The sequence below is a fragment of the Pieris napi genome, chromosome 13 (assembly GCF_905475465.1).
Source record: "Pieris napi chromosome 13, ilPieNapi1.2, whole genome shotgun sequence".
Taxonomy (NCBI): Eukaryota; Metazoa; Arthropoda; class Insecta; order Lepidoptera; family Pieridae; genus Pieris; species Pieris napi.
Window position 1 is genome coordinate 4,904,813 of NC_062246.1, and position 144,179 is coordinate 5,048,991.

Here is a 144,179-nt window from a genome sequence, read left to right on the forward strand (position 1 = left end):
TCAAAACTCAAATCGATATCACCCACGCAAGCTTTACAAATCGTATCAAAGAAATTGAGCAATAACTGGCATGTGTCACCTTTCGACCTTGAATTATAACATGTTTGAATTAAAATGATACGTAATCTACTTTAATAACACCTGCAATACATATTTATCTATAATACATGGAATTTTTTATTTTTGGAGTTTACTCCTTAAGAAACGATTTGAGTTATAAGGCCCGGTACGGAAATTTTATGAGGAGTAAAATCAAGTGTAACACGAAAAGTTGAGGCGTTATGTGTAACACGAAAAGTTGAGGCGTTATGTAGAAAGACATTGTCAGTGTTGACAGGTGTAAAAAATAAAAGTAGATTGTCTAGCGTGCCATAGAGTTTTGTCAATAGTAATGGTCAGTGAAATTAAAACTAAAAAGATTGTTCATTCTTATTCTTCTCTTACTATAAAGGTAACTTTGGTCACAGAAAGAAAATCCTATTTGGGCATAGATGATGTAGGTACGTTTTATTACTACTACAAACATTTATCAGCCACAGCCACAGAACATTATCGCCATTTTATTTTAAGGAGTAAACTCCAATCGTGCGTCGTAGCTGACACACACACACTTTTTTTTGTATCTGTCACCGTCTTTGTGTAGCGGCAGCTAATCGTTGAAATATATCGATATTTTCAACGGAATAAACGATTTAAAATAACTATGCACTGTGCCTCATTATACAGTTTTACAATACAATACACGGGACAATAAATAAAAGTTTTGATTAATTGTCCTGTGACAGACAAATAATTGAACATAAATCTCATTATCGTATAATAAGAATTATATTCAATCAAAAGAATATAACTCGATATATCAGATATATAAGAATAATCGAATGTACCCAAAGATAATTAAATAACATGGTTCATTATTTAAAAAAAAACAATCTTTGACCATGAAAAACACGCAAAAAGTCAGAATAGTAATTTCAATCAGTATTTACATAATAATTAATACGATATCTAGTCAAATTAATTTTCAATACGATATTCATAAGTAAAGGTGTATTTATGCAATAACTATAAAGATAAGTGAACACGTTTGGGTCAAGTTCATCGTAAATGGATGCTCTTCGGTGCCGGAATTTCAATTTCAAGCATTATTACTCGCGCGCGATAATATCTTTGTTTCGTAAGCTTGCGGTAGTGTGTTGTATCACGCGAAAAACCTTCGTAACCTTGTCAAACTCTACGAGTAGTAACACTTCATGATATCACGGATAAATTGTGTTTATATTGGGAAAGCTCTTACGCCTGAGTTGTAATGGCCTAGATCTTTACACTTTTTGCGTACTTCTTTATTTTAGTATATGTGTAGTGCTGAGTGTATGCAAGTCATACTTTGTAATAATAACTTAATTGCTATTACACAGCAAAATATTATTAGTTATAAATAACTTTTGTTTAGTATAAGTTCACATTTTATATAATGCCAAGTTTAATATACTATATTTTTTATTTAATTGTACTACAAACCGTGATGTTTCTGAATATATGAACAATATATAAGTTAAATATATGGCTTTGCAACTGATTAGTTTTTTTTATTTATTTTAAAGATGAAAGTGAAAAAAATGTTGCGTCTTCTCAGCTTATATAGATCATAAGTACAGTCCAGTTTTTACCAATTCTTGAAAGGCCGGCAACGCACTTGCGAGCCTGCTGGGAGTGTGGGTGTCCATGGGCGGTGGTATCACTTAACATCAGGTGAGCCTCCTGCACATTTGCCTCCTATTAAGTACATAAAAAAAAACAGTCAAGTAAAAACTTGCAATTAAAGTTAAGTGATTTCAAATTTAGAATCATAGTATTTAGAAGGTTAGTTTTGTGCTCCAATAACTTTTAAATTTATGCAGATTTAAAAAACGAATACATTTATAAAACTTACCTGTGTACTATATTTCCACTTTTTTGCGTACAAATGACAAAAACTAGCTGACCTCACGTAATTTGGTCGATAATGGGCACAACTGTATCAAATTGAAATCGTGTGTACAAAAAATATTGTGATACCTTATACTCCCGACTTTATCTGCAAAGAGTTTTTAGTTTAGTGTATAAATAAGATAGTTCAGAAAGTCATCCGCCCACGGTAGCATCAAAATGCGGTGGAGTTTATTCTAAGTTTTTTGACCTTATATGCCTCGGGATGTAAATCGTAATTCCATAAAGCACTCTTTTAGATGAACAGCTTATCTATTTATGTATATCTATAATAGAAGAAGTTGAGAAACGATTCTTAATAAAGCTTTATACATAATCAAAATATATCATCGTCAATACTTTATAAAACTTTTTGTTCTTTACTATCCATAGCGACATCGTATTATCACAGTGAAAGAGACACTTTGTGTTCATGAATCAAATAAGTAAAATAATATCCCTCCCTCAAAGGCCGGCAACGCACCCACTCAAAGTGGGTGTCTATGGGCTGCGCAGACTGCCCTTCTTGGTCGTCCCACAAGTTTGTTTGCCCCCCTATTATATAAAAAAATACTTACCCTCACTTTTAAACCATCACACAACAGCCAAATTAGGTATCTCTTAGTTAAATGTTTTGAATAATTTTTATTGTTTGTTCCCTTTTGTAAATTTTCGAACGTAAAATTTTGAAGTATTATGAATTTCCGGCTATATTTTTAGTGTAACTGTTTGTTATTAAATATAATTTGTGTGTGCACATAACACTCGCATTTTTAGTATCGGTTGAGACCGCTTTGATTTAAGAGAGATTTTCATCAATGTCAGAAACGTTAAGTACCAATGTACGTGACCTACGGCTGAATAGGTTGTTTTAACCATAACATTCGTGTAAAAATTCGACTTGAAATTTCCGATTCTCATTTTCGTGCCCTACTTTTTAAAATTAACCTTGTTTCAGTATTCAAATAGGTCTATGTTATATTCATACTCGTAGGTCCATACGGAAGGAGTAACTTTACTCTGATTAACATTTTTTTTAAATTGATTTTTACATAAATACAGTTTTATTTTTTAATATCATTCTGGGCTAAAATATATTCAATGCCATTTTAAATTAACGAAACACGTTAATATTTAGAATGTTTGACGGTAAGCTATTAATACTAGACAGAAATACTATCACAATGAGTCCTATGACAATCTTTCGTTTTCAACATCATTACATGGTTAATAAATTAAAATAATAAATTCAAAATATTTTATCGGATTTGTACTTGAGTGTTTTATGTCACTTATTAGTATGTACAAAATATAATGTGTAAATCAAAGTCTTCTGAAGAATGTAGATGTAAAAACTTCACTTGCGATGTACGCTTAACGGAATGTTATCTTACCAATCAATGGTTATAAAAACGGATAACAACAATTATCTCGGCTAACACAGCCTTCGAATCTGTTTATTGAAAGATGATACAATCGGAATTATCAAGGATTGCTCGCGGCGTTTTCGCTTGAGTTGACATTTAATTATCTCTGGCTAGGAAATGTGTGGACCCCGTGTTATATTCAACTTGTCAGTCGATGGTATCGATAACTTATAAATTTGTTGGACAGTGTTTCAATGTAGCTTTGAATCGTTTCGTTTTGTTTTATTTTCGGTAGAATTAAATTTTTATAAATAAGAATGTCGTACTAGCGTCAATATAATTAATTGTAAGCGGTAAAGGAACCCGTGTATACCCCAAGAATAAAACCACCACCAAGTTCTTTTAAAAACACTCATTTGAATACAATTACTGTGGCATTGGTTTAGATATTTTCTAATGCGCAATACATATTAGTACATAAAGCTGTGTTGTTACTTAGTGGTTTACCATCCTGTCTTTGTGATTCGACCTTCGTGTGTGCATTAAAAGTACGTTTTATTGCACTTACGGAAATTATACATCTTGAACGAACTGGCTTAGATTTAAATATTTACATTTCAGACATCCAAAAATGCGTTCCATATTTAAAAATATATTGAAAAATTAGGTTCGGTTACGAAATTACTTAAGTTTGTCTATATATTGTGGCCTTTGGTACTTCCGAAAAATGCTAATGTGTCAACTTTATTTTAAATTAAATGTCAAGGTTATAAGTTGTAACCAGTTTTTAATTAGTTATGTATGAAATGTAAGTTACCCACCTTTTATTATGACGGTATATTTATGGCGTTTCAGCTTGCATGTCCTTATTACCTATCTTGATTTCATTGACACAAAGTATTTTATAGGGTAAACGGTATATAATGTTATTGAAGGAAAAATCACCTAGCGACTTCCAACGCATTTTATATATTAACCTAAGTATAAATTACGCTACTCGCGCGTAAGATCATGTTTTTAACTTTAATATCACTTTCCATATAGCCAATAACTCTCTAATATACCTATTTATATAATTCTTCTGTGAGTGTGTATGTCACTGAACTTCTCTCAAACGACTGGACCGATTTTGATGAAATTTTTTGTGTGTGTTCAAGGGGATCTGGGAATGGTTTAGATTCACAAATCAGCCCGCCAGATGGCGCTGCAGTCTTTACTTTCATACTTTGCTTTACTAATTGCTTGAAATATCATGCAGGACAACGTCTGTCGGGTCCACTAGTACCTATTTAAGGGTAGAATTCAAAAACCTTCAGGTTTGCTCTCATCGTGCATCAGTGGATACTGCTGCGCTAAAATTACTAAGTTCAGACGTATTTTGGTTTTTCCAGTTTCCTTACGTTTTTCTCGCTTTTTTCGCTTATGTCTGGGCGTTCGTTTATGACAATCTCTGATTCTCATTTTCGTGCCCTACTTTTTAATACTAACCTTGTTTCAGTATTCAAATAGGCCTATGTTATATTCTTACTCGTAGGTCGATACGGAAGGAGTAACTTTACTCTGATTAACAATTTCCTTACGTTTTTCTCTCTTTAATTTTCGCTTATGTCTGGGCGTTGGTTTATGACCATATCTCATTGCGGTGTTGATTTTACTTCTAAGAAATCTAATTAACATTTCAAGTAGTTGTAGCAGCCTATTCCGTAGCTTGCGATATCGAATGCCGACCCTATTCCATATCGAAAGGACACAATCAATAGTCAGTATCAGTAGATATCTGTCACTGATTTTGGCTATTCGCACTCGTTTCACTTTCTCACGATTCACGTGTCAATCTTACATCACAGATGACTAGAACGACAAACATGCCGGCGCCATACTTGTATTTCCGCATTGATTGAGCTTAATTTACTAACACAGTGCACGTAGCTCAATTAGCTACCGACTTAGAAACCACTAGTTAGAGTCACCAATTAATTATAATTAATGATCGACCGAATTAGACCCCTAACCTTTGGCATTACGCGTACCATTGATTTTTAATCAGGCTATAAAAAGAAGCACTGTTGATTTAAATTAAAGAGAGTTTTTACTGTATTTTTTAATATACATATTGTTTTCTTTATTCCCTCACTTGATTTTATTTTTTTAAATTACATTTACAGAAACAGACAAAAATATTTTCTTTAACTTAACTTGCCATGTTATTGCAGAATAAAGGATAATCGCTTTACTATTTTGAATAATCCGAGTTAAATTTCGAATACAATTCATGTCTAATTAAACAAAAAATACACGTCAAATACTACCCTTCTTTATGATTTGTCTCTTTTATCATAAAAAAGGTTTCCCTACAACAGTATTAAATTAAAAGTTCACTCACGGAGCTTGTCTCCTAAAAAATTGCATAACGGTACACAAAGTTCATATACCTTACGTCATATCTACAATATTAAGTAACATCAAAGATTTATCGCGAGGGTATAAAAAGTTTTTGCAAAATGTATAAAACATGTTTGCACCGAGTTTTGCGTCGATTTCTCGTTTGCCATATATAGACAAGTGAATGAGATATTCTGTGGACATTTTATCTGTGAACTAGCGAGCTGCCCGGTCTTTGCATCAGTGCACTTAATATGATAACTTTGCGGCTGATAGATATTAAGTCTAACAGTACAAATGAGAACACAAAACGTTTCTCGATTTGCCTATCACTTGCATGATTTAAACAGACGTACCGGCCTTTAAAAACGTATTTAAATATATGTAATTGAATTTTTTATAGTAGTAAATATAAAGAAATTCAGAAAAGCTTTTGTTTAGATTTTCTTTGGCTTCTGTTGTCGTCTGGTGTTACGAGAAAGTTTTACGTAACTTTAATTCTCTGAAATGTCAATAAAATATCACAATACCCTATGTTAATGTTCCTGCTTAAGGCAGGTTCTTAACTCAGTTTAAAGTAGAAAAGCTTCGACAGATAACACCAGACATTGACTATGACAAAGCGAGTTCGCCAGTCCCAAAGAAATCGTCTTAAAGCAGTTGTTAATCTATGCTTTTAAAGATTGGTTTACGCAATATCATGTAGGATATTACATCGATAACGCTGTTTATGGTGGCGGCCCTAAGGACTTCAGATTCTTGGAATTATTAATTAAAACTTGTTTGAGACATCCGCGAATATTGAGAATGCAATGCGCTTCGTTTATGGAAACTTGAATGATCCCAAGAAATTGGTCAATCGACAAAAATTTTCGCGTTATCCATCGAGATCTTTATTGGAATTCCTTGTTAAAGATGCTACATTTTTAGATAGAATTGGAACGATCAATTTAGCAACACACTTCGTGGTAAGTTTGCAAAGTACGGTCTTTACATAGTAGCTTCTATGCGCTATAAAGTATGCAACGACATTTATTAAATGTTCGTCAATTCATATGGTCATCATTATCATCGAGAATGTTTATATTATTTTTTATCTATTTTATTATAATTCACAATTAATTAAGACTGTAATTGAATTGTATACCTATAAATTAAATATTACTGGTTAGTTACCGGTTCTTGAAATTTACTTTGCCAGAATTTACTTTACGCGTATTAATTTACGCGATTATATCTATACAGACTTCTACTTCAGATAATAAAATTTAAGTAACTGGAATGAAAACTGGAACCTTAAAACGTAAATTTCACCTAAGCCCAATTGTTTTTAAAGAAGTTTATATAGTATTATTATTACCTACATTCCATTTGTGTGAAGTTGAGACGTAGCTATACATATATATAATTCGTGTTCATTGTAACAACTCACAAACAAGCCAATCTTAGTTCTCAGAATCTCGGTGCCCGCTATCAGTAATAATTGTAGCAAATAACTGTTTCTATTCGAGTGAAATTCAAATAAATTCAAAGTTTACTTGCACTCGTATCGATCCAATTCCAATAACGCATTGTAAAGCTTTACGGTACATTTAATGTGTATTTAGATATAATTTAGATCTATATTAAAGACATCGTTTGGGCATATACAAGAACCATTAAAATTGAAATGGAATAGTGGCTTTAATACATGAATCTACCATAGTTATTGGGACACAATAAGATTTGTATTGGTTATCATTATATATACATATTTAGTTTATACGAAGTACAAAAAAATATTTGTTATTATTAAAAGTAATAATACCCAGTCAGTATCGGCAACCGATGATGGGGCAAGGATTACATGTACATAAGATTTTATCATTAAATATTATATGAGGAATGATAATCGTACTTTCGTTAGATTATAGAGCTTTAAAGAGATCAATAAATACTAAATATTTAGTGAGCATAAGGTAATATAGTTATGGCTTAAATAACTACTATATTGTTTAATAATGCATAGGTTGAAATATGTGGTACTCAAGTAAATAAAGTTTTGCATTATTATTTATTAGTAAAACATTCATTATGTAAACCACAGTTCTTCATAGGCAAATGTTGCAAGTTCTACACGATCTAGAATCGTGACTCGAACAGAGTATAGACAAAATATCTATTAGGATATATTCTAAGCAATATGTCACAACATAGAATCAGATATGTCGATGCTTCGATGGCAATAACGGTCAAGGGATTTATCGTTGGGTAGATAATAATTGTTTTCTTGGTATCGTAGTGAGATCGTGGGTGCGCTTTTGAGATCACTCTTCCACGCTTTATGACAGAATACCGAAACATAGACATACGGCGGTAATCAATTTTAAAATGAGAAAGGGCATACAAATTTTAAAAAGATAATGTGTGCATTTTCGTCTATCGATTTTGAATAAAGATGAGAGTACTGTTGAAGTTTTATCCTTGTAACCTTATTTCGAAATATTTTAACTTCTTATATGATTCAACGTATGCAATCGGAAGTCAAGACTAGATATTATTTGTTATCGAGATCCTAAAACCTAACGTTATTTCAATACATTTAAAGAAAATGTAGATAACTGTTGTGTCGTTTTAATGTCCCATTCTATGGCCACTTAAATCTTCTATGAAATAAGGCACCTAAAACAGAATAATGGTCTTTAGAAATAACATAAACTGAAACTGTACATTTATTACCTTGAATGCGAGTTGAATGCGTTATATTCCCAAAATTGTCATATCTCATTGAGACATCTTTACCGCGCAAAACTGAGATAACTTTTAGAGAATTAAAAGGTTTATATAATGTTTGCATAAATAGTAGGAATTAAGATATGCAATAGCAGTTTCAGCCGAGTAATAAAGTAATTTTTTCAACTCAACTGACGATTTTTTACGGACTCAAATGGTAGACCAATTTGGGTCTAAATCGTCTAAGTCAATTCAGTTTATTATTAAAATACGGTAAGATTCTTTTGAGTTATTAAGATAAGGATTAGACGAATATTTTATGTCTGAATAAAAATAGATTTTATAATATTTATTAAGTAAGTTTTTGAAACAAAATATGTTCTTTTCTCCTCATGGGTTGGTGAATGGTGTATAATAGTAAATTATAACGTAGTTAGTAGTAAAACAAAACATGGTATTAAAACTAATATAGTCGTACTTGTTGGGTGATGAATCACGGAATTATGTATTCTGATAAGACGACACGCAATGGTACGCAAAACTAAAATTAATATTGTAAAATGTAGTCAAACTACAAGAAGTTTAAATGCTTTTAAAACAATTGCTTTTAAACATTAATAATTTACGTATTCAAATAAATTTAATGTGGGAAGTAATACCGGAATTGTCCACAATTTTAAAGTTAATTTTACTTTTTTTTTTAAATGCTACAAATAATAAATTTACTCATTAGTTTCTACGTTAGTATACATTTGAATACTTCTTTTACGCATATAAACGCCGATTGTTATGTTTACTTTTTTACTTTACATAACTGTGGTCTACCAGAGACAACGCTCTTCGCTAATTAAGGTTATTAATTTACTTATGTGTTTAAGAAGTTACTTATACTAAATGTATCTGTAATAAAAGATCATTGCTTAAATTTGTTTCACTATAATCACAGAGAATCATATAAAATCGATAGTTACACTCGCTTTAAATATTCTTAAAGCAACACTACAAATCCAATAAGACGTCAGGCGAGTCCAGTCGGGCGTGTGTGGTCCTTCGTTGCCATGGTTACCCGCTATCGCCTTAACTGATGGACACAGCTAATTGTTGTGCCAAAGAGACGACACGCTTTAAATACTGACCCTTATCAATACAAATTAGTGTCGACTGATACTTAATCATTTATTAAAGCGGCAGGATTAAAACATTTTTAATCGTGATAACAGGCGGCATGCATTTATTATATATTTAAAAAAAAAAAAAAAAAAAAACATGGCGATTAAAAAGAGTGGCGGAGAGTTTATTGCCAGTTCTTCTCTTCCGTTCTACGCCCTTGATTTGAGAACTGGCAGTAAATGTAAAATTAGAAGCATTAATATTTATATCTTTAATGACGAATCACAAGTGTACATTGTGTTACCTACGTGAATAAATGATTTTTGAATTTGAATTTGAATTTGAGTGTACTCCTCCCTCAAAAGCCGGCAACGCACCCACTAAAATGGGTGTATAGACACTAAAATGGGCTGCGAAGACTGCCCTTTTAGGTCGTCCCGCAAGCTCGTTTGCCCCCCTATTACCTATATTTAAAAAAAACACATTTAGACGTCATCGTGCTAATTCTTTAAAGTATAGGTAAGTATTAATTGAAAGAAAAATCCATCAGTACCTGGGTTTAAAAGCATGGTTGAGTCACCTTCGTAGGCACCTGGCTAACACCGCTCTTTTTGCATCTGAATACTGAAAAAATAATTGCACTTAATGCAATTCAGTATTTTAATGACGTAGTCATGAACTACAAATAACTATTGAAATATCATTGGACATAATAATTAATTAATTATGATTATTGTAGTATACGCTCTGATTCAATTGAACAACAAATGTTATTTAATAGAGATCAATAGAGTAATAAAAACGCATACGGTGGTCAGTTGCATAACATTACAATCTAATTAATGGTATCTTGAACCAAGCTTTGACATTAAGAGGCAAATAATAAATATTTTGAATAAAACGATAGAAGTAATTAACATTTAAATTAGGTTAATTAAATGAACTGGGATCATCGGGAATTTCCGCTTTAATATATTCAATTGTTTTTAAATCCCGCCTTAAGATGAATTTCGTTAGCAAACCTATGATAACTTTAGTTTATTTCATAGAACTTAATTAGGATGAGATGACTAATATCGCTTGGAATGATAACGTACTCGAAACTCCCGATCCCCGGGCAAACATTTCTGCGAATGTTGGATTTTTATCTATTAAGTAAACAAATGAGTATCATATGTATATACATACAGTTAGTTTATATCGTTAAACAGGCACTGGCCTAGACACTCCAAGCAAAGAGTGCTCGTACCCCGTTCCAAACAATCCAGTCGACGCACAGTTGTGGCTGAAGAACGAGCCATGGTTCGAAATTAAGATAGATTGCCTGACGAAGTACTGTGGTCGCTCTGTGCCACCTAGGAGATATGAGACAAAAAGTTACTAAAGTAAATAGTTTTACTACATGAGCTTTTCAAAATAAAGAAGCAAACAAGAAAGTAGACGCATTATATGGTATCCTGTAAAATACAGAGAGAAAAAATTCTGTTCCATATACTAAACTCTTAGTTCTTTTCATCAAAGTATCAACTTTTGTGTTTTTCAGAACTTCTACAATATATATATAGTATATATAATATATTATATAGTGATTTTTATTGTCCTGATTAAGTCAAACGCCTATATTAACACGTAAACTTTTGGAGAGAACACCGTATTTAGGTCACAACCAATTAAAACGTTGTTAAATCACGCAAAATAGCGGTTCGTGTAAAAATAAGTGTTACCGTGCAATAGAACCAGGTCAGTTTTAATCAATAATCGTAAGTGGACTGAATACTCATTTTTATATGTGAACATAATAATATTAATACTACCCGATGTAGAATAAAATCCTTATAGACAATCGTTAAATGTATGTATTAAATAGTTTGGAAAATCCAAAAGTGCACGCCTCATAGCGGTCATTCACATTTAAAAAAAAAATCAATCGTTTACATTTTTTTTTTTACTTCTTACTACTTACTTAATATAATAAAAAAATATATAGTGGCGCCATAACTCTAAGGTGAGGAAAAAATATACTAAAATTCGTATTTTAGTTTTTTACAAATTATAATTAAACGACAGTACTAAGAACGCTAATATTAACTAGGAATCAGCCCAGGGTATAACTTTATATAATAAGAAAAAGTATTCTGGTACGATATATTTTTCGACCAATTTCTCTGCCACATACATGGATCCATAAACACAGACTGACGGACGTCCAAGAATGATTGATTTTAATGTTATTATTTACTATGTTAAACAAAATAATTGTTCATAAAAAATACCATAATATGTGCTTGATAGATTATTTAACTCGATTTTAGTGCACTCATATTATCCTGTAAGTGTTATATTAGTGAGAAAAAAGTCATTCAAGTTTCGAAAGACTGGGTTTTTTGACATGTCGAGAGTAGAGCCCTGCGAGGCGTGCCACAATAGATTTTATACTGTTCAAGTTGACATCAGAACCTTATAGTTGTACTAACTGAATTATGAGTTATTAAAGGCTTCACTAATAGTTCAACTTTGCCATTTGACCAGACTTTTCATGGGTAGTAATGCAACCTTAAAACCTTAATTACGAATTAATATACCTATAAAGGAATAGTTTTACATTAACTTAACTAAAGAATAATTCATTACTATCCTTCTGTACGTAATTAATCAGGGAAAGGGTTACAAAGTCATTCTTTTCTTTATATTAATTTACCATCGGGTAATTTAACTGATGACTTTGAGTACGGTTTCAACACTAATAAAGATAAAATCTTTAGTTCTATAAAAGATGGTTATTATATTTCTATATTACAACTTCATTTATCGATTACATTTTCACACGAATGAGGTTTTTGATCCAAAACATTTATACCTTTAGGGTAAATTCCTTCTATGGTTGTCATGATTGAAATGTAATAGATTGAAGCTTTATACATTACGTGAGAGTATGAAGCAGAGCAATTAATACAATTAAAAGTTACTTAAAGCGGTTAAATTTGCTGCGAGAAAACTTTAAATTATTAGACGTTTATAATGAATTTTGGACTGCTTATTTTTTACATGCAATGTTTCTAGTACACGTAATTTATATTTATGTGAGACGAAATATTTACCCAAATGTCCGAACTGTGAGCTAATGGAATGTACGCATTGGAACATACCAAAATTTAATATCCAATTTTCATTAGCTCATTTAAAAATCCTACTTTTTTTTTTTTTTTTTGTTGTTGTATCTGCTTCATGGCAATCTGCTATCCAGCAATAAGCCACTTGTTTGTTTGATTTTTACTCAGAATTATGTTATCCTCAAGAGCCATACTCGACATAGAGCCACGACTCTCTTGATGTTAAGAGGTAAATCTTTTATATAGGCTCGGTACGTCCCTTCTTTTTAGCCGCTTATGCTGAAGACCGCCTTCTCCGCTCAGAGCGTGTGCCAGGTTATTTACATGGGAGGTCAGCTTCTCCTGGTATTTCAGGCTGTTGTGAGCTATTTCCTGTCGAACTGTTTTTAGGCCGAGGTCGAGGTATATGTACCTATTGCTTATACAATGTGGGATGCCAAACATTGTTCTCAGAGCTTTGGTCTGGAATCTCTCCAAGATATCTATGTTACTGTTGCTGGCCGTTCCCCACAGTTGTATCCCGTAAGTCAGAAAGACTGCAGAGCAATATAATTTGTTTTCAAGGCACCTGCTAATGATGTCAACTATACGGTGTACCTGTTCAATTGTCCCGTGTTTTTCCCGGAATCCAACTTGATGGTTCGGTAATACTGTACTTAGATGTTCATTCATCCTGTTAAGCAATATCCTCTCAAACAGTTTGCCAATAACTGGAAGCAGGCTGATAGGTCTGTATGAAGTAGCTTCGTGTGGGGGTTTACCGGGTTTCGGCACCATGACTATATGTGCAAAAATCCTACTAATATTATAAAGTTTGTAATTATGGATGAATGTTTCTTACTCTTTCACGTTAAAACTGCTGTATGGATTTTAATTAAACTTTACAGTAATATATAGGCTACAATTTATAAAGATATTGTGTGAATTGTCCAAAATATCAAGTAAGTAGGAAAAAATCTACAACCTGCGAGCTATTCTGGCGTGCGCTGCCAAAACCGCTAGAGTTACACATATATAATGTATTATTGAAATGTTTATCTTAAATAGTCCTACAAAAACAGCCTGCCACATGATATAACTATGTCTTATGTGTAAGCCATCATAGCCAAAATAGTGAACCATAACTACAATTAAATTAGTAGTAATAAATAGATTCCTAAATGAAAATAGATACTTTTATCGCTTCTGGTATTTAAAGTAGATAAAATATGTCTTTCACGCTCCATCATTTGGACAAATATTATTTTATCCTGCGTAGACGAAGTCTCGGGCACAGCTAGTAATGAATAATTGATTGTTGACCGCTTGAAGCGTAGTAAAAGGTATCAAATGTCAAGTGCCTGTCAATACTCCACGCTACTTCTGACCTTTGTATGAACTACGTGAGGCCTCATATACGTTGTTTTGTTACAGAGAATTATGGTTACCTATTCTGTGAAGATGTAGAAAAATGTATGTAGAGTTAAAATATTGCACTAACAATACAATATAGCACAGGAAAAGATGTTTGTTTAGCTGAAATCTGTTGAAATCTGTGAGAGATCGAAAAAAACTAAGAAAGTTCTTATGCTACACTGCCCGTAAAATAAAGTAACTTATGAGCTTTTTCTTAGGCACATGAAGACAATACTGAACAAAACCTACTACATATAATATATCGTCGTTAAAAGTCGTCAATAGCCATGTTATTTTATATTTGGCCTAAAAGTAGCGAATACATATTAATTGTAACTAAAATATTTTCTATTCACACTATACAACTCGCATGACTTTATTAACATGTTAGAACTTAGCCTTAATTGAATTTCGACATGCCTTACAGAAAAGTGTAGACAAAAAATCTCGCTTATAAAATTTGGACAAGAAAAGCAAAGTATTTTTTTTAAAGTGAAGTATAAACTACTATTACTGATTCATTTACTAAGGAATTTCATACTTTTTTTCGATAAATTCATAAACAATCTTCATTCATATTATATTGCCTTTTTGTATTGTGTATTGTATCTTTAGTTGCAGTAAAAATATTAACATCTGTGGTTCTTGTAAAAAATATAAAACGAAGACCTTACAAATCCAATTTTAAAGCGTAGATGTTTCACAGACGATTTTTAAGAAATTCATAATAACAGTCTGGGACGCTTATTTATGATTCACATTCTTTTATTTTTGTGCTAATTCGTTACAGATTTGCAATTTTGTCTGGTCCTGACGAAGGTTCCCCGAAAAGTTTTGCAAGCGTTTTTCTTTCTTTAAACTTATAATGCTACTTATGTTATTAAAATACTTTTAGTCTTGCCTTAATAATTACTTAGTAATAATAAATTAACTAACATAATGTTTCATACGTGATTCTATTTTTGAAGTGAAACTTCTTTATCGGGGTTGGAAATAAATTTAGTGTAACATTTTTTCGTTACGCGTCACATTTTTCGGTTACGCGCCATGTTGCTTTTTGAAGTCAAACTACTTTATCGGCGTTGTAATGAAAGTTCTTTATCGACGTATGGGAGAAATTTTTTAGCAAATCGTCACGTTTTTCGGTTACGCGCCATCTTTTTATTGTCCCTACCATGGTTGATCCGAAGAGATTCGAAGCCATTAATAACAAAAATATATAATAACGATAACAATGATAGTAATAATTCTATTACAATTAATGAAATTCTGTAATAATCTTAGTAGTAATAAGGTAAAATGAAATAATTGTATTTGTATTCATGTCTATGATAATAAAAGCCTTTTGTTAAACTTTATTTAACCAATTTCGTTAAGTTGCATATAGTAGATCATTTTTCGAAAAATAAGGTCATAAAGAAGTTTCACTTCTTACGTGTGTACACCTAGTACACGCACACATTTTTTTTTAAATATGCTATCAATGGATGTACCATATTCGTTCATTACTTTAGATTAATAACAGTAGTGAAAATAAAACTTTTCTTACTAACATTTAATTTTAAATGTAAAACTAGAAAGTAATTTAAAAGTCTCTCTAATTGTCTCAAGCAATAGTGACTTTAACTTATGTTTATCTGAGATCAGTTTAAGTTGAATTATTTGCACCAATTGTCGACAGTTGTATTGTTTAAAAGTTAATTAACACAAGACTTTATCTTTTAAGTTTATCAGTACATTCTTGTTGTGAAAAGTAACGCTGGCAAATAATGTAAGTAGGTAAAGAAAAGTATTTTTAATAATATATCTTTGATTAAATAAGTTAATCTTATGTGCATGGCCAGCAACTGTCCATGCAAATCCACAAGTAAGTTAATGTATAATAAAGTATTAATCTAACAGATTTATACTTCATTTATTTCATAATCCCACAGCTAACAAACAATTACACAAAAAAATGATATGTGGGGTATGCTAATGATGCAGGTGATTTTGCGCAATGGATATTCTTAATACTCATTTTAATCATATTCCGCGATAGGCTTAACAAGTCAAGGCAATATTGGTCATTGTATGTCCGGGCTGCGCTATATAAAACTGAGAATTTGCATAGTTGTGATGTCCGGGCTGCGCTATATAAAACTGAGAATTTGCATTAGTGTTGATGTGAGGAACAGAAGAAAACACATATATTCAGAAATATATCAGAAATATATTCTATGGCCTTATAATGACCTAAAATACAATGGTGCCATTGGTGCTTACAGCTATTATCTACAGTATTTCTCCTATAATTTTCATCTTCCACTTCTAATTTAGGTTCTGATTCTTCGTCTTCTGTGGTTTTCTCCCTGTTCAATACAATAAATATTAATTAACATTTTTCGTACGGAATTTTTTTTAATTTTTAAAACTCTGTCTCTGTCTCTAAAATAATATGTTAACTATATAATTTATCTATGTATATACGTATGAAGCAGGACCTGTTTATAAGAAATTTCTGTATTACAGTAGAAAACTGAATTTGCTAAATGTACATAGGCTTTTGGTATGACACGAATAATGCATTCTCTCTACTTTCGAACAGTAAAATCATGATTTACCATAAATGTAGAGCATTTCACATAATGTAATGTTTAACAAACAATACTTATAATATTATGAGCGTAATAGCGTAATAAATAGTGGACTAGCATGGGGTCGAAAAGGCCTCGTAAAATTGCCAGGCGGTCTTACACGTCACACGTTTTACGATTACATGTATCGGTATTTTAATCGAAGGTTAAGATATATAAGTTTATGACTTATAGCTTGGTAAGGAAAGTGTTGTTACCCATAAAATATCCTATATGATATTTCTCTTGTTAACATTATTTAAACTGTGGCATCGCAATTCAGATTCAGTTTTAACACATTTTGAATTTGGTAGAAAAATTTTTTTTCAACTATAACAGCAAACTCTAATTTAATTTAAAAATTTGTTCTCGGCCTTTGGGAGGGTTGTGCGGTATCGGGCGAGTGCTTAAACCGTACATGGAGGACACGGTCGAATTTCTAAGGCAAGCACGAATTTAAAAAAAATTATACTTGACGCTGGCTAATGCACAAACCGTGCCAGAGCCATAAAAAAAAAACAGCAAATTCGAATGTAATTTAACATAACGAACGGAAGAAAACTAATAAAGTTACATTAACAATCATAAAGTTATGTCAGAAAACCAAGATACATGCAATTCTAGAACATTGGCTAGGAGCACAGGCATGTTTTCAATAAATGGAAAAGTTCAGGAATATTTATAAATTTTGACGGATTTTTTTGGTAACTAACTTGAAAATTTGCTTGGTTTCGATCCTTAGGGAAAAAGTGATTTTTATGAATATGTGTCATAAAAATCACTTCGGTAGTTTATGAGATATTCAGACATCACGGAAGGGTATATTGACAAGTATTTGAAGGTTTCATTTTTTTAAATTTGATCATGCATAAATTTACTTATTTTTAATGTGTACTTTATATTTTCTCGAAACGCGTTTACCTCAACCTTTTTCGTCATATTTTGCTTGATACATCAAACTGGTTTAACCTTTTGAACAATTATTCCATTCATTCGTGCAGTTCGGAATTCGAACTTGTTTAGTCTGGTACTTTACGAGTTTTTACGACAGGATACAATTATTAAGAACTCAGTTGACGAAAAAAATCTTGTTTAACAACTACTGTTACAAATAGCATAATAATGCAGATCGATCAGTTAAGTAAGGCTACAATAAGTTGATATTGTGATGGGTACCTATAATTGTCAACCCAACTTCTGTATATCCGAGAGTACAGAATTTCGTCGTACTTACTTTTGGTTGTCAACTTGCTGTCTACAACATATCGAAATAAAGAGCGTTTTATGTCTGGACATACAATTAATATATTATGCAATAAAACAATTCCAGCTTGTTATTTAATATAACGACTTATCATGGCCAAATATATATAGTGAAGTATTATTAAAACGAACCTTCGTATTACAAGGAACAAGATTTTTTTAAACTAAGAAATTCGTAATTAAGACATATTTTTAATGATTTTATTGGCGATTAGGGTTAATTTGAATCTCGGCCTATTCGTTTGATATATCAATTATAATCAAGTGTGTGAATATAGAACAGCGTACAAATCAATGAAAACAATAGCTTGAAGTGTATCGAATTGTATATATGCGTGAAGTACAAAGCGTGAGATTGTATGAATGTAAATTCTTCGTAATTTAAAGGGAATTCTCGTTTTATGTCTTATGTGTATGAAAAACATTATGGGAAATACCCAAAGACGCAATATTGAACACACTTTTTTTTATATCCGAGGTGGAAATGCATTTGCGCATTCCCTGCCCTCAAAAGTTGCAGGGGTATGTGGGACTCAACTCATGCCAAAATCTTTGCTATTCAGAGACTGGTTGAGCCATACCCACTAAAACCACCTCGAGTAGTTCCTACAAAGCCGCGTTACAGAGGCTCCGGGGTCGCTGTCGCATTCTACCGGGACCTCAACGGCATGTTACACTCAAAAACCTCCGGTGCAGTATACACTACATAGGAGGTAGGAGATGGACATATCTTCTCCTATTTACTCCCCGTATAATGGAAGTGACAGGATTTAAAAAAAAAATGAAAATTTGCCTCGAATGATCACAGTGAATATTTATGTCAAACTATTAACTATATACCGAAAAAAGCCCTTATCTCCCTTAGGAACATTTTTATCCCGTATCATTTAGAAATGAGTTTCAATAAAGGTCTTTGTGCCTTAACCAAGCCATCAATCATTCACCATAGCAGTGTGTGCTAATCGCAAACATAGAAAACAAAATCTAGTGAACAGCTAGGATTTGTAACGCTCAGGGTTGGTAATAACTGCTTTTATAAATAATAGATGTAATAAACAATGTTGAAATGGGAAATTTTGTAACGGTGTATACGTCTCAACCACCTTTGTTTAAATATTTTCGTAGTGTTATTATCTTTATTTAACAAAATACCATTTAAAAAAAATATACATTTCAAATGAGTGTACATTTAATTTAATATTACCATAATTAAAACTTATACATAACTAAGTAATTACAATATTCTTAACCTATATAGTAAAAAAATAACCAAATATATAATTATTTGTAATTAAAAATTAATAGATAGAAAATTAAATCAAATTATATATATTTTAAAAACAAATTATAATAAATATTTTGAGTATAAATAAAGATTTGAGAGAATAAATAAATGAGTGTTACTTTTATTACATCAATGATATTTATGGTTATATGTCTTTCAGTATTTACCTGTTTAGATACCGGCCTTCCCTAGAATTTTCCGTTTGGATCTTCTATCTTTTTCATGCCACAAATTTCAACGATGTCATCCAACCATTACTTTTGGTCATTGGAGAGCCGTCAAATATATCGTATTCCTTTACATACGCCTTTCGAAAATTCTCCTAAAACTCCAAGTTACGTACGCTATGTGTGGGTGGCGTGTATTGTCTACAATGTAGATTCAACTAGTCAATGTTGACCAAGATTTATTTTGAGCCGGGTCATAACTCAGGCCAATACGTGACCGATCCTCACGCCTAGTCGCTGATATTCCTTAGTAGAAGTAAGTTCAGGCGTTTTAGTACTATCACTTGCTTCTCGCATCAATTAACTTGCTAAGCATTGCTCTGATAGGGCTCATTCAACTGAACGCTTTATTTTAAGTAGCTGAGGGACTGGTCTCGCCTGACCTCTTTTAAAAGCATTGTACCAAATCCAGAGTCGCTTATTGTGTCCCGGTTAATTCTGAATTCGATATAAAGAAGCCTATAGTATAATAACTAATATATTTGTTACTTCCAAAAATAATGCATTAAACTTTTAGACTGAAGTCTTAACTGTTTCCTATATATATTTAAAAGCCGGCAACGCACTCGCGAGCCCTCTGGCATTGAGAGTTTCCATGGGCGGCTGTATCACTTAACATCAGGTGAGCCTCCTGCCCGTTTGCCCCCCGTTCTATAAAAAAAATATACCTACTAAAGATCTGAACTGTATCAATTTATTACAACGTAAATGCAATATATGAATAGCAATCTCTAAAAGAGACATATGCGTACATAAGTAAAACAGAGAATACTGACTTAGGTAGGTTTTTTATGGACCACAAAATTAGAACATACAAAAAAGATATGAAAAGCGGTGCCGTCTCTATAACATGCAGACATGACCAGCGAAATCAAGTAGATATAAAAAAGTGTTAATGCAAACAACAAACTAAAAACTATAAAAAACTATTTTAATGAAGAATTTAATTATCAGTACTGTGTCCTATTCTTAGCCAGAGAACTATAGAATGCACCAAAACTTGTGGTGTATATAGTATAGTTAAAATTTTAATATTTCAATAATGCTTCTGCGGTTTAGCGTTTATCGCTTGCGGGAAAAATTAGAGTCGCCATCTTAGGAGTAACGGATCACGAATTTTGCATGCGAGCTTTAACAATATTAGTAAAAGGTCATTCGAAAGGTAGTTTCCTTTTCCGGTTGCTTTCTACACCTATTATAAACTAGTGCAGCCGCCGGCCGCTACAAAAGGTCAAGCGGGAAAAATCGCCCGTTTTCTCTGTTGCGTAACAAAAGGCTCGCGAATTGAATATTTTCCTTTATACGTTTCGTAAAATTCTTACTTAATTACTTCGTATATGAAAAATAGTTCCAAAGTTCTTTTTGACTTGATGAGATTTGTTTGCAATTGTTTCTCTAGCGGTGATTAATCAAAGGTTTATAAGCTAAGTTCGAATCACACGAAAAAGGCCGGCAACGCACTTGCCAGCCTGCTGGAAATGTGAGGGTCCATGGGCGGTGGTGTCACTTTGTGACCCTCCTATTACATAAAAAAAACACGTACATCGTCAAATTGTTATATTCTAATAAGCAGTATTTTATTTTAGTAAAAAGCTTTTATTGTTTATGAATGTATCAAAAAAATAATACTTAAGTATTGTCCCGGAAGTCAATGAGAAGAATTAATCAACCCGTGAACGTGGATAGCAATTTAGTTGCATCTTACCATGAGAACATAAAGCAATGGCCCTCTCCACGCATTTCATAAGTAGCTTAGCGACTTTAAAGGGCTGTCATATCTCAGGTATTGCCTCGAATACCTTAAATGGTCACATTTTATTACGGCACAATGAATTACATTTGAACACTTTCTACGTGATTGCGTATGTCGTTTCATCATGATGCATAAGTTACTGGAGTCATGCAGTTTCGAACAATTGCATTTTCGAAGAAATGACAAAAGAAAAGACAAATTTAACCGGGAACTTTTTGACTTTGCAAGAAAATAAAAACATAAAACACTGTAATAAATCTAAAGGCTTAGTGAATCCGTGCTAACAGATAGCTAAGAGAAAACCAGAGAAATGCAGATAAAAAAATGTAAATCATAAAAATCAATGAAATCATTTGAGTTTGTACGCATATTTTGTGTTCTTACCATAATAATACAAAACCTGCACAGTATGAGTGCAGTGTTAGATTAGTAGCTTCGTTGTGCGACTCTCATCTCTAAGATCGAAGGTTTGATTCCCAGCTGTGGACCAATGGAATTTCATTATTATTAAGCTTTTAGCACTCGTTCACACGGTGGAGGAAAACATAGTAAGGAAACCGGCATACAAATGATCACGAAATATATGCAGACATCTGATGTCCAGACCTAAAAGGACGACTGGTTTTTGGTTAACCGCTACATCGTTTAGTTCGAATAATTCAGATTTTTGATAAACGTCATACAAGAATATATGAAATCCACATATTGCAATTAAAGTAATTTAATAATAATTGTTTCATTATTAGAATGTCATGTCAGTTTTATGTATTCAATTAACAATGCCACAACTAATGCGTATAATGTAATTAAAAACATATTATTTCATTAACAACACAAGAACACAGGATAAATAGGATTAGGCTTTGACTGTCGTAGTCTTTTTTTAAACAATTTGTGTGTGCCTCTCATATCATTGATTTTAATAAAATTTGGACTATGTATGTTTAGCCTGATTTAATTTAAGGAACTCCGCAATAGTGGTGTCGAGATTCGTAAGACAGACAATAGTGGAGATCTATAGCGATGCCAGCAGCGGTTTCGAGTCGAGTAACGACCTCAACCACTCTGAATGAAGAAGGAGAATGAGAATGAGAATTTATTTATTTATCTTATACATACATTGCTTTATGATAAACTTACTTTAACTTAAACTTACTTTAATTAACTTTACCTTAATTTAATTTAATTAATAATTATAATAATAAACCTGACAATAAGCTTAAAGCTATGTATTATACTGAGAGACTGGTGCTTGAAAAAGGTAGGGAAAACCTGTAATTACAAGTCACCAGTAAACCAAGGAGAACTTTCTGTGTGATATTTTATATTTATTCTTTCTGTATGAGTTTTCCTAAGATAAAATTGTGTAAACGAATAACGTAAGTGGTAGCAATTTCATCACAGCGTTGAGCTAAGTTTCAGAGTTAGTCTTTAAGCGGGAAGTAACTCTGCGATCTGTCAAAATCTTACTTAGATTTGGCTTTGTAACTTAAGCTTGCTTCATGTCGCCGTCTAAAACTGTCCAAAGACGAAATGTGGTATATCTTCAAATTATTCTTACCTACGTATTTAGGAAATAATGATTTGGTTTTTCAACAAAGCCGGGAATATATTTCAAATAAATTGATGAAGAGCAAATGTACGTTATTAATGCAGAACCACTATTAGGCGCTTTAGAATATTGAAACACCGAAAAGAAACGCAACGCAAGTACTTAAATGAAATATAAAGTGTCGTACTTTCTAAATATGATTTTAACCCAAAATATGTATGTAATATAGTAATTAAAACGCTTATTGCATACGTCACATTTCTCAAGTGTTTACAACTAAACATATTACACAAACCACCCACATAGAGAGAATACTAAGCTTTGTTACCACATTAATTTGGCTTAAATATTAGTAAGCTCTGAGCAATGCTGAATCCAATGTCTATATTTTGTACCCACGCTATTCGTATGCTTCTGTAACGAAATCATTTAATCATAAATCATTTGATTTGATAAGCTTTCAACGCAACGTCCAGTATTATTGACAGAGAATATAGTTTCAACGTACCGTTTGTATAATTCGGCGGTTGGCTTTAATTAATAAGTAATTTCACTGACAATGTTATTTATACACATGAAACAATTTTTTTCTTATTCCAGCATTGTGGTCTGGAAAATCAGTGAAAACATTTTTTTGTGCTGTTTTAAAAACAAATGGTATCTATGGTGTGTCAAATTTAAACCATTTGTTGGTTAAGTGGTTAAATATTAGCGTCTATTTACCTGCATCTTTTACCGCATTTACCATGGAGAGTGTTCAGAGGAGTTGTTCGGATTAATACCTGCAGCTGAGTTCCACAACTGAGCGTTTTTAAAGGCAGTTTTTGCCACGCACCATCACTTTGTAGAACCAGCTGCCCACTGAAGTATTTCCGAACCAATACGACTTAGGGTCCTTCAAGAAAAGAGAGTACCAATTCTTAAAAGGCCGGCAACGCACTCGCGAGCCCTCTGGCATTGAGAGTGTACATGGGCGGCGGTATCACTTAACATCAGGTGAGCCTCCTGCCCGTTTGCCTCTGTTTGTTCTATAAAAAAATAGCGTAGAACTAAACTTGAACTATTTTTTATATATATTACAAACTAAGAGAAGGCAATGATGTAGAGAGGAACAGTCAGACACTTTGCCTGTAACATTTATAGTATAGACAAAACACAAAATATCGTTCATAATAACGAAATTCAAGTGGATAGTAATTCAAGGTACTAGGAAGTTAGCAACATGGAAGAGCTTTCTCTAAGTGGAAAAAGCTTTAGCGGCGCTTAATGTGTCGTTTACTTCATTCAAGCTTGCCGTGGGAATATTGTCTCGTGTTTTAAACTTGTTCATACACGGTTAATTGTCTAACGGAATACAAATATTTGATTAAACAACTATTTTACAAACATATTTAACGATTGTACCATTGCAATTGAATGAGAGGTTAGATTTGATTAGATGTTAAAGTAAAAAATAATTAGTCTTTTTGGAAAGGAATACCTAATATTAATTGTGTTTTTAAGTTTGTGAAGTTCCCTAGTGTCCTAAAATCTTCATAAACATTTAGTTTAAATTAAACCCGTATATCCCTATTAAGTTATGTTAACATAATTTATACTTATATGCTTAGAGCAGCAATCGTAGTCAGTAAGAGACTGCCTCACCAAGTTCTTTTAAGCAACCTGTTCTTTTAAAAACCAACGCCATAACGCAGAATTGGTTTTGATAACTCGATGGATTTAAAAAAATATACTTATTAAAAAGCGACAGAGGTAACTTATATAATCTCAAAAATCTATCGTCTTTTGTTTTTTTATTGATATTAATAAATCATTCAAATCATCATCATCAAATTTAAAAATACCCGATTTCGTACTTTGTGGCTGAGTATTGTATCACATAGGAATAAATATTGGAATATTTAATAGTTTCCTTATAACAGTAAAATAATTGATAACAATGGACTATCAAGTAGAATTATAAGTTACGATAACATCGATTATTGGAGTAATCTATATATTGTGAAAGTCAATGAAATTTCTTATGTACCCTACTTCAATACAATGCTACAACTGTTTTAATTTTATGACATAAATGAACCATATCAAACTTAGTCGTTTGAAACTGATGGAAAATTATTTTATTACGCCTCAGGCCACATATTTTTCAGACGTGGTGATACTGTGTGTTAATGTGTGGAAAATATCGCCTAAACCATTTTCATATTCATTATTAATTTCAATAAATAATGCATTTAACATTATCCCACACATTTGTATTACAATACCTAAAAATGGCTACAATTTATACAAATCGGATCGGAATTACCTACTTTTATATAACATTCTGGGTTAAAAATATAAAATACGTACAGATCTTGGACACTCAGTGAATGCGTTTATAAAATCCATTTGGTCAATACTAGAATCCCACCCACACGGCACCAAGAATGTCGGAAGGTCATAAATAGATGGTAATCCGCACACGATCAACTTCGTCTTATACTGAGACCGCACTGCGGATGAAACGACGTGGCTTTTTATCTGTAATAGAAACGGTCGCGCAGACATTTTTAGAGCAGAGATTTTAAAATCAGCTTTAAATAAAATAATTGCGAGATCCAAGAGTTTTGCTCTTTCCAGCAAAAATAATAATGGAACCATTTTAATTCCACATTAAAAGGAAACAAATTCATGAGATTTGTTTCACACAGCATTTGACTGATTTGATAGAAGTCCTTAATAAAATATAATAACTCAACACATCTAAACATAATTTCTAAACTAACTAGTAATACATAAGGCTAGCATATAAACGTTAGGTACACTATAACTAAAGAAGCTTGTAAAAAAATGAAAAAGTACAAAATAAGGGAAGAAAAAGAAGACTTATTAGATATAAACACAATTATATATTTTTTAAATTAGCCTTATAAAATCAGAGTAACGGTATTTTAAATTTGGTCATAACTTAAATAAACTATCTAATTAAGTATATATTCTCTTCGGAAATTCATTATGTTTATTATGAACATAAGATACATGTATCACTTATTCCACGTCAATAAATTTGAATTTGTAGGCATCCCTACTCATCGGCAAAGAAGACAGAGGGTGTAGGCCGAGAGAAAAAGCCGGCGTAAAAAACTCTCGGTACTCTTTTAAAATAGCAAATCATCAAACAACACTTATTTTAAAACAAATATCGCAAATTAATTAGAAGAAGCCTGTCAGCACTAGTCCCAGGCCCTTTTATCAACTAGATAATCGTTGACTTTATAGTAAGCCTAAATAATTATGTTTACTTAGCTGGACTTTGCGGTTTCTTTTACACCGCGGGAAAATTTTACAGTGCGGTTGTCTTCTTAGTTTACCTTCGATTGATCTAAATAAAACTAGTTAAAACTTTTAATTTAAATTTGTGAATGCACGTTATATAATTTAATTTAAAGTAGAGACTATTTGAATTTAGAAGCTATCAATTTAATATTAGTCACTAGTTGTATGACAATGGATAAGTGATGTATGTGAAAGGTAGTTTGTTTAAAATGTGGCACAAACATTCGAAATTTGAATTGTCGTATACTTGTTCTTCGTTTTATTTAATTAACCACATATTATATATGTGATTATAGATTATTTTTTAAGATTGCGTTAACCACAAACACACGTTAACGACATCGATTCAATTTATTTGTTCCTTTAAAATTTCGACTTTAAAAAACTTCAAATAAATCTAAGAATTAGTGATTCTATAATTCTTGACCAAATTTCCTATAAAGAATGAAAAATATTTTACCGACTACACCTATCAGATAATCTAAATTACGATTGTTTTTATTCTCATTCCAAAACAAAGAATTCTTTCAAAGGAATTCATTGACTCTTTGATGTTTGACCGCTTCTTTGAACTTTAAATTCAATGCGAGTTGATTCTGTACACATTGATTTGAATGCGGTATTTTGTAATTTGAGTGGGACGTACTTAGCACAATTTTATCAGCTGTTTCTATTCTGTTGGTTTTTGTTGGTTTATATTGCAATAATTTTAAATGAATTACATATTATTTTATACGTTACTAGTGTTTGAAGTATCTTCCATCAAAGTGCAAAAGCAGTCTGTCTTATGAGGCCGAGGCTGTTTCGGTATAAATCGAACTCAACACCTCCGAGTTATAATATTATGTCTGTCTATGGTTTCATTTCGAAAAAGAATTATACGTAAATATTTCTAGATGCAATTATTACTCACCCGTCACATGTACACAATTTCATACACCCATGTCATACACACGTGTGTACTTTTAAATTATTCAAACAAATAAGTTCCAGTACATACAATCACACGCTTTATTTGTCGAGAAGGACACGAGACATCCGCTAAGTTTCATTGAATTTTTATTATTCGTTATTTTGAATTTCAAATAGCGACAAACCAGTCTCGACCCATATTAAGATTTTTCGACTTGATACACTGTTGACAGGTTTAATTTTATCATTGACACGAAATCAGTGTTTGTATTTTGACATTATATCCGTTTCATTTGGAGGCGGAAAAATGCAGTCACAATTTTTGGCAACTGAAGTAAATTATATTCTAAATTAATTAACTGTAAAAAGGGACAACTCAAACCCATAATAACAATTTCATGATAGAACTGTATAATATGTATATACTTTTAGACAAAGAATAAATAAATAAAAACAATAACTAACCATAAAATAAAATAACTAAAATATATTATTAAAAGTCCCTTTAGGCAAGGTTCCGAACATACTGGCATCTATAAGAAAAAACTATAAAAAAATTATTACATAATATGAATATTGTACACTATCTATTTTATATTGTACTTTTTATGTATTAATTACAAACAGGTACAGTGTAGAACATAACATTTAAGTTTGGTACAATAGCAATAAGCCTAAATGAAACAAAATAAATATCAACCTAACTTAAGGACAAAATCACTTGAAAAAAATGAGTGGTTTATTTGGTTGACATATATAAAATAACTGATAACGTAAATATATCGTTTCATTTTTGAAATTCGATATTTTGAACTATTAAACATAATACTTAATTTTGGTAATGCATACAAAACACATACCAATAAATTGACACAAATTATTTCAATTTTCGACAAATTGCATATGAATAAAAACAATTCAGTGTAAATAAGTTGTTTAATTCAAATAGATTCTGATCATAGTCGCGTCGTGACACGAGTGGACAGCCTTGCCAAGGCTTTTGCGGTTATAAAAATAGATTACAAATGTAATACTTGTTGTGCGAATTAGAAATCTTTGTATCATTTTGTATAAATACAAAAATATTGAGACAACGTGATTGTAGCTTAGGGGGTACCCATTTCCCTTCATTGGTCTGGCATGAGGTAGAGGTCTGTAAGGGCAAGTTGATCTACGCCTAAAAAAATCAGTAAGGATTGTACTGTAGACGTCATATGCTCTAACAACGAGCCACGCTGGCATTATATTAAAAAAGTAACTAAATTTTTTTTGTGAACTAGTTTCCAAATTAAATAATACTTTTTAGCGTGTAGTCTTCTGAGAACGCAGTCTTTCTGTTTATTTAATCTGTTAATTCGACTCATTTAAAATTTGCCATTTATTTTTGTGCTTGTAATGTTTCAATGATTGAAACCTTACAGGTTCAATGAAATGAAGCACAAAAGGAATCCATTATTAAATATTTGAAGAATGAAAACTCCTTGACATATATAAGATATTTTGAATAGCATATGAGAAAAGTCATTTCTCAAGTTAAATCAATTTTCAAAAGGTTTGTTTAGGCGAAGGTTTATATGTATTGTAATACTCAACATAATATTAAATAATGTTTTGTTGTTTATAAAGGTCTTTTGACCTAATCTTACTACGCAGACGCGCGCAATATAAATAAATAGAATTCAGCGCCAATCAGCGCAACAGATGAACAATAAAACGCGTTTAACAAAGCTTTAGATAGTTATAAAAGGTGTCTGTTACTATTATGGTTACACATAATTGCGTAGATAGTGGTTAATTACTTTAGGCTGGTTGCGAAAAGCACGCTTTCCATATCTTCATCAGCAAAAACTGGTCGGTTACGAAATAGGTAGCTACTTGAAACACCGCCATTGTTGAACAACTGGTATTGTCTAGGTATGTACAGAGGTTGTAGTATTGGAACACAGAAATTGCCTTATTTTAGGCAGGTTATATTTTGAATTGTGTCTTAGTAGCGTTTATTATCATCGGCTTCATTTCCGGAGAAAGTAAAGTAAATGAAACTCTCTTCTTGCCTTAAACAATAAGTAGTATAGAAGTGTGTGGCTGTTCCCAAAGAGAATATGCCTTAGGTTTCATATATATAACACTTAAATCTATAATAGACTAGCTTATGTACTCAAAAATTTCGGTTTATGTCTCTTACTGGGACTTATTCTACAGATTATGTTTTCATATAAAAGCTGGATTGGGTTTCATAGTAAGATGACGTCAAATACTCCTCATCCACCAAGATGAATAGTAATAACCAGATCCTTTAGAAATACGACATTCAACTTATTGAATTGTCCAATATTTACTCACGCATGTTTACCAACGGATGCATTCACGTTTAAACGAACAAACATAACGGTTTATAAACAATAGGTTTTATCTAAGAATAAACCGAAACGTAATTCGTTATACTTAGATAAGATCAGGTGGGTGTATAAAATTTTGAGTGGAGACATTAAAATTAAGGATCGCTTCTTAACCCCTTTCTAACCTAAATTGTTATAGTCGACCTCTGGATGTACGATATATATATCAATAAAACATTTCTATCAGACACACATTCAATATCCAGGTTTTGTATCGGAGACAGTATTTGGTACATATTACACTCAGACAACTTAGATAAATTTAAAGTCATGGAGAGGCATAGCAAGGATATAAGATCTTTATCGTAATTCGTTGTAGATTAACGCCAGTAGCTTTATTTATATTTGTATAAAAAAAGTTCTGCGCGATAATGTATAAAGTATCTTTTAAAATTCGAAGTAAGTAAGAGCTTTTTTATTTACTCCTTACAATCATCACCTAAGACTAACTAGCGTTCTAAAATTATATGGGCAGGTCTTAATTCGTTGGCGTCAGTCTAGACTCTAGACACGTGCGCATTGCCTAACATTATCACAATTACATAGACAAGATACTGAATTAAACAGGCATTAATAATAACAAAAAGGTTTATTGGGAAATAGTTGAAACTGCCAGCAATAACCTTAATTTTACAAAATAAGAGCCGTGTTGTTTTGCCGGTGACTTTTGTCTATCAAATATTTGAAGTTATTTAAATGGGCTGTCGTTAATAACATTTTGTCTATGATCATAATTGGTTTTTGACGTCACATTCACGTTTGTTTATTCACTTTGTATAAATCATTTGTTGGCATGTTATAGTTGTTGAGTATCTTTTTATGTCAGTTTTCTTACGGCCTGGCCACGGGGATAGGCGGTGCGAACGGCGATGCGGCAGGCGAGGCGACCATTCGCGCGGGGCCGTTTGCAGGCCACGGACCAGTCACGTTTGCCGCCGCGACCAGTAAGGAAGTTCGACAGCGAAATGTCTTTATCGAAATCATCTCGATATTGCTTGGAAAGTAATAGCTTTTGGTGCAAGACCTAATATTTGGAGAAATTGTGGAGAATTCCACAAGAAGTATGAGAAATTCAGAATATATCCAGAATTATTTTTTTGAGTATACCAGAATGAGTATTGAAACCTTCAATTATATTCTTATGAATATTCAACCAGAATTGGAGGAAAAAGTTAATGCAAATAGAATTTTAAGTGCCGCTGAAAAATTGTTTTTGAGATTAAGGTATATTAAATTAATGCTGTGGATGGCCAGACTTCCAAATAGCTGGTCTAGCCAGTATTTCAGTAACAAAAAACTCTGTATTCATTTTTCGCCGCGACCACGACTAAACTTATTTATTCCCTTCTCTATTCGCCGTGACTGCCGCTCGACTCCGTGGCTTGCACCGTACTGATTTATGCATTTGTTTCGCTCGCCCGTCGCGACGTCAGTCGCCCGCGCGATTCGCTCGGTACATTTCGCAGATCGCATCGCTGGTCGCCGTTGCGCGTGGCTTGATTAGTACATTGCTATGACTTTATTTCAGTCGCTAGACGCATTGCGGTTCGCACCGCGCGAATATTCGCGTCGGCGAATGTCCCGTGGCCAGGCTGTTAAATACATCGTACCGAAAAGTTATTTTAATCGCAAGAAAATGTTATTTGAATTCAAAATATTGTAAATTGATAATATAATATGTATATTGTATAGGTACTTAAAATAATAAGCATACATGTTAACGATAGTCTTACAAAAAAAATACAATACTCAAAGCTTTCACATATATAACTCTGTAACAAATTTAAATTTAGAACAGTATAAACAATTCTTATCAATTAATATTCACGTCAATTGTCACGTAGAGAAAGTGTTAATTAAATTTGAGCTGGCATCATTCATTTATGAGTGAAATAAACATCTGTGCTCGCGCATTATCTTAGCGAACAATAGCTCGCATGCGTAATGCCTTATCTGATCTACCATACCTTCTAATGAGGAGCGCCGGTCTGATTCTACGTGCTAATTGAAGACAAAAACGGGAACTATGCCCTCTAATTGGATATAATTGAATTTCTCTTGAAACATTTCATTGCTCTTAAATGTTTTCCTGTATTAGGAGCTTTTATCAAAATTGTTGAATACAGAATTTCAACATATTGTGAGGTTTAATTTAAGACTCGTAATATTCGTATATTATTGAGTCCTTATTTAATTATTCATTAATATCTAATTTAAATAAAGAAAAAAAACTAAATTAGATTAATAAAATAGTTTTAATAAAAACTCTGATCTTCTTAAATTCATCCCAGCGTTAAGGTAAAATATGACAGAAGATAGGAAGGAAAGATAAATAAAATCCTTTAAAAAGTCATAAGTTTATATGACTTTATTTTTTTAATTTAAAATACTTCATACTCACGATGTACATATACTATTCTTTGTACGTATTTTTATCTTCAATAGAAGATTATTATTAATAAGAGCATATAGTAATAGGCTCTTATTAATAATGGTAATGTATCACGAATGTATTAAAAACTACTTCTATTTTCAGGTACAGAAGAAGATATAGTGCAACGCTTCTCGAATGATGAGGAGCAAACAGAGGTGGTGGGATAGCGTTTATTGCGATAATCTACAACCTACAGGTAAGATTATTAGTTATGTTTGTCGTGCTATTACATAGGTATATACTAAGGACTAAAATAAACATAAAACTATGTATTACTATAAACAAATAGATCTTGAGATAAACTCAATTCGTTTAATCAAACAAATATAATTACTTTTATGGTTTCTTTGATCGCTATTCATAAAACGCTAAAGAACGTATTATTGGCGATTTACGTAGCAGAAGATACTGTCGAATTCTATTCAAATATAAATTATTTATTCATTCTATAAATATAAATATATTTATGAGTATTGTGAAATGAATAATGCTTGTATTAAAATGACGCTAGAGTGTCGACAGTTGCCTGTATTACACTTGGATTTTAACACCCACGATTTTGACATTCTCGGCGCCTTTAGCATAGAAAAGGCTGCAAGAATATTCGTATAACTTCATTTTAAATATTTGGGAAGTACAGACGTGTAAAATGAGTTTTGTACCAGTCCTAGTTGCTCTACAACGATTGGTCTTGGCCTTAGATTTCTGTATTTGTTCCTTGTGTTTGTGCTTGACAGACGCCGTTGTGTTTTGTGTCTAAGGCATGCTGCTTTTCTGTTATATTTCTTTACGAGTGTTAATATGCACACGCTGAAATAAAATCAGACACAAAAGGGCACTCCAAAATACTCCTAAAAAGTATCATTTATATGTATACAAATATTACTTCTATACATAAAAAAATCAAATAAATTGAGTGGATCAAAACGCCGCATATTTACTTCATTCGTGTTACCTTTGAGAATTAGACCGCAACGTCACTTAAAACCATGAAAAACCATTTTGCATGCATTTCTCTCGTTGTCATATCACACCTACACGTATAATTTCACGATTTAAACGTCCCAACGAAATATATCTCGTCTTAAAGCGATAAATAACAAACAAATTACATTGTTCTACGAACGTGTGACATTTGCGTTTGAGAAATGAATCGTTATTCGTTAGGATGTAGGAAGAGAATATGTTGATAAAATGAGTTCACGAGTTCAGTTTCGCCCCGTAAAGACAAATGCCTGACAATGAAATGGCATTGTTAAAACGCTTTCTAGGAGGGTCTTTGTGCTAGACGTTTGTTATGAATTCATAGTATTGAATATAAATAAACACTGACTTAATATTAATTTTTGCTAGTTACACAGGGAGCGTTCAAGTATTACGTTACGAATTTTGGGAGGGGGGGGGGTCTTTTTGTAAAACGTTACGATGCGGGGAATTGAATTACGCGTTATTGTTATTTAAAGTACTTTACACCACATAATGGTAACTTTTACTATACTTCGGTACATAAAAACGTTACGGCGCGTTACATGGGGGGGGGGGAGTGTGTCAATTATGTCCAAAAATACATACGAGTATGCATTAACACCTAGTATTTAGAAATACTCAAATTTTGGATTTGTAATTATAATAGTGCTTTAGTGAATTAAATAGTATACCGTTCTAGCTCTTTTATTCGAGCCTGGATAATGCTTTCTCTCTTCTTCGAAATGGGTAATAAAATTTCGATATGCGTAACTCTACAAGCGAACAAAGAGTTGTTGGTTGCGTCAGTGTGATATAAAAGTTTTCTTCAGAGTAACGAAGGCTCTAAAAGGCTTGATATTTCACAGCGCTCATTAGACAGTTTACGAGTTAGAATGTAATGTGCAACATTCCTTCTACTGTAATACATAATAGCTGGTATGTAGTAGTTTGTTTTGTTTCTGATAATTATATTACCAAAACTAAAACGTGACTTTTAAATTCCACTTCGATACGTTACCATGTTAAAAAGTTAGGTTACCATGACCTATGTGAATGTGATATTTGTGGTTAAACTCCTCCGAAACGGCTCGACCGATTCTCATGAAATTTTGTGTGCATATTGGGTATGTCTGAGAATCAGACAACATCTATTTGTCATCCCCCTAAATGTTAAGGGTAGTCCACCCCTAAATATTTTGTTTTATTTTTGGATATTTTTTTCTGTTTTTATTTTTTATGATACAGCATTACAAAATACATACAACCCCTAATTTTCACCCCTCTACAATCAACCCCTATTTTTTATTATAGATGATATACATGGCAAAACGACGTTTGCCGAATCAGCTAGTAATATATAAGTTGTGAGTATGACGATATATTTAAGCTTCAAGCAAGTGTCACAAATTGTAAGTCTAGCTCCTGAGTTTCTGCACTAGAATTACGACGTTGCACCAATAGATATTTCTTTGAATTTGTCAAAATTGTATTTTTTTGCTAACATCATGTTTAATAATAAAAATCATTATTCTATACGAATCATTGACTTCTTGCACCGTTATTCTGTCCTATTAAACCCAACAACGAAATATGTATACGTAAACAAGACGACCTAAAATGAAAACGTTTATTCTCTAAGCTTCACTTTAGAGACACTCAGCTTAATTCGCAACACATTCAAAACGTAATTACATTTGACATTTCGTAATGAACATAAAGGATTTGTGTTTGACATAATTTTAGTATATTTGTGCTTTGTATTTTAGGCATAGATACAACATAGCATATGTTGTATCAGTATCAGTATTCTGTGCCTGAAAAATATGTTAATTTTTGGGTTAAGTAACGCCTTCACCATACTAGCCCGTGTTATTTATAAAGAATAATTTTCAGGGTCAATAGTCGTAAGCTAATACTAGATTATTAGTGGTAGATAAACGAATTCTCATATCATCAACGTTTTCTCTTTATAACAAATATACATGTTGAATAAAAAAAATTCAAACTTTGGTTGGTCGGTTGGTTCAAAATTATTTCTTAACACTTGCCTACTCATAGTTGTCAATAAAATTATCTCTTATAGTAGACTCATATTCATATTATACGACGTCGTAGATGCAAAATTATTGATTTAAGGAAACTTCGGACAGTATAAGTTTCGAAGAGAATTTAAATGTTTTGTAAATTTCATAAGTGTCATTAATTCAGCAATAAACTCTCCGCCACTCTTTTTAATCGCCATGTTTGAGTGTGATGGAGTCATGCCTTCAAATCCCGGTCGTGCAACATTGGATTTTCTATGCACATAGCACTTGCTCATACGATGAAGGCTTTGGGTTATTAAAAGGTCATGTAACCATAACCGACACATTTAATTATTCTAAAACATGTATAAATAAAATTCTAGGAAAGCGTACATCACCTGTTTTAATGTCTGTTATATTACATTTAAAGCATTTAAGTTGTGTTCGTAGAATTTATTAGGCATTTAACTAAATGGTTGAATGGACTAATAATTACTTAAGAGAGAAAAATTTAACTCGAGTTGAACAATGTTCATTTTATTTTTCTGTAGATTTTTTAATTACATGTTCACATAGCAGGTTTTATCTAATTATTTAAATATAACTCTTACTGACAATTCTGCTTTGCCTGCTTGAATTTTTATTATTATTAAGTCGGGCAAACGTGTATAGGAGACCGTGTAAAGAACTTTTTCATTTTATGCACATAAAAACTATTTATATTTTCGACATAGTTTTAGACATATCTTTAGCAATTTTCTTATTAAATGTATGTAGTTTGAACGTCGAAAATTGGAAGATGACTGTCAGGAACCTTATTAGGAGTTATCGGTATATTCAATTGATGCCTTTCATTTATGTATTTTGTAAATCTAATAGCTTCTTCAACCTGAAACAATTATTCACCGCCGATCAAACAGAACTATAGGTATTGTTAATGACTAACATATGTCTAATATCAATTCAGTACGCAAATGCATACAATAATTTGTGCCAAACATATTTGTTATCCCATATTGGGCACACCGTGTGCAGATAACATTTATTGCTCAATATTTATAGAACACGACTAATCTATGAAAACAATTGTATTTAATAATTGGCCGTTGGTCCGTGGGCACTTATAATATTCAAATTAGGCAGTAGATCAAACATGTTAGTTATTTTATTGATTTAAATAATTTATACTTATAAATAATTATGATGTATCGTTGGTCATATAATAACGCTATGAATTTACATTTTCGCTGATAATTTATGAGTATTCGTCTCAATCCTATTTAATAAGAATTCATTCTGCCAATATAAAAAATAATATAATCAATTATAATATTGTCTTTGCTTATGACAAGTCCAATGTTAATAAAACTCCTCAAATAGAAAAGCCATACATATCTTGCTGATCGGAACGGCTGAAAAGCTCTTGAAATCGTAAATAATGTAAAAAATTAAATAAATTTACAGTTATTTTGTTGGCCGATGAACATTATTCTTATATTCTATAAAACAAGTGTTTTTAATAAATATATACGCAACTATATTCAACCGTTACGTTGCTATCAGAGTCCGTTAACTGCGATAAACCAATGTAATAGTACAAAGAAGCTATATCACGACAAGTAATTTAAAATATCGATTAACTATCAAAGAAGCTATTATGCTTTTACTTCAACAAATTTAAGAGTATCACTTAAAATTATTATTAAGTATTTTAGGTTAATATTTCAAGTTTCATTAGGATAAAATATTAACATTTTTATATCATTATATGTACATATTATATACTGTGTGTAATTGTTAGTATTTGGTAAACCAGCACTGAAGATTCCACGAAAATGCTGTGTACAGATCTAATTGGACTTCAGGTTACAAATAATGTTTATTGTGTAATAACTGTATGTATTTAACCAATCTGATGTCTGTTTCTGTACCTTAAATGTAAAAAATAAAAAATAAAAAAATACGCTGTACAACATAGAATCGAATATAAAAAAAGAAGAAAATAAAAGTTTTTCTTCGTTTGAAATCAATTGCCTAAATCTGTTTCACAATGAACTTTTTCCTGTAGGCTTTAATTTTCACGCATACATATTTTCCACACAAATTCAACATTTGAAATATATACTTGGTTATTTTTATGTACACTATGTTAAAATTATGCAAATTAAAAGGCCGTACTCAGTCTGTCCATTAACTAACCAAATGATAAATAATGACCCTTAGTTGGTCCGAACAAAGGTACTTAAAAGGCGAAGCATGAAATGCTAAATCGTTAAACTGGCCTAACGGAAATAATGTTGCGCACTTTATTTACGTCAAAAATACTCGAGAAAGGAATTTTTAATTATAAACACATTTGAATCACAATCTGAGTTGTAAGCTTCAGAATTGCGCCTTATAAAGTCAAGATTACAAATATCAATTCAACTCTGAATTATTACTAACGTAGTTTATTAAAGTACTTTAAACTATCAAATACATTGAATTCCTTACACTCGTGTCGAGAGAACTTGTAATATATAAATTATTGAACCGAAAAATATGATTAAGCTTCTTAAGTGAGCCTAAAGCGGGCCATAGACGGACCGCATGTTGCAGTCAAGACCGACTGCAATATGCGGTTTGCTCAGGAACTGCTCGAGCGGTCCGTGTATTGCCCGCTTTAGGATCACTTAAGAAGCTTTAAGCGATGGCCCGCTTTAAATAAATTAAAAAGAAATAGACAATATTTTTGTACCATATAATTACATCTCGTACAAAACCTATGCTTGGTAAAACAAATGTACCAAGCTATATTAAAATTACACATTTAACTGTTGATGTGGCTGATAATATTCCTTCTAGACTATAATTGTACAGTGACTTTTCACTTTCTACGATAAAGAATAGATGGGAAACGACGTAGCAGATGCTATCTAGTCCCATCGAGTTCCATGATATTTAAAAATGCAAATTATATCTGACCTTTATTTATCGATAAATCGTCTAGCTACCTCAATTACGTCCGCGATAATAAATGACTGTCTTCAAAGTAGCTATTTGAAGATTTCAAAAATAAAAAGGATACTCTTGCGCAGGCAATTAACGTTGCGAGTTAACCAATAAATCGAGTGAGACGTGATTCGCAGTTGACGGCAGGTTTTAAGACCACTTAAAGGGGACCTTAGCATACGTTAAGTGTCTTGAATTCATTTGAGAGATACTGAATAAACAGAGGCATAACCTGCAAATGTACTTGGGGTTATAAATGTTTTTGTTTGGGAGTTTGGAGATAGTTTCTGAAAAAAAAAATTACAAGCACATGCATAAATTCTATTGATTTTTGGATATATTGAAAAGTAAATTGAATTGCTTGTAGTGGGAGGAAAGCGAAATCTCTCAAGAGAAAAAAAGCACTAGATACGTCATTGAAGTAATTATTCTATACTAATATTATAAAGAGGAAAGATTTGATGTTTTGTTTGTTTGAAATGAATAGGCTCCGACACTACTGGACCGATTTCAAAAATTCTTTCACCGTTGGCAAGTTACTCTATTCCCGAGTGACATAGACTATGTTTCATTTTCAAAAAAATTAGGGATGCTTACAAAACTTGAATAATCTAACCCAAGGGGAAAAAAAATTAACAAAAAACTTCCTACAATCGCGTGCGCTGCGAAAATTATTAATGATAGAACAAAATGATGTATTACAATTTTTCAGGACATAATTTAATGGCATAACCACGAAAAAAGCATGGTGGAATGGTATTCTCCTGCCGTTTCTCTTGAATTTACTACTATGTAATATAACAAAAATCTTAGCCACAGCAACGCTTGGCCGAGTCTACTAGTCTTATTATAAAATTAATGAAAACCCAGTGTTGACGTAAAATTATGTAATAAAATTATTATAAGCACTATAGTGCTATTTGCGAATCACACGCCTGGCACTTTCTTTGGGCGTTTGTCGTTTCAACCTATCTTGGATCGTGACTAACTCTACGTGTGTCAATACGTGCTTACTGCGGTAATTAATCGTACAATCTTAACAGACATTATTAACTGTGGTTTAGTATTATGTTTAGTTAACGTTGTTATACGTTGTTATACTTGTAGTTTTTGTTAGTATGAACGAGTTTAAAAACACAGTTAAATGGGATATTGATGGAACTAAAACTAAATATACACATTATCATCATCAAAGTGGCAAGGCAGGCCATTGAATCATTGTACACTACCGAGACAGTGTCTAGGAGAGCAGCAAGGAGAACTATTGAGAAGCAATCCATAACGATATTATTAATAAGTGTTCTGTTTTTGTTCTATCTTTAGGTTTGAAGAAATATAATATAATAATTTTACTTTTGTAGGAGAATATTCGATATTTAAAATTTAGGTTTGAAGAAATAATTTGACTCTTGTAGGAGAAAATTCAATTTAATTCCTTTTTAAAACTATAGTTTGTCGTAGGTCCTGAAAAACTTTTACGTTACCGACAAAGTACTAAAATCCAATTAGTTGTGTTAGTACAGTACTTGTTTTTATAGTGTAAAAAGGGCCGATACAATTAAATGTAAAACCTTTTTCCCGGTTCTCCCTCATTACTCACTGGTTACGCAAGTTCGTCAGCGCAGCATGAGCCGCCTAAAATGTCCTTCCATATAACTGGTTGGAACACCACCTAGGGTTGCCAATAAAAATGATATTATTGAGCCCACTTTTTTTACGAAACCACCTCCCGCCACCTTTAATTAAAAACCATTTATTAACCCACAAATTTACAAAAATAAGACCTATGTACAAACATAACAACAGTTATAAATAAATTCAATTGTTTTTCAAAAATATGATGTTATTTGTAAAGTTTGTAATGTCAACTGTCATTAAGGTAATGACAGCGTCACTACCAGCGACCTGTGCAGAAATGGCGACTGCACCTTTTTATCCTCTGTACGCATGGATGTTTTAACCTGCGCAACATTTTAAGCGTTTCACATGAGTTATAATAGAACAACCAAGAATTTCAAAGATTAGTAATACGTCGTAAATTGAGATTCACATTTATTGTAGAATTGCCACCCCTATAAGACCCACTCAACTAGTTCCATTATACAACGTATAGGTTAATAGGGTATCAATATTATAACGCCTCTAGCAGACCGACTATCAGATCGGTCTCAGATACCGCATAATGACTATTTTAGGGATATTATTGTTTGTTCAGCTTATCGTGATATTGGGAATTGATTGAGAATTAAATTTTATATTTGGTTTGTTGAAACGAACAGATTTGGAACAAGATATTCTTATCGTGTTTTTGTAATTAATAGCTTATTTGTTTCGTTTTATTTTTTAATGACAGGTTAAATGATATTGTAGATAGGAATGACGTTGTTAATTTCCCTGTAATTACTTCGTGTTCTATAAACAAGAAAAGGAACAGAAACTTCCTTTTCCTTTGTTACTAAAGTGCCATGTTTGATATACAATGGCAAAATATTTTTATTTTATCATACATAAAAATAGTACTAAAATAGAGTATAAAACTAAACTACTCGACTAATGAATGGCCAAATGACTTGTATTATATGTACTGTCATATAAATACATTTAAATAAATACAAAATGAAAAATATATATTATATTTTACACAAACCAACAAACATGTGAAAGACAACTTGTCATTATCACTTTACACTTGTCTTGTTCTAACTTCAAAAAATGTATACGACCGACAGTTAATTTAATGGTATTTAAGGGCATAAAGCATCAAGCATCAGAATTTGACAAATGAATTTACGACCACCCAGCAAAACGCACGCAAATGGGGTGTTACATTCAAGCGTGTGTTATAATATTCAGAAACGAGACAGCAATCCTTGACTTACCTTCACTGTTCACATTTGTATTCAGAGACGCTCGATGTCAAACTTGGGCTTAGTAGACGCCAACTGATGGAAATAGGCGACTTGAGACAGAGTAAGCTAATCTCCCGCTATCAAACGGACAATCATGTAATTAAAAATAAAAATATTAATTAATGATTCTTTAAACTACACAAATAAACCTTTAAAATTCTTTATACGCTAAATTAATTAATTTATTTATAGGTATGCTTAAAATTTCTATCTTGTTAGTTTTACGCTCTTAAATTGATGTTAACATGTTTAAATATTTTAAAATGAATGCATTATTATATTTTTATCTGGCTTCACAGATTAGTAAAAATATTTTCTCTGTAATCATACCAAAAACAATAGAAAACAGAGTTGGCGAAACTTGACAGGAACGACGTTTCTGAATACGATTACGGCGACTCGGCTTACCACAGACTTCAATAGTCTAACAATAACTGAATCTCAAGGTTAGAGCGAAATAGCTAAGTGTCAATCCTACTTTTTACAGAGTTACTATTTCGTTCGTTCGTTTTTATTTCGTTTTGGTTCTTAAGCTTCAACATAAAAAAGAAACACGATTAAGTATCAATTCATCGAAACGCATAAACATGAATATTTTAAGCGCTAAAGCCAAATAATCTTACGCGTTTATTATAATAGATATTCAACACCAAAACAAATGAGTGGCGCTTAGAATACTTTGTCAACATATTCCTAAAATGTAAGGCAATTTGTTATTGTATTGTGTACCCACGTAAGATGGCGATACACCCACACATTACTATATTAGTGGTATTAGTGAAAGTTGAGATTGACGGTCCGTTGTCTTCGTCAGAACGTTACATAACTGCATATAACTATTAAGATAAGCTGGATAATACAAACAATTTATTTGTAAGGAAGGATTTAAATAGTTGTCTAGAGTTCCATAACTGTTGCTATATCGAAAATACGTATCGTAACCGATACAAGTCGATTTTGTTTTAAAAAAGCTAATTTGTTATTCATAGATAACGACTCGTTAGTAGTAAGGATATTAAAAAAGCTGAAAATTAACTAACTACAATAATAGGTTTGTAGGTATATAATATATTCTATGGTAGCTATAAGAAGTGACAGTTATATTTTATTAAATGACTGCAACTTATACTATACAATCTTATACTCTTTTAACGTTTATCGCACGCGTCTGCGTAGCAAGGAAATGTTGACGCATGCGCGAAAGCGTTTAAATTTGCGCAAGCAAATGCGAAGTTGCTAACGAATCGTAGTGACGTTACCTTATGTTGTCAATACGGCGGCGTTAAGTTAGACACAGATAAAATATGATTAGGTTAAAGAGAAATTTGAATGTGGAAGGTTTTTCATAATTGTCTACTTTTGTTACGTTTTTATATAATTAAAAAAGTACACATTTTTTATAGACTATTATAACTATACTAACACGTTAGGCAATACTTACTTATCGTAATAAGTTACTACACATTGTAGTGTGTGTGTATAGTACTTAGTAAAAAAAGGGTTTGTCTAGCTAACTTCCTTTCCAACAAATCAACTTGTGATTCCAACTGTAATCAGAAATTCTCTATACAAGTGTCAATACAATAATGCATTACTGAGAATCATAAAACGACGGCCGCATAGTGATTATAGGCTTAACAGATATAAAATTTAAATGATATCCTGGATATTACAGTCGCTATGAAGTGTTACGTATATTTAGTTTTAATTAAATTGTAATGAATTTTGTAAGAAACGTGCAATTAAGCTAAATTCTTGCATAAAGATAGAGTGAAAAATATTGACAAGCGTATTTACATTTCAGAATTAATTAGTAATTAATTAAGTTTATTTATACAAATATTTGTTTTAAGTGAAAATGATACCTCGAACTTTTATAATTCATCAGATTCACATTGTTAGTTTTTGACTTTTCTATATTTTTATTCCATCCTAATAAATCACGGCTAAGGCAAACGATCCAACATTAAAACCTACAGGAAAATATATGTATGTATGTATACATTTTCAACTTACTGCCTTGGTTGTAAAAAAAATATCTCCGTCTCTTTCTATTAAATTGCATTAACACTGTGATGAAAAGAGACTACATTATTTTAGCATTTGCTCCATTTGCCAGACTCCTCCATAAAAACACACACCTCAAGTTTCTATTTTCAAATAAACAAAAGTGACAATAGATTCATTGAACCTTCATCAATGAACAAATAATATTTAAGAAATCCAACCCTTAATTATCCTGTAACATTTACTATCATTCTCCGTAAAACGCTATAAAAGAGTCTTTAAAGTCGCAACTCTGATTGGCATGTCATGAGCACACCGGTAATGGCAGTTAAGTGTAGCAAGAAATGACGCTTGCAAAACTTGACGATGTGGCGATTATTCGCAACCGGCAATCTTATGTCTATTACTTGTACAACTATGTGCTACTTTGAATCCGCGATAATAATTATCAGTGTTTTAATAAAACAAAATGACAATCGTGCAGAAACAAAAGACGGTCGAACAGTTTTCTTCAACGGCATTTGTGCCTCTGTATATTCTCTATACAATATTATATTTGCCATGATTACTGCTGATAGCTTTATTTTTTAGTATCATAATAAAAAATTCTTGTAAAATAAAATAGCTGGCCATCATTTTTTTATTTTTTATTTTTGCTATTTTGCCATAACAAAGTAATTAATTATGTGTATATTGGTCTTTTTATATAATGAGTAATTTTATCTTATTTAAAACCGTAAATTTTAATTAAAATTTTTGATATTGAACATTAAACTCACAGCTAAATCAATGTTTGATATGTTTGCGATCAATGGATAGACATTCTAAAACAAACCTAGGCTTAAGAGAATGCTTCATGGAATCCGAGTTAGCATAACTAAGCTATATTTATTTAAGCTAGGAATTATAGCGTTTCCTGCCCCTTTATGGATTGGTCTCAATAAATCTATGAATCATTATTAATTCAAATGAAATGCATTGACGAAACGTGTGCTTGTCGCATTGAAGAGGATTTCCTACATCCTGAACACGTGTTTGTTTAGTCATTAGGACGAGTACATACAACAATTATGTAAAGAAGAATTACTATTTAACTTCAAAATTAGATTTGTACCATTTATTGGTACTTCAAAGTTGGATAACACGAATAACACTTACATTATAACTTATCCATAATTCCATGAGGTAGCCTAAAGGTCGTTTTTACTGAAATTTTGAGTAATAAAATTATCGAATAAATTTTTAACGAAAAGTTTGAACTATTTTAATTGATTTTCAATTACACGTAAAAGGTTCATACATCCTTTATCTAATTTTCATCTTTATTTTTTTTCATCATAAACCCTTTTTCGTTTATGAAAATGATGAATTAAGAAAGCGGTTGATTTCTATATAGATGTGGACTAGCCCGAAGTAACAAATTAGGTTCTGTATAACTGTTCTGTTGGTTATACGTGCAAATATTTAAGCTAATTTTATAACAAGGAGCGGCCTTCGTGACAGTGTTAGGCATCTAAGTACCTACTAATAATATCGCTCGAGCTTTGCTTTAAGTTTGTTCAACTTTTCAAACGGATGCAAAGATTACTTTACTAAACAGCTTAATAAATACGTGCCATTGGAGTATTTATTATGCCTACTAAATATTTATAGTGCCCTTCCAAAAATAATATTACAATCTAAAAGTCCGCAGATAAATTAAGTGTTTAAGCTTTTATTTGTGATGTTGATAAATGTGAGCGATTGGCTCTCTAAACTACTATTTCCAAGTATTTTAAGAAGACATTATCTTATTATAAAATCAATAAACTTTAATACATTTGTAATAAAACAAAAGGCATGTTTGAAAGGCAAAATTACTAGTTAAAAATATTAAATAAATTAGTTGCCTCTTCGAAAAGGTACTTTCATATGGAGAAGAATGGGCAAGAAACTCCATTTTTACTTACGATATTTTGTGTACATTGATGTGAAGACCATATGCCTAAAAAAACTACTATACTAAAATAAAATAATCTCATGGTGTCAAAAAACAGTAGAGCAGACAACTAAATTATTATGTACATATATGGTGCTCACATATTCACAAATATTGCAACTATAGATTTTTCATTATTCTAAAAAAGTTCAATTTTAATTTTTAAGCAGTGTGTGAGTTACGTCAAAGTTGATTTTTTTTTAAACAGGTTTGATACCTTGTAACCATACATATCACAATTATTTAATTGCAATTATTTAGTTGAGTTTTTTTATATTTACAAAATAATGTTATTGGTTGGTTACGCATACAAGTCCCATATTCAATTATAAATTGTATATAAAAACGCTTTATTACCGAGGTGTGCAATAAAATTATAAGACAGTGCAACCGCATAAGTAATCTAGTTAAGATATAGTGTCAACGACCTCGATGAATAATAATAGGAAACGGATAAAGATTTATCGTGATCCCAGATTGAATACAAATGTTTACTACGAGTGATAAATAATTTCGAATGCACTCAGTTTTCAATTCTCCCTTTGATTACGATCTATGGATTTCTGCATTGTCTTATTGACAGTGAAATTTCTATAATTCATGATTTATTGTGTTGGCACCAATGTTTCTCCTTTATTGTGTATCTGTATTTTAAAAAATATGAACTAGGCGTACGTATTACACCTAAGTGTTTAGTAAAATAATCGCCACAGCTATTGTAAACAACAAAAAAAACCAGTGGGCCTTCGCTCGCAGTCTCCTGGGCCTCAGATTTCTATATCTACGAGTATAGTATAGTATCAGTTTTCTTAATAGGCAAGTAGATGATCAGCCTTCCGTGCCTGACACGTTCTCTCATGCCAGTTTCCTCATGTTTTCCGTTACTGTACGAGTGAATGTTAATTGCGCACTTAAAAAGTTCTATAGCCGGGTTTCGAACCTACGACCTCAGATTTGAGAGTCGCACGCTGATACCTGGCCAACACTGCTCTTTAAAAACAACAAATGTGTTTCAAATAATAAAATTCCGTTGCTACTCTAATTTCCCGTTAAACCCACCATTCCTTTGATTTTGAGTTGTCTATGTTTGCATATCTTCTTTATGCATCTCTTCATTTGTTCATATAGAAATATTACATCACTATCGCTTTAGTTTCGAAAAATACATGGCTGACGTAATACAACACGTGAGTGGTCCTAGATTGCTGCTCAGAAACTACTATTGACATATAGGTGAACTTGACAGATGACTAAAATGATACCGAATGATACAACACATTACACAATACGTCAGCAACTGTATATCATTTGTATCAACTCGTTACCCAATTATATAAGCTCAAATTCATTGTCTAATCCAGTTTATTGTTACAATACAATGATATTTACGGTCGCGAATAAACAGATAAAAGTTGTTGCAGATAATTTATTTGAGTTGAACCTTCGCCTGTTGATAAATCTCTCCAAAGTAGCCCAAGTGGAAAATTATTAATGGTGAACGTAATTAGAATTGTTTTGCGAGGTCGATTTGAATAAATGAATCTAATATTAACGGCCCGTTTTTCAGTAAAAATACTACCAGATTACAAAGAAAAGATAAAGAACTAATAGTATCCGTATTCGGTTGAAATATTTCAACCATCGAGGAGATACTTAGTAAGACACTTGATAATTAGCTTTTAAAATAAGTCAAACTGGATTGAAGTTTTGATTCCCAAGGTGAACTACATATTTATTGATCATACATATTAATTTAGAATCTCTAAGTAAAAGAAATAATGAAAGAGAAAGAGGCGAATGTTTTTATTATAGAAGTTTATAAAACAGAAATAAGAAATATGAACGTACGAGGCACTTTAGGGAGAATTACTTTATCCAACGAAATCACATCAGCTTTTATTATTACAATCTTAAAGCTTAACATTTAAAAGAAGGCTTATGCTAAATACGTATCTACAATCGTGAACGGCAGTCACTCAGTCCCAACAATATCTGGTACTGTCAATCAAATCAATAACCTAAGGTGTATTACATAAGATCAAGATTAAGCATCGGACAGTCATGATTGCGAATCCAATTGTGCCAGCAATCATCTCAGAACCCTCTGTGACCCGCCTTTCATTTGTCAATGCTTTGTGTACAAGGAAAATTATTGTTTACTACATATTTAATTTTACTATTGTTATTGTAAATTACATTTATCTTAAATATGGTTAGATATGATGTTTTGAAGTACCCAAAACACGCTAATATTCCTGTGATGTACGCTGTTGGAAAACTTTCTTGGAAGTGAACGTTCAATTGAAACATTTTGGGAGTACTCTCACTTCTTATCTCTCTTAATTTCTTTCTGCCTTATGTTTATTTTTTCCATAAGTTATCTTTTTTTTCTGATAACGCTACTATAATCAAACAAAATTGTGTTTTTTTTCATTTTAAGTATTAATGCATACTACAATGTGTAAGATCTGGTACCTTAAGTAAAAAATACCTGTGTCAGAGTTCCCAGCTTTTCCATAACAAATTTATTATATATATATAGAAATCTTATGTGCTTATGTTTGTAATTAAACTTCTCCTAAACGCCTGGACTGATTTTCATTAAACATTTACATATGTAAGTAGTGGCTTTGAGAATGAATTAGATTTGTTTATTGAATTTAAGACGTGTCATTTGCTCTAATATTGTATACACTTCTTTATATTAACAGTGAAGATTGTGATAATTTTTAAAAGCAGCATAGCAAATTAAGTAAGCGGCATCCAGCTGTATTTCCATGATGATAAGTACTATTGAAATATTTTGTTTTTTCAGGTATGTGCCAGTCCCTAATCTATTTCTATACAAGTGAGTAGTAAAACATTACAAGTTCTAAGAAATTTAACATATTAATCTTTGTTCTAAGAATTGGAGCATGCCACGTGTAGACCTGTTGTAGAAAGCTAATCGGCTAGCATAATACTAAATTAATAGCTACCTTGTTCGATTAATGAATTACGCTTAATCGATATGAATATTGCTACCCAGTACAATAATTAGTGCTCTCGTGCCTTAGCCAAAGCTTCTCAATGCTTTGTTAAATCCTTGGAACTCTACATTAAATTCTTTAAAAAAAGGCTTTTTAATTTACTGGAGGCTGTCTTTAGTGAATTGAAAAATTCACGTTAACTATTTATTTTAAATTTTAATAATTCATACCAAGCTTAGTAACTTGCCCCATACATAACGTGACCAAACCCCGTCCCGTTTTGAACGGGACTGTCCCTTTTTCCAATTACGATTGTCCCGGTGTCCAGTCCGGTCTGGTCGGTAAATGAACTGTGGGACGTAAAATTGTCCCATTTTCAGAAACCGCGCGAAAATTTAAGCAGAATATAAATAAAAAACATGCAAAGAGTTTCATTCGTTTTTTTTTTTTTTGAAATTGTGACCAGCTATATTAAAACAAATTTGTTCTTCTGATAAATATAATTATAACTAAATATTTTGGGTACCTATAAATTGTGATTCATAACTTTTAAGCCAACTAACTTTTTCTAAATAAATAAGTTTAAAGTGGATTTTTTTCATGGACTACTTATTTTTTTAACCTAAATTAAAACGATGTCCCGTTTCGAGTCAAATAATAAATGGTCACTTTACTCATACAAGAACAAAGCAATTAATTTTAGATCATTGAATCTTTATTCCAAATACATAACAGTGTTTAGGACCTGTTGCTACCTAAGTGTCGTAAAAGTTATTAGATATTTCGAAAGCGGATTATCTTAATTCAGTGCCGGTACATTGTATAAGGTAGCGATTACTTGACATTTATTGTTTGGCGCCAATACGTGAACCAAGCCCTCAGAACAGCGTCAGTGGTTAAAACACACTATCGAAATGTTACCTAAAATGTAAACAAAGGTTTTGCCGTTGTTAATTCGCAAAGTATTGCACGTGGCACAAACGTCTTGCTTTAAATATGATATACGAATATAGTTTTCGATTGACGAGTAAAAAAGAAAAATTTAGTTTGGCATAATAAAGAAATTATCAGTCAATAACATAGCTAAATCTCTCAATACAATTAATCTAATTTCAGTACTAATTTACTTTATGCTACAAACATTGATAATTTACCGATGATATTTACAAGAAATCTCAATTATAGAACACTAACACGCCCGGTATTGCAAAATTAATCTTAAAAGCGTGAAATCATTTCTGAGTTGCAATAACCTGACCCATTGCGAATACGGTAATATTTTGAAGCACAATACAATGATTAATTAAACATTTCGTTGGCTGTAGCCGCAAATCTATGCTTGTTATGCATACAAAGTGCTTAGGTGCCCCGGGCTGGGCTATGAACTTAGAGGGACAGGAATTTATACTATTATTATAACTGCGAAACCACCTTTGTTGGTTTTGACGGCTCTCAATTTTAATTGTTTTACAATACAATACATATAGAGTACTAATATAGCATCATCTGGGTTTATTTTAGTATAACGGTGATGAATTCTATTAATCAAGCCTCTAAATTAAAAAATAATCCTGCACAAGAAACTTGTCCAAGGTATTAATAATAAAAAATCATAGAAATTACGTGAAAAAAATTTCTGACAAAAACCCTTTGGCAAACTACAGCAAAAATTTAAAATTATCACTGTCTCTCCTTTCAGACTAATGTCATTTGTATAAAGATGCAAAGGTACCCATAATTGACGAGCATGCACGGTAAATTTCATAGTTGGATGACGCAAGAGAGGTAAGAGAGGACCGTAGCAAATAAAGATCCGTTGTCTCTGCCTACCCCATCGGGAAAAATTGTTAATAATATCTGTAGCTCCTATCGAAATATATATTTGTAATTGATTCTGTATAGTTCTAATAGTATAATAACTTCGACGTTCATTAAAACATCTGAAGTTTTTGTCCACAAAGCAATTAACCGAGAATATTACATTACAAATAGCAATATGTTCGAAGTACTCGGCATTCCATTCCACAGAATAACATGACTGTAGACACAAAAATATGTTCTTAATACGTAGTATTTGTATAAATGACATAAAGCTATAATTTAATCTGGCGTCAACTGGTATTAAAATGTATAAAATCAATTTATCTTGCGACAAGTTTTTTGCGATATCGAATAAATTAAAAAATAACTAATGATGATGAGGATAAAACGTACTATATTGTGAAGTCTATTTATTTATTTGTGCTTATACATGATATTTTGGTACTGAAATTGAAAACGGATAGTTCAATGAAGATTATTTTATCATGTTTTATGCATTCGTAGTCTATAAAATTTATGTAACAAATAATTATCAGTACTGCCTTGCGATTCTGTAACTCGCTTTTCGAACTCACACAGCAGTTTTCGCAGCGGCGGTCGCGCTCAAATCAGTCGTAAAGCAGTCATTTGACGATTTGGCATTCTGATCATCTATATATATAAAAATGAAACCCGTTTTCCGTTGTCACGACATAACATGAAAACGGCTTGATCGATTTGTCTGATTCTTTTTTTATAATATTTCTTGAAGTACGAGGATGGTTCTTACGGAGATAAAATTTTAAAAAATTTTAGTGAAAAAGTCTAAAAACAACACTTTTCTATATTCCCATACAAAATATTCGTAATAATATTTAAAGGCAATTTGAACTTTAATACCATATCATAAAGTTAAAGTGTTAGTGGCTCCTGACAATCGACTACTTAGACTAAACAGTCAATATCGAATCCATTAAGGTTTAAATAAATTCCTAAAGAACCAATCTCTGAAAAAAATGTATTTCTTAATCTCTAAGCGTTTCATAAGTAAACGGGCATAAATTTGGATTTAAAATAATAATTATTTATCTGTCATTAGATATAATGTAATGGACGATTCTGATTATGGCAGATGCATACAAGTGTTTATTCAAAAATTTATGAACAATATGGGACCCAGATTTCAGAACATGATGGCAGATATCTCGACCCTATGTCATGTAAAATATTTAAATACGTGTTTTTAGTTTGTCACGCGAGGTGAAGCTGTGGCACGCGAACTAAACTATCTTTAGGTATAAACACCTCTGAAGATGAAGAAAGCTTTGAATGTTAAAAACGACCATTCTTCTTTGTCACGATCTTGTACGTGAGTGCCGGTAAACAAAGTTCTGAATGAAAATTCAATGTATTGATTGAATTTTTTTGTAAGGAATTTTGAGAATTTTGTACCTTCAGGCATCAAGGTATTTTTGTGCTCTTATTTATTTAAAAGCAATAATAAAAAATAAATAAAACTTTCTATTCACACATTCATGCAGTTAATTTACTTGATGTTCTGTTTGGAATAGCGTCTTTCCAAGGCTGTAATGTTTATATATAAGCATGTATGAAACTTAAGCGAGAGACTGACCACGACGTGTGTAATGAAATAAATGCGCACTGTTTAGCCCAAAGTTTGTAAATAAAAGTCTGAATTAATGTGTATGTAATGTAATGTTTTGTTTTTCTCTCTTTAATTAAAACGTTAATTTGTTTGCCTACCCATATATGTATGTTCTCTTTGTAAACACTGTGACTTTGCTGTGGAATGGAAGCCTGGTTATCCATATCACAGGTTCTTGCCTAGTTTGGAAACCAGTCTCCCAATGCCTTTTCAATTCAATTGTAAAAAAAAAAAATGCTAAGAAAGAAGATACTTTTTCCGCGAACCCAACATAATGCTTTAACAAGGTACGCAAATATTCCTACGTTACAACCACGAAAATGTTCGTCGCTCATTTAAATTACAGTTATAAATAACATTTTACAATATGATTGAACCAGATCGTGCCTTCGATAAACGATAAACTAGCTTTATTTACTAATAGCTAAAATGGACTTGTTATTCTGTCCACGAAGCTAACAGTGTGCGGGATGATACTACGTTTTCCGAATGATAACTCCAAGTAACAACTCGTTACCATAAATTTTCCCATATATGTACTTATTAAATCCACTTACCAATGATGTTAAACATGGCCAGTACCCGATGTATTTATGTGCGCCTATTAATTTTATAATATACATTTTTCATTGTTCGACAAGCAGTTAATTTTATTGAATGATAACATATTATGGGCTTTTTTTTATATTTTAATGAAAATATAATATTATATAAAGATTCGTTTATAAAATATAACAATCAAATATACAGTATTTACAATTTCCTTAACCTACATAGTAATAATAAAAATAAAAATAAAACAAATTTAAAAAGTTTGGTCCATGTGGCAGTGTAACTTTAATGATGGCAGTATTAATCAACTTATTATATTATGCGTTCTTTGATATGCATTTTAAGGCTTTTGATGCTTGCTTTTATTTTCATTCTTTATTGAAATCAAATTTAGCCTATATACATCTTCATGGCAGTTTTCTAGTTGAAACTTTATAAGTGGTAGCTTGATAAAAGTAAAAATAGAAATTGAAACAATTCCCACATTGTTTCAGGTCGGAAAAATGTTATTCAGTCATCTCCTTGCTATATCAAACATATAATATTTACGAATAAAGACAGAATGTTATATGAAATGTATAGTAAACAAAAGCAATTCCATACCCATCTCACATTATTTATATAAATATATATATTTAAATAAACTCTATCCTTTGACCGATCTGAACCAACACACTAACAACATAACACATTAGAGCAAATAATAACTATCGCCTAACCAGTTACTAGGTCCGTTCTAAGTCATAGTTCATTTTGGTACACGCTATCTTATGCTTATTCGTGTGACCTATGGGAAGATACAGTTATTTTATCAATTTGAAACAAATCGCCAGTCACGATTCTATATGATTCTGATCGTTGAGCGTGTAATATCTAAGGTTTGGACTAGAAAAACTGTTCCCATGTTCCTAGGACAATTTACCGTTTGGATAATTCAATGTAACAATTTATATGTCACCGTTTATTCTAGTATTGAGAGATGTAATTGTCTTTATTATAAAGAGTAAATATGGATGATGGGTCGTCAATGAATAGATTTATTATGTTTTATGGTTGAAAAATATTAAATATTTATCAATATACGCGTCAATCTCTTATAATCCCTCAAATATTATATGAATCGATTTGAGTAAAAATATATTTAAATACTGTACTATTACTAATTGGTATCTTAAGTTAATAGGTGTTAATTGATTAGGGGTTTAATGTTATACTAAAAAAAGACTTTTATAATAAATTAAGGGAATGTTTAGTCCTTTGTTTCCATTAATAAAAAATAAATAGATAGCACCGTTTTAACTAGTCTAGTTTTAACTAGTAAACATCACAGCGTAAACACAATGTGATAGAAAGAGTCCTAAAAGAAACAGGGCAATTACACAAATTTAATTAGTATGAATACAAGGGTTATTTTTTTATGTAAGAAAAAAAAAGAAAATCTTTTAGAATTATAAAAAAATTATAAAAATTAAATCAAGCTTTTGACATATATTACCTATACTAATAACGATTTTATAACTATTTGACGAACATGGCTATAAATGAATAATTACAAGAATTTAACCTAAGGACTACACTTTATTGGGTCAACTAAGGTGAACCACCTTTTTCTTTTCGTTAATAATAATTAATGCTGCCTAATCCGAAACTTGGTCACCTCGATAAATTCATGGTATATTTTTACAAATAACTTCTGACATTTAAACGAAAGATTAAATTTCAAACCTTGATCCATTTTCTCTATCTCTTTATAAATAGGTAAATATATCCATAAACTATGTTACAGTAAAATATAGATTTTAGAAGATAAACAAAATTAGTACTTAATTACAAACAAAATACTTTTTTTTAAATAATTTAAAATTAAAAAAAAAACCCGTGATGCTACATCCTTTTAGGTCTGGGCCTCAGATTTGTGTATCTTTGTCGTAATTATTTGATTTTCTAATAGATAGTCATCAGCCGTCCCGCCACATGAAGTCGACTGTTTAGATCTAAGGCATTTCAGTTTCATCATCATGTTTTTCTTCACCGCACGAACTAGTGTTAAATGTGCATAGACAGATAGTCCATTGGAACCTACGACCTCAGGGATGAGAGGCGCATGCTGAAGCCACTAGGCCAACACCATGCTTGTTTCAAAACAAAACCTTAAAATACTTTTAACATTCTGTTATTGTCCATTAATGATTATATATTACCTTCCAGTAGGTATTTAACCACAGCGCATTAAATATACCCTTGATATTAAAAATCAATATAAATCATTAATGCTAATTTATTTACATATAAATGAGAGTAAAACTATGCATTCTTATTTTTGTCTTCAATTTGTAACGGTATGTTTCTGATGCATTATTTATCATACTTTTCATTGTATCGTGGGCGAATCATTTCTTTAAGGCTTATTTTAAAAACGATTATTCATTCATATTGGAGGCTCTGCATAATGAAATGCGACATTATACTTCTTTTAATATTATTTAAAAACTGAATGAGAAAGCGCGAAAAGCACAATTGATGAGTTAGCTTTATATTGTAGGTCTGACATGGCTTCTTAGTTCTACGTATGTATATTTTTTTTAAGTATTCAAAAAATATATATTTACTTACGAAAAATAGCTTAATATAGTTTGTGAAATCAACCATGAGTATATTCGTTACAAATATACAAATTGTTCCTCTTTTAAAACGATTCAGAATTTCAGAGAACTTTCAAACAAAAGCTTTATCTACCTCTTTATTACTACGTAGGGTAGGCAAGAACTTTACCTTATTGTCAAAAACCCGAGCGTTGAACCTTTTATCTCAAAATACCACATTCAGCATCATAATGCAACTCCCTCACAAACATGAGGTCATATCATTCGGTTATATAAATGCGAACACATTTTATAGTCTAACCTAAATCTCAGACTTTATTATATCATTGTTACGTTATGTGAATTTGTATTATGTGACTTAACTGTAATTAAATTAAATTTACTTTTAAAGGCAACAAAAATGTCGAAAAATATTATTATAGCATAGAACTTATTCATTAGTTTGAACTAATTCATTACATACATATAGTTTTTTTATAAATATGTAAGCGGAAAAAGACTAAAAAGGTTTGCGCATTCACAGATAGCAAGCAAGTCATTTTTTCTGCACATCATACCGAGTACAAGATTTTATTTTGAATATAGAACAGTTTCGCGAATAATTCGCGATGTTCTCTGCAATAACGCAGGTCATTTATTTGCACATAACTACCTGTCTTGGCAAATACATCTTTTTTTCATACATCTATAATTTAAACAAAGATTCGCTTGCCTAATTCTACTTATTTAACGATTTTCAATTTGCCACACTGCAACAAATAATGTAATAATGATATGTAACGTAGAGATTCATTTATTTATATGTCAAGGATTATGTAAAGTACAATAAGTTAAGTACGTGTGATTTGTTATTGACGTGAAGATTGATTCATTATAATATTAAATTATAGTGTTTCCGGTCATATGTACATTACTTAATAGTAAAATTAGGCTTATTTATTGAGATATATATAAATTGTCAATCAGTAATCCTAGCAATCGTCGACTTAAATGGAAATATATATATTGAGTTTTTTTTAAACAAAAAACGCTTGTCATAGTACACACCAAAGCTAGCCTCCAAAATTATAATAATAACTAGCCGTTTCGCGCCCGCTTTGCTGGACGAATTAAAATAAATTTTATGTTTCATTATTTTTTTTTTTTATATTTTTATTATTCTTCTTTTTAACTTCCCGCCAAGAAAATTGAAATATTTCGAAAATCGAGTTTTTAACAGATGTTGACGTTTTGCGGTTCTAGGAAGCCTCTTTTGTTTTTATTAGCGGGAAAAATTTTCATAAAAGTAAAACAGAAATAAAAAAATGAAGGAACGTTGGAATTAAAAAAATAAATAGCCATAAACCATCTAGGAAAAATTTCGCATCGAATGGTGGTAGTTTCATGTCGATACGATCAGTGGTTTAAACGTGAAAGAGCCTCAAACGAACACCATTTTCTTTTTATATATATATAGATTGGATCTTATCGAATATCTAAACTACAGAGATTCCCACACATAATGATGCGTATTGCCATAATTCAGAATTAATAGTCAAAGTTTGGTTAGACAGTTACGTAAACTTCCAACAATAGTGACCACTGTTGAGCGGCTCCACATAAATCGGTCAGTGATGTAACGCTTGGGTAATGGTAGGGACGACATAATTTTACGAAATTTATAGTAACAAAAATCTTACGATGCCTAACTATTCGTTAAGTATTTATCATTTGATTTTACTAAACACTATTCGAACGATGTATCTTTGCGCTTTCATTGTGTTGCAAACACGCAGCGTTTTCAATTTACCATACAAAAATCAATCAGTTCTATTACGACGTAATATACGCAACGTATAATTTTGTTCAAACATAAGGAGTTCTATGACTACATGATAACTATTTAGGATGGAAAAGTACAAAAGCCTATTACTACCCAAATCAACTTTTTTTTAAGGTTCAGGAGGAAAACGGGCAAGTTAAGTGATATCGCCGCCCATGGACAAAACTAACAAGACTTCACTCCACAGACTCGTAGCAAAACAACCGTATAATTGTTGGAATCTCTTCAGACAGACACACAGACAAACTTATAACATTTTGCATCGAGCGTTGGAGGAATACAATTGTCGAGTATAAAATATTATAATAAATTCGCGTTAATATCCGTTAAGGAGTTTTATTCGAATATTATTACGTAACATAAAGGAAAAGCTTTCAAAGAGAACTTTTTGAACTCCTCTTTAAATTTCAGTAACTTATTGCATGTATTGACTTGAAATTAATTTAGTTAAACCAACAGAAGCTTTTGTAAAACTTAAAGCCCTTACGGGATTTATTGAGGTCGTGTATATCTTGTAAGTAACTACTAAGTGGTATAAAATTAATAGTCAGCACTTCTTTGCCGTTATCCGCTTTGCAAAGGTCGTATTTAAGCTGCTTAAGTAATTGTCACCTAGTAAATTTAACTATTACGAAGAGATATTAAATTATATATTGACAGTAAATTTGGTTTTAAACTTTGATTTATTGACGCACAGATTTTGATGTAACTTTATCAATTCAAAGAATTATATTCAAAGTTTTTAATGATTTTTTATTTAGAGTCAGATATGTAAGAGATATTTATGTTATTGAGATAACGTTATTTAACCACCTTTACGGCTAAACGCAATTAACCTATAACAAAGGGGTTCAATTCCAGATTTATTAAATAAGAACCAATTGAAAGGCCGGCAACGCACTTGCGAAGCTCCTGGCATGACATGGCGGTATCACTTAACATCCGTTAAGCCTCCTCCCCGTTTGCCTCCTATTACTAAAAAAAATACATAATATAAAAAACGATCCATCTAGTAACCTATACATTGTTTGATGTTATCATGTGTTCTGTTACCCAGCTTGTATGTAATTTATATATTATAGTATAATTGATGTGTAAAATTTGCAATGTCAAATATTCTGGTATTTTTTATACATGCATATTTTTGTAGAACTTATAAATAAATAAAATAATGCAACAAAGTATCGCGTATAACTTTTAAACAATCTTCTTACCTACTACTTTAATAGAAAAATTATAAGCGTCACCTACTTTAGAAGAAGCCAACAAATTTAGTACAATCTCTGTAGTATTAGGCTCATATAATTTACCGGTATTTCTAATACCAGATCCACTTACGGTATTAAACGGATTTTAACATAAAAGGCTTCACCTTTGGCTTAAGACACAGTCTTAATCAATACACAATTAACTTTTGAATGGATCTTTACCTCTTACGAGGTTATGTTGTTAACCTTAAACTATAAGCTACTAGATGAGGCCTAGAATTATTAAGCTCTAGTGAATCCAGAATAAATATTGTCTATATCCATGTTTATGTACAGATAAGCGATAGATACGTCTTGGTTCTCTTTGAATAGCATGGAAAATTAGAGGAATATGTGGCGCTAACAGTACTAAATTCAGCTGTCACCGTATTGACAATTTACACCTCAGTCAATGAGTAAAGAGTCTATAAAGAACGTGAAATTAAAAAGTTTATTAAATTCATATTGATACTTAAAAAAAAGATATTGTGTATTTTAATCCTGTAGTAGATTGATTTTTTTATAAAACTGGGGGCAAACTGGCAGCAGGCTCATCTGACGTTAAGTGATCCCAGGACACTCTCAATGCCAGAGGGGCTCGCGTTTCGGCCTTTTAAGAATTGGTACTCTCTTTGTTTTGAAAATCGATCCGGAAAAAATTCAGTGATACGAATTACAAGGTAGTAAAAAGTTCGCTAATAGCAACAGTAAAAGATGTATATCAACATCTGAGCATCAAGCATCTTACGTGCTGCGAACGACCATATCATAATCATAGCTATTTCATGAAAATAAACGTTTTACTCGTTTGAAAATATTGTTTCACTGAATCTTTACGATAAAGCATTTAGGAAGGGTACAAATGGCTTTGAAAAATGCACTAAAATACCGTGCGAAAATAAGAGAAACAAAGTGAGATTAATAACAAAGAGGCAAGATAGCTGAGCGTACCATCCGTCGCATAAGCTGATTTACTGGTTCTATAGAGACTTGCTACAAAAGATATCTCAGTATGGATTAAAATAATTCAGACTTCAACTCTGTTAGGGCAGTTGTGATTAAATATAACCGCTGGAAGATTTATAAGTGTTTATTTCTGAAGCCAGATTTGTTCAGCCTTTGTGCGCCGTTCCTAATAAAATGTTTGTCGTAACTCGAGGTATTGTTATACCAATGTGCAAGGAAATTATTGCCACTTTGCAAGAAGATATATGGATGTTATTTGCGGCGACGAAATTGGATGCTTGAATATCTCATTTGAATTATGATACTAATGAAAATCATTTCCGGAAGGTTTTAGAGAACCGTATTTTTTTTATGGATAAGCCTAGATAGCATAGACGCAAAAGCTTCTATTTAATTATTCATAAACGTAAATTAACATTTTGTTGTGTTGTTTTTTTTATAGTTTCACTAGAAATTTAATTTAGTGGCTAATCTTTGGGCTACATTGATTTAAATTGTATTTCACGTGCTTGCCCGTACTAAATCTTTTTAATATACTAATAATAATATATTCTTTAAAACAAACAGTCCTAATTTCAAGTTATTATTATTGTGTTACAATATTATCCAAATATTATATTAGTAGGCTAGTGAATTATGTAGACTTCACCGCAACAGCTCACCAGATAAAAGTATGCGAAATTTGTGAATATAGTTCCATGTCTGTCTATAAATCATACTATATTACGAAATATATACAAGGCTTTGTGCCAGATTCTAATTAACTGTCTGCTAATTCTACGTTATTGCCTTTTGGCCAATGTTCGGTTTAACTATAAATAATTTTAACGCCAGTCACTTTAATATTACGATAAGGTATTCAATGGATTTTATCTTGAGACAATGTCTCTTGACGTGACTAACTGTATTTATTAGCTTTTAGATAAAAAAAAATCTAATTATTCTATATGAAAAAAAGGGTGCGTGTACTTATGTACGCGCGTAAGAAGTTATACTTCTTTGGCATTATTAAAAATAGTTTTTGATTGCATGCAAATAATATTTACAATTATATAATCAAAGACTGGAAAAGGAGTCATTATAGTCAATAAAGTTCAGTTGACATTTGAAAAATTTAATAAATAAATATTTATTATTATTCTCTTACATTAAGTGTAACATAAATTCTATTATTATTCGAATGTTGTTTTTAAATTATGTTCAATGCCGTAGCATCTTCCATGGGCAACTTCATTCTGTTAATTTTGTGTCACGGTGCGCGCGCATCGTAAAATTTCACTCTCATCAATTTTTCATAACGCGCCTAAAGAAGTATAACTTCAATAACGATAAATTGTTCTAAAGTCAGGTACGTTGAACGTCAATTTTTAGCCTATTAGAGACGAAAGTGTTCTTGGATATAAATACTTAAAACGCATGTCGGATTTAGTTCTGTTTCTAATTTTATTCTTTATCAGACTAAATTAACAAAAATATAACATTATACATCGCCCATTACTATTTAGTAAATTACATACCAACCCCTTAGCAATAACTTAAATGTCCATTGCATTGGTTTTTCTGCAAATATCCTTATGTATTTAAAGACTCAGAGCCCCGGTGTATATGTGTTCCGTCTTAGAACATTCTAGTTTGGTTCAACATTTATCGAAAGTTCATCTATACTTTAGTACTATATATGTACCGGTCAACAATTCTCAGAGGGTCTCATATCACAATGCAACGCGTAGATCTCATTTGCCCCGAGGTGTAACCGTACTTCTGATTAGACGACACGCTCTTCGCTCATGTCAGCACCGCGATCTAGTGAATTACCCATTCTTAGGCTATTTGTTGCTAATGTATGTAATAAAGGCCTAATAGCACGTAGTTGTTATCTTGGGAAAGATAAATAAAAGGTGAAAATAAATAGAGGTGTCTGTAGCAAATTTTCTTTTATATCAAAACTGTAATGAAAAGTTTTGAAAATTTGAAAAGGGAAAATAAAGTCATTTAAATTAAAAATAACATTTTGAAGCCCCTTTAAAATCATCTTTTTTGTATGTTTCTTTATAATATAGTGAGATAAATCAATAAAACAGTCTTTGCATATCCTCTTGGATATGCAAAGACTGTTTGATAATAAGCAGTGGTCTATCGAAACTCTTGTTTCGATAGACCACTGCTTATTATCAATGAAAAACTTACAAATTTTGCTGCATATTAAATAATCAAAATTACGTTAACATCCTATGACCGATAAATTATAAATTTCATTAAAACGGTCACACACGACCACGTCTTACCTTATTTATCCCGTAACTAACGAGATGGTACGAATTCAATTACATTTGTAACACATTTTGATGATAGAAAGTGTAACTTGAAAAGTAATCAGACACGCATGTGATTGTTATTTATTTGAAGGCCCGTTATAGTTTATTTCAGTATTACTTGCTCTACTTGTATGGTAAAGAGATTTTAATAAAACAAAATACAATTTGAAATAAGAATACATTTCGTCGTTAGCAATAAATTATAAAGGATTCATAATTTTTAAAGCTTTTTATTGTTTATAGATTATTTTACAAATACAATTCGAATAAATCTTTTTTACCCGTGTTTCTAAATATAGTTTATAAATTTATTATCAATCCAGGATCCCACTATTGGGATGTAAATAACAAATTTTATGGTCATCCCAGGTAATAAGTCGCCGGAAGAACAAAAATTGCGCTCATACAAAGAAGACTTCCAGTGCTACTAATGTAAATTTTCAACGTGCGACTCTCATCCCTGGGGTCGTACGTTCGATCTCCGGCTGTGAATCAATATACTTACGCATGTGCGCATTTAACACTCGCTCGTACGGTAAAGGAAAATATCATGAGGATGCATGCCTTAGATCCAAAAAAAACTACGGTTTGTGTCAGGCACAGTATGTTGGTCACCTACTTGCTTATGAGAGATGATTAAGAAACAGATACAGAGATCTGAGGCCCAAACCAAAAAGGTTGTAGCGCCATTGGTATATATAGTCAAACAATAACTACAAATTTAAATGAAAATATATATTCACACTGTTTCCCACACAATATATCATCCTTTAGACGTTCTAATATTCTCCCAGCTACAACTAACATAGCTGTGACAATAAATACGTCTCCAGTCTATAGTCATAAAACTAGAGAACATTACTAAGCGTCGAAACGTTACGATCCGACTAATGAGAGACACAGAAATGTCGTGACTAAAAGGAATTTCATCCCTTTAGTTTCACAGCTTTAGTTGGCTTCAGCTCTAATTTCAATAAATCCTTTATAATTCTAGCGTATTTGCGGTTAATTACGTGTTGTTTAATTGTAAGCTGTGATGTGTGCTTTTAATTGCATTATCAATTTGCTTCGTAGGCCTGAGTAGTTAGTGACAATTTCAGTTATTATACATTTACTATTGCTGAAGTAAATTACTGCCAGAAAAATCTTTTTTAATGGTATAAAGCTTAAACTGTTATTAATAACTTTAACAATTGGTCAAATGGAAAACTTCGAAAAAATATTTTAGATTTAACTAGGTATGTCGCGATTGTCTGTAAGTTTAATAAGAATGTTACATTTATTTTGGCATTGGCATCAGTTTACAGTATATAACTATGACACACATTGTATATTTCTTGTCATGTATAGACTTGTAATAGATTACTTGTTTATTGTACGTATAGGTTACACACACATAAACAAATGCTGTCTTTGACACAATTGACATCTTTATATTATTATGTTCGCAGACTGAGTTCTTCGTAGCGATATTATGTATCTTATGTATATATAATATTATGTATTTTATGATATTTAATTTTTTTCGACATTATTGTATTGTCTTAGTACCTACTGTAATGATAGTGTATGTATTTTTGTGAATAAATAAAATAAATCTAATTAATTTGCATGTTCAGAAACACAATAGACCTAAACATAGAAATATGTCCACCATTGGCACATTGACGGCTTTAGGACCCTATAATTTAACGAGATAGTACGATTCCAAATATAACAACTTGTTAATTATTTACCCCCAAATCTTAAAATAATAAGGGTATCCTGGGATATGATTACTTGGCTTCATAAATTTAATATAATAGATGTAATATTATGTACAGAATATAAAAATGTTGTTTTTCTCTCTGTTTATCGTAATGTTTTCATTTCGATGTTTTTGTATTTATTATATTTCTTTTTAACTTTTTAGTTTATTAAGAATTTAAATATGAACTTTGGTTGTAGCCCTTTAGGCACCAAGGTAGTACTTTTTTGTTTTTTCTGAATATTTAGTTTATATATATTAAGGAACAATAAAAAAACTTCTTTCTACAAATATATATATTAAAGTTCTTAGTGCATGAAAGCGTAAATACGCCGTTCGTTAAGTATCAGAACTCATATAAAGGTAAAGTGAGATCGCTTTAATCTACAGATTTGAGGAGCGATATAAGTATTCAAGGCTTCGAGGAATAATCTCGCGGAACGAGTGTACAATTGCCCCTTGAAGGCGTTGAAACGGGAATTACAGGATCGCGTTGGGAATACGGAAATTTCGCCTTTTCTAATGAGATTTGACATCTGCTGACAAGCCTTTTACTGTTCACTTATGATACCCTATCACTATCTCTTCTATCATATTTATTTATATCAAATTGTGTTTTGATAAAATTAAAAAAATCGGTTGTCTGTAAAGTCGGTTTACTGACGATAGTTGAACGTGACAACGTCATAAGAAAATACTGATGGAATGGTTGCATTTTATTCAAAAGAAAATTTTAATTTTATTTGTTTGATAGATATTTTGTATGGATATAGAGTAGGTAAATGGAAATCACAATTGAATTGATCAAGTTACATTTATTTGTACGCATAAATACAATTATGTCAATTTTTGTGTGCAAGCGAGAGCGCGGAACGAGTGCTCTCGCTTGCACTTCAAGCCTTAAATGGAACGCCTCAGAGGTAACGCCTCAGAAGTAACACCGCATGAGTCATGTTTTTTCGTGCGTGCAACCGGCTCCATCGAATTATAAGACGTTGTCACGTCAAAAATGTTCAATTCATATTTACATAAAGTGCTAGCTTATAAGTATTTTAGTAGTATAGTTGTAGTAATTTTAAACGTACTACAAGTGTAAATCTATTAAATGAATTATTCGTCTTGTTTCATTTATATTACATATTGTATTATGATGTGGCTATAAGCTTTATTATCTGTCCCGGAAGTCAGTTAAAAATTATAATTCTTTCTCTGCGTTGAATTCTTATGCAGTGTTCGTTCCATTGAATTTAAAACTCTGTATAAATTATCAAGTCACTTATCATGCTCCGAGGTGTCAAAAGAAAGATAATTTTAAAAGCCTCATGACGTAGGCGTAGCACCTATCCCAATAAAAATAAAGCACAACCTTCAAAACTCCCACACGATAGAACAATCAATCTTGCGTTCCCAAAGGAATCTCAATCAAAACAAAACACGGGGAAGCTGCGATCGGATAAAGGGTTCAATAAATCATAAAATCAAGCGTCCATTCAGAACGCTTAGCTTCGTCCAGGTAAAAATCGGTTGTCAGAAGTATTCGTAGGCAATTTGTATTGGTGTAATCAACGCACCAAAATATTTATGACCTCATTATAATCATATTTTTCGTTCTATTTCTTTTTTAAGTGGTGTTGTTGTGAATTGGTTCTATACAATTAATTTTTATTATCATTAAATTTCGTGTATTGACTTATAATTACGAAAATACTTTCTCATTGTGACCACGACAGCTGAAAAGCTATTAAAACGAAGGGTTAGGTAAATATTGTGCCATTTAACTTCGAATGAGGTTTTATTTATATAAACGGTCGAATGATTTTGTTATATTCCAAATCTAATGGCAAAAATTGTTAAAAAAATCCGTTGAAATAAACAAAAATATGGTAACTATATTTAAAAATTAAAAAAATTACTGGCAATGTTTAGCAATGTCGACATTATCGCGAACCGTTACTATAGATGGCAGACATGCACAAGGTACTCGATTAACCTCTGCTCCTTACGTTACACGGTTCGCTATTATTCTTGCATCCTGGACAAGTGTAATGCTTTTGATTGATTGTAAGAATGCTTGAGCGCGGAATGAATAATACACGTTTTCCCTAACAAGTTGAGACTGATGTCAGACTGACATAATATATGTTTTGATACTTTTAACGGAATTTAAACATTGTTGAGGTTTTGTCCGACCGTTTTGTGCGTCGATATTAAACGATTTGAATAAACTATATTTACCACTTAAAGTTACATGTTCTTAATAGATTATTTTTTTTTATAGAGACGGATAGGAGGCTCATCTGATGTTAAGTAATACCGCCATGGACACTCTCAAGAGCTTGCGATTTCGATACAGGCATTTTAAGAGTTGGTACCCTATTTTCTTGAAAGAAGGAACAAAGGAAGTACGTTCGGAAATACTTCAGTGGAAATAATAATCAGTACTAATTATATGTGTTATTATTAGCCCTTTAAATAATATTCTTTTACTCTATTTGTATATATTTTACTCACATATTATTTGGGTACGCAAGTAATGTGGAACAAAGAAAAAACCTACATAAATTACAACAGGAAGGGTGAATTAAATTCCATACGGTTTAAGACTAACTCCAACGCAAATAAAAGTTTAATTTACATTAGGATTCCTCGTACTTTTCTCACACTATTGAATGTGACAATTGACAGTCGCCATAGTGTATTTTATCTTGAGACTTAAATAAACAAGACATATATTGACTGACAATAACAAATGTAAATATATATGTCGGAGCGATGGTATGGCGCTGGTATTATAAATGAATTGATGTTCGTTTGTCTCGCTATAACTCGAGAACTGGCTAGACCGATCTGGCTAATTTTAAACTTGAAATAGTTGTGGAAGTTTAGGGAAGGTTTCAACACAGAGAGAAACTTTTATCATAAAAAATAGAAGCATAAATTACTAAATTTTTCAATAGGTACAATAAGTTTTAGCTTTAAAAAATTTGATGTCTTTTGTTATTTAGATATACATATAAATCTTCTGTGTATGTAATTAGACTTGTCTTAAACAGCTGGACCGATTTTGAGGAGTGTTTAAGTGGATTCGTATGTTTGTTTTTTTTTTTAATTTGAAATGTTTGTATTTAAGATGTAGAGGTCGTCGGGTAATAACGTATATATAACGGTTATAATAGGTATAGTTATGGTTAGTTAGTTATATAGCTATTCATTTACTACATTTTTTTATCTATCTCAATGTTTAATGTTCCTTGTCCGTTTATATATTTGTATTTGTATCGCAGCCTATGTTGAATAAGTAGGAAGTCGGAAATGGTACAAATACGTAATCTACGTAACAAAATCCAACCTAGTAATTATTACAAACATCCTCAAAGGAATGTGCATTCTTTAATCCACTACAAAAGTTAAGGTCAACATAAATTCCCGACACGTCACTCCGAAAGGAGCCGATGTCCGTTATTCCAACCGCTCCATATTCAGGCATTTAACATTGATAGCTTTATGGTGATTTGATACTATTGACTAGGAAATTGGCGTTTATTTAGAAGTATCGATACATGACGCGGAACGAATCGCCTATCTCGATACAATCATTCGAAGGTAACATGCGTGAGGTTTATAGCTTGGGCTTTTTGTAAAATTGTATGATGAAGTTTAAAATAAGAAGGTTAAATTCAAAAACATTGACTGGCCAGTAGTACAATGGGTTAGGTACATATTTTATTATAGATACAACCTTTTTAGGTATGGGCCTCAGATTTCTGTATCAGTTCCGTGATCATTTCTAATAGGAAAGTGTCAGCCCTCTGAGCCTGACACTTTTCACTAATGGGTCATGACACTTTTGGGTCTAATGTCGGTTTCCGCATGATGGTTTCCTTCACCGTACGAGCGAGTTATAAATGCGCACATAGATGGAAAGTCCAATGGTTGACGACTCATTGGTCTAGTGGTTAGTACCCCTGACTGCGAATCCATGGGACCCGGGTTCGATCCCCGGCTGAGACGAACATCGATGTGATGAGCATTTGGTGTTGTGCTTAGGTCTTGGGTGTTTAAATATGTATTTATATATCTTTCTATCTATAATATGTATGTATATCCGTTGCCTAGTACCCATAACACAAGCTTCACCAGCTTAGCATGGGGCTAGGTCAATTGGTGTGAATTGTCTTAAAAAAAAAAAAGGTGCACAGCCGAGGATCGAACCTACGACCCCAGCGATGAGTTTCACGTAGAAACCAATTTTGCTACATACATAAAAATAATATAATTGATATGTAAATCATCCCGCGAACCTCCAGATTATTCCCCAAAATGCACAGATTGTTTACCTACATTATTAGCTATGGCATTAATTGGCATAGTACGATGTTACTGTGTAATATGCATGTCATGTCTTATCTGTGCTGAGAGTTGCTCATTACAGGCAACATTCCGCTTAAAAAAACAACCTTGCTATGCAAATATCATAGTGAGAATAACAATGAAGCGGTTACATGCAATATTCCACGTAACGACATATCCGCTGGGGAAATGATATTCGCATGCAATAGCCAAGAATCCCCGACCCTGACCTGAGGTCGATGACCCCGCGCGTGACACTTCGATTCTCTATCGATCACGACTCGAGATCTCGCCATCGAATCTATATTTTACTCGATTTTTGTGCCCTTATCTGATCGTGTACAGCGTGACTCCACTTGCCAAATGTAATCACAAAGGAACAGTTAACCGCTTGTTATTTTTTATACCGTTATTATCTTGTTAGCAGGTGCTTTTGTATCAAAAGATACAATAGTAACGAATCGGACTTCGGGCTATTTAACAATGAATCTCTTTGTGATTTCTTAGAGTCGTTAAACGCATGATATAATAATAATAATCTTTATTTTTCTTCTCTCACATATACATACAAGGTTTTTATGATTAAACTAAGATGATAACATTAGGAAGTGTATGTGTGAGACTGGTCTCTGTAACAGGAGACCTGAGTGACAGATAACCAGCCTCTCCACCACCGGACCGGAACACGTACAATCATGTCATTGTCATAAGATACAATAGAAGAAAATAAGTATTAAGTGCTAAAAGAAAACATTGCAAACGGAGTCTTAAAAATAAATTTGGTGTGTGTATGTGTGTGTGTGTATATATGTGTGTGTGTATGTGTGTGTGTCTCTCTCTCTAAGTGTGTGTGTGCGTTCGTGTGTGTGTGCGTGCGTGTGTGTGTGCGTGCGTGGGTGTGTGTAGGGGAGCGTGGGGCTAGTTGTAACAATTTTAACAAATAATTGAATATCATGAAGTGTATCGGCTAAATGACTACTAAATAAACTTTGATCGATACTCTAACTATTTATCTATGAAGTCTAATCGAAATATTATCAAATCTACAGGCAACTATCTCACAATTATTATTTTTAAAAAAAAAGGGAAGTGTTACAACTTACCCCGTGGTTGGGGCTAGTTGTAACAACAAAAATGACACCTTCAATTGTTTAATTTCTTCACATCTTGGATCATTTTGCTTTGTATATAACAGAAACTAACTAGGTATTTCTATAATGTGTTTTTTATGAAATAGTTAACTGGAAAAAAATATAATCAACAAATTAAAGATTTAAGATTTTAACTATCTCTCTTATTCTGTACTGAAGTATAATATATATAAGGTACTTATATCAGTCATGAAGTATATAAGGTACTTATATCATGTCAACATGGCACTTATTATACATCCATGCAGTCTGTGCTCTGTTCACGTAGTTTTTAAAAGGGCCGTAGACTCCTACATCTCCTGCAGGTTGCAAATTGTGGGAGCAATGGGAGGGAAACTATAACACGATAACATTGTTTTCTTTGGCTTTTTCGACAACTGCAATATTCACATGTGAGCCATGGTTATCAAGCAGTAACAGAACTGGCTCTTTCTTGGTAGGTTTCGCGTCTTTGATAACATGATCTACAAAAATCAAACATTCTTTATCAGTCATCCACCCTGAAGAATTACCAGCTCCAATGCAATCTTGAGGTCCACCGCGAATAAACATTTCTGAGTATTTAAGCCGGGGAAAAATGAACATCGGCCGTCAGTAACTTACAGCAATCTGGGGGCAAATTGTAACATGTTACAACAAACCCCGAGGTTTTGTTACAACTAGCCCCTTGATATAGTTCTTAATATTTATCACGATAACTATTAAATCAACTTTGTAATCTTGAAAACTGTTATACAACATCATAAATAGCTATATTTTAGCATAAAATGAAATACATAAAACTTCAAAGCTACGAAAATAGTGAAACTAACCAAAAATTTACGTTAGTAAAATTATAGGTTACCTGTCAACAATAAAGCGTTTGCACACACCCACTCACTGAGCCGCCTGGCGGGACCCTGGCTGTGGTAAAGTGGCGTGGCACGTTATAAGTTTAAGATTAGGTAAAAAAAAAACGTGAATAAAATTCAAATTCCTATTGAAAAAGGTCTGTTACTATTTACCCCTGTTACAACAAGCCCCACGCTCCCCTATATGTGTGTGGGAGTGGGTGTGTTACAGAATAACAGTTATTAGATCTTCTGTTTCATCATAACTCAACGTCTTCAGCCAAGTAGTAACCTTTTTTTTACATTCATATTTGGGTAGTGGGTAAATGTTAATTTTTTCATTTAATTTATTTATATGAAGGATCTCTGTTAAAAGGTCGGATATAAATTATTAATATTGACTTCCCTATTGCAAAATTGTAGCAAACAAAACAATTTAATTATAATGGATTTAGAAGTAATAAAATATTAGACATTAAGTATAGACTATTATCGTTTATTTTCTAGATTGGATAAGGTTTATAACAACAATAAAATTATATTTTGTTCAAATCACTGACTTGTTTATAACAATAATCTGAATTAAATTTCGATTTTGTATATTTTAAGACTTAGAAGCGCTTTTTATTCTCTGCTGTTAATAGATCTGTAGAAATAAATTTAAAAAACTCCGTTGGACAACGCATTATTAGGATGTATATCATGACGATTCTACTTATACCTAATTGTGTCAGCCTGATACCAGCCTTGCGATTCTGTAAACAACAAACTACAAGCTCCCTCCTTTTCAGAATGCCAAATCATAAAATGACTGCTTCACTACTGATTTGAGAGCGACCGCCGATGCGAAAACCGCTGTGTGAGTTCGAAAAGTGAGTTACAGAAACGCAGGGCTGAAAGACACAGAAAAGTGTCTACCGTATGCACAATAGTTTACTTGACTTCAAATACATATAAGAAAACATCAACGAGTCATCAAAAAGACGTTGCTTCGAAAGTAGTTTTATAATTAGTACCTTTGATATTTGAAGGGTAATTAATAATTAACTGTACAAAAGAATCGAGTGAAGTTTAATTTTATAATCGTTAAACGAACAATTGAATCATTACCTAATCAAAACAGTACCATTAAAATAATTAATGTGTTTAGTTTTAACAATAGTAGATCTAACAAAATTGTAGGTATTTGATATCTAATAAACATGATGACTGTGCATCTTAGGAAGTTCTTGTTCCGCCCACAGAACATTAGAATCTTTCGACACTGAATAGTAAATAATCACTTTTAAAATCGATTATGTAACACACCCGTTGATTTGTAACTGATAGGTTTTATAACCCGGATAACAATGTCTAGACAATATTTTAAAATTTTATTAGGTTGTTTTTCACTAGTAGTATTTATGTATATTTCTACTCATAATGTTGCTGGTTTCTGTTATTAATTTAAGCTATTCGAAATTTAATTTTCTGTAGACTTTGACTTTAGACTTATCATAAGATTTATATCATTTTAAAAGTATATATTCTGTGACAACGTTGGTAATAATGGTGTAATTATTGTTTTTAGTGCTTTTGGTGCCGGGATTTGAATGATAGAAATACCCTCAACTATTGAACATCATCAAAACTATTATATATTCTTATATATATTCTTTTTCTTCTTTAAAATACGTAAAGAAAATTATTTTTGTCCCAAAAATATATGTACAAAACAAACATCTCCTTTGAAAACACTTAACATTTAAATTACGATGTTATTACATAACTTGATTGGCTGCATCAAGATGCAATAATATATCATGTAAAGAGTATATTTATCAATATCCACTATGAATTGAAAACAAATATCTCCAGTGGGAATGCCTGGGGCATGGCTGGGCTTGGGAACATTGATTGCACCTTACGACAGGCTAACGTCTTAGATAATAACTATTTATTGTGATCACATACATTTGTTTTGAAGAGGATGATGTTAGAAATAGTCTATTTTATGATTAGGATATGGTTGAGATAAATTTACGTTTTTTTGGGTTTGATATGTGATACCGAACAGCAAGATTCTAAGGATTTCTTTACTATATTCCTTCAGTAATTTGCAAAAGTTTCGGCCCCGTGACATCGTATTGCCTGCAAAATAAGCGTAATGAATGATTTCTATATATTTGAAGAATTCAAATAAATGCGGCTCATTGGTCTAGTGGTTAGTACCCCTGACTGCGACCCATGGATTCGGGTTCGATCCCCGGCTGAGACAAGACATCATTTGGTGTTGTGCTTAGGTCTTGAGTTTTTAAATATGTATTTATATGTCTATCTATCTATAATATGTATGTATATCCGTTGCCTAGTACCCATAATACAAGCTTCACCAGCTTAGCATGGGACTAGGTCAATTGGTGTGAATTGTCCAATCATATTACATATATTATTGTAAATAACAACTGAGATCTTGTTTGTTTCACCGGGATGTCCATTGCAGCAGATTAACACAATTGAATGTGTCCATAAATATTACTTTGATTCAAATCGGTCTTAATTTTACTTCAATATCTCTCCTGATAGACTTTAGTATTTTAATAAGAGTCTCACTGCTGTAAAATCTTCGGAAACGCCGTAAGTCAATATTCACGTTTAAATTGAAAACGCTTGAATAACATTACTCAAGACTTTTGTAAAAACTTCCAAGTGCTAGTTTTAATTTATACACAACGTAAATGAACTAAAAACTAAATTAAATGCAATCACTGGAGCGTACAGACTTATTTCAATCACACATGCAGTGTACAAAAAAGTAATTCAATCTCTGCTTCAGTAAAATACGTCTGTATTTCTTTATTGTAATTATTAGTAAGTGAGTATTCACTTGATGGCTTTCGTCGTATTTCAAGCTTTCGTATTTCAAACAAAAGAATCAAACATAAAAAAATATGCCATTGCTGACTCCGTGGTTTACTGGCCGTACATGGCTATGATGTAATGTTATTATTGTTTGGGCTTGACACAGAAGTCAAATTCAATAATAAAATACGAACAAATGCTGTCCTATTTTTAATTAGGAACTGTTTGTAGTCTACATACAGTTCCTAATTAAAAATTATCAAATAATGGTAGCGACAAAACCAAGATGTCCGCACAATTCAGCAGAAAACTGATTCGCTTAAATAGGTGAATGACCTGAGATATCTGTATTATTTCCTAAAAACAAAAACGTATATAGACTTTAACGGTAAGAAATTACAGTCGTTATCCAAACTCAACAAATCGCTCTTGTAATTTTACAGAAACTATTACATTCTAACAAAGGCGAACAAAAAGTAACAATAATCTTCCGCCGTCAAAATCGCCGATCGACAAGATATGAGGGTCAGAGGTTAGATACTTATCATATAACGAAGGTAACGACATGCATTTGTTAGAAGATTTGGAAGAGTACGTAGTTTATTACATTTTATTATGTGTGAAACATTTTAAATCTTTCAATAATTTATTACCTTATTTTGAGTTGGGTCAAGAGCTACCACTAAATAATTCAGCGTGGACTTACTGTAAAATACTCTATGGTGGTTTAGATTATCGTGTCTTAATTTAAGTTCGATGTAATTACGTAGGTATGTACTTTAGCTGTGCCACAGTCTATCTCGCGTTAATTTGGTCGTAAAATATTATATAAACCTTTCCTCAATAACTGTACTATCATAAACGATGATAATACTAGAGTCTGTGAGGAAAGAGAACCGGCGTGGTAGATATGCAAACTAACATGATTCTTAATTGTTACGCATCACTTCATTTCTTCACAAAAATTAAACGGACGTAACTTTTTATTAACTATAGGCGTCGCGGCGTCAAACTCCATAACAGTTCTCTTTCTGCACAGGCACTAGGGTAGTAGGACTCCTTTTTCCGCAATTAGACTCCTAATTGGTCCGTTGTGCGTACAAGTCCTGGCTAATTTAGCCAGCCTAACTCCTTCCAGAAGCACAGAAGTCTCCTGGGCACTTCACAGGCTTCCCGGAGCAACCTCACCGTTCCGAGGATTTTTTCACGTTGATTAGCCACAGCCTCGCATTCCAGGGTGGGTGACTGTTTCCTCTGCGCTGAAACAGCCTCTGCACAGGGGGCGCACAGGCACTATTAAACATAAATAATATTTTAATTCAAACCAGTGGATCCTAAGTTACCTTCTTTCAACTATACAAAGTCTTTGGCTTTATATTCCGTTGTGGAACACTGAGCGTTTCTTAAGGCAATTTTTGCCGCGCACCACCGAAGTATTTGCGAACCAATTCGACTTAGGGTCCTTCAAGAAAAGAGCGTACCAATTCTTAAAAGGCCGTCAGCGCGCTTGCGAGCCTTCTGGCAGTGCGAGTGTCCATGGGCGCCGGTATCACTTAACACTCAGGTGAGCCTCCTGCCCGTTTGCCTCCTGTAACATAAAAAAATATATTATTAAAAGATAAGCATATATTTCATTATAAAATTTTATGTCATATTTATACTTTACTAACTACATAGAAACAGCCTTTATACAACAGATGTTATAAAACGAAGCAAACATGATCCCTCTTGAAATGAACATAAAATTACACGGTTGATGTCTATCCAGGTATATTAAATATAATATTGTTGTAGCATAACAGTACTTCTAGATTGCGTGTTGTTTTCTGATTGCTCTAAGGTCAGCAGTGTCTTTCGTGCTACCGATTGCTGACCTCTGCCTTAGATCACATTCCTTACAAGACCCGTGATCCGTCCCATTAAACTAAACTATGTTTACGATAATTCCATTTTTAAATAAATTACATTGGTTTTTCAACTTTGAAAATTCATCTAAAATCGCTTAAATTATTTTAAATTAAGAATTTTCTTAGCTTGGTAATTACTTACTTGTTCGTAAATATGGGAAACAACTTGTTCCCCTGTACGGATTAGGCCACTAAAGTCATCGGGTCAAATCGGGTCCTTACATATCATGCGACGCACGTATACTCGTACATATTAAAATGATTGAAGTTCTTAAAATTCTCTTTATGAAATTCTCAGTACAGTTTTATTATATTCATAGATCCATACTGTCAGAACATAATATTTAATGTTGCATGCCCATGTTTACATACAGCGTTATGCGCCGGAGTTTAAAGCGGCTTATATTGACGCCTTCAGAGCGTAATAACTTATCTATTTTCATTAGAAATACTATTTGAGAGTTTATGGGAGAACGTTTAGGATTACGGTAATATTTATCGTAAGATGAATTCTGTTCGTTCGATTTATGTGAGAAGTGATTATTTGTAAACGTACGCTGATCTTGGAATAAATATTTGTGCATGAAGGAATAATTACTGTTGTACAGTGTTTATTCTTCACTGACTTTTTAATTTTACTAGTAATGTGTCGCCTTTATAGTTTAGTGGTTTTTACATAGGACCCCTATTAGTCTAGCAGGCACGGGGAAGATCTGTGGTCAAGAAGCTAGGCAGCAGGGGAGTGTTAGTTACTAAAAAGGGACTTTATTTGGTTCAAAACTAGGTCTGGTAGGCTTGGCGTCTCCTGTCAGGCCCGGGCGACAACTACTCCGAGAATATCCTCGTGATATATATGTGCGAGTCGGAGCGCGATGTCTAGCGGTAGGTTAGTTGATACGCATATGGTAATAAAATCGACTGAGGTATTGACTCACACAGAAGGCTGATTGCTGAGCAATATATAGTGCACAAATAAGCTTTATTAAAGTTATACGTATCTTGAAACATATATCGATGTGACTATAGATAGATTGAACAATATTATATAATGTTTTGGATCCGGCAAAACATATAAGTACTAGTAATAGTAATTCTTGCCTACCTTGTGTAATTTAATACTTTTTTTTATTTTCTCACAGTGGTTGCCTGGAAGAGATTGCTCGAAAGCGATAAGGCCGCCAGTTGCTCTTTTTATTTAATTATGTCACTTGTTCTATATTAATGTACATGCAACGAAGTTTTAATAAAAAAATAAAATAAGTACTCTAAATTAAAACGGTCTTTCAAATTATTTGGTCTAAGCTTGGCTATTGTACTGACCACAAATCAAAACTGTTATTCCATAAACGAAATAAACAGGTAGACATACGGTAACTAACTACGAACTAATATTTCCCGGAAAATTACAATAATTGAATAATAATGTACAAAAGCTCGTCAGTACGGAGTTAACTGTTCTTAATCATTTGTTCCACATTCACTGCGCATTGTAAAATCACTCTCATTAATTTATAAAATCATTAAATATTGATTCAACAGCTATATTTATACACAGTATGCACTATAGTATTTTTATTTCCTTTAAATTTAAGTAAATTGTCCGCGTATTCTTTAAATAATACTTAAGGTATTGGAATCTGCAATTTATATTAATTTTGTAATCAATTTGTTCTTGATAGTCTATGTATGAATAATTTGAATATAAATTAATACAATAAAGTCTTTAATATTTTTAAGTGCATTTTGGAGTCGAATTTTTTACATCATTAACTCGACACGAAATATGCAATAATCTTTTATACAAATAATGTTACGAACCCGCTTATACATCTCTTAATGAAATTGTTCAAATATAAACGGATTCGAAAGACATTATCTACCCGTCTCAAATACAAAAACATCACATCATATATTTGTAAATCTATAAACCATTCTCGAATCTACAATAACTTATATACAAAAAGTTCACCAAAATCGGTCCATCCGTTTAGGAAGAGTTTAATTACAGACACGCACAGAACTATATATTGGGTTAATAGGACGTATTCTGTGTCATACAGTCTGTACTCTTTGGAAATGATTGAGACACCATTATGACATTAGATCACGTAGTGAGCGTAAAAAATGGGAGCCGATTGAAGTTTTTACGAAGTGATTCTTCAACGTTTTAACGCTTTTATCGACGGGACATGATAAAATTTTATATAAAAGCCATTACGGTAAAATATAAGAAACATTGTGAGATAAAAATATTGCTAGAACTAGGTAGCCCGGAAACAGTCACGGAAAATGTTTTGTTCCATTTTTTTTTGTATTTCTATTTATTTATAGAATTCTACTAATAAAACGTCTATTACATAAATAAAGTATCCAAATCATATATATATGTATATGTTATGGATAGATAAACAAACTACAACAAAAATAAGGTAATTTTCGTAAATGGACTAATATTTCAAGCAATTACGGTGGTCACAGTAAAAGTATTTTATTAAATTAAATATATTATAGTGAACTTATTATTTAACAAATACCTTTGGCAAGCAAAACAGTGCGAAAAATACACGATATGTTTCGCTAATGCAATGCAATTTTATTTTTATTACCAGGGTGTAAGTTAACCGTTATTATTTTTTTTTTAAACTTTAATATGTCGAGGTATAAAGGGGCACACGTTGCAAAAATATGCATGAACATATCTGTGTCACTTCCCTCTTTAATCGGCGGAAAACCTCGTGACAGGTCGGTTTCATACCGTCTCATTAACGGAAAAGCCTTTCGAGTGAAATGAAGAATTTCCATGTCTTTTATCTTTCGAAAGTTTTACGAGTTTTAATGACGCGGTGCCCTTATAAGTTTCGTGAGTTCAAAACGATGTTCCTTTTTTAAAACTTGACAGATCGATAGTCATTAGTAATAATGATTTATGTTAACAATGCGTTCTAAATTCAAAATAAATCTTGTTGAATAAAAAGGTTTTAGTTTTTAATTAATATCGATTTTAGTAAGAAGTCTAACATTTTTGCATAATTAGAATTTCATTTATGAACTAGGTACGGAAGGGATTTTTAATCTCTTGCAAAACTTTCAAGCTAACTAGGTCGATTCGTTCGTGTACAATAAATTGAGCTAATCAAGGGGAAACATACCACACGTTACGTAGTACTAAGAGTTAGGACGTGACTAGAGAAAGTGGTTCATATGCACATTTATAAATGATCGCTTGTCTGCTATAACAATAATGTAACAACGAAAAATGAGAGCAATCGATAAATTCGGATTAACGCGTTCGAAATTTAAAAATGTTAATCATCTGTAGTTATATCTAACCTACAATAGTCTGTTGTAATCTGTAGAATAATTAAAAATAACATTGCACTATCTATGGTCAACGTTAATAAATTCTGTTTTCTTATTACAATTTTGTAAAATAATTGCATTTCTTTGCAGTAACGTGTGACGCCTAATATTTTGCTTGATAGATTTAAAAAAAAAAGTGAACTTATATAATTTTAACTCTTTCCTAACACATTAATAAGCTATAAATTTACTTTGTAAATTCCGTAGCTTTGAGGCACTGTCATTTAATAATGTATTACCTAAAGTATAAATTATCGAACTAAAGAACAAGTCACGATAATTATAATGTTCCAATCAACATCTTGGTGTCAAAGCTCTCAACGTAAATACTAAATCGATTACAAAACGATTTTAATCGAATTTGATTTATTCGGAGCACTATCAGTTCGTTAGCGATTTCATAACCATATAAAAAGTCTTAATTGAAGATCAGTTACGATAATATCAATTAATATTTAATAGTCAAAATTTGTAATTGAATTGCAATATATATTTTTATTTATCTTTTTGATTCGTTGATCATTTGGTTTTTATTAGTACCAGCTTTTGACTTGAGCTTCTTTTGTGTAATTTGTAAAAAAAATTGCGACCTCTTTTGGAATAATCATTATAAAACATTTTGGTTAAGTTATAAAAATATAATAAATTAAAAATTTTAACCTTCTATACCATAGTATGAAATCATATTATGTATTAATGACTTCTGTTTGGTAGTTTTTATACGGAGAGAGAGAGACGGCCAGAGAATTAGATTTTATTATATGTAAGAATAGTCAAAACAAATGAAGAACGTTATAATTGACTGTATGTACTGTTTATACGAAGTTTAAATAGTCTGATTTAAGTTTGTGACAAAACCTCGGTACAAAAATGGAACAGTACCCTTTTTGACATAACTAATTCATTTAATCCATCACTCTTGGCCGGCCCCTCATTTACATAATTCTAATTTACTTTTATTTAGTCCAACCACCGTTCCTAATTCCACGAAATACGAAATCTAATAAGCTGAATACGATACGGTTATGTGTCCATTTCGGCCCAACAGAAAATAATAAAGTATTATTTATATCCTGTTTTATTATTTGAAGGATTTATAATATTAAAATGATGTAATCTTTGTTATAGGTTTACCATCAAACTACTAAAAAGTTTGTTGAACATAGCTATTATACTGAAAAGGACTGAACTTTTCAATATAAATTGATGAAGTCGATAAATAGTTTATATATCTGATAGTACCTATGTTGTTTTAATTTTATTAAAATTTTACTCGTAAATTTTATGTTATATGTTGCTGTCAGCATCGCATTTGAAGTCATACAAAATTATTTAGATTCACTTCAAAACAAAATACAGCGCAATCGGTGGTAGCTACTAGGAGATTCGGATTTACAATCATAATTAATTAGCTGCGCTGACTTCAATAGCCACAGATAAACGAACCATAGAACATCGATCCACAGACAAGCATTATGAACAATATACTCTGTGGTACATTAGAATAATTGCATAAAGACTTTTACACTAGTTCTTAATATTTTGCGAGAGCAATCTATTTCCTTTGTTTATAAAATATAAATGCGGTATTGATATTATTTCAATAGCTATTATTCAGTAATTGTTCTGTTTGTTGAACAAATGGTTTTGTTACACAATGTTTTGTGTATTTGACATTATTTATGTTAAACTAGCGGATATTGTACGATAGTATTATCTTAACTCTACACAGATAATGTTACAATATATCTGGTATTATATATTTAGGAACATTCAATAAAGTTCTACTATAGCCAAACGATATAATGCAAATATAATATGCAGACGGCCCCATTGCAATTAATTCTAATAGTCGATTATTTTCCTAATTACATATGTAAAGAACGATGCAACGCAGATCAAAAATTTAATGCTCAATTAGTAAACGATTTATTTGAGGAAACATTACAATATAAATTATTTGTTTCATGTTCTTCACGTCAACACTACATCGACCAATATTTAAGCCTTGACTTGTTTAAGCTATCATGGAATATGGTTAAAATGAGAATATTATTTTATTAAGAACTTTTGTTTGCTATAGGATTACGAAATAAATAAATACCTTTTTCCAATTGATCTATGATGAACGTAATTTGATCTTTAGTAAATGGCTTAAGTAGCCGTTTACATTTAATAAACAGCTCTCAATTCAGCTTTTCAAAGTTCAATACATCGGTCACCGCCAAGCTATATAGCCTAGGTTTCAAAAAACATACATTCAAGATGCGTGACCCCTGAGGTTATCTCATTATCATTTTATCTTCACATCAAATATAAATATAAACTAAATAGGTATTAAGGTCAGCTAAGGTTACTTCGCGTGATCTCAGCTATAAAGTTAACTTTTTGTTGAGATTTACTACACCACGATACCTCCATATAGGGGTCAAATATACCATGTTAATAAACCTTAATAAGTCTTGAGATCGCTTCGATTAGCCGCTACTCTATTTTATACCAATCTCACTTTATCTCCGATAATGAAGTTAGGTTAATCTCGTAATTACTATCTTTGGAAATTAATAGCAGACTCGGGGTAACAACTGAGAAATTGTTAGTTTCAAATTGCTTTTATAATGGTTCAACATTATTTATTTATGCCTAAGTACTTGTATAATAGAATGTTAACGGTTTAGTGAAATATAGTAGTGACTACGTTACTTCACGACTTAACAGTCTTAAGCGCAAGTAAGAATATTTATTTATGATTCCTGAAATAAATTAAAACAATAACTCATCTGGTTTAGATATGTTGAGCACTATTATATTATTGATTAAGGTAACTATTTGATCAATTCTTTACTTATAATTGTTTCACTGGGGTTGATTCCCTCTGCGTTATTCAGTAACCACTAAGCCATAGAAGCATAAAAAATATATCGCCTGGCTCGAATAACTGGCCAAAAAAATATAAGATTTTCAAGCAATGTAGTTGTAAGCAGACGGTTAAAAAGTTCTTTGTACGCGTGCTAGAATCAATAAAACATAGTATTGACCAATAGCTATTTTTACTCATGTGTGGTTGAACTGGCCTCCTTTGACCGGCGACAATAAACGCAGTAGGTATTCCTTTCCGCTCCAATTCATATCTGATTTACGATTCCAACAATATAGAAACTAGTATACGACCTACACGATAGCTTAATAGATATTATTATAATTTATTCTTTCTGTTTAACGCCGACAGAACATCCTACATTTTAGCAATAAAATCGTATTTGACAAGCGTGATTACCATAGACTATACTTTATCTATAGCTGGCCAGTTATATTCCAATTTTGAATTATAACGTTTCCTATGATAGCCGTTTGGCGCGTATTTTGACATTTAAAATGTAGACCAACTTATAACGTACGAAATACAATATAAGCGCTTAACAGAAAAAATAGTGGTAAGTTTACTTACCACTATTCCTTATAAATTTTATCGACAGCTTTTACCAATTTCACATCAGTTTATACAATATATTACACACAGTTATGGTATACATCTTCAACCAAATTAAAAAAGGTTATTAAATTCAAACCCTGTCCAATCTCAGTGGACCGTGAAATCATAAAAAGTTCATGGAATTCTGAATGTCAATTATCCTAAGCCGGGTTGGTAATCTAACCGCCATGATAAGGGTAAGATATTATAGTAATCTTCTAATGTTTTAATAAGATTTGGATATAAAAGGTTTTAATGGAAATTGGATCAGTGATGGACATGATAATGAGGAGATGTATTAAATGGAATTTAAATATAAAAGCTGTCTGTCCGTACTGTTAAACATAAAACATATTTGTAACCTATAAACAAAGAGAATCGTGGTACAATAGTACAGTCGGAACTGTGCTCGCATTCACCTCATTACCGGCGTGAACTCATCGATATAAACTGTCCATTTCACCAGTTCAAAGGTTATCGGGAGTCCAGTCTATCCTAACATTACTCTCACAATACCACATAGTAACACTAAGCGTTATGGTAATGGGACGCCGTGACCAAAACGGACAGTTTATGTGCTGAAGTTAGGGTCAAAACGACATCGTGCTTTGGCTATTTTTGCAGTCATGTTAGCTCCAGGCTACTGCATTTGAAGAAAGGTTGGATAAATGGTATCCGCCATAAACATTTATTCGTGTCATCATACTTTGATGTTGATACACCAAATAGGTAACTTAACCTTTCCCTACGGCGTTAGCAGCGAACCGCGTCTGTCATTTGTTTTTATAATCTCACATTGCATACAATAGATATACTATAAAAACTAGGATATATGTATAGTTATATTCGCATATAATGCCAATTTATGAATGAATTAAGATTAAAGCCTTACAAACACAAGAATTGATTTGAAAACTTTTCTTATAAAGCTGCCAGAACTATGAATACTCGTGTAGATACAATAGCGGGATGATTAAAGTGCAAGTTCCTTCGGGATGTTAGGATAATAATCCCGTAATTATTCGCTTCGGCTTTCGAATGATCGAAGACCAGTAATTGCTTGCCTCGACTTAAACTAGCTTAATTGGCATCACGTATGCACACATTTTATCGGAATCTCGAGTTTGATTAGAATACAGGTATTTGCATTGTATGGATTTATCTTGCATGTTGTATTGCTAGTTTGATGAAGTATGATATTTTTAAGTGCCGTGAGAAAAAAACCTGTTAATGTTGGATTCTGAAATCAAATGTAAATTTTAATTATATTATCTTTTATTGATACGAAGTAAGACACAAATTTTTGCTAATATTAAATGTATTATACAATAGATCCATTATTTATTTGAATTTAATCTGCTTTTTTTTTCAAAAAAATTGACATGCATGCATAGTCGAAAAGTCGGGCGTAACTTACGCGTTTATAAAAAAAATATATCTTTATATATTTTATGACATGTTGATAATATTTATTGAAACAAAATCATTAGGTAATTTGCTACAAAAAAAAACCTTACTGCTGCTCCACAGCTTCTTACAAATGAAATACCATGTAGCCTTAACTTTATTATGTTCTAGATTGCATCCAATTCAAATATCTTTATAGAAATAGCTGTGAGCTAGGTAAATCAGGTGTTACCGATAGGGGTAATGTAGCGCGCAGCGGTAGTGAACACGCCATAAGATTTAGGGGCTAGCTGTAGTTGGCATTGTCGATATTTTACTAAAGTTTCTGGCGCCTTGATTACAATCGCTGGTTTCCTCTAGCCTAGGAGTATTACTTTTTCACAATCGTTTGAAGATGTCTAATTATAATAACTGGAGTATCTTTTGTATGGGATATAATACTTTTTTTAACCTGACCTAAATCACCAGAGATGCATGAAATTGTAGTAGTCATTTGTCACGTCTACAGATTTGCTATATTCTCAATATAAACGTACTCAAGAATGTTTTGTAACATTTATTTGCAGATAAGGGAAAATACATTTAATGTTTGGCTTTTATATTATGAATATATTCATTACTATACTTGACTAGCAAGCGCAAGCCGGACAAAACATTATATATATTTAAAAAAAAAATCGAAATTCAAAATAGTATACGTGAACTTGATTGAACTCAGCTTATTTTAATCCTTCAATTCATAAATTTTTACCTTACGCCTGCGAATGGCATCGGTAATAAATAACACCAGATCCCTTTATTCGTCATTCGGTCCCATATCATGAATACAGTCAAGATTTACTTTGACAGCCCATAAATATAGAGTTCAGACAAATTCGCGACAGTAGATGCTACAGAGAGCAATCCATATTGTATGGTAAGATACATTTTGTGAATTATTCCGCGTCTCTGCGGCACTATTGTTAGTTTATATCTATGATAAATAGAATAGTGTTAGTAGCGAGGCAGTAATGCGATATTGCAGTCTGAAGGTTGGATAAGATTGATACTTTTGCATCTATGGAGCGGTTATTGTTTTTAAGGTTTTAGCAGCGGACTAGACTACTTTTACCATCTTACATTAGAATTAATGATGGATTTAGGTAAAGCTTTGTTATCATATTATGCCTGTATTTTTTATAATAAAGGTACCGCATAGATGTTGCTTTAAAAATAGCTGCTATTTTTGGAATCACTTTAATATACTATTAACTAGATTCAATACCTTCAAATTAAGAATATGAAAAGAATGCAAGACATTTAAAAAACGAATACGATAATTTAAAAAGTCAATTTTACTATTGTTTTTTATTTTGATAGTGACAAATGAAAAGCAATATTAAATCGTATGTCAGCCAGACTGAGACAAAGTAAGCTTTAAATCTTGAACAAGAGTTTATCTTCAAGTTGCCAACTTCGTACTTATGCCAGTGAACTTGTTACTCTGTAACCAACTATGTAGGCTAAGACATGTATTACTAAGGCTTTTCAAGCAAAAATAACTTTTCATTTGAAGTAGTAAATCCTCACTCAACCTAACGTCTTATGCGGGAAATTATCATTTATGAATCCCAGCTCTCAAATCTTTTATGATCGATTTTCCATGCTTCTAGTAAATTTTACTTCGAACTATGTGTGTTTGTGCTTTTGCTTTGTTCCAATACAACCTAATCTTGTTAAAAAAGTATTACTTATTTACTATCAAACTCGCTCATACTAAGGGTAGCTTTTTCTCATTTACATAAGATAAATGTAGTAATTGTACAATAGTTGTAAATACAAACATAATGGATACTTTCGCGTTTGTTTGTCATGTTACTTTAAATAAAATGTTATTTATAAGCTTACTTGATAAACATCTTATAACACATAAAATAAAAATACTTAAGAAATTATATGCAAAAATACTTGAGAATTACTACGCTCTTTTTGTAGATGTCAATTCAATGTCAGTCTTGTTTATATGCGTGTACTTAAGTTTTTCACCTATTCGCCATTTAAGGTTAAAAGGCAATTAAACTATTTGACACTTACCAACAATAATATTTTTCTTTTTAATTTGTAAAAACATTTACGTAACTCAGTGATTGTAGTTATTTAAATTATATTTTATCATAGATATTTTTGCTTAGAAGAGAATGATACGAGCGCCCTTTGTTCTGATGCAGGAAATCAAGAAATAATACAATATACTAACGTTTACTATTTTATTGTTTTTAATCAAATGTAAATAAATAAATTGTTCTTAATAAAGAATTGTTCTGATTACTAAATTGCTGGTTCTTTATTAAAAAAAAGTACACAATACACCATGTCAGAAGTGAAACTGTTATGACAAACTAATTTTTAAGTCTTGTTCATATTTAAACAAAGGAAGATAATATGTTAGGAATTTAATGAAATATCATTGTCATTAAATTATTAAAAGTGTCGAAAATTAAAACAAATTATAAAATTTAATTTTTTAAATTTATTTCGTCGATAATAAAAACACGTGGCATTTTAATTTACACTTCATTTGAGATTTCATTGAATTATTTTGCATAAAATATAAAATACTAATATTTCATAAATCCTCTTTACGAATTTGTTATTTTAAAAATAGAATTTCTATAAGGTAATTCGCCCTTTTCACTCTCTCTCAATCGGTCTCAATCGCTCTCTCCCTTTTCTTCGACAAAAACGCTGCACATCTTCGTGACGCTAATATTATTATTGTTTATCCTCCGTAAAAAATTTACCCTCATGCGCCTAAAGAAGTTTCACTTCAAAAACACAATAGTGGTATAACAATATACGCAATGGCAGACAATTTGTTAACCAGCTCGTGAACTACATTGACAGGGAAGTAGATAAAACTGTAAGGATGGGATTTACAATCGTGGATATTATTATGCTCGCCGCCTTAACCATAGATCACGTTTCGTTATCTCAGATAACCATAATCTGAGTCCTTTTCTCACATTCCTTTTATGGAATATCGCGAAGTCTGCATTTTTCACATGCCATGTAATGTCATAATCGTGTCTACTTGTTGCTATGCAGCAATTTGGTTTGATACCTTTTTTAAAGTCTCTCAGACTATATATAGGAATGTCATAAATTATGTTCTATACTGTGTCACACTATTTTTTGCCGCCTATGCAATTAGTAAAGGTCACAATATACGCTAAGCCTCCAATATATAAATAAATAAACTTGAACGATGTCGTGATACCAAATCAATTTATCCGTAAAATTAATTTACCGTTTAAATTAATAATAAGATATTAGCGCCAGTGTTGAGAAAGGTCATTTCGTGACATGCGCTTTGACCCTTTTCTCATTCATCAGTGAATACGTTCATTCAGTTCCTACTTGCCTTAATGGTACTTTGCTTTAAGCCTTAAGTAATGAGGCGCTATCTAGATCATGGCTTAAATGAATTTTCGCCTAAGTGTTATTTTTATGTATGCTTTGTCTAAGTTTGTCTATTTTGTACCTTTTCCAAAACACTTATTACTTATTAACGAGAATGTCTGAAGTAAAAATCGTTTCGATTTAGGTGCAGATGAGTATGAAAATAATATTTTAGAGAAATAGATAAAAATCCTAATTAATACCATCTCATGGAGCATTCACCAACAAGCTATCAATTATAATTAAAAATAATGTTATTTAGTAAAACACACTTAGCACTAAAATAATTTAAGTAAGCCAAAGTTTAACTAGAATTCTTAATTATGTATGTATATATCCTAGTTAACATTATAAACAATAATAAGTTTAGTACATAAAATATCCATTAAACAACATTACCGTATGCACGAACTCAACATGAAAATAAAACGATAACAGTGTTGTTTCGCGAAACAATAGACTGTCATTTTCTTAACAATGATTATATTTCGTAAGTCCAATTTCATGGTTTTAATGTAAGTACCATTAAATAGCATCTTTTTGCGTGTAACAATTTTTTTTGCTAATAGTATATATTGATTGTTTATTGAAATTTCCGCTTAAGAACGCTTTTTTTCATAAATAATACCGTTTTGACTATGTTTATACCTTTTTTAGTTATAGTATTATGTTTTTGTTTATAGCTTGGCTTAAGATATATTTATAGTTGCAATTTTATGTTAACCTTAATTTAAGCTAGTTAAGTTAAGAATGACTATTGTCCCGGGCGCTTTAATATAAATATTTATCTTGTACATACTCTTCTATAAAAATTTAAAAAAAAAATGTGTTTTCGATATACCAGTGAATCCTTTTCTAAAAAATGCGCGAAGCTTTTAGCGTTAATCTGTAATTATATGACAGACAAAGAATCTTGGTAAACAAAATATGATTTTCTCGGATTTGTACATAATTCAAGCGTAATGCGTTGCTCGCAATTATTCTGCACGTCAAGTGAGGGCCTGGAATGTGGTTTATGGTGATACGCTTTTTTATAAAACGGACGAAATTGCACTTATTACGCGTTTAATTACAAATGGCAGACTTAACAAGATTTTATCCTCGACAAACATTCATTTAAACATTTTATAATATATTTTTAGAAGACTTTTATACATTACTAGCTGCCCTCGCTAACTTCGTTTCTCCTTAATGCCTGGCCTACCTTTTTAGTACTACCAACATGGAACATTTTGCTATACTACCCCAGAGACTGAATGGTTTTCCGGAATGAAAACTTTTCAAATTTTTATGTGAATTTTCTCTATATAAACCTCAGAGTTAAAGTTATAAGATCTTAACTTAAAAAATAAAAAATAGGAGTTGATCGTAGATTGTAGATGAAAATTAAGGGTTGTATGTTTCATAAAAAAATTGTCTATAAATCAAGAAACAAATTTTTGGGTGGACACCCCTTATTACTTAGGGGTTTGAAAGATAAATAGTAGCCGATTCTCAGACTTATTGAATATGCATAAAAAAATTCATAAGAATCGGACGAGCCGTTTCGCAAAGCAAATAAAGGCGAAGGCTTTTGTTAATGCACTGCGGCTTAAAGCTCTCCTAATAACAATGATTAATTCTATTAAAGTATTATCAATTTTATTTATTAATATATTATTCTATTATAGCAAACCATTAACAGTAAGAATGTTCCAAAATTGAATTCCTGAACTGATTTATTTTTTTGTTAAAGTGTCTCTTACTATGTACAGAAAATTAAACTAATGTTGTTTCTGTCTTGCTTTGACGGATAACTCCGCGGGTGGCGGATGAGCAAAAGACGTTTGAGTCATGTAAAGAAAATGTATTAGTGGAGATTGTTCAAAGTATATGTTTCCTAGAGATTCCATGAGTTTAGAAAGTTACTGAGTAATTATAATTTGCTAGCTAAAAAGTGTCTAGCGAGAAATTTTAGTCTACTGAAGTACACTGCAGACTGTTGTGAACACAGCTCTCTTTACCGATATAATTCTCAAATCCAGTCTAATTCAGCGAATACCTTAATATTTCAACTACTTATTTATAGCATATTTTTATACTTACTACAACTGAATGCGAATGTCAAACATAAAATGCTGCTTGCCTTTAAAACGATAAATTATATTTTTTGAAGAATATAAATTATACTTCTTTAGGCGCGTTATGAAAAATTGATGAGAGTGAAATTTTACGATGCGTGCGCACCGTGACACAAAATTATCAGATGAAGTTGCCCACAGAAGATGCTATGGCATTGGACATAATTTAAAAAAAACATTCGAATAATAATAGAATTTATGTTACACTTAATGTAAGAGAATAATAATAAATATTTATTTATTTAATTTTTCAAATGTAAACTGAACTTTATTGACTATAATGACTCCTTTTCCAGTCTTTGATTATTTAATTGTAATTAATTATTTGCATGCAATCAAAAACAATTTTTTATAATGCCAAAGAAGTATAACTTCTTACGTGCGTACATAAGTACACGCACCCTTTTTTTATACATGTGTATAACTAACTTAAGATTAATGAGTAATTTAACCTAACCTACTAATAAGGATTTTTATTTAAATTATTTGAAAGCAAGCTTACCCTAAAGTATGTCTCTAGCCATATAAGGGAATTAGGGTACACAATATACTAAACTAATATTTTCCTTTCAGGATGACGTTCACGTTGTCGCTGGTGCTGGTGCCGCTGTTATTTGCGGCGGTACACAGTGGAGAGCCCGTCTTCGACCCTAGTACGTTGATGCGGCTCGTGCAGGTGCCGGCTGATGCTGCCGTGGGCTCCGTCATCTATCGCGTGCGTGCTTCCGACCCGGACTTTGATTATCCTCTTCACTTTGAGCTCATAGGTACTGTTTGTATAAAATTTGGATTTACTTTTAAGTCATAACACTACTACTACTTACTGTTATGTATAAACTAGGAAATCAATATGATATGTACCAAATCAAAATTACTGCTACAACCAGCAAACCGGCAAAACAATAATTATATTAGGTTAGTGGAGCTTGTCATCTTTAAAGATCAAAAAATATGGAACAGACTCAAAAATCAGTACATAGTTGATGACTATGATCACCTTCCTACCTAGACCAAACTTCAAACAGAATTGCTAATTTAAACTTTATAATAAACTAGCTGTTCCCTGCCACGCTTCGCTGCGGCAAATTGTGATTGAATGGTTAAGAAATGAGAAACAAAACAAACAAAACATTTCATATAAGTTTAATTTTGCAATACTTGTGGAAAAAAATAATGAAAAAATAAAAAAAACAAAAGAAAAATGATAAAAAAGATAAAAACAATCCTTGATGCTTTAATATTATCATGCTAAAATTTCAGCTCGATCGGTGCAGAACTTTTTGAGTTTTTGAAGCGTACACAAACCAACATAACATTTATATATATATAATATATAGATGAAATCTTTATATATATAATTCTTCTGTGAGTGTGTATGTCACTGAACTTCTCTCAAACGACTGGACCGATTTTGATGAAATTTTTTGTGTGTGTTCAAGGGGATCTGGGAATGGTTTAGATTCACAAATCAGCCCAGCAGGTGGCGCTGCAGTCGGTACTTTCATACTTTAATATCCTAATAGCTTGAAATATCATGCAGGACAACGTCTGTGGGGTCCACTAGTATTCTATAAATCTGTAAAGCCGTACAACGCCATCTCTGATTACACCTTGAAACATTGCTCGAGGTACATTACCCTTTGTGTTTCCAGGTCAAATGGGCCGTCTAGACATCGGCATAGAGAGTCTGCCGTGTACACGATACAATTCAGTGTGCCAGGCCAATGTGATTCTTCTAAGACGACTGGAACCAGGTCGCTACGTAGATTTTCGCCTGTCAGCGCGAAACACTAGGGGCAGAAGTGCAAGAATCGCCTGCTCTATTACCGGAACAAATGCGACCACACCAAGGGACACCATTTTTCCTCATCAGCCTAGTATCATTTTAGTACCTGAGGTTAGTTATGTTACAAACACAAGCATTATTAAGTAGCTACCACTAGTACCTACTTAATACAAATCGAGTTTAAAAAGAAAAAAACAACCTCTTTAGGTCTTGGCCTCAGATTTCTGAATCTGTTTCATGATCATTTTTAAATCAAATAGGCAAGTGATCAGCCTGACACACGCCGTCGACTTTTTGGGTCTAAGACATGTCGGTGTTTTCCTTCACCGTTCGAGAAAATGTTAAATGCGCACATAGAAAGAAAGTCTATTGATGCACAACCGGGGATCGAACCTACGACCTCAGGTATGAGAGTCGCACGCCAATCCAATTTAAACAAGTTTGAAGGATCTTTATAAGAATTTATTCATTCATACACAATTTAAACAATAAATAAAAAATAGGGAATACAATTATTTTTCTCTTATTACACTCCTAGCTTAAAGCACTTTTAAAAAATACTTATCCATATAAATATGGTGTAGTATGTGTCAACAAATGAGACAGCGGCAGATGGGTATAGCATAGTGATTGATGATGATGACATTGCTCCTAACGGATATGAAATATCGGAATTAACTCCTTCACTATTAAAGCTCATCTAGCATGGCACTAGTCGTTTACTTGGATATATAATACTTGTAAACACGGTAATGCGTCTCATTCAAGACTTGAGAAAGAACATTAATCAAGTTATGTCTAAAAATAGACTCAGTTACATTCTACATAGCTTAGTAGGTTAGTCCGTTGATTATTACTCAGTATAGGGCAGATTAATTATATTTTTATATATCTTAAGAACGTTGTATCTGCAAATTATAATAGTAGTCAAAACATTTTAGGGAGATCTTTTTATTAAATAACTTTAGAAAATCTTTATAGCCAATTCTCCTAACGTCTTAAAAATATTTTAAATATATGCATTTTGATTTAAATATTAATTTAATTTTGTTTGTGTATACACATTAATTATGGCAGAAATTAAAGCTTTTACTTTACATTACTTGATACATAATCGTTATTCTTCGATAGGATATACTTTTTTCATCATTACAGCCAAACATTTTTGTCGACAAATACCCTCGGGCAGTATATAAATTGAAAGGAAGATTCTACGCTAGTCTTTTATCAATACAAGAATCCGACAATTGTTTATTTCCGATATGTTATAAAAATACTGGCTACAAAATCCACCCATCTTTAAAAAAATATTTTTGAAATTGACCAATATCTTTATAAGTATATATTAATAGAATTCTCGTGTTACAGTATCTCTCGTGTAACGATACTTCTGGGAAACGGCTTGATCGATGTTAATTTAAAAAATTGTATATATTTGAAGATATGTAGGTCTGAGAATAGATCTTACTCTACTTTCTATCCCTTTACTCTTCTAAGTGATAAGGATGGACGCCATTTTTTATATTTTGGACGAAATATATTTTTTTATGTTTTGGCCTTAAAAATACATTTAAACCTTAATATTCACCCGTCTACCCCCATTTTAATAGCGATATTGGTCCTGTAATAATCTTTCTATGGTTAAGGCGGACGGCGGTTGGTGCGGTCAGTTATTTCCTCTATGAATTAATATAAAATTATGACTAATGTAAAAATACTGATTCCATTGTTTATCATTAAAATTTATACGATATTTGGAACCAGATTCAAAAGAAGTAATATACGAGGCCTTATCGATTAATTCTCAAGTGAAATTTATTCAACAGGATGCAAAACGCGGCACGGACCTTGAGATAGTGATTGCGAGAAAGAATCCTGTGTCATCGAAGCCTTTGGAACTGGAACTTTGGGTGAGTTGAATGTGAAGTTATTTATGAAGGTGAATTATTCATACATAATACTCGTCAAGAAAGATATAATTTGCATGTTACTGAAAACTGATACGAATCTTCGAAAAAGTTTAAAATTGAATAAATCATTATATTACATTATAAGGAAATGTATGAGTTATTAACACCACGGTGTGTAAGTTTATTATGATTTACGTAGCATAAATACTAAGAATATACCTGGCCAGAATTTAAGTAAAGTGGTAATTTATTAAATGGGCAGAGAATCCAGAAGAACTTATAAAAGTTCATTGAGAGGAAAGACTTACAAAAGAGACAAAATACATTAACTATAATATTTAAATCTCTAACGGTTCAATAATTCCGTTTATAATAGAATACTGAGTATCAGCATTGTGATGAAATTTCTTGCCTATTTAATACAATTTAATGATGTCTTAGTAAAACTCGACACGCATTTTGTTGTAACCGCATAATGAAGTTTCACAAATGGGCCTCATTTTCATGCATTTGCCTTCATTTAAGATTTACATGGTATACGTGGGGAAATTAAAATTGAATCAAGCAACTTCTTAGAAGAGTATCATTTACATCGTTTTGATTGTTTGTTTTTAGTCATGCACTGCTGAGTTGCTTTTTATTGATTTCTGACGTGTTCTGTGAACATTAAGCGCTTTTGTTTGGTATAATTATTTTTAACAGTAGATATTTTAAATTACTTTATTAAACAAAATTTTGATTATGGTATTAGAATATGAGGTGTATATTAAATTAATAAAAGGATTTTGTTAAACTGACTAACACATTTACAATATTGTTTTATTATTACCAGGCTCCAGAAGATAAACCACTTCTTATATGGAAATTGTATTCGTTTTTACAACAAACTCCCTAGCGAAATTAGAGAATTATCACTAAACAAATTCAAAGCTCTCGTTGAACGTAAATAAAGCTTTGTATACATTTGACTAATATTGATTTGCTCCATTTCAAACAATTTGTATGACTCAAAACTTATCGATTAAAAAGAGTGGCGGAAACTACGCCCTTGACTTGCGAACTAGTAAATAATGTTAATAGTAATAGTAAATGTTGACGGCTCATTGGTCTAGTGGTACTAAACCCCTGACTGCGAATCCATGGGTCCCGGGTTCGATCCCCGGCTGAGACAAACATCGATGTGATGAGCATTTGGTGTTGTCATTAGGTCTTGGGTGTTTAAATATGTATTTATATGTATATCTATCTATAATATGTATGTATATCTATCCGTTGCCTAGTACCCATAACACAAGCTTCACCAGCTTAGCATGGGACTAGGTCAATTGGTGTGAATTGTCCAATCATAAAAAAAAAAACATAATTTATTTAACCTTTTTTCTGACGTTTATAAGTGTACTTGTTTACCTATATGAATAAAGTTATTAAAAAGTTTATGAATTCAATTCTGGACCTACAATATCCTTTCTATTATTTCTACATAAACGTAACTGTACCAGGGAGATTACGATGTTTTGTCCATGATATTATGAATAGTGATACTTAATAGTGCATCAGTTTCATAAAGCCACTGATAATATCGAAGGGTATTAATGCAATGACGTTGCACAAATTAGTGAGCAATTAATAACAGGCAGCCGTGAAATCCTGCGAGCCGTAGCGAATAACTCGACTTCAGATTGACGCGACGATACGGAAATGATACCCTTTTGACTATTTGCAATCTTAATGCTATTAATCGTGTATGATTTTGAATTAATTCAGAATTAAATTTACAACTTTAATTTAAAACTTTGCCACTACTGTAACATATGGACTGTTTACCATGATCGATGCAAATTGCTTTCATAGCTTTTAGTGATGGGCAAAACCGCAGCACCTAAATAATGGTGCAGGATGGTCCTCAAGGATTACGCGTAGAGACAGAGAGCTAGAAAGTTGGTAGTAACTGACAATAAACGATAGGAATATTGTCAGGACGCAAGGGAAGGCTACTCAACTATTGTATAGATGGTGCAAAGTTATAGTAAATATTTTGTTTTATCACCAATTGCTTAGTTCAGTATGAAGTTATACATATCATCAAGTGGCTCACAGTTACTGTTGTAAATAAAGAGTAATTTATTACACACAAGTTTACTAGAATATAATTCTAAAATATGTTATCTATAGACTACATATATTCTACACACATAGATAACAGTAGGTACTAATAACCCGAAATTTGATGTTTGTTCCTTTTAAGGGTTCACCATTGTTCGCAATCCGTCAGCGCCGTGTCTCCACAGAGAATACCGAGGGAACGATATTCTTAGTCGGCCCTTTGGATTTTGAGGCCCAGTCAATGTACCATTTGACTCTATTAGCTGTGGTAAGAATTTATTCAAGTATAAAATTAAATTTGCTGGCTAATGCACAAACCGTGCCAGAGCCATAAAGGAAAAAAAAAAATTACAAAATATCGGGACGAATTAACGTTGGTGCAGGATATTTATAAATGCGCAATGTATTTACAATACACAGTTAGTAAAATTATTAATCTTGCCTTCTCTTTTTATATACCAAAACTTTGTTATTAAAAATATATATATGGTATTTAAAAAATCAAATGATTTGCACCAATTCTGCTTTCACATGTATGGTAGGTACCTATTAGTCTCGGCACGTATTTGGCGTTACGGAGGAAAGTCTGCGTACAAAAGACCAATTTATTTGGAGGATAAGATTTAAGGATACTTAGTGGTTTTAAAGCTCTAATAGATATTTGTAGGAATATTTTACCTGTCAAGGGAACAGGCTGTTAATTTACCTCACAATATTACCTTGCATTACATAGTAATTTCTACTAATTATTTTTCTACCAATATTACAGGACCCGTACGTGGAACTAGGCAAAGACACGCGAAACATAGCGGGCTTAGAAGTGGTGGTCGTAGTTCAAGATGTCCAAGATATGCCGCCAGTGTTCACGTCGGCACCACCGATCACACACCTGCCAAGACAGGTGACGCCTGGCGATGTTGTTGTTAAGGTCCGAGCTGAAGATGGAGACAAGGGAGCGCCACGGCAGATCAGATACGGCCTCGTGTCAGAGGGCAACCCGTTCACGCCGTTCTTCAATATTAATGAGACATCAGGTAATAAAAAGCAGTGTTAGTCTTGCCACTAAGGGCTTGCTATAGAAATCATATTTTTTCTATCTACATGGACGATAAAAGCTTGCTCACAAAGTGAGGAAACACATCGTAATAAAACTACATCTAAATTATGGGGGGTTTGTAAGGTTTTTTTTTTTGCTTTTTAGAATTAAAAACTTGTCATATATTTTTAGATGCTCTCATAAATTTTTGAACATAGCTGTAGAGTGAGATCTCTTTGGTCTGTTTTAAAATATGTTAAAATATGTTAGTCTGACATTTCAAAATGGCGACGGTGGTACCAATTTCAGTTACCGGCTAAGTAAAGTATGTGGCACTGTTTTGATTTTTACGTGTATTATCTCGCAAACATTTTAAATGTTGCAGTTAGTTTAAACAGTTATATATAAGCATATTATATGAAAGATAATAATCTAATTAAAGGTACACAATCCAAACCCGTACATAGAGAGCGCTCTATGTAGGTATGGGTAGCTCATACAGTGCAACAAACTACCTATCTCATATATTGGGGTTTCTAAATAAGAAATTACGTCAGTAAATTGACATGAAACCACGTGATTCAGATTAAAGATTAAATAAACACGAATAACACGATAGTTTGTAAATACACTAAATCAAAGGAAATCGAAACAATCTCACGCCATTTCGCCTTCATGGTATTGATATGTATCGAATAATTTACTTCTAATCTATTTATTCATTCTAAAATCGCTACCTATTGGCACTCTGTTTACAATACACTTACCACTTATCTCTCTAATACAGACGTGAAACAAATATGCCATACTAATATTGTATATATTTTGGAGCCATCTTTAGAATCGTCATATCTGCGAGAGCAATATTTAACAACTTATATTATCCAGTCCATCCAATTCAGTATTTATAATAAAAAAATTGATATCGCATAAGCCTTTTATAAACCCCATTCACAAAAATACTTAAAAACTATAAAAACATGCGCACACATCTTTGCTTGCGATCTCAAGGATTAATATTTTCTTATTATTCTTAATTTTTAATCCGGTCATACTGGCTATAATAACTGACATTAGATAATAAGCGGTCACAGATCAATCGATCGCATAATTATTATACCAATTTTTACTATAGTCTATGGACATATCCTAAAACGCATGCGGATTTATTTTCTTTAGAACGACACGTAAAACCTCTATTTATGGACACGACCCATAAAGAATATAAAATAGGATTTATCTACAGTCTTCCATACATTGTCGCAAAATCGCTTTAGGGGATAGCCCCTAATTACGTAGGCAAAATCGTGTGTTAAGATCGTACCTCTAAGTGCCAATTTTCTTCCCTTGCTTGTGAAGAAGATATATGTACCCATTGTCCATCATTCCGACTTCCTGCTTTTAAGAATGTAAAATATAGGTTTACAATTTACCGTAATGTTTTCTTAGCTCGTCTTAACGTTTGGCTACGTTACTCTTGCAATAATTTTGCGAGATCACTGTTATTTTAAAAGCAAGTTTTTTATGTATTTAAAATAATTTATATAATTAAAATATAATGTAAAAGCAAGAAGTTTGTAACGTTTTGAAGGCTTAGGCCTTTCTGTTTTAAAAGTAGAGAAAATATTTTTGGAAATAGCCGAGAAAACACATCTTTTTACCTTTAAGTGGAAATTATACCTTATATGCCAGGTATTTGCTTTTGGTCTTGATATCAGAAAAAATCAATTGATTTTCCGGAAATCAAAGTCGCGCATTGAAATAAGCACATATCTCATCAACTGTGCCACAATTCTTTTATTTTAAAGTTTTTTCTAAAGATAAAGTGCAGAAATAGATATAAATTTAAAACTCACGCCTAAAACAAATTTAAAATTAAAAAAAAAAACTCATTTACGTACTAAACAAACTGCAAAATTTACTGTATTTTTTGAGTAGCTAAAATTTGAGAATAGGCCGCGTGTCATTGTTGCGGTTGCAATAATTTTATGGTGATAAGTTTACGAAATTTCCTTAAAAATGCGTGAATTAACATAGCTGTGTAGCCATTAAAACAAAATATTATTTTAATAAGGATTAATGATACACTTAATAATTTCGAACAAAGGGTCGTTTGAACTTTCTTTCTTAAAATAATAGCTTGGAATTTATTTAAGCACCTCTCGTAAAATATATTACTTTTGCATAACTATAAGTTTGGTTTTATGAACGGTCATTATTCAATTTAGTAAATTTATGAGCGTTTCCAATATTTTTTACTGCACAGAACTTTATTTATGTATGCGCGCAGACATAAGAGCAGTTTCTTATAGTCCGATTGAACACAAAAGAAAATGGAGTCTCACACCACCGGGAAACCAGGAGATTATACGTAGCAGCACCAAGTCAGAAAGTTGGCTACTATTATATTGTTTACAAAATCGCTCTTCTGCAGTCGACATCGTAATCATTCCGTATACGAAGTCATAATATACTTGAATTGTATGAAATGGGCGCCGTTAAAATGGAATTTCGTTCCGTAATGTATTTAACTTTTAAATTAGCTTTAGTAATCGTGATGTAGCCTTCATATCGCTACAATGTAGTTTAGTGTTTCACCACAGGTTTCGAACTAGGCGCGGTAATCTTTTGAAAGGGTTGAATAATTTATTACCTGATAACAATTGGAAGCTTTTTAAAGACAAGACTATGATTTTGCAGTACATACTTTTAAACTTCTCTAACGCGTATATATTAAAACTCTTGGATAAAAATTTTATTAAGACCTGAATATATTATAAATAAAACGCAAAATATTATTAAAACAAGATTTTCTTTGAGTTTCTAGTGCTAAACAAATAATTATAATGCCATAAAATATAATTAAATAATCATAGGGTAACAACATAAGAGTGCCCCTGTAGAATAGCAAACAACCCGTGCTGGTTTAAGTGGGTATTGGTCATCCATGTGAATAGCAGAGATTCTTGTATGGGCAAGGGATGCGATCATGCGCATAGGCATATCCACGTCGGCTATAAAAAAGATAAACATAATAGTAAGTCAGATTCTTTGTCTAATAAGCTACTCATTAGGTTGTATTTAGTTGGTTCTGTTTTGTGATCGCTTCATTATGTTTGGGAATTAAGTGGAACATCTCTCAGTACATCTCTTTAATAAATTGTAAAGGACATTTCACCGTGACATACATACTCAACTATATATATATATATATATATATGTGTGTTAATAAATATTTAAGTAAAGGCCAATCCATTATAATCTTAACTAATCGTATTTAGTTACTTGCGTGTATATAATCTCATCTCTTCATTGGATTTAGGGCATTAGTTTAATCAAATAAAATATAAATAGGTATTAATCCGATTAAGTAGAAAATTCCACTCACTGATAACAATTTGAAAATGTAAAAGTTTTGTTTTGTTTCGGGGTTTTAGTAATAAACAAACGAATAACACCAAAATCAGCTAAAGTAAATGGTATTAAAAAGCACAGTATTTGAGCTAAAGATGGGTCGATTAAGTAAAAAAGTAGTACTTTACAAATAAATAAACGTGTCAAAATATTATGTAGATGAGGTCTATTGCATAATAATGAATACAAACCGCGCCCTTATTTTGTAACTTCTATTAGAGGTATTAAACCCGACGTTTTTGTATGCAAGTTCGATATATGCAAACATTGAATCGCGCAATACAAAAACCCAATATTAAGATCAGAATCTATTGAGTTATCTTGAGGCACTAACTAATACAATGTTTTATAGATCTGATACTATTAATTACCCTTAACTATATCCCCAAACAAGAGCAATTTTAAAATAATTGTTAATTTGGATTATTTAATTTCTTAAAACTTTATTTCCGACGATTGATATCTCCATTATAAATTCAAGCTGATAAATTTTTGGTGGGTAACAGACAACACTTTCATAATAACTTGTTCACCTCTTCAACTCCACCTTCGCGTGACCCATTTGAACACATTTATAACGTTTTACGTTAAACTAAACTTTGTCAATTAACACCGAGCTTCCTGGTACGAACTAAAACATTTTTTAATATTCAAACGGCAATTGTATTAACATAACAGACACTATAGAGGGGCTGGGAGATGAATGTCCCAGAATTAATTCATTCCATGAATACTGAAACAAGAGAAAATTACTTTGTCACTAAAAATTATTTACAAAGAAAAGAAATGCAAATGATAAAAAAGCAAAGATCTGAAACTCCGGAGGTGGGTTTACCTTCTAAATTTGTTAAGAGTGACAAATTTAACTTTATACTTAGAAGTAGAGAGATTAAATCTGCATCGATAAGATGTACAATAACGGATGAACAAGCGTGAGACAATAAAAATTCAATACATTTTTTCGTACGAAAGTCATAAGCAAGAATCTTACCCCAAGACTCTGTATAGCTATAAATAATTATAGCACACCCAGTGCCACAACACCTAGTACAATAAACAAAACGGTAAGTTGCGTATCGTTGTTTCCAGTGACCGAGTACTTGCTAAATTATTTCCCTCCTATCATTCGTCCAGACTGGGCATTCGAACAAAGTGCGTGAACTGAGCAATTGAAACTTAATCCAAAACTATAAGCTTCCAATAAATCTAATATAAAAGTTTTAAAATATAAACGGTTTGAGCAACGGATATTTTTTTTATATGGTTTGTGTCAGTGTAGTTAGTCTTAAATAAATTTAAATTATATTCGTTGGTAAGATGGTCACTACAAATTCAAGCTTGCATTCTATTAAACAGAATACCTCATTAGTACATAGGCCCTGCTGTCACGCCTCCAACCATTGTTTGCAAAGGCCAGCAAAAGCTTTTATTTCATAATAAGCTTCGCTTATAATATTAAAATTCCAAGCTTTGTGTACGGAATATTTTAATTTACGTTTTGTCGGGCTGCAATATGCAATTTAGTTTGTAAAATTGCGAATCAGTTGTTCTCTTAGCATTAGTTCAAAGCCCATGAACAAATTAGACTTAAATGTAGTTTATTAATCGATACGTGACTGGGACAAGGTCAACAAGGACGACATGGACTGTGATAGTGTTCTTATTTAAAAATAAAAGTAGTTTATGTTTTTAATAAAAAAATTGGAGATCATTATTTTTGTTTATCGCTGATTTGGAAAATGGATATCGTTGAGATAGTAAATGATACGGCAAAGAACACGGTTTTAATTTTAAATTATAAGTGTGTCGTATCGTGGTGTAGCATTGTCAGATGAGGATGTCATGCAAGGCTTAAGATGTGATTTGCCAACTAGAAATTGTTGGTTTTCTAAATAGTGATCAATTTCGTAGATTGTTATCTTGTTCTTAAATTTTACCTATTCAAACTTGAGTTAATAAATAGTGTAAAAATATAACAATACATTCTAACACCTACTCAAAATTAAAGGACTCAATTTAGAAATAATTTACAATATACGTATGTATATATACATATTTAATTGATTTTGTATAATTGTTGATTTTCTTTCACGTTATTATTCTAAGGGTCTGTTTCACAATGTACGGATAAGTTCCGAATTAGCTATTTATTACTTATTGGTAGGATAAACATTATTGTTGCGTTTCAGGACTGTCAGCTAGCGCTATTCGTCACATAAAGTCCATCGTAAGTTATGAGTCCGATGAAGTGTCAAATAGCCCAATTTATCTTCCAAATAATTTATGTGTTGCATAGCTATTTGGTACTATATCCATACATTGTGAAACAGACCCTTATAATCATGAATCTCTATTAATTATTGAAAACTACTATTCATGAGACATGACATATGATTCATTACGTTTACCATAGATGTCGTTGTATCAAAATCAGTTAATTATAAAGGTATATATAACATTATAATAATTTGTAAATTCCTGTGAAACTTAAAATTATGTAATATCTCAAATTTACTCATAATTTTGACTATTCGGGAAGCGGGAAGATTATCAGGGGAAGCAACGCCATCTGGCAAATGGAACAAAAACCTTTTAATGCATGATGATTGTAAAACGAGTTGCCGACTTGAAAATGATTATTGACGTTTATGATAGATGTCGCTGTAACAGTATTATTTAATTATGAATAAAAACAAAACCAAAGGGCATTAATGCCTAGCGGTCTTATTAAGTAGCAGCTAGGTGAGGGGTACCGGGTTCGATTCCCGGTTCGAGGGCAAGTTTTAATTTAATTTAAATTTGTTCTCGGCCTTTGGGAGGGTTGTGCGGTACCGGGCGAGTGCCTAAACCGTACATGGAGGATAAGATCGAATTTCTAAGGCAAAAAGAACGATTGATAAAAATCTCATACTTGACGCTGGCTAATGCACAAACCGTGCCAGAGCCATTAAAAAAAAAAAAATAAAAAAAAAGGGCATTAATAAATTTCGAATTTTAAATAAATTCAAATAAAGAATTAGCAAATTAGAACTTTGATTAAACCTTTCCAGGGGAAGTAACTCTCGAGAGACCTATAGAAGAAATAGCAGCCATCTCCCATGCTGGTACTCCAATTCTTTTGACCGTTGTTGCTGAAGAGGTTCGCCTATCCAGAGAGGAGCCCGAAGCAATGTCGTCTACCGTTCAGCTGGCCTTCATCTTACCAGAACGGGACAACTCTCCGCCATATTTTGAGAATGAATCGTAAGTTTTACAACATTAATTTTCATTTGCCTAATTGCGCTACACAATGCGACTTATTATCATTTAAGGCAGTAGCATCTAAGAAGGATTGACCACCTATTGAATGTTACATTATTTTCTTGTCATAAAATTTGAAAAAGACTTACAGCTGTTGTTGTTGACGAATAATATTAAAGTACAATAAAATAGGACATTAGTCAGTATCTAGTATTTCTGTTATTAGCTGTCCTGTGTCTTATAGGCCGAAAAATTTATCATTGGAAGTTGAATCAAGACCGGATATACGGATAGGAACAAAAAAACAAAGATTTTAATTAAATAATATTAAAGGTTCGATATTCTATATTTCTCGCGGGGCCTAACTGCTGTAAATATCTCGAAACGTAAATAATGTTACATTAAATTCGCATTTATATCCGTAAAACTATTTTATATTAACCATTACAGCTACATAACATATTTGGACGAGAACGCTCCACAAGGTACGGCGCTGACATTCAGTGATCCATTTATTCCTCAAGTCAATGACAACGACGCGGGGAAGAATGGAGTGTTCTCTCTATCTCTATTGGGGAACAATGGAACATTCGAGATATCACCAACAGTTGCTGAAAGACACGCTCAGTTCATTATCAAAGTACGAGATAACACTATGCTGGATTTCGAAGCTAGAAAATCAGTTATATTTCAGGTACAGTATATCTTCTTATATCATTTAAAATTATTCTACATTGACCCATGGACAAGGGCGAATTAGTGCCCTTACAGTTTCTAAATCGATGAACAGAATGTACGACTATAGATGCGAGTAGTGTTAGATTGACTATTGAGTAATGTTTCAATTATTATTTAGTATATATTAAAAACAAGTTAAAGAAATATTTTTATATGCAAATGTATATCGCACTCTTCACAAGACTGTTGCTATTGTTACATTACTACAAACCATACTAGACAATGAAATTTAAAATACCAGTAACAACTAGCTAAAATAATTAAAATTACTTGTTTTTTATTTGACTTATGAGTGATAAAGAATATGAAAGTATAGCCTCATAGGATACATTATATTAGTCCTGTATATTTATTGTCTAAATATAAACATATAGCCATTGTAATTACTCCTAGGAATTAACTACCGCTATAAATATTCCAAAACATTTCAGTCCCAAACTTATAAATTATCATTCTTTTCAGATTTTGGCTCAAGAACGTGGTCCAGCAACAAACCTATCAGCAACAGCAAACGTTACTGTCTACCTTAACGATGTCAATGATAATGCACCAGTTTTTCTAGCTTTATCATATGAAGTGGAACTACCAGAGAACATTACTGCCGGTGCTAGAGTGGTCCAAGTACAGGCAGACGACGTTGATACTGGAGACTTCGGAAAAATACAATATACTGCCATACTAGGATATCAAAACACATCGTTAAATTTAGATCCTATATCTGGCTGGATCACAGTTGCAACCAATAACCACGGTTTTGACCGGGAAGCAATGCCAGACTTGCATTTTTTAGTAGAGGCTAGAGATAATGATGGGGTAGGTTTAAGAGTAACTGTGCCATTAATAATTAAGCTATTAGATGTTAATGATAACCCACCAGAGTTTGAGAGGACGTTATATGAATTTGTATTGTCGCCGAATCTGAGCAACTTCACGTCATCGGCATTCGTGAAGGCAGTTGATAAAGACGCGGAACCACCAAATAATTTAGTTAGATACGAAATTATTGAGGGAAATAGAGATGGAAAATTTGCTATTAATGAAGGAACAGGTAAATATTAAAGTTGTTTAAATTTAAATGTTTCAATAGTAACAAAGAACAATCCTGCTTACTTTTAAAGTTTGTTTACTTCCTGATGGACTTATATTGATATATGTTTAGTCAGAAACTTATTGAAAGAATAATAATTCTCCAATCCATTTTTGGTCCCACAGAAAGTTTGTTTTACAACACAATAAACTCAGCCTTGAAATTGATTTAATAATCTTCCTTTTGAGCATTTCTTTTGCCATTTAATTACCTACTTATATATATATATTATATTTATTGTGACTCATTAACCCTAAGATTAACTTTTACATTTTTTTTTATTAAGTTTAGTTAGTATTCTAGCGTTATATGTAATTTTGTACTTTACTCCCAGTTGGTACCCTTTTTTTATATTTTTTCATACTAGGGTTGTCTGGAAGAAATCGCTTGTTAGCTATCAGGCCACCCGTTACGTTGGTAACGCAGTGTAAATAAATAAATCACTAATCTGGTCGCTACTATGGCGTAGTTACTGCCATTTGTATAATCTGGAATCTTTTGAATTAGTGGCGAAATTTAGGATTGTAAGAAATAGAGAAACAGAAAATTATAGAAAAATATAGAAAAAATTTCATTTACAGTAATTTAATTTTCAGGTGAACTGTACCTTTTAGAGCCATTAACGAGAACAAAGAAAGATAACGCACGAAGACGAAAACGAGATAATGACGAAGACAGTGAGGTGTTTGTTCTAACAATTAGAGCATATGACCTCGGTATTCCAAGATCATCCTCCACAACTACAGTTAAAATTTACCCTCCAGAGAGTAAAACAAGAACCATGTCCTTCATCATTCCCGGATCAAATCCAGATAGGAAGAAATTAGAGGAATTATTAACTACTCTCTCAGGGGGTAAAGTCAATATAATTGAAATAAAACCGTACAAGGGCAATGATTACAGTACATCTGATCAAAGCGATCAATCTAGTCAAGAAAAGTGAGTAGCCAATGTATATTATTTATGTTTTGAATATTTGTATTTTTCTTAGTCTTTTTATTATTTATTATCTTTTTTACTAGGGTTGCAAGCCCCTAATTGGTAAGGTTCAACCGTTGGTTTGTAATAACATATCTAATCAGACACTTTTTGTTCTAGGAGTGAAGTTATTGCCGTAGTGCGATCATCTCAAAATAGTGCTATAAATGTAGCGAAACTACAAGAACAACTTGCGAAAAATAAAACGGTCTATACAACTGGAGTGGTTCCAAATGATCAAACTTCATCAAATAAGGATGAGTCTGTAAGCACAACAACATAACATAACAATTACATATTTGTATGAAAATTTAGAAGCTAATTTACCTTTTTTTATTACAGAGCTTATACAGAGCAGAGAACAGATTGTTGTTCTGGTTGTTAATTTTACTAGCAGTTTTAGTGGCGCTGGTGCTACTGCTTTTAATATGCTGTTGTATATGTGAAGGATGCCCTCTTTACATGCCTCCCAGGTAGATATTTTTTGAAATAAAATCTTGCTTTGACATTGCTTAAGAATAACAATACTAACGTCACTAGTGAGCTTTCATTGTTCCATTGCCGAAACTTTACCCTTTTCAATGACACGCTTATATAACAAGATGTTATACGAATGTTTTGCTCCTAATATGAATGTATTTTGTACCCGAGTCATTGGTTATGTACTTATTAAACATTTATTATTTTTAGTCCGTGCATGCATGACACCACATCACTGTAAAATAATGGCACTATTCATATACATTGAACATAAGTCAAACCGCTAGGTACATAGATATCCATTAATAAATTCTAGGAAAAGAGTGATACGTGTCAACTCCACAGAAGACGACGTGCATTTAGTGGTACGGGACAAGAGACTTGGGAGGGAAAACAAGTCGACGCAAAAAATAGAAAATAGATCAATAAGGTCAAGCGAGTGGAGGAGACGGGAAGCTTGGAGCGCAGAACAAACTGATTTGAGAACAAAACCGACACAGTGGAAGTTTAATAAAAGAAATCAAAAGTCCAAAGAGATGACGAAACCTTCATCGACACCTGGCGACATACAGCATGAGTTTGTCCATGCCGCCGAAGACAACGATTATAAATATGATGATACTAGACATTCTTTAAGGAATAGGTATGCTTTAGTAGTTAATGTACTAACCTACTTACAATTATTAAGTAATAAAAATTAATCTTATAGTATTAATAAATATCTTAGATTTAACATACTATAACATTATTGACACAGTTTGAATAATTTCAGGGATGGACCTAAAATAATTTACACCAAGGAAATGCAGCTTCAACAAGCTTTCGCCAACAAACATAAAGAATACATTGAAGATCTTGAAAATGGGTACGACCGGATCGCAACACTCCATCATAGAAAAGAACAAGATAATGATTCAATACGCAGACATGAAATAGACCGAGGGTCTGATATTGGTATCGCCGTCAAGTCTGAAGGTATCAAAAATAACGATGATAAAGATGAAAATAGAACCAAAATGGAATATCATGACAAAGTAAATGCTCCAACTTCTCTTGCAAGAGACCAATATTTTATACGAGATGGTAATACAGAAATATTAAGATTAGTTACACGGGGGCACAATGAAGAAGAACGTTACGTTAATCTTCCTGTACATCAACAACGTCCTGTGACTTTAATACCACAAACGCAATATGTTGTTGTAGACAATGGTAAAGAGTTATTAATGGAAAGATTTATCCGAGAACAAGGAGAAGAAGCTAAACATATAAGAGAACGTATGAACTCCAAACTAGTGACAGACTTAGACGATATATCTATTGGGAAAGCTGGTCAAGGTAATTCACAAAATCAATACGATGGTAGTAAATTACATGACTACAACAACTTACAACCAGAGGTTCCGGGTATAGTACCATTAAAAGCTGAGTATTTACAGTCAGCCTTATTGGATATCCAAAATAAATCTACAATTAATCAAGAGTTATTAGAGACATCGTTGCGAAAGCAAAATGAACTCTTGCACCAAATACTTGTCGAACGCGAAAAAATGCTTCAAAATCAAGAGACTGCTTCTCAAGTAGAAAGTAAATTAGAAACACAAAGCTTGCCTGGTCATTCTGTAATGGCTACTCAAACGGAATGCCATATTGGAACCCAAACTGAGCCACAATCATTTAATGACATTAAAAGAAAATCAAGAAGTGACAATGATTCATATAGTGAAGATGAATCTCAAATCTCTACAAAGGATGACAATAGAAAACCGACATGGTTGAAGAGAAAGAAATCAAAGAAAAAAATTAAATATAAAGATCCACGAAGAAGTATGCGGACATACGACGTTAAAAGAAAAATAAAAACTCCAATTTTAGAAGAAAGCGAAGCATCACCGTCATTGGACAGTGAAAAACATGTTAAGATAAGTAAAACAAATGAAAGGGAAGAGCACACAAGGCACTTTGGAGATGTAACTAAAAGCACAGTTATCACTTCAAAAAATGAAACAATGTGTTCCACAAAGATAAAATTAGGCGATCTTGATAAAAAAGAAAAATTAAGAAAGGAAATTCTGCTGGAAATCTCAGATTCTCTGGATGAAAAATTGAATGTGCGTCAGAAAAACAAGTTCAGGGAAAGAGATATATCTCCGATCAATAAAACCTCTGGATCTTTAGCTCTGGATCCCGGAAGCAGTAGAGGAAGTCAGAGTGTAAGTGGCAGCACTGGCAAAAGTCTTAAAAATCCATTGAAAACAGATTCTTCTACAGAAACTCGTGACGACAACAATTATGGAAAATTAACAAAGGACTTTGAAATAAAAGATGAATCTTCTAGTTCAAAAAAAGACGAAACCAAAAGTTATAAAAGTGAAGAATCAAAACAAGGAACTGATGCAAAAGCACCATTAAAGAGTTTGCCAAGATATATGCAATGGTACAGCAAAAAACCAGCAGCAACAACCTCTAAGCCCACAGTAGAAAAAATTGTTCCGGATAAACCTAAACGGCCGTCGAAAACTAAAGCTGAGGTGGGGAAAAATGAAGAAAAATTCGGGCGTTACGGTAAAATAATGCCAAAAGATCAAACGGTAACTGAGGTAAAAAAAAACTTCAAGGAAAAGGAAAGTGACTTTATTCATCCCCGCATTTTAAAAGAAGGAAAGGTAACACCTGTTCCTGAGGGACCCTTACCTGATGCTCATCCGTTACTTCAACACTCGGAGCATAGGTATGAGCGCCAATATGAAAATCAAAATCCACTTTGTCACATACAACCAACACATATTCCAAAGTACTTAAAGACAGATTCAAAAGCTCCAGCTTTACCAAGAAGACAATCAGTCGAGCAGCAACCGATCTATGTGAATCAGGATGAAGTAAGAAACAAGGATAAACAAGAAGTTCCCGAAAGTGCACTAACACATAGCATTTCAATATCTACAAGCTATGATAAAGATCGCAAGGGATCGGAAGTTCACGTTTCAAAAATAAATATAGGTGGCGAAACCTCAGTAAATAAAATTCATACAAAAATAGATGACAATGATTCGGGTATTGCTATGACTACACTCGCTCAACAAACCGGTAATATTAAAAGGTTGCCCATAACTGAGAAGAAAAGTGTTTTTACCATCGCCTATGACGATGTACAAACTAAACAATTAAGACCAGATAGTAGTTCAACGTCCTATTAAATATTAACCATAAATATACATAATATTTACTATACCCAATTTTTTCTAAGTAAAATATTCGTGAAGTGCCTTATTATTTTGTGGAGTGAACTGTGAACATTCCGTCCTAAAGTATTATATAATTTATAGAAATGTAAATAAACTCATAGATTATACGGAATTAAATTATGATCAAACTGCCTTCATTAAATGACTGTTTATATTTAAGTTAAGAATTTGTACTGTAAATATAAAAATAAACCACATACTATTTATAGCTTTAAATTCATTGTAAATAATATTTTTATCTAATTGATCCTACTGATCGAAATAATCGGTACCTATTTGTTACAAAATATAAAGTTATTAATAATTATATTATGAGTCCTAAATCGTTTGTTTCTTATTTTACCTGACGAAATAGCTTAATTAAAAATAATCATACTAATAACCAAGAAAGAAATGTCGTAATATTTAGATACAAAGTTTTCCCTTGTAAACAAGGCATATTGAATAAATTAAAGCCGGTTTATTATGTAAACTTAAAGTATATGTATGACTTGTGATAATTAAATCATTATTATCATTTATGTGTAAACATTCATTATCAAACATTTAAAACCCACAACAACATTTGATCAATAACTAAAAATACGTACGACGTATTGTAATAATTTAACAGGACCCGGTGATTAAAAGCTAAAAGTTAAAAATGCCAATTTCTCTCACAAAGTGAATAGTTTGCTAATTCATACTTTTATTAGATAACTTACATAATCTATTAAAAATCCTTTTGCATTGTTAAACCCCTATTCAATCACAATATTAAATGATGGGACATAAGTGATAAGGACTACATAAGGACTGAAAACAAAAGCACGCATGTGCAAAGCAAACAAAATGGCCGTAAAGCATTGATGGAATATTTGCGGCGCGTCGCGCAATATAGTACTAGAGACTCAGAACTTTAGAGATGCTAGATTATAACTCCTCGCTCTGACGTAGTTACTGACGGCCAATAAGTTTTTACGTCAGCATTACCAATTCGCTTGCGTCAATACACTACCATGTGAATAACTTCAAACAAGGTATCATTGTTTTGCTACTGTACACTAGATGGCGCTGTCATCAATTACAAGTTAAATAAATTACTCAATAGGGGGAGCTATATGTTTCTTGAAAACACAAATAATTAGTATTTTCTTAATATAAGATGCACAAAATAGAAAAAAACATAGATAACATTTAAAACATTGTGCAAAAAGATTTGCGTACTAAAATATCACTTTTAATTTTATAACATTGAACTGTTTTGTTTGAAAGTAATTGAGTTTAGTCTATTCATAGTATTACAATGCTTTAGTGCTAGTCATAGATTGAAGATATCTTTAACAATAGTGACAATCTCTATGTTGTTAATGTTGTTGTTGTTGCTAAATCTTGATTATTTTTACTAACGCTGCTGTAGTATTCTATTTTTGTAAATTAAACTGTACATAAAGCAAATACGGAAGGTACCCACCAGTCTAATCATACTGTACAAATTCTTCCAAAATAAAGTTTAACATTGTTTCATCGAGTACTCAATCATTCGCATGAGCTATTTCATTCAGCTCATTTACACAGTTGACTCACGCGGAAAATTATTTCTTTTCATATTCCCATTTTTCACGTCTTACTTAAAGTTTTAGATGGCTGGGGAGTTTAGAATACTTCGTTTATTTTGAATTTTTTACGCTTAGATTGTTTGCCGTGTTTATTCTTCTTGATTGTGTTGATTTTTTAAATATGATTAAAATATGTACAAAACATCCGTATGTATGGGGTCATCGACACTAATCCTGAAAACTATAACAACGAACGTCTTTCCTAGTTCTCCCAGTGCAAGTTTTTTTAAAAATAAATAAACACGAGAAATCCAAGTTTTCAAAACAAATGAACAACTATTTCATTAAAAATATTGTCTCAAATGACAAAATTCGCGGAAGTTTTATTAAGAAAGTACTAGGGAGACAGAAGCAGACGTAAGGTATGGAAATTACATCTCCCGACTTGCTTTCACGGTCCACTGGGCTGATCATAATAAAAACTCGCGCCGTCGCCTCCGCGCGAAGTTTGACCATAAATTCGGTGGCCGCAGTAATCGCCGAAGGCATTCCCGACCCTAGATCTGCTTTTAATATAATAATAAATATCACCAGAACACTACATTTTTGTGAAGTTTTTTCTTTGTTTCCCCTAGGGTGAGCCAAGACCATTAAAAAGGTTAGGGACGGCGATATTTTATGCGATTTTAAGTGTATAACAGCTTTAATGGTTCTTGTATTGCATTTTCCAGGCGGCAAGGTAATGTCGACTGTTTTGCAAACGTATTTTAATACAAAGAAAAGTTATGTACCTCTAATATGCATATATTGATTATCTATTAATCGATTTAATTAATCTTTTAAATTTCTAATAGTTGAGGAACGAAATACCCGTATTATTATTTATAACATATACGTATTTCAATCCAAGATATTTAAATTCAAATACCGGAAACGCACGAACTATTAATAATATAAGAATTGCATATTTTCAATCTTTAAGTTGTTATGGTACCTATTATTATATATAGTTAGACTCTATAAATATATTTATAAACTTAAATCCGAATTTTTACGACGTTTAAAAATGTAGGCACCTCCTTACAAAAAAAATATACTGTAGGTACTCACGCAATATATAAACAATATATATGTAATAATAATTAATTAACTTAGATTATTCAGAATTAAAATACATTTCTTAATAAATCGTAACCTTAGATTAGAACAAGCCGCGCTTGATATCCCTCATTATTCCAACGAAGGGTTAACTTTGAAGTATCATTGCCATTTATTAATGGTCAAGTAGCCGCCGTGAACACCCCAAATTGAAACTGATTTAAGTGAATTATTTAATTGCTATAATTTGTTATCTGATTTTAATATCTTGGATTCTAGAGTTTTGTAATAGCGTAGAATTTTACCGCATTAGATGATGTAATTTTTAAACTTCTGATTTAAGCTAGCCTATTTAGGGTCTGTTTCACAAAGTATGGATAAAGTACCAAATAGCTATGCAACACATAAATTATTTGGAAGATAAATTGTGCTATTTGACACTTCATCGGACTCATTACTTATGATGGACTTTATGTGACGAATAGCGCTGTCTGACAGTCGTGAAGCGCAACAATAGTGTTTATCCTACCAATAAGTAATAAATAGCTAATTTGGAATTTATGTAGAACTTATCCGTACATTGTGAAACTAACCCTTAATCTAATAAACAGTTCTAGTATTACTGCTCCTTTTTAGAGCAACGTTTCACCCCGCCTTTATTAATAGTTAATTATTAATTGCGCACATAGAAAAAAGAATCAACAACCGGGACTTGAACGGGATTCAAATCTAGGCCAAAAATAAAAAACATACACTATCCAATACGATAATGTCAAAATTAAAATATAATATATAATATTAAATACATAAGATACACAATATCGCTGCTATCCTCACTTGAATATATAAATATGTCGATAGTGTCGTACACAGCATTCAGTTGGCGCAACGTCTTTGCTAACGGGGGTTTGTTCAAGGGACTAGTTTGGGTCCTTGGTATATTGGCCTTCGCCTATATCCCCTTGAGGTACAAGCAAACCAAGCTATTGAAGAACACTTGAATTGCTCACCATCCCCGCAAGACCGTCTATAAGTGCTGTCTTCTTTCTAACAAAAAATCTTATTTCTAAAATCTCACAATGAATATAAAAACTACGAGTTTCTTTATTAATTTTTTGGCTGATTGTGTTCGCGTTAAATTGACACTTATTGCTTCTAGTCGATTTTGGCGAAAACCAATTAATCACGTCGGCTCTGTCCAATAATTCCCCTTACGAAGTTTAATTATTTTCTTATAATTTTAATTTCTGCGCCCTCGGATCTTGGATTTGCGAACAACTGTCTCCACTCTGATTTTTACGAAAGTTCCAGACTTTTATTAATAAAGGACGAAGATAATTAATACTACTTAAATTTTGTTTAAGCATTTGCAAACTTAATTAAGATTTTTTTACGTTGTTTTATTTTTAACCTTCTGTTTGCGCCTTTATTTAATATTCATTGGGCGGCAAACGTTTTTTTGTTAAAAGGACTATTTTTATTTCTGTTTACCATACTATAGAAATCGCCTAAATATATATTATTAACATTGCATAGATTTGTAGTATAAATTAAAATTTAACATCTTCGAAACTATAAACACCGTATTGATGGTTAAAAAAAATTCTATACTGGTAAATATAAGTATTTACAAACATTACATCATCTTTAAAAGAAATCAGTGGTGCTACAACCTTTTTAGGTCTGGGCTTCAAATTTCTGTAGCTGTTTTATGATCTAAAAGGTAAGGCCTCCAGTGCCTGAAACACGCCGTCGACTTTTTGGGTCTATGTATTCCTTCAGCGTTCGAGCGAATCTTAAATGCGCACACAGAACGAAAGTCCATTGGTGCACAGCCGGGGATCGAACCTACAAGCTCAGGGATGGGAGTCACACGCTGAAGCCAGCTGAAGCTAGGCCAACACTGCTCATGCATCATCTTTACTAATGTAATATATGAATAGGTACTATAAGATCTTTTTTCTAAAATTACCAATAAAATTGTAAATGGAATCGTCAATTAAAAAACATTACCAAAAAGACCATAATAGCATCCCAAGCAATTATTATCAGAGTTCGACCTAAAAACCGAGCAATTAGAGCGCCATTTGTCCACAACAATAGACAATCGCGTCCCCTTTTCTCAAAATTAGTGATGACTTCAATAAAAATAATTCTTGTCTTTTAGGCAAATTGCATCGCGAAGTCCAAGAAAGCCTTTAATTAAGGTTGGCCCCTCGCCACCCCGTAAACAGCGTTGCGGCCGTCACCTTTTATTTTTGTTAATTCCCGAAGCTCTTTCTTCGCCGCATAAGTTACTTTCACCCTAGCCCTGATTCTTTACGCCTTTTTGTCACCGTTTTGAATTCTTTTGAAGAAACCCCTTTCCCATCTGCTACGCCCGTCAATATTAACTCCGTTGGCGACTTTAACTTTTTAATATCCGTTAAATTTTGTTACACTAAGCGTGATGCTATTAAAAAAGATTGTATTATGTTGGACTTTTTGGGGTTAATAGTTGGCCCATAGTCTAAAGCGTGAATAAAACTGAAAACCTGTCAGTTCATTCTAAAGTATAACAATTTGTGTTAAGTAAAGTAATAGTATTCATATAGGTAACACAATGTACACTTATGAACGTCAAAAAAGAAATATACATTAAATGCTTCTAATTTTACATTTACTGCCAGTTCCCAAATCATGGGCGTAGAACGGAAAAGAAGAACTGGCAATAAACTCTCCACCACTTTTTAAACGCCAAGTTTTTTGTTTTACACAACGTTTGTAAGGAGCTGCAACCATTACACCATGTTCCACATGACATCTTAAGTAAGTAAATAATAATAAAATAAATTAAAAACAAAGATTTGTCCTCTATCAGCAAGAGGCATGGTGAAATAGGAGCACGCACTTACATTTTCGTGGAAACAAGACAATTTTATTAAAATACTTCTCTCGTTTTCATCTGAGTAGATGCATAGAAAAATGTCCAGCATCTTTTTATAAAATATAAAAATCATTAAAAGCGTTAAGTTAATAAAATTTGTTAGTGCTTTACATTTGTATAGTCTCATACACAATAAAATAACAATACAACGCAATAACTTTACAACTTGATCAAACGAAACGATATTTCTTAAGATTCCTTAAATTATTCACAAGGGACAAGAAAAAAAAATGTAAATGAGACCGAAATGTTTAAAAAAAGTTGTTTAAAAACACAAGAGATCGTGATGGGGCCGCATTGAGACATGGAATTTTTAATCCATTTCCCGCAGTCGATTAATATTCAAGGCTGGTCTGGTTCATCTCCTTCGATATTGCTCGGACCGATCTTCACTTTGATTTCGAAACTAATTACTTTCCTTTGTAATCGAATTTAAAATTGAGGATGAATTCCTTGATTGTGAATGTCAAAACTATTGATTAATTTTTTATTACGCGTCTGTCTCATTTGAAATAAAAATAGCTGCCAACAATTTACACTATTCACTAAAATCTTTAAAAATTCCTTTTATTTTCGCCGCTGTTAATTCTAATCTTCTGGTATCTTAATAACTTCAAATCATTTATATTCTATACTACTGCTACTGTCGACATAACCTTTATCATAAAAGTGTTAATTTATAACGCATCTAACAAAGGAGCTACCTTAAATAGTCAATTGTAGCTAAAAACCATTTTTACCACATCAGTTTTCTAACCAAAACTGTATATTTGGTCAATTCGTTTAGGAGCTACAATATCGTATACAGATAAGAATACACTTCTTAGAGGAATTAAAAATAGCCAAACCTAATTAACACTCAGATTAGCAAAGTTTCAATTCAAATATATTTTATGTACATAACGGTCGACGTTTATAAAATTATCATTATATATCATAGTTACATATCATAAACGGAGGCCAATATTGAACATTTAGGTGTATTATAGTAACCATAATGTAGCTTACCCATGTCGGGATTTGAGCGATATTTACATTGGATTCATGGGTTAGCAATTACAGAAACACAAACCTATTTTGCATCCTCAAATGGCAATATTGTCTTAATATATTCAATATCCGGGAAGATGATAATTTAGTGAGTCGGGTAGAATCCATTATGGGTATTTACTTGACCTGCGTTTAGTGCTTGGTAAGATAACAGGGGTGACCGAGAACAGCTGTAATAAGGAATTTGGGTTCTTAAGAGCTAGGCAGGATGACACTTGAGTTGGGATAATATTTGTCTAATATGCTGTAGTTGCTAAGAGCGCAAATAAGGAGCTGGTTGCATTATTTATTTTTCAAATAAGTAAAGTCGACTAAATTTTCTAATATAGCAAATATTTTGTTATATTATTTACATGCCTCAATGTAGTATAGTATGGTAAAGTATTTCGATTAGGCTATAGGTAACTAATGCTGTAAGACGCTGTAAGCTGGCGTTGGCTGGTTATGGTTAATTGATTGATGAGAAGGGACAGCTAAACTCTAATTTATATTATTTTATTTGTGTGAGCATATTCCTGCTCTTATGGATGAAATGTTTTTTTTTTTTGTTTGTATCCGGTATTTGTACCCAACAACATTTCAATAGTCTCAAAAATCAAGTTAAAATGTTTTTAAACGAGCGTTAAATAAGTTTTAATCACTTGTGATACTTGCGTCAATCAAAAACGTCATAAGTTTATTTTTAAATAGATATTTTGTATAGCACAAATTAGGAAAGTCTTTGTATTAAAAACAGTTTTTTTTGGTGAGACAATATTAGTTAGTGGTGTGTAGTGGCTTTAGTGTACGACTCTCATCCTTCAGGACTTTGGTTCGATCCCTGGCGTGTACCAATGGATTTTGAGTCTATGTGCGCATTTAACATTCGCTCGAACGGTGAAGGAAAACATTGTGAGTAAACCGGCTTGCGCCAAGCCCGGCCTATTAGATTGACAAATGATCATCTGAGGCCCAGACCTAAAAAGGTTGTAGCGCCACTGTTTTGTTTTTACTTTTGGTGAAAAAATAAAAGTGCTTTTAACTGATTTGTAAGACGTTAAACACCAGTAATTTGACCAAAATAAAGAAAGGGAATTTTAGAATGTTTTTGTGATAGAACTCATATACATAAACAAACAGGCACAGGCGTCGCCGATAACAAAATAAAAGAAAGAAGATAAACAATAAGAAAGAAAACAGAGGTGAATGAAAATAACCGCGACCCGAATTTGGTATTCAAATCTCGTGCGTTGACTTTACCTCATGTCAATCGTTTGATACCTGATTTCTATCAAAAATATCGAAATATTTTTGACTGAACAACAAATATATTATACTATTTATTAAACAAAATAATATAGTCTCACCTTCTGTACACATGCCGTCGATATAAGCAATTATTTATTGTTGCACAGCCGAGGTACGAACTCACCATCTCAGAGTCGAAATACATTATGAAGAAATGTGGCGTGGTCTTAAACGCCCTTGAATTATTGTCAAATAGGTTTATGCTGTGCTTCTTTGTCTTGTCCACGTATAACATTTGCCATTTCATTCCCGGAATAGATTTTTCTTGAGTGTTACAATCTTCAGATATAATACGTAATATTTTTCATACATTTTATTACCAAAACACTAAAGAAGGGTTATCCCAAAAAACTTACAAATAACGTCACAATGACTAATGTAACTATCCGATCACCGGCAATAATGTCTAGAAATATGTTTATGGCCTTACATCGTATAATTCAGGAGGAAAATCCGGGATAATCTATAAATATCGCCCTCGACACTTTCGCGAACCAAATTTTAAAATGACAACCCTTATTGCGCCGTGAAAAATGTGCCACCCCTCGCTGAGGGAGTTATTAAAATTATAAACAAATAAAATTATTCAACACGCACCCTTATGCGTGGCCCGAATTCTTCATGTGTGAATCGTGCGTCTTGCTTAGATATGTATTTATCATCAACAATGAATGTTAAATGTTAAAATTATATTTCTGCTAGAAGATATCTTCTAAAGAAATTTTTTAAGAAATTTCGGCGACCCACTAGCGATTATGCAATTAAATTCCTTTGCTGATTTTTACGTTTTATTATTAAAGTAAATTTAATGGAAGATATAGTATGGGCATTTGTTTTATGTGAATATAACACAGTCGGAACATTACTTTTAAAAAAAATAAGCTATCTAAGAAAAAATTTATCCTCGTGACGATATGTGAAAATTTTCATATTTCGAATCTGTAACGGAAATACAATTTCCTTCAGGAAAGGGACTTTCTTCGATGTTCTTTTGTTTTATATTAAGGCGATAAACATGTCGATTGGATATCGAATATGCAAGTCATGGGGAATCGCTTATCTTAGATAGCGCGGTGATAGATGTGGGATGAATTATGGTGTAACATATTGCGTTTTGTGGTTAATGGCTTGAATATATTTTTAATAAAACTTTCAATAATAATTTTCTCTGTAGTGTATTATGTATAATATTGCTATGAATTAAAGATTTTTATTCTATAATTTTAATACAATTTTTTATTAGGTTTTATTGATTAGGTTTTTAAAGTGCTTTTATAGCATGACCGAATATTTAGAACATAAGTTTAACAATTACTCATAAATGACTTGACTTCTTATTATGACATTTGCATGCCTGTTTATGTACGGCTGGTTGTGCGGACTTTTCTTGTTGTTCGATTTTTTTTTTATTTTGTACCACTATCATGGCAAATAAAGGATTTATTTACCTAGAGTTTTCCTTAAAGTTATTGATCATCGCCGTCGATACATTCTAAAACTTAAGGCAAATAAACAAAATTTCCAAACGGGCTTCTGATATTTTTTTGGGTTTTTTCAAAGATATGTAATTGTTTTTTTTACTTTTTACTTTTCATATTGACTTCAGTTCCTCTGAACTAAACTAGTGCGTAACTAAACCGCAGGCTTTTAAAAGTAGTATCATAAATTATGCTTCGATTAAGCGATTCGATCTCGTGGGATTTACTCAGACACTCCAACAAAGGCGTTAAAAATGGACTGGGGATACAACTGTCATCTTGAATAGCGCACCCCACTGGACGATAGGAAGTGGTTTCGTTATTTGCAGTTTTTTGGTAGAGGTCTATGATTCTTAATTTATATGTACTATGCGTATTTTGAAGTGATCATCTAAGAATACCCTTCCAAATCTATAAAAAAGTGGGACAGTTTTCTCAGATATCGCAGATATACTTTGTCTCAGATATATATATCTTAACATATATATGTTTTTAAATATTTTAACAATCACAATTATGATACATGATTTTTAGATCTTAAAAGTGTTCATTCATTCATCGCGATATTTTCTTTCAGCGTAAATAAGAAGAATCTTTTGGCGCACCGGTGGTTTAAGAGTCGTGCGTTTAGAGTTTTAGACCAAAGCCGTCACTGCCACAGCAGGTAATGTAGTCAAAGATGGACCATTGACTTAACTTTTATAGTCTAAATAAAGAATATTATATATTAATAGGCAGCATTGTTTTTTGTCAATGGACAAATTACTTACTTAGAATGGGGTATAACATAATGTCTTCAAAATTACTAAACTTGCTGCATGTAGCATCCTTGTCCGTGTATTAATAACAAGTACGGTATCCTGCAATAACAGGTTGTAGAGGAATTTCTCCTTCAATAGCTGAAGGCTCATAAAGCCCCGTACATTTGTTTGAACAAGCGGCCGCGCGGGACTCGAAAACTTGAACAATTCCCTCGTGGCTTGTCGCGAACAGAGTTTTACGGCCAAATTAATATGGCAAATTAATGCGTTCCGCAACCGTATAATTTTCGCGTATGGGAGGGTTTCTTGCGACATCCCAGCATATTGAATATTCTAGTGCGGCAATCACTTATTTAAAACCAATTACACGCACGCCATTCTCACTCCAAATACCAGGGATGAAATATCAAAATCGCGTGGCGATTTATTCTATCAGATCTCAACTTTGTGGATGAAGAACAATCAGACTCATAGGGTGAGATTCGTATCATTTTTCCATATGGAAATGATGTAACGAACAGAACGCACAAGACAACAGCGGTATGCTAATTAAAGGAAAACATACTGAATTTACTGTTTATTTTCGGTCCACGGAGAGGTCTAGTCGAGAGCGGTTTTGTTTTTCAATTCCTGTCTAAATTTTATATCGTAGACTCATAAACAGTATGTACGTACCAGTGCGTTCATATCTTTTATAATTAGCGCAATTATTCTAATAGATATCATTGTATGTTTTAATTGCACATGTATTCGTATATCTTAAATAAATGTATGAGTTTTCAATTTAGCTATTTTGAAGTCCTAATGTTCAAGGTCGTACCGACTCCTAAAAGACGGCAACGTACCTACTCCCGCTTCTGGCTATGGGTGGCGGCGTCACTTAACATCAACTGTTTTAAGTAATTATTATATATTTCAATGTGCTTTTAATAGTACATTGATTATTTTAAGCTAATACTGCCTAATTATATTCGAGATCGACGTAATAGGACTAGATAGGAGAAACATCTGCGTTTCTTACATTGGTAATTTTCCTTGAAAGGCAAGTTGGTGTAAATATATGTGCATGACACAGATTCCATTTCTCCATCTAAGACATGCCGGTTTCCGATAAAACAAGTTTTTGTACCGTAACGTATAGCAGCAGTGTTGGCCTTATGGCTTCAGCGTGCGACTCTCATCCTTGAAGTCGTAGGATCGATCCCCGGCTGTGCATCAATGGAATTACTTTCTTTATGCGCATTTATCATTCACTCGAACGGTGAAGGAAAGCATCGTAAGGAAACCGGCTTGCCTTAGACCCAAAAAGTCGACGGCGTAAGTCAGGCACAGGAGGCTGATCACCTACTTGCCTATTAGATTGATTGATCATGAAACAGATTCAGAAATCTGAGGCCCAGACCTAAAAAGGCGCCACTGCTTTTATATTTAACGTATCTGTATGTAGTGCGGTCTTATTCATGTAGATAAACAATTAGTATAGCCTTGTAAAGAATGTATTATTAAATTTATTTATAGAGCGATAAGAACAATAACATATTTTTGTTCTTAATTAAACTTAACAATTACTTTAACGGTCGCGCCCGTGACTTACCAGGCGCTCATAAGGAGTATGTAACTTTACGAGTGCTATTCGTCACGACAATTGAACACGTAGGAGGGGTCTTATGAGTCTTAGAACAGTGCAATACCATAAAAAGGTGACGCTGGAGAATTCGTTTAACTTCCTGCTCTTTAATTATCTGCAGGTAAGGTCTCCCTTAAACAGTTTGAGATATTGTCTTTTATTCACGCTACCACCTAGAAGAAAACACATTGTTTCCGCTAAAAAATAATGCAGTAAATTGTAGCTCTTTTTATCCGCAATGTTTCTATTGACTTAATCTTTAAATATATAAACCGCAAAATCTTAAAATATATAAATTACGCGTCACGCTGTTTGTCCGCTATGGACTGCTAAACTTAACCGATTGTATGAAATTTGCACACCGTGTGCAGTTTGATCTAACTTAAAAGATAGTATAGCTTACATCTTAATTTATACCCGCAATATTATTTTATCATAAATTATTTGTTTATTATTTGATAGTTACAATTCTAGCAGATGGAAGTACCAACGTTTCACATTAGCTACAATTTAAAGGCATAACCACCAAAAAGCATGGTGGTCCCCATGACTGGTGTTGTCCTACCGTTTCCTTAAATAGTTTACTACTATGTAATATAACAAAAACCTTAGCACAGCAACGCTTGGCCGAGTCTGCTAGTATTTAATAAAATATTTTGATATTTATTCAACAATTTGTTTACTTCATTTGATGTACATAACTACCAATATAAAGAAAAACGCTTTTTACCGGATTAAAGTTATGTATTATTATAAATTTACAACTATTTGACATAATTTTAAATTTATCCGACGTTTCGCGTGCTTTACAGCGTGCGTGGTCACGGTGACTGAAGACAAAAGATGTTGAATGTCAAAAAGTATCACAGCTGCAGAGAAAGTTGCATTATCTGTATTTATTTCCCCGGAGTTGGTATCGACTAAAAGATGGAGGGCTTGGCAAAAATGGCTCACGGTGTCCTCTATTTTCGCGGATTGTTTTTCTTTTTGAGATTTTAATTTGGATATTATTGGATCCCAGGTGTTTGACAATTTTAGGCCGTCTTCTCCGTCCGCCGACTTAACTTTAATCCGGTACAAAGCGTTTTTCTTTAAATGTGTAATAAGGGTTATGTTAATCAAAGACAATACTAACTACCAATATAATTAAATAAATTTTGATTTATTATTTTAGTTGTTAATTTAGTAATAAAACCAATAATTGATTTCAGTAGACAAGGCAAAGCTACCTATTTCAATACACCCAATCAATATAATACACTAAATCGTGTATAATGAATACATAACCATTGGACGTAGACAATATCGAGAGCAAACAATTAGAGCCAAGTCAGGGAGAGGGGAAATTAAGTTATACACATACGGGTTATAGGGTAACTTGACTCAGGAAGATTAAGATTCATCGGCCCTTACATGGCAAACATTGTATTACGCCAGTCTTGGCGATGTTTGTTCAAGGTATGTTAATTTCGTGTTCACCCTATATTAATATTTTGGAACGCGCAAAGATTCGGAATGAAGGTGCAAGTTTTCTTAGGTAGCTAATTTGCGGGAACAAACAAGGGGAGGGCCGGGACGCTATTAATGTCCCCGAAACGCCTCAGGGTTGTCCACAGCTTGACCGTCCTTTAGGGAACAATCCACACTATTAAAGTGCTAAGAGGGACATTATTTTACCCTCTTGGGACCAATCATCTGAATAAATTAACGCCTTAATTGACTATTGTTATTTTAAACGATTTCTTGAAAAACGGAACGCGGAAACAAAAATTGGTAACAGATTATAAATCTTGCTTTAATGGACACAAAATGTTTTAATTTGCGAATCGAAAGGTCGTACAATAGACAAGTAAAAACAGATTGAAAATATTTGTAATTATAGTATTACACGTATTGTATTAGTAGTACGCTAATTACTCGTACACACTCAACAGCCCATACGCATTCACAATCATTCCATACTCGTAGTATGCACCAAGTGAAAAGAAAAAGCTATTTTATATTATAATTTTAAAATTATATTACAAACAAGTTGGTGTACGCGTAAAATTAGCTTTATATTTGTTTATTTAAACAACAAATAATCAGATAACTTCTAATATGAGTTTTACTTATTACTACTACTTTTTATGGGTTGGGCTTTACGCGTTTAGCGTTTACCTACCCAACGGATTTTAAAGACATAGCGATCCACAAGGAGAGTTTGTAGGATTATTCCACTTTTCTCATAGTGTGACACATTTATATAAAACGGACTGGAGTCTCGCTAGCCACTATTGCTTTAACGGTTTAAAAAAAGTAAATAATTGAACAAATTCGCGTTTAAATTCCTAAAAACAGTATTTTGTTTTGATACATATGCTAGTAAATAGTGTCGAGCAGTATTGGTTTAGTGGCTTCAATGTACGACTCTCATCCCTGAGGTCGTAGGTTCGATCCCCGGCTGTGCACCAAAGTACTTTCTATATGTGCATTTAACATAGGCTCGGACGGTGAAGGAAAACATCGTGAGAAAACCGGCTTTTTGGCCAAAAGTCGACGACAGTTGTGTAGTCTAACATACAATAATTAAATAATATGTCACACTTGTATGTCTTTTCGTTGATAAACTAAATTATATTAGTGTGTTATTTTTATAGTCAAGTTAAATCATTTATTTCAATTAGACCACATACAATGGCACTTTTGAATATCAAATAAAATATAAAGATGATTCTAGTTGCCCCTTCCAAAAGGTAGTTTCGTGTGGAGAAGAAAGGGCAAGAAACTCCACACTTACTCTTTTAAAATAGATCTTCAATATTTGTCACAAGGTATTTTATTATAATATTTTACACAGTAAGTACTCCATAAATGTTTGATATGTTGAATAAAATAGCTAATGCAGCCATGTGATGTGAGCGTTGCTAATTCAAATTGCACCGATTTACGAAATCCCCGGCTATATATGCCATAAAGTAATAAATGTCTTAGAAATTTTCATCTGTCCATGACCAGTGCATGATAAGCAAGTTAATCCGGAAGATAAATAGCGGGAGTATGATCGGGGGGACCTGGGCGGTGAGTGATGTGCTTCTTTTGTCTCGCCCCGGCTGGTCAGCCGAGACAATGTAAGAAAGGACTTCGTGTCAGCAGTCGTAGGGAATGTAGAGTTATAACTATTTAGACAGGAGTATTTTCATTGAACAGTTTTGGTTGAACAGTATAGTTTAATACGTGTAGTGTGAGTTTAAATTCGATCATAAAGAGCACTTTATGTACGATTTAGGCGAAGTTATTTTTAATAAAACTAAAAATTACTGCAGTATTTTTATGTTGAAGTTCATTTGTACACATCAATATGAATAAATACAGTATGATTTATCATCTCCATTCATAATGTTAAGATCATAATATACTAGAAATATGTACAATGTACATAAATATATAAATCATGGATCTTCTATTAAACGAAAAAAAATTAAAGCAAGGTGTAATGCAAACAATTAATAATACTTAATAATATTATTATAATGTTTTTATTTACCAACTGAAACTTTATATCAGGTCTACTAAGTTTTTAGTCTACGAACAAATCAGTATTGAGGATCTAAATTTTGTAGGTCCGGCACATTAACTACAGACCGCATTCAGAGATGTCGATTGTTGATCGGAGGGTGACCGAATCGCCACCATTGTACGAAGGTATATTACAATTAATTTAATGACCTTATATGATAAATACTAGGCTAGTGGAGAAGATGATTCCACGCCCTGTGGAATCACTCAAACATGTTTTATTTCATTATCATGTCACTTCTTTAAAGGTACCAGACATAATGACGTGAGTTATTTATTAAAGTTGCTAATCAAAACAGTTTTATACAATACATACAATATTTTAAAGAACGTTACAATAATTATTAATAATTTTACCAATATTCAAGTCAAACAGATAAATGATACCACTACTTAAACAATTTAACTTAATCGTTTGATTCGTGAAGCGTCTGTGACTCGCGAGCGCTCTGGCACTAAGAGTGTCTATGGGCGGCGGTATCACTTAACATCAGGTGAGCCTCCTGCCCGTTTGCCCGCTGTTCTATAAAAAAAAAAGTTTCGCATTAATCTACAAAATTATATTAAAACTTAAATAGGTATGTATTAAACTAGTTTTTGAATTATTTCCACGGCAATCGGTAGCCATTTCTATAAATCTACTAAATGACCATAGACTTCTTATCGTCTATCTACTAACATGTAGGATATGCTGAGATTTGCGAACATCGGATAAATTGACCGGTAATAATAAAATGTAAGGGGTAAGAATTGAGATGGCTATTAAGATAATTGTTGGCCACGTCCGCACTAGCCACTGTATCGGAAAAGTCGTCAGATAGGTTTTATTGCCCGACGTAGGAAAACTATCGGAAGAGTCATAAGGGATCGACTATGTGACGAACGACATTGTTTGTACAGTTTTTTTAATAAATAATTTTTTTTATAAGAGAATCAATTCAGCCAGACTGATGAGCGAGTATTGTAGCTTTTTAGCTTAAGTATTCTCTACGTGTAGATGTATTTTTTACAAAGAATAGGGCAACTTTTAACATAACTTAGTTCTTCATACTTCTTTTTTATGTATTACTCTCATAACATTTAAATATTTGAAGGGTATTTTTGTTAATAAATATTACTTATAATAAACCAGGTCTTCACGCACTTTCTCACGGGGTAAAATGCAATAAAATAGCCTATATGTGGGACAATTTGTTTTAATTTACACAATAAAAAATAAAATAAATCAGTGGCGCTACAACCTTTTAAGGTCGGGCCTCAGATTTCTGTATCTGTTTCATGATCATTTGTTTATCTAATAGGCAAGTAGGTGATCAGCCTCCTGTGCCTGACGCACGCCGTCGACTTTTTGGGTCTAAGGCAAGCCGGTTTCCTCGCGATGTTTTCCTCCACCGTTCGAGCGAATGTTAAATGCGCACATAGAAAGAAAATCCATTGGTGCACAGCCGGGAGGATTGATCCTACGACCTCAGGGACAAGAGCCACAGATGTGTGACCGAATGATAAATGATGAATCGACTGGAAATATAAACATTTCGTTATGTGTCGAATTGTCGGAGACTCTAAGCCGTCTATTAAATTTAAATAACATACTTAGCTTGGGTTAGAAATAAATATTCACCTAAATATATGCAACATTTGATTTCCACCCGGTAAAATATGTCAAATTGTTCGCCGTTTATGCATCAGTGAGCGCAGGCTGGCCGTATTATAACGGGCAACTGACCAAACGGCGAAAATCAGATAAACAAACAGACCTTTGATAAAGTCTTTGTTGGCTTGTTTTGAAAGCAATCTGATAATATCTATTGTTCCTAAACTATTCAAGACTGAGATTACCTGTGCAGAACTTTAGTTGACAAGTTTATTTATCTATACTAATATTATAAAGAGGAAAGATTTTTAATTTATTAAGCTTGTAACGAAAGCTAAGATGAGAATAACTAGACCCTGAGTAACTAAGCTATTTATGTATATCAAAAAGTTTCCTTGCGAAACCGACTGCTAATGTAATGATTAAATGCTCTATGAATGTTGTTAATAACAGCTGCAAGCTTACCAATGTAATATTGATTTTATTGGTTTTGCATACTACGCAATTTAATTATAATAAAATTGCTACTAATTTTGGATTTGCCGGATGACGTCATATTATGTAGCTGTATCTATTAGAGAGGGTTAAGTCCAGTCCATAATGGAATCAAAATTGGAACTTTGTTTCGGTCTTACAGTGCCACCGAGGAAGGCCTTTTGGCTTTTTAATATATTTGGAACACTTATGGAATGGAATTATTATCTGGGGTAAGATTCAGAAACAAGACTTAATGCTAACACATCCGTACGACATAAATGTATGTATTGGATTTTGACGTACGGGACACAGTACAGTTCTTCAGGTACAGTAGGTACAGTACCTTAAGTCGTACGGGACAGTACAGTTTTACTTCTTTTTCAGTACAGTACTGTACCTGAAGTCTCGCTTCTAAATCTCACCCCAAGTCATCAAACATAGAAGAAAAATTTGTTTCTGCTACCATTTGTTTATATAACAGCTTTTGCGGCTGGTTTTCGAACACTTATGTAAATATCATAGTCAAAATAATAAATCGATGAAAAGACGAAGTATGTATTGCAAAACGTGACTAACATTATTTCTTAGTTCACATACACTTAAATTGCAATCGTACTAAATTGAAATAGAGTCCAAAATACTTTGCAGTATATAAAGCTATATGAAACGTATTTGCAAGTTGGATGTTTAACGCCACCTGTGACGGCTATCGTCTCATAATATTCGGCTTAGCGGAATCTTGTATCACATGTAGCGATATTAAACGACTTGAGTTTTGTATGGAAATGCATTTAATAGGAAATGTTTTCTCGATACTTCTAAACGTATACTAATACATATAGATTTATTTTACATACATAGATCAAGTGGCGTAAGAATCCTTTAGGGGACTTGATCTCAGATTTCTACGTCCGTAAGTAAATTTTTTATATGCATACTGCATGAATGGTATATCAAGACGATTTGTCTTGATTATTGGGTCAGTTGTCTCACTACATTTTGCTTCATCACATGACAAGTTTATACGAACAGACAGAAATATGAATGGATATGAATGGAATGGATATGGCGCGAGGCATATTCTGTTCAACCAATTAGCGCGCGAGGTGCGATCCGTTTCACAATTTGACGGTTTCACTTCGATAGATTACAATCTACCGAATAATAATACGTTAAATTGTAAGCAGTTCGTTGAGGTTCACAATATTTCGACAGTTTACAATCTCGCGAGATAGATTACAATCTAACGGTGTTTACAATTTTACGGTGACAGATATAAAACAGCGCATTAACTTCTAGGCCTTTATAGAGATAAATGAGAAAAAGTAATAGCTATTACTCTTAGTTCCTAGCAATAAATTCCGTACCTCATAAAATATAACCCACCTATATTAAGCGGCAAATCGCAAAAAGAATAGAGCAATTTAAAAGCGGCCGTATAATTAAATTCCATTAAGAGTTCATACGAAACAAAGATGGAGCCTCTTCAGAAACATAAACAGTGAAATAAAACACGGAGCGCCGGCCGAGGCACACGTGATGCATGGGGCTGTTGAAATAATATTATCGTTACGACTCCGTACTTACTCTCCAAGGAAAATCAACATAAAGTGAATAAAAGAAAATTATGAATCGCACGAAAATAAATTACCCAGTGTTGGCGGCAAAATAACATCACATTTGAATGCCTTTTATGCTTTATGGGCCCGTAACTATATGAAATAAGTCCCGGTGTCGTTTTATAGCACATGAGATCACGTACGCGGCATAATTTTTGACTTATTCTGTTTAGAAGTTGTTTCAAAGTTATGATGGTTCGATTCTTTTCGAAGTGAAATCTAAGAATTTTTTACATACAAGTTTTAACTTGGAAAAGAACAATTAGAGCTTATAACTTTTTTAAACTAAATCCTAGATAATTGATAAGACTTTACTTTAAGAAATTAATACTAAAATCTGCCTACGTAAGTCCATCTCTATATATATATATACATCACAATGTAATATGGTTAAAGTACCAAATAGCTATGCAACACATTAATTATTTGGAAGATAAATTGTACCTACTATTTGACACTTCATCGGACTCATAACTTATGATGGACTTTATGTGACGAATAGCGCTATCTAACAGTCGTGAAACGCAACAATTGTGTTTATCCTACCAATAAGTAATAAATAGCTAATTTGGAACTTATGTAGAACTTATCCGTACATTGTGAAACAGACCCTTAATGTTACAAAATGCAGTCAAATAATGTGACTTATTGCAATATAGTACATACCAGTAAGTTACATTAACATAACCGATGTTGCCAAAAAGCAATAAATAAAATTGTATGGCAAAGTTAAAACTGTGCCATTTCTCTAACGCAACAATGAAATATGTCGTGTGAACGCGCAACGTTTACAAACCAAGCCACTTAGGAGCGGAATAAATTTCCAATAATTACATTATCGAAAAAACCGTCCCACCTCGGTGCCGAATTTTTCTCCGGCCTACCTCGGAAGCCCATAATTCCTAATGACATGCAATAACCGTACCCCCAATTTTCGGCATAAACCCGCCATAACAATATCGACATCAGCGAATTTTTCCTCAGGAATTTTTTATTTGAGAATAAGTAACACTTTTCAGCGTAATCAAAATTTGCCCACCCAGTCCCCGCGTGTTTATCGGCCACTCAATTTGATTTTTACCGCCGCACTGATTTCACTCCTTCCACGGAATGTTAAAACGTACGTGCGAAACGGTGTCTGATTTATGATGAAGATACCTTGCAATAATTTATTTCTTCCCTTATTAGAATGGTAAGCGCTTCGTCATTTAATACACTTGGGAGTGCGAAATTTAAATAAAATCTTTTTGTTGATTGCGGTAGACACTTAGATTTGTTAAAACATTCAATGTTCTACTTAACCAAATTTTCAATCCCGCTAGAAAGAGTAATTGTGTTATGTGATTAAATATGATATTTCCAGTAGAAAAAACTCGAATTAATATCTAAGCCTGTTTGACAAATAGTTTAAAAACATTTCACCAATATAAAACAAAACATACCATTCGGTTAGATTTTTGTTTTACATTCTAACCCTAATTCCAAATGTGCAGACAAAAAACAACATTTTATATACCTATGTATAATTGTATATATTTTTTACTTACTAAACTAAATGAGCAGTGTTGGCCCAATGGCTTCAGCATGCGACTCTCATCCCTGATGTTGTAGGTTCGATCCCCGGCTGTGCAATAGACTTTCTTTCTAAGTGCGCATTTAACCTTCACCGACCCAAAGAGTCGACGGCGTGTGTCAAGCACAGGAGGCTGATCACCTACTTGCTTATTACATACAAATGATCATGAAACAGAAATCTGAGGCCCAGACCTGAAAAGGTTGTAGCGCCACTGATTAATTTTTATTTTTAAAAACTAAATGTACATCACAAAAATAATTGACCAAATTGTTTCCATACTATTGATTCTTTGGTATTCTATTTATCTCCAAGATGAAATATACGATTTGCAGTCGTAGTCCGTTTGCAGCCATAAAATATTACGATCTTACAAATTTGCTCCCACGTCCAGTGATCCAGTGACGCGGAAACATCGTATATTTAAATTGGAAGGACCGACGTTTCTATTGCCACTGTCACTTTACCTTCATAATCCAGTTATTGGAAGGGTGTAAAGTTTTTTTATTGGATTTGGAATTTTCAACATTATGTATGGATTCATTTTGCAATGGACTCATCGAGGATATCGAGTTCTATGTACAGGCATGATGCACATTTTTTTTTTTTTGTTTTTATGTAATAGGAGGCAAACGGGCAGGAGGCTCACCTGATGTTAAGTGATACCGCCGCCCATGGACACTCACAATGCCAGAAGGCTCGCAAGTGCGTTGCCGGCCTTTCAAGAATTGGTACGCTCTTTTCTTGAAGGACCCTAAGTCGAATTGGTTCGGAAATACTTCTGTGGGCAGCTGGTTCCACATAGTGGTGGTGCGCGGCAAAAACTGCCTTAGAAAACGCTCTATATATATATAACGCACATATCTTCGGGTCGATTTCAAATGAAAATTATTTTGGTTTGATAGGCAAAGTTCCTGATCACTGTTCGAGTTGGTAGGAAAAGAAGGAATTCTAATCTTCGCATTAAAATTTTATCACTTTATGACTTTGTGACATTGTTGGGATTCAGGATCACAAACTAATTACTAGACTAGATTCTACAACTTTTATTTTCCAAAAGCTTATATTAAAAATCTAAAGTAATATGAGAATAATATAATACCTTCACGTACATACCCCTACTTTAACACAATCGTATAACACTGCCAAATTAGGTATAAATTGAATGTATTGAATAATTTTTATTGTTATTTCCCTTTAGTAATTGTTTGAACTTTTTTGTAAATATTATGTATTCCATCTTTGGCTATATTTTTATTGTAATTGATTGTTTTTATATATAATTTTTGTTAGCTGTAGGATTACGAAACAAATAAATAAATAAAATTATTGGTTTTATACTATTTATGACTTTTTGTCAAGTCCTTTTCTTGAAAATAATGAGCTAATTATAAATAAGTACATAACAATAATTAAAACAATTGACAAACGTAAAAATATATGGTCACGATTCTACTAAACGCTCCCATTGACATCAAAAACCTTTGAAAACAAAAGGGCGTCGGAAAAGCTTCGAACCATTTTCATGTAAGTGCAAACTGCGATATGCTATTGGTTTTCTGATCACGTTCTGTTTATGACTAATGACCAGCTCACACGCGTCACACCTCATGAGGTCCGCTTTATATTCAAATCATACAGCTTCCTTGGCCTGATTAATGCTGTTCTTTGCGTAGATCTTTAGAAGGATCTTACGCGTGCGAGGGGTTCATTTGAAAAAGGACAGTTTAGATGTTTGTCTGTTGTACTGTTGTTTGTACTCTATGTCACAGATGAGAAGCGATTAATTAATATTAGTACGATAGTTATCACTATCGTCGTCCGACATTTGGATTTTATTTAAAAAAAACTTGTGTGTACTTATTGTACACGGGCCAGAAATTATACTTCTTTGGCGTAACAAGATCTTTTCAAAAATTGTATACTACGTTTGTAGAAAAAACGACACTAACAATAGATAAACTAAAATGTTGACTATAGCTTACTTCACGGTGTCGGTTTTTTGTGACGGTGTGCGCGCGCATCGTAAAAATTTACTCTTATCGTTTTCCCTAACGCGCCAAAAGAAGTATAACTTCAATAAGTCGCTCTCTGATTGATTTCATAATTATGGAACTCAACGATCGATCCAGCGCACTAAACACACGTTGACAATTTACAACTTGGATATTGGTTGGTATTGCTATTTTAGTAAAACAAATGACATCGTGTTCTCTTATTAAATTTTCTCTGATATATATATTTTTCTTCAACTTGAGAAAAAATCTTATAGGACTTACAGAAATCGCGTGCAAGCGATGAGGCTGACCGGTTTTTTATTAACTTCACAAATGATTAAGTGATAACGCGTACCTTAAGACACCAAGAGGACTTGGCATGAAATTGTTTTATTTATTTAATGATAAGTAATCTTACAGCTAACATACATAGTATGTATTATAAAATAAACACTTAGACAGTACAGAAAGCCAACGCAGATTACATGATAAACAATAAACATGTTCGATTCGTTTCATGTCGATGTCATGAAAGACACAATAAAAGGATTGTGTGGTTTTATGAAACCACGGTAAAAGTGAAACTTTTTGTCACATTTGTCAAAAATCGCTTTATCAATCTTAATTTTATACTTGGAAAATTGGAATGATAATGGGAAATAATAAAATTAGACTAAGTCTCCAACTAATATTTTTATTGAACTCTGTGTCTTACATAATACTTAACAATTATTTAGATTATATACACATATTAAATAATAGTCTATAGACTAAAGGGTCAGCTGCTGCGAATTATAGGCGCCGCCATATTGTCCTTGGCTGCTATTAAGAGCGCCTTTCACTTTATCCCTACTCCGCGGCCGACCGTCATGCGACATGCAACACAAAGACGAAAAAGTTTGAGACGATGTAATGAAAGTTTCACTTTAAAAATATAAATGTATTAACTAAAATAATTCACGAAATGGATATATTAATATCCCTCATACTCCATCGAGCAGTACACATTACTTTTATTAAAAAAAAATGGCAAATATGATTTCCCTAATTTTTAATAACCAAAGTTAAATATCTTCTGCATAGTTATATTATTCATATTTTTCACTATTAACAAAACTGATTGAAATTGAAACAAGAAACTTAAATGAATTGCTCGGCTAAGTAAATATTTGCGTTTCTCTCTAAGACGTCTGCGCCTTAGACAAATTAATAACGAGATAAAGAAACTCGGATCTTAATTCATTAATTAACCTAATTGTATTTGCCGCAACCTCCATTATTATTCCGTTTTGATATTCAGTTTCAAATTAAACTTCCATGATTTACTTCTAGGATTAATTAGTTTAATGAAATAAAATGTATAGTATTCTGAGAAATTTTGTCAACGGACATATTTTTTTTTTTATGGTATCGCTATTGGCCTTAGGGCCTTTACTGCTCGGGCTGTTTTGGCGAGCGTAGCTCGGCCTGAATGGGCGTTTTTCCGCGGCTAACGCAAGGGCGTCTCCTATGAGACTCGGACTTCAGCTTGGGCCGTCGCGGGGTGGTCAATCGCCTGAAGGGCAGGACGGAAGCTCACTGGAGTGAGCGAAGTACGAAGTAAAGGTCCTCACCTTCCCCGGTGAAGGCGGTTTTTTACCCTATTAATCTGATTTTGATTTTTAATATTATTGGCCGGCAACATAAAATTCGTGAATTTTTGCGCCGGAGCGCACACATTTTAAAAACGTCAAACTGAATATTGCTATCCCGGGGTCGACTTTTGCCAGGCGTTGAAATTTTGGTTACAGTTTTTTCGGATACCTATACCTGAAGAAAAAAAATACAAAAATAATAAGTACAAAGCTAAAAACAAAACTTTATATTTTTAATTCTTGTGAATTTAGGTATGTATGATATTGTCGGGAATTTTATGAGTTTTTTATTCGAGGCTGGCAATCCTATTTTGCTTACCTGTCATGGCGGCAACCCGAAGACGAAATAATTAATATGGAATTATTGGCCGTGTTTGATTTTTCTTTTTCACCTTTAAGACCATCTCACGACTTTTTAGTGTTTTTGGCATGATTAAATGCACATTGGTTTCTCAAACGAGTTAGGGGCAGAATAGGGGGAAAGAATATTTGGGGGTTTTATGCGAAATTTCAAAAACACACCAAATACAGTTTTTTTGCTATTGTATAATATCACGTTCCTGATTTTGGAACTAAATTGAAGTACAAACACTTCGTTAGAATAGGATCCGTGTGGTTAACCTAGTTAATTGTATATTCGTCTGAGATGTCAAAGAACGATGTGATTTTAATTAAATACAAATTCTAAAATTACATGAAAATTCAGTAATGATACTACACAATAATAATGATTTTTTTGTATTCGAAGGCATCCTAGGGGATTTCTGGGGGAAAATCAAGTTAATCTTACTACCGGTACGTCGCCGAGACCATCTGGCAACACTGTTTTGAACATCAAGTTAATATAACCGATAACGTATTTTGTTTAAATCAAGCTTTGTGCTGTGCCTGTGTCTTTACTTAAAAAATAGATTTGCAATGTCGGTGTCTTATTCTGATATTTCATCAACAACACGAGATAAAAAATTGGAGGTACAGGTAAATTAGCTTGGAGAAATTTTTGCGTTTGTAGTAGTGTATGGTCAGCAAATAAAAAAAAAACAACATTTTATTTTTAGTTTTTATTTTTTTAAAGGTAATATACGTTTGTGGCTGGAGCACACCAAATGCGTACACGTCTACGCATACGCACTACGTACTAATACGGACGTGAAAATGTGTATCCACTGCATTGTAATCTATGGAACTGTATGAGGCAGATAAGCCAGTTCCAAATATTACAAGCAGTGAATGCCGGTTTTCACTTCAGTGAAGACGTGTATGAATTAGGTGTTCTCCGGCCATAAATGTTTTATTCTAATAATTCATCAACCCCAGGCATATCACAATCATCCCCATCCTCGCTTTCATCAGATGAATTATTTAAATTAATTATGATTCGTTCTGATATTGTGTCTAAAGCTGCGTCTCTACCCTGATATTTGTTTTCCTCCTCAATAGCATGCAGACAAACTTTTCTCCATTCCTCTACAGTTATGGCGTTCATTTTTTCTTCAGCTAATGACATTATAACCTTCATATTCATTGCGACATTCTTTTTTGCGACATATGTTTTCACTATCCCCCATATATTTTCTATAGGATTAAACTCCGGATGGTATGGTGGTAAACGCAGCACAGTATGACCGTGCTGTCGTAATATTTCGTCTATCTTGTACTCTACAAATCTCGCCTTGTTTTGCAGAATCAGTTCATATAATTGAGGCTTAAGCAACGTGGATGAATGCTCAATGTTTCGCAATGTCAGCCAGTCAATCATTTGCTGTTTTCTAGAATTACTATTCGGTGCAGGATTTTGTATTGAGTTATGATATGGTGCGTTGTCAACAACAACAACACTATTTGGTTGTAAGTTGGGTATTAATTGAGTTTGAATCCACCTTGAATAGTTGTCATAGTTCATATTGTCGTGGTAATCTCCACTTTTTTGGTTGGCTTTAAACATAAGCAATGCATTTGGTATAAAGCCATCCATACCACCGGCATGAACAATGATTAAGCGGTTGCCTTTCGATATATGTTGCTTCAAACCTGAAGTGCTTCCATCTGACCAAGATTTCGAGAGGGTATGTGATGTATGTATATATGTTTCGTCGGTGTAAACAATTGGTCGGCGTTGTTCACGATATTCAGCAATTTTCATCAAATAATTAATTCGCAAGTATCTAATTTCGTGTTTTTCCATAAGAAGTTTCCGGTTATCTTCTGTTTGCTTCCAATTAAAACCTAATGACATGACGTGTTTTCGTAACGTGCTGACACAACCTTTATAATCGATATCTTCTTTTAATTTTGCGTGCAAAGTTTTCAAAGTGGGAATTTCTTTATTTGTGATGTGGAAGTCATGAATTGTTCTTCTGATAACTTGCTGATCAAAGTTATCGATTACTATTGTAGGTTTACGATTCGGTTTCTTTTTAGGAGATTTAAATGTTACTTCCTGATCTGAAGGTCGACATTTGCTTTCTGATACTACCTTTCTGACGGATGCTATTGAAATTCCCGTTGATTTAGCAACTAATTGAGTGGGAGTCATAATACTGCTCGGGTTGTTATTACACTCATTTTCGAAATATTTGTACAAACAGTACAAAACTTCTTTAGTTTGAGAAGTCAAAGGCTTGCCTCGACCATGTTTTAACACTGGAGCCATTTTTAATTAACAATATAAAGTTGCAACACTTACACACAAATTAAACACTTCAACAAATATTATAACAATAATAACAAACAATAACAACAATCAACAAATACAAAATTTAACAATTAACGTAATAATTATAATTTTTGAATGAAATGTGTGCTTTATGTTCTAACAGTACCAAGCGACTGACGCCGGACTGCACGTGGCACCTGCGGACAGCGTAAACTGGTTTATTCTGGTTTTGTGCGTGTTTCCACTTTCCACTATCAAGTGACGATTTTTTGCTTTAGATTGAAATATCTCGGAAACGGTGCGTCCTAGGCCAAAAATAAATTTTGACCCCCCCGTAGACCCCCCGGAGTTTTAAAAACCTAGATGAAAGGAAAAAAAAATATATATCGGTCTCTCCTCTTTGAAGTTTCACTTCTATCGTGTGTGAATCGCGCACACACCTTTTTTTTATAAAGTCAAAACCTTTTTTTTTAAATAAAAACTTGTTTTTATTGATAACAAAAATCAGAGTGTTGCTAGGGATAAGTATAATATTAAATAGTAATGTTAGGATATCGAAACATTTTTGTATAGGCCAGAACGATATAGTGGAAACGCGCTCTAAGATCTGAGTAATATACACACCACTACATATGCAAAAATTTCTCGAGACTAATTTCACTGTAATGTTATTATTTGTTTTTCTATATTATATTAAACTTTAATATAAATAAAGTTCTAATATCAGTAGTACTTTTTCCTAAAATTCTATTAACTCTTTTAATGCTATTAAAACTTAAAAGAGACAGATCAGTACATATACACGTATAAAACAGTATTCATTAATCTGCATTTGTGGTAAAAATCTTAGGCAATATAAATACGGAAATTAAAAATTTATCAGCAATCTTACAACACTTTATAAGTGTAAAGATAATGCACAATAAAATATTTTATTTTTATAAGTAAATACCTTCTTATACAGGCCCTGCATCTTTTTCAGATTTATATGAAACAATTGAGTGAAGAGTTGAACACTATTCGTATTGTCAATGAAAATCTTCGCACCTATTTAGAAAATATTCAACAATTTAGGGAAAAATTGACAAATATGAATAAAACTTACAATCAACTACGTAAAGTGAATAATGAGTGGATAGATTTAATGAAAATCTAAATTTAGACTAAACATGAATATGAATCAATTGTTAGCCAGTGATCTCAATTTTTACAGCTCTATCCTTACACTCATTCTCATCTGTGTAAATAGATTTCTGTCTATATGCACCATGAACACTTCCTCTTTTTAAAACCAAACTTTTATTGTAAAGGCAAAACAACTTTTCTAGAAGAAAGATCCCGAGTTATACTTAGTACTAACTTTTTGTAAATATGATCCCAAATTTTACCATAAGAGTAATCTCAGTCAACACATTTAACTTACTGAATTGAAGACGGATAAAATGTCTCGATATGCATTCATATTTATACCATTAGTCTAAGTTTACTTAATCAAGGGAATTGATCTATCTTGGTTTGAATATTTATTTATTAATGCCGTTCACATCAAACATGCAAACAAATTTGTGATTGTAAACAAACGATAAGAAACCTCTTTGTGTCTTTGGTGGCCAAATGTGGTCCCAATATCTGCATAGGTTTGTGGACTCAGTTTCTGCACTTGGACTATCACTAGGTCCATTGTGCGTAAATACCTGCATGGGATTTAAAGGATTTTCTTACACATTATTTATTAAATACAGTTGTACTTAACTATGCTTTGAATTCAAGGTGTTTAGATTTAAAGTTGCTTTAACCAAGGTTGTGAATAAAATCCACTATACACATTTAATTTTTTTAACAGATATAATAATAATAATTCTTTTTTTGCAAGCATATAGTGTAAGTGCAATAACAATAATGGTATAACCTGTTCTTCTTAATTCATATTTGAATTATGTAGGTATAATTTCAACATTCTTTTATAACTTTGTCATCACATTATTAAACTACTTATCAATGTTGTATAAATTAGAATGTTCATTAACAAAATAGTATGTTTTTGCCAAAAGTTAGTCCATTTCTAAAGGTTCTAATATGGAGAAGTTATAAAGCGTTTACTAAATGAATTTAAGTCTTAATTGCCATACAAAGTGCTTTTTTAAAATAGTGGTTATCAGATACACTCAAAATCTTTTTACTTTACTGAAAATTTGTACCTCACACCTAATCTTCACAATCCTTTGAGGTTGAGGACCTATATATACTTTAGTGACTGCAAATTTAGCTCTCCTAAAAAATCTTTAACCATAACTATAAGTGACAGAGAATTAAGTTAAATTTTTAGTGTTAGTAAGATTTTTTTTATTTTTAAATTCAATTAAGTAGGTTTTTGTTACCAATAAATATTTCCAAACAAGCTTTATACTTTGGAGTTCTTTGATAACGGTGTAGATATTTACCCTTGTATGTTGATCATATGTATGTTATAATATTGTAACAGCTTATGCAAGTCATGTAATAAGAAAAAAATACCTAAAAATTGAAGACATTTAAATTGTATTTGTCAGGTTCTAGGCGTACGCAATGTTGAATTAGCGCAATGCATGGTGCAGTAAAAGTTAGTGAGTTAACTCAATTGGTGAGTGACACTATCTAGCGCAATTTTGTTATATATGCACGTCGTATAACTGTTATTGTAAATAAAACTATAAATTAATAATGTGTTTTATTTTTACGAAGATAAGTAAATCATGTTGAGTCCTCGTTCGCTGTTTCAACGGCGGTTTTAGTTGATTTTTCTGTAATAATAAAATTTGAATTACACGTAGGTATGTGTGCGGCAGCGAAGGTCAAGGTTGTTTACAATATCAAGGGTCAGAAGCAGTCTGTTGCACAGATCCCCGTTAACAATTTGTTCTAAATGCTGTCTCGACACTATCGACACCTTTGTTATGTTCGCAAAAATCTTTTAGAAAGGGAGACAAGAAGAAACTGTATAAGCTAATTTGTAGGTATACTCGTAAAATATCTTTATATATATAATTCTGCTGAACGTGTGTATGTCACTGAACTCCTATTTCACGGCTGGACCGATTTGAATGATTTTTTTTTGTATGCGTTTGGCAAATCAACCCAACAGATGGCGCTGCACTTGGTACTATCATACTTTGTTTAATATACTGATCGCTTGAAATATCATGCAGGACAACGTCTGTCGGGTCAGCTAGTGGAAAATAATATCAAAGCTACCTTCGCAAACAGCTGTAAGAAAGTTACTGTCAATGTAATATTGTATCAATCACATAAAACTAAATAACGTTGTTAGTTAAATTAAATTTTTTTCGAGATGAAACGAAACGAATTGAGCATTGCAGTCCAGAGTAGCGCAAGTTCGGCTCTGTACTTCCAGAGCAAACAACGTCTATGGTGAGAGAACGTTGAGGTATTTGCTACCGCGGCTAATAAATGGACTACCCGGTCTGTTATTATATGTATATTATAGCTTAACCTGAATAAGCAAAGTTGAAGAATTATTTCTATTTGAATTTGTTGCGCTCCAAGACTACTATTGTAACATTAATTCAAACCACAGTGGATTTTAAAAACCGATTTTTTTAGTCTTAAAATTATAAATGACTTCTCACACTAATTTGTTTATACATCGCATTTTATTATTTTGCTATTTCATTTTATTAATATATATTGTTAACATTCGAAAAGGGTAAAGTTAAAAAAATTAAAGCCTCTAAAAGCTTTCTGTTGTTACATCTGCAAAGTGGCTCGATTGATTGTTTGTCTAACAAAGGGTTAAATCGAAAAGTTTCCGCGAAGAAAAATTTGGGCAATTTAAAGAAACTGAGTAATCGCCGAACCAAGAGTTGCGAACTTAGATTTTTCACTTTCAGTCTTAATTGTTGAAAGTAAAATAGGGTTAGGGATTTCGGCGCAACCCGAAGGCAATCAATTAATTTATGTTGTTTGTTTTTCATTATGTAAACTCGCAATTTTGAAAAGAAAAGTGTGGAGTAGAAATCATCGTTTATAATATATTATTCTAAACGATTTCGCGGGACCGTACTCGCCCTGGTAAGGGAAATACTTCTTAAAACTTATGTATTATTTATGTGTGTTTGAATTATTAATAAAGACGTACTTTGAGGCGTAAGTTGCATTGAAAAAAAAACTTACAGAAATAAAAAAAACTTCTTCGGTTTTTGAAGTTAGTTAAAATGTCATTAACTATTTACTCTAGAATTTATAAAAACGCAATTCTGTGCACGAAAACTAAAACACAATTTAATAATACACGCAAATGTCACAACGAGATAATTAAATAACTAAAAACATCCTAAGTTACTCAGGAAAAATTATATTTTTACTAATCAAATAGTCAAAATCGATGACGCATGAAACTCTATAAATGTTAAATACCAACTGTCGGCAACTCTTTCAAGACCGAAAAAGCACTTCTATAGTCTATTGTCTTCGGGCAGCACTTTATTCTAACACCTGAATATATAAGACCAAATAATGGAAAAGTAATAAGCATTAAATTATAGAAATCGTAATATATATTCTCAATCTAATAAAAAACTATATACGATAAAAAGGGGAATACACAATAATTCAGTATTGCCATAACGAAAGTTAGTAAATAAAGTAGAAACAAATTATTCGATTCCCCGTGTGATACACATATCATAGGTGTAATGGAGTTATAAAAAAGTTGATACTGCCAATAGTTGACAAAGTTTTTCATAACGTTTATTGTTTGTTTTTCATCCATCATACGTAAACAACCCGAGGGTAGGTTTTTCGAATTCAGGTAATACTAGTATATTTCACGTGAAATGAGTTACCAGTAGGTACTAAATGCTTGCTATTTTTATGTGCGTGAAAACATGCGAATTGGATAAATTACTATTAGGTATAAAATGCTTTTGAAATATAAGTCTTACAGTTGATTTTATGTGATAAAATAATGTATAATTGCTTCGTTACCAAGCTGATTTCGTAATTAACCTTATTGCCAAACAACTTAAAAACCATTCCTGTGACATTAAACAGGCAAGCCCGAAAAAAAGGAATGTTGGATTGCCAATCACTTCCAATTACCATCCTCGGCCTCACAGTCTCCTTTTTAAGGTTCGATGCCCTCCATGTAAGGTTAAAACCTCCCAAAGGCAGGGGACTGATTTAAGGTTAAAAAAACTTGCATTCCAACCGGAAATCGAACCCGATACCCTTTACCTAGCAGACATCGAATAAGACCGCTAGCCAAGCACATGCTGATTCCATAAACAGCTTTATTGCCTAACCAATATTTTGTTATGCTAAGAATGCAGGACTTCCTCTGTAATCGATCTGTTCCTATCATACTGAAATTATTTATTTCCAAGGAATCGAATCCTGAACCTTCGCTTAAATCGACGTATGCTTAATACTGTACACTTTTATCAAAATTCAGTACGAGAAAGTATACTCCCGTTAAGACTAAACTTTTGGTTTATAATATTAAAAGGATAGGTCTGTTGTACTTGGTAAAAGAAAATATAAAGTTGGCAGGTACTGCAAGATCAACATGTCGCAACACTTCGGACACTCAATTTAAAAAGTTTGTCTTCTTTGTTTTGTCCTGAACAAACTCAATTAAGTGCCCTTTACCTTTGAAATGTTTAATTTTGCTCTGTTGTTTAATTTCGCGAATTTTATATAAACATTTAGACTTTACGTTAGGAAAGCGCAGCAAATATATCATATATGTATAGGTTGCATAACTTTAAAAATTAACATTTGTATAATAACATAAAAGCTATCAACCAAGCTGGAAGTCTTCAACCGACTCTCGGTAGGGGTCTTCCCTAGGAGATATAACTTCGCATTGTTTAAAGAAAGAGTATGCTCCTCCCTCATAGGCCGGCAACGCACCCACTAAAATGGGTGTCCATGTGCTGCGATGACTGTCTTTTTTAGGCGTTGTTTGCCCCTCTATACTATAAAAAACATTATTTTGCAAATGGAAAATTACTTCAGTCGTTCTGTATTCAGAATAAGGAAAACGTAATTAAACAATAATAAATTATTTTATATATTCTGAAATAAACGCATAATAAAGATTATAATAACGTTGTGTTTTAGTTTATTTTTTTCCATCTTCTATCTTCGATCTTACTGAATGCAGAAAAAATAAAGTAATTGTAGTATGAAGAAGAAGAAAGAAGCTTATATCAGAAATATTTTATATGAATACTTCTATCAAAGGTTAAGAAATGTATTAAAACAAGTTAATTTAACTTGTCAGTCAAACTAGATAGATAATAAAATAGTTTGTGGTTTGTCGAATTAATACAAGTCCATAACCGCTTTAAATTCAAATATCGTAAAGGTTAGCTTCATACAAATCTAACGCATTTAATTAATGTTATAAATATCTCTGTTAATCCCCTATCCAAGATTTAACTCACTAATACTGATATGTTAGAGTATTTTAATCAAACCTTGTACCAGGCGGAGTGTCCCAAATTAGAATTGAATGTAAATGTGCGGGCTTTATCGCGGATTATAGTGTTGTCTGCGAATGGGAGATAGTTGAGGCTGTCCGCTCGTATTAGTATGTGTTCTGACTTCCAAATAAGGAAGACCCTCGGTTTAGGCTGGTAAGATTTTTAAATAGTTTTCTTTGTGATGACATTGAAAGAAATTTTCATATATTACTATATATATGGTTATAGAATCGGTAATTCTGTTAAAACTAAAACAAAAATACTACGAAAAATAGAACAAAATAATACAAAGAAACAACAACAATGAACAGTAAATATATATAACATAATTTATCAAATAACACACAAATCTATAATTTTTTGTCAGTCATTTAGCACGCAAAATGTCAAAAGGGGCCACCTGTAATCGGCCTGAAATATAATATACTCGTAGTAAACCATATGTAACAGGGATGTAGCGTGTAGTGAGATTGTAAATATTTTTAGAATCATTCAGTAGGTACTTGAGGGTTTTCGTTTCAACATACAACGTGCAAAAACACATATCTTATTTATAATATAGATAAAACAAATGAAAATACCTATTTGTGAAGTATTCGACTTAAGGTCCTTCAATATAAAAGTGTACCAATTCTTAAAATGCCAAGCCTTCTGGCAGTGTGGGTGTCTATGGGCAGCGGTATCACTAAACATTTGGTGAGCATCCTGCCCGATTGCCCGATATTTTATAAAAATGAAATTCTTTTGCGAATCCCAATCTTCCAAAGGTTGCAGGCTAGGATAAGTTCCATACAATACTGCTGTTCTCTGTTCGAAAAGCGTACACGGTAAGTCCGTGTAGGCCACAATTCACAAACAGGAGCCTCCCGGGGTCACGTATATTACGAATTTCTTCAATGCAACATACACATGTATGTAACCAGTTCCAGGTCTTAAAATCGTAATCACATATTTGCCATAATAATAAAATAATATTAAATTAATTAACTAACACATCGTAAACGCGGGTTCAACATAAACCGGTCGTTAGCCGTGAGGCACCCGTATCCAACCTCTTTAACAAATTTTACTACCAACTAATCCGACCCTTTCGTATACCCTTGTACGTACAAGCATATACTTTTGAATAAATTGCTGCTTAGACTCAGTTACTATTATTCAAAATTAAGCAATAATAATATTACAGCCTCTGATTTCTAGATTTGTCACTTTAGATATGTTGTAATATTTAAATTTCGCGCCCTTTGCTCCATAGTCTTGAGTTGTCTTTTATGTCAAGTCTGTTTCTCTTTTGTCTTAGCCCTACTCTCTACTCTGTGGATATTACTAGCCGATGTATTGTTTTTCAAACTAAATGAAGTCTAAGTTATTTTCCATATATAAAACAATTGTTTCCATTAAATCTTAACAAGATATAAATAAATTAATAAAATTAATATGCATATTTGTAATTGTTTTTAATAAAAATATTTTTATGGATCGGCCTAGACTGTAGAATACTGGATACATGATTTAAATAATTGATAAATGAAATGATAAAAAGAAACATATTTTATTTTATTGCACAAATAAAATATGTTTCTTATGGAACATAAGATACAGGATCACTTATTCCACGTCATTAAATTTGAATTTGTAGGCATCCCTACTCATCGGCAAAGAAGACAATATAATGTATCGTAAGTTCTCATATCATTTTCACGTATGTAAACTCTTCTGCAAAAAGGAAATTTAACCTCTTCTTCAGGTCCACACTAGACGCCTTACAATAGCAGCCGGGACATTAAGTTGCAGGCAATCTTCAAGTAGGTCCCTTATTGCTTTATCAGTAATATCAGGAAGTGGTATTAAATGTAAAAAGACTATTAAATTATTTAATTTGCAGAAAATATTCAAAAGGTTTTGAAATTGTAGTAATCAGTAAAAAATCGTTTCAGCAATTCGCGCCATTAGTAAAGCCTTTTATTTTTCTTTTGTTAGTTTCAAAATTTATATTTGGAACATCAAAATATTGCCAGAATACAAAGTAATATGCCAATACATTATCAAATTAATAAAACCTCTTTATTGTAATACTCATTGAAGTAATTTGTTTGAGAACATAAATAAATTTAAAATTAAAACATACAGAGGAACACTTTGACTTATATATCACCTATCGGTACAATCATATCCAATCTAAATACAATCACCGAATAACTCCAACAGATGTGTTACAACTATCGTTAAATCAGACATTTCAAACTATCATTAGTCGAAGCAGATCCTACATGTCAATCCGGGAAAACCACGCATTACGCTAAATGGTTCGCGAAACGGGATCCCAAGAAAGGGGAGGAAATAGTAATGTAAGGATGCTACTCATGGACAATAAAGCAATGTTACACGAATGGAACCCCGGATATGGGTTATGTTATCTAATTTTATGTTGGAATATGTGTAATTGGTGATAAATATGTAGGGTTTAATAATAGTAGGTACCTATTCTAATTATATTTAGTGACACAAAAAATTATGCTTCTTTATTCATGTTTAAGATTGATAACGACCAATTTCAATTCAAACCGTTTTAAAAACAATAGCTTTTGAAGATAATATTTTTTATAAGTTTTAAGCTGGTCATCATTTTTGTAAGTTTGTGTGCATTAGTAACAACATATTTTGAGAGTAATTGAAATAGCAAGGACATTCAGTTTTTGAGCTTCCTGCTGCTTTCCAGCACACTCAAGAGTTCTTTTTCATTTTCTTCTCTTTCACTTGTTAATTGGGAACTTATATTCCTGGAAGACTGCAATTCAGTCAGTGCTAATTTAAGTTTAGACTATTCTTGCAAAGCCAAGCCTCTGCGAGTGAGCATATTGTATACAGGATTAAACTGAACAAAGTGTATCTTTATAATAAATAATTATATTACAAATTATTTTCGCTCAAAATAGCTGTAATATACAGTAACGTTCAACAAAATAGCATAGAATTCTCACAATAATACTGCCATGTTTAATTCGTTACACACTATTCAAATTAGAACACACGCTCTTTTCAAAAATCGAACTTTCACGAAACGAAAAACAAACATCAATTCAGCAATATTATTCAGTCTGGAACATTATCGCTGTTTGACTTCACATTAAATCTTCGCGGCTGCCCATAAATAACGCAAACTTTTATCCCGCTCGAAATAAGCACTCAAAAATGCAGAGCAGTACGGCATAGAGCACGTCTACTAAATTTATTTTGTTTCGTACAATTCAAATAACCATAATTCAAGTTACGGAACCGACTAAGCCTATCTAACGATATAATGAAACGCCGTTAAGTTTCCGAAGTGTAGCTTAAGTTTAAACGAATCGTACTTACCTTTGAGATAAAGATGTGACTTTCGATTTATTGATTGGGGGATACTTGGGACTGAGAGTTAAACTGAGGCTTTAAAATAACGAAAAATTTTCCTTGAGTGAAAAATATAAATAATATTTATCATCGATAGTTTATTTTATTCTATGAATTTACCGTTTCTTTAAGGATATCCCTCCTACATACGTTTGTTTGTTACTAGTAAAAAAT

The 144,179-nt window shown here is 32.4% G+C and overlaps 1 protein-coding gene across 2 annotated transcripts; it reads left to right on the forward strand.

Annotated features, from left to right (window-relative positions):
• Nucleotides 1-31,902: 31,902 nt before the first annotated feature.
• LOC125055363 (cadherin-86C) lies at nt 31,903-107,580 on the forward strand. 2 transcript variants are annotated; one of them, XM_047657794.1, is made up of 14 exons: nt 31,903-31,998; nt 87,814-88,007; nt 88,893-89,137; nt 90,853-90,936; nt 93,182-93,307; nt 93,809-94,073; nt 100,540-100,732; nt 101,180-101,423; nt 101,930-102,515; nt 103,151-103,493; nt 103,653-103,797; nt 103,875-104,005; nt 104,329-104,655; nt 104,785-107,580. In XM_047657794.1, the coding sequence occupies exons 2-14, from the start codon at nt 87,815-87,817 to the stop codon at nt 107,207-107,209; spliced, it is 5,307 nt and encodes a 1,768-aa protein (XP_047513750.1). In that variant the 5' UTR covers nt 31,903-31,998; nt 87,814; the 3' UTR covers nt 107,210-107,580. The 2 variants fall into 2 exon arrangements, with proteins under 2 accessions (XP_047513750.1, XP_047513751.1); XM_047657795.1 differs by lacking the exon at nt 104,329-104,655.
• The last annotated feature ends 36,599 nt before the right edge of the window (nt 107,581-144,179 follow it).

Coding starts and splice junctions, on each gene's coding strand:
- LOC125055363 (XM_047657794.1), top strand. CDS start 87,815: ATGACGTTCACGTTGTCGCTGGTGCTGGTGCCGCTGTTATTTGCGGCG. Junction 94,074..100,539: donor CAATATTAATGAGACATCAG/GTAATAAAAAGC, acceptor AAACCTTTCCAG/GGGAAGTAACTCTCGAGAGA. Junction 101,424..101,929: donor GAAAATCAGTTATATTTCAG/GTACAGTATATC, acceptor CATTCTTTTCAG/ATTTTGGCTCAAGAACGTGG.